Below are 144,179 nucleotides of genomic sequence, written 5' to 3'. Positions count from 1 at the left end.
GTATGAGGCTGTCCCAGTGTGCGGCATCACGGTCGTCTTGTCCGCTATAATACATTTCTATGTTGCACAGCAGTGTTGTACATTTTCTACTAGTCTATACTGTTGTTAAGTTTTGGATCGGTAAAATAAAGATGGAGTTCTGGTTGTTGTACAGGACTGTTTTAATACATTGCTCTTTTTGTCAAACATTTTCAATATTATGCTCTTTAAAACACTACCAGCATATCATCAAGATAAAATAAATTTTCACCTCATAATATGGATCATGGATCAATACATTCATATAAAAAACTAGAAAAAAATAGTGTAGAAATATAAGCAAGTTATCGACACAAGACTAACACAGTCACCCATTTTGGTTTTGCACTGTTTCTCAGTTGCCATAGCAAAAATGTATATCATTGATCAGGGCTGGCAGAACAATCGTATTGGAACTCACACTATTATAGATAACAATAGTGAAAAGTTTCATTCGAAAAGCTCAACGAAAAGCCAAAGTCAATTTTGAACAATGATTTATCGATCGAGTTAAAGACAAAGACAGGCCACAACTTGAGCCTTAATTTGTAATAATTTTCGTTCATTTTCGTTTTCCGAAGAGTCTTCCCACAACCATATAAAAAATGTGATAAGATTCCAATGGTCCCAGGCAAGAGCCCAATACATGTAAACACAAGTCCAGTATTTATAAAAATATCGGCAGGCTCGGTAGATCGGTAGGCAATCTGCCAACCAAAGAATGAACGCAGTATAATTGGATTAAGTTGCTGCTTTCGCATCCTTATGCGAACAACAACACAACAACACCGCAGGGCCAGAATGAAGCAATTAAAAGTGTGGCTTCATTGGCTCCAAAAAAAACAAGAAGCAAGACAAGCGTTCACGACTCTTGGCAGCACAGCGAAAGTGAATGTTGTCCGGAACAACGACCAGCAGAGGATGCCGGTGGCGGCCACCGCGTGAGCGGCGGTCAATATAAATCAAAAAATTATTACATTTTTATGGTGCCACCGATTTGTTCTGGTCTGACCGGCAATCTCGTGTCCCGTGGCAACAGTGGCGTGCTAGCCCTGCGTAGTCGTTTAACTGCTACCGGTGAAGGGAACCGGCATTTGATTGCCCAGTGAAGGATTCACGATTGTGTTGTTTCACTGCTGGAAGCGTACAATGGGTTTTGCTATAATGGAACGCTTGGTTTATTGTTTTTTTTTCTCCTCATTGAAATTAGATTTAGCCTAAAAGCCGCCTTTGTATGACTGAATTTGATGATTATGTTGTTCCAAATAAGTAAGACATTATCTTGGCGCTGATTGCTCTCTATAATAGATCTTCAATCAGACTCATTTCAATTGACGTTGATTACAAGCATACATTCATTTCGAAAATAAGTTATTTGTTGTACAAACACTCGGACCGCGGTAACCTTTTTTCATAATCGCTCCAAATTAGAAACAAAACATCCGCTTAAAGTTACACAGCCTCACATCGTTACAGCTCCTTTCGCCCTCTAGCGAGGAACCGAAACGTTCGGCAGTCATTTGGTCGGTAACTATTTTTAATAGCTAAAGCATGACACTAATAGCCATCGATTTTTCCTTCAAGTTTCGCTGTCAGCCGTATCGGCAAGCATATTCCGTTTCCCTCGCGGTTATGACTTTGAAGTGCAATAATGCATGATCGTCTTAAGAGCATCTCATAGTTATAAACGTGATCGTGACTATGCATAGCTAATACACGAACTGATTCAGCACTTTGGAACAAATGTTGTGTTAAAATTGTTAACATAACAGTTATCTAATATTAAGGTGGTGTAATGAAGATATAAATTCCCAATTAATTCTTTACAGAATAATCTAGCTCTTGAATGCTACCGAATGAACTAATCGCTTTTTCATGATTGCGCCTTACCATCCAGTTTCGATGGCCTCGACCTTCAATACCAGTGCCCCAATGCCATATATCCTTTTTCCCACAATTACTCTACACAGTACGATGTTGCACAATGTATGAACGTGACGGCCAGCAGCAATTGCGCCACATAAACCTTCCCGAGCAGGACGGCCATAGAGGAAAAACTTAGCATCGTAAAACCGGTGGGAATAATCACCCAAGCTTGGAAATAAAATGGAAAGCAATCGCACCAAATGACGTTGGCAATTTGTTCCTTTTTGCACTCCACTACATACCTAGCGGGTAAACTGTCTCTGCAAGTGTGAAAGGAGAGTTTGTGTATCCCTTCGTTTTGGGGTCATAACAAAATTCAGTAGATTTCCATTTGTGATCACAGTATGCCCTGTTGAAAACAGCTCGTAGCGGCAGTGGTTTTTGTATTTTCACAATATCAGCAGAGCATTTCCATGCCCAATAAACTACTAATACAAAAGTAAAATATTCGATATTTCAATTAATATTGCATGTTGATAGGAAACCGTTTTCAGCTCCCTACAATTTAGTTTTAGACAACCAATGGTTTTTGAGCTACAATGTCTTGAATAATACCCATGCCAAATGGCATACGCCGTTTTAGAAAATTACTTTGGCGTATGAAAAATTCGTAAGGCACGAAAAGCAGGATTATGAAAGGCAGAAACACAAAGAGCACGAATGGCAGAATTACAAAATGGCAGATTCGATTTTGGTTATGCGTTTACTAACATTGTGTCATCTATTTTCCCTTTAATAACACACACACTCGCGGCCTTTGGCGATTCTATTGCCCAAGTGTATGTTGTCTTTACTCGCTACCGCTCGTTCGGACTTAACTAAGGGAAAGAAAACCTGTTTGAATAATCCTAGAACGCCAGTAGATCAGTCGTTGGTATGCGAGAGGCCACCGCTTCCGACGGCAAGTCGGCGGCCGGCTCGGACTGCGGAAACCACGGCGGCTTTATGCTGTCTCGGTTCCTTGCCCTCGATTATGCGTCTTCGCCGTTGAGACTAGTGAAATTTATACCTAACATCGAAAAATCACACTCCGCGACACCGTGAAAGTCTTGAGGACCTAAGCCAAACCAGTTTGCGCGTTTCCGAACTATAATTAGGCTTGATTTGCACCTCCCGCCAAAACTGGTCATTGCTTGCGACCAGTTATTAAGCCTGGTTACCAAAAAATAATAAATAATAATTTCACGCTCTTGGCTATCGTGAGTCAGGTTTTGCTTCCAGTGATTCTGCCCTTCGTAATTCTGCCTTTCATATTTTTGCCTTTCGAACTAACATATTCTGCCTTGTGTGTATGGTCATAGAATTCTGCTTTTCATGATTCTGCCTTTCGTGCTTCTGCCTTTTGTGATTCTGCCTTCTGTGGTGAACTCGTAAATACTCAGTTTTCTAAGTGAAATAGTTGTGCCAAGTTTCATTCAAATCAAAAATAGTCGATGTTCGACGATACGTTATTTGGCATGACAACGCTCAGTATCAGTATGGCGAAAACCTGAACCTGAAAATATAACGATGCTCGTCCTCTGATACCAAATCGCCTGATTCAGCTTGAATTCAAACCATAAAGCCATAAAGCTCAAACTGGAAAAATAAAAGAAGATTATAGCTTTTCAACCATTTCTTCGAAGTTTAGTGCCCGTAGTCAGCTCGGAAGTGCGTCAAAAACCGCAGAGTTCGTCGCTTCTTCGGTCGCTTACTTCTTTTACGATGGCCCATTGCATTTGATCCGCGTAAAATGGAGTAGGCATTGTAACTTTGCACTCGAACTCAAGTGAGCTTTAAAACTTGTATCTATATGGGTCATTCCATACGAAGTGTCCACGGAAAAGAATAAACTTGGACACGACCATCACGGATTTGTCTCAAAGCTGGGGGAATTATTCATCTAGGTTCCCTATGAAAAAATCCCAATTTTGGTGTCGATTGGAATACCCCCCGCTCTGTGGGACCCCCCTCTTTGTGACAAAGTCAGGCAATTTTTGTTCAAAATTCCGTTTTTCTTTTTCTTACAATTCATAGATGTAGGACGTCCGCAAAATACTGATAGATGATTTTTAAAGAAAATAAACCAAGGAATCCAAAAAATATATAATTTTTGACTGGAAGTGTTGCCAGATAGATTATTTTTGTATTTGAAAACTAAATTTACATTATTCGGCAAATGCAGCCATTTTTATTTTAAATTTGATAATTTTATCGTGTTCCTTGGAAATTTTCACGTAAGAAACAACAATCATTCAGAGGTAATATGAGCCAATCTCGAGATATAACATTTTTACGAAAATAGTTGTAAATTTCGTAATTAATTTATTTTATAGTTTATAGCCGTAAGACACCCGAAAAATAGTGATGAGTGAATTTTGAAGAAAATAAACCAAGGAATCTAGAAAAAATATTATTTTTGACCGGAAGTGTTGCCAGATAGATTATATTTCTTTTTTAAAACTAAATTTGCATTTTTCGGCAAATGTAGCTGAGTTTATCATAAATTTGAAGCTTTCATCGTGTTTCTCGGAAAATTTAACGCAAGAAACACTTATCACCCCGTGGTAATATGAGCCAATCTCAAAATATAGCATTTTTACGAAAAACTAATTACGAAATTTAAAACCATTTTTGTAAAAATGCTATATCTCGAGATTGGCTCATATTACCACGGGGTGTTTCTTATGTAAAATTTTCCGAGAAACACGATGAAGCCTTCAAATTTAAAATAAACTCAGCTGCATTTGCCGAAAAATGCAAATTTAGTTTTGAAATAGAAAAATAATCTATCTGACAACACTTCCGGTCAAAAAGAATATTTTTTCTAGATTCCTTGGTTTATTTTCTTCAAAATTCACTCATCACTATTTTTCGGGTGTCTTACGGCTATAAACTATAAAATAAATTAATTACGAAATTTACAACTATTTTCGTAAAAATGCGTTTGTTGTTTCTTACGTGAAAATTTCTAAGGAACACGATGAAATTATCAAATTTAAAATAAAAATGGCTGCATTTGCCGAATAATGTAAATTTAGTTTTCAAATACAAAAATAATCTATCTGGCAACACTTCCAGTCAAAAATTATATATTTTTTGGATTCCTTGGTTTATTTTCTTTAAAAATCATCTATCAGTATTTTGCGGACGTCCTACATCTATGAATTGTAAGAAAAAGAAAAACGGAATTTTAAACAAAAATTGCCTGACTTTGTCACTAAGAGGGGGGTCCCACAGAGCCAGGTATCCCAATCGACACCAAAATTGGGATTTTTTCATAGTGAACCTAGATGAATAATTCCCCCAGCTTTGAGCCAAATCCGTGATGGTCGTGTCCAAGTGGCATGTACACTTCGTATGGAAAGACCCATACGGTATCTATGAATTTTACAGAAACGCTATTAACAGTGCAGTACGCTCGATTTCGATTCAAGTTTTAGTCCTGCATAACAAGCATTGGGCTGTGGCAGTGCATCTGGAAAGCTAAGTAGGTACTTCATTTCTTTTATTGACGATTTCACGCATTTTGTAGTCATCGTCATGATGAAGAAGCAGAGGTGTTCGAGAAATTTCAGAAGTTTTCGAGAAATTTCGTGCCTATGCTATGGAGCAATAGCGGTAGTGAGTACTTTTATAGTCTATGACACCTCCCCCCTCCCCATCCTACTCCTCACGAACCTTTGTTTTTTTTTATTTATTGTTAACGTTTTGCATTATTGTTCATTAGGGTTCTAATGAAATGTACGGGCGTTCGAATTTTGTTTAGCAGTAGGGTTTTAAGGGTAATTTTTTAATAAACAACTCCAAACCTCAACCGACGGCATTTAAAAAAACGGTTTCGAAAACTTAATTCTTTTTTGACGTAAAATTACGTTTCTCAGGAAGTATAAAACGAAATTCTAAAAACGGATGAAGGAAAAATATCTCCAGTTTCAAATGCTAACATATAGGTTAGTTTTCAATGGATTTTCTTCATTTTTCCAACGTAGATTTCGATCTCGGATTGATGATCGCCAGAATTATATACCTAGTAAACCGGGAATGCATGCTCCGTCTCTGCTCGAACCACTCACCTAGGGACGAATAACCGTTTTAGGGGTTAAAATCCCTTCAAAAGAAGTCAATTGATCAAACCAATCAGTTTACCAGTAGATGGTCACTACGACATTCTTAACGAAGTAGCGGCACTTCCTCTATTGAAAACCTAGTTTTGAGCGATAGCAGCAGCATCATCAGTAGGTACGTCGGCCGGCACTTCCTCCATTGAAAAGCTGCCGTATTTTGATAACACACGAGCGTTTTGTGATGCTTGCAATCAAAAACTTTTGGCCGTCAAATTTTCTGTGTGTAAACAGCCTTGCACTGTATTTAATGAAAAATGCCTTGTTTTAGATGTCGAGGACAGCAAAAAATAACAATCAGCATCATATCGAGTATTAAATTGAACTATTCTTATGAGGACAAATTAAATACTTAATTGAAGAGTTAATATTTTCTCCTTCATTTAAAAAATTGGAACACCTTCACACGGTTGTAAATTCGACTTCATCGCTACGTCCTAGCACGAAAGAAGTTATATTTTCCATCAGCAATATGCAACACCACCAAACAGCAGCATAAAATTTTTTCCTTAATTGACTGCGGTATTTTCTAGGGTTTGCAATCCCGGGAACGATTTCCCGGGAAATAGCTTTTCCCGGGATTCCCGGATCCCGGGAACAGAAATATTGATTCCCGGGATCCCGGGATTCCCAAGTTCCTTGAAAAATTTTGTACGATTCACTGTAGTTTCTTATGCAATATTGTAATAAAATTAATTTCGTCAAACTAGTGCGACCTGAAATAAATAATATAATAAAACTAGAAAACTAGATTCGCGACGCAGTTAATTTAAAGATATCACAATGGCATAGCAAATATATTTAAATGAAAAAAAAAAATAGCGAATAGGTTTGCTACCGCTCAAGTAAACAGTAAGTATTTACTGTAGTGTAAAACATATTTTGCCCAAAAAATCCGTACCGAATATGGCAAATATTTTCCGCGTCCAATGCCTGACTAACACTCAGTTTTCTCTTCAACAAACTGAAAGAATTGGACACCAGTTTTCAATTAAGTGTAGCAAAAGCTGTAATCGGTGATTTGAAAGTATTCTAAAAATCGAACATCAGCGGTGATTCAGCAGACTTGAGCAAAGTTTTACAGAAGGAAATAACATTTTTGAGTTTAACGGAAAATTGTCAGCGGATCTGAAGCGATTGTTTGGCGACATGAAGATCCTTAATTCTTTTCTTCTGCAAATATATGCTACAAGATCGATCACGGATTTTAATGTTAACTTGAATAGGTTTTGAATTTTATTTGTTTTTTGTTTTTCATGCGAATTGAGAATGAAATTTTGAACATTTTTTTGTTATCTTTGACTGATAAACTTCATTTGAAATCACATTTTGCTAAAAAAATTGTCTGTTCCCGGTTCCAAGGCGATTTTTAATTCCCGTTTCCCGGGAAATCGATTCCCGGGAACACTAAACAGTTGGCTGCGAAGTCTGTGTATAACAAATAGAAGGTCAAGTTCCGAATCGGAATGTAGCACCAAGGCTTTGCTTTATCTTCTGTTTTCTGTTTCCATACTACGCTGAAATCAAGCCTTAAAAATTGTCAGACCCTAATTATGCAAACAACTGTACAATTCAAAATAGTCAAGCCTTGTTGAAACGCATATTTTTATAAAAGCCTGCTTCTGCTAAAACCAATCATTTTACTAGTGGACGGATATTCATATGTACAAATCGAAATTCGGTAGCACTTTAACTCCATTTTTGCAAAAAATTTTGTAATATGTAATACAAGTAATGCAACAAACAACCTTATGTAGTTCTACGTCTACCTTGCGGTCGTAGATTGCATTAAAACTTTTCTCTCATTTTTCATCGGTTATAAAGGTGAAGTTTTGACCGGTTTGTACGATCATCAATAGAGCCAACAACTCTCTTTGTTACATATGTTAGATCTATTTTAGAATACTGTTGTATTGTTTGGTCGTCTTATCAAGATGTCCATTCCAACAGAATCGAATCCGTACAAAAACAGTTATTGTTATATGCACTAAGAAAACTAGGTTCGAATGTATTTCCTCTCACTTGTTATGAATAGCGTTACATGCTTATTAATATAGAAACGCTTGAAAAGAGAAGAGAAATTGCTTCGGTAACTCTTGTAAACGATTCAGTTTCACAACGCATAAGTTCGGAAAATTTGTTTGGAAAACTCAACTTCTATGCTTCTACACGCTCTTTAAGAACGCGAAAATTTTTTGTATTGGATTCTTATAGCACAGAATATGCCATGGCCGGGTCAGTTAATAGTATGACGAGTCTTTTTAATAAATATTGTGAAGTTATTGATTTTACGATGTCACGAAATGCTCTTAGAAAAATATTGAACACTAGAATTACATAACTAAATTTGTGATGTTAGCAATAGTTTTTAAGATATAGTCTACTGATTGATTGACGAAATAAATAAATTTGAAAAATTTAAAATCATTGGTTGAAATGCTTGCCCTCTGTTGCGTGGAATTGCACAGCATTTTCAGATGATACACCAAAGACATTGCAGCGGCAAAAGTACCGGGCAAATCCGCCTGTATCGAACTAGCTTGGAGCATTGAAACCGCGCTGTAACAATTCCTTACCTTGATTCTCTTGTCCCCTCACTGGAAACACGGTTCGGTGAAGATAGTGCACCTGTCTACGTGTTGTCCTTGCTGCATCCCGCTAACGTGATACGCATGTCGTTCGAAGAGTTCAAGCGCAAAACCGAAGCTTCCGTAAATTTTTACGAAGTTGACAATTTTGTTGGAGTATCAACATTGTAGCAGCATGAGAGCAGACTGTAAGAGCTTGGAAGAGCTGGATCTTATAGACCTGCTTGCTTGAAGCCCGTTCTTTCTTTCCTGCGACTGAGAAATGGTCGGCGTGCGACCAGACCGAGCCAAGCGCCGTTTTCTTTAAAATTGAGTTATGTTCCATTAAAGAATGAAATCATTTGAACAGTTCATAGGCGTGTTATAATAAAAAATCTCTGTAGCACTTTGTGAAAAAAACGAAATTGCGTTCGACCAGAGTGAACCGTAAACACAGACATGGCATCTAAAGAAAGTGATTGTTTGTGATTTAAAAGCAAACTTTGCGATTTATTTTAACCAGTAACTGATTTCTCCGCTCCGGACAGCTCGTTAATACGACTGTCATCAGAATTAGATAAATAAACAGCTAGATGGTTTTCGTAGAGCCGAACTTCGTTTCGATGGGCACATCACTTTTTTTTCAAGATCTTGTTGAGCCAGACCGAACCAAGTGCATTTTATTTTCATTTGATATTGTTCAAATAAAATTAAATTTTTTCTTGTAACAAACGTCAGGACTGGGTTGATATACGTTAAATCAATAAAATTAGACAATACCTGCTTCGAAATACCAGAGTATTTCATATTGATACTATCTTCACACTTACCACTTGGTGCGCCTTGGCACCAGAAAATAGAACAACAGAAATAAAGCTCTTCTTGTCTATCAGCTGTATAATTTTTGATACAGATTGGACTGAGAGTTAAAGCAGCGTTGATATCTATCACTCAAAATATTTTTCACGTTATGATTACCGGAAAAGTTATGTGAATATTTTCCACTGTCATTTTCACGTAGATTTTACGTGATTGTCATTTGAGATCATCATGATCTGGTGAGATGATTTATCCTGTGAATATTATTCAGTAGACATATGCGTTTCATGTGATTTTCACGTAGAATTTAACTACCGGCAAAGTGAAAAGCATTTAATTAACGAATAGCTACTACGTTTTATAAAACGTATTAATTTCGATTGTAGTTTCCCAAATTCTTAAGAGAGAAATTAAATTTCAGAATTTTTTGAAATATGTTGCTAGATAAATCGCACGGGCATGCAAAATTTCCAGTTCTAAAATGGATTGAACGATATAAAAACTGACAAATATTAAGAGATTCACCGTCGATAATTACTGTTAGCTGCTACTGTTTATGTTCAGGTAACTCTTGGATCTTTGAACTAAATCTGTACAAAATCTGTAAGCTAAAGATTCCATGTCGAATTATGGTTTTTCTAAATCTCACTCATTGGCAAGCCATCGATGAAATCAATTTTATGTTCAGAGACCGAATTACACAACAGCTTCGCCATTTTGATTCTTGTATATTTTCGCACGGAGAGTTCATTCTGTTTGACGTTGCCAAGTTCACGTAGATACTACGTGATAAAACATAGTGTGCATGTGATTTTCACGTAGATGTTATGTTTGTCACATAAAACATGAAAACTGACAGAAAATGAATAAGTACAGGAAATTTCACGTAACAATAATGTGAAAAATATTTTGAGTGTATGTATTACGTTTGACTAGTGAGAAAAATTAGCTTGTTTAATAGTCAAGTTGATATGTTGTAGTAAATACGTTTGACCAGACCGAACTGAAGACCATTTTTTAAAATTTTTGTTCGACCAGAGTGAACTGAGTGCATAGGTGTTAAAAATAAAAACCAAATATTTTATCAATTATTGCTATTTTTCGTGTGTTTATGGTAACAGGACATTCATTAAGCCCTGCTCATTACGTGTTAGCATTGAACTAACGATAAGTTCAAACACGATTAATTTATGAGTGGTCAAACTTCAAATGCCAATTACTCAAAACAATGTGTTTGGCGCTTGGCTCGGTCTGGTCGTACGCCGACCAAATGCAGTGTGATGTGTCGAATTGAGTCAAAAACACTTGAAGTAGGCGTGAAATTTTTTTGTAATGCACTATGCAAAATGGCGCTAACGTCACTTCTTATTTTTGATATTTCTCTGCTAATTTTCAATATTATTGAAATCGGCGACAAGCATCCTGAAGGAAACAAATTTTAAAATTTGCCGTTTACGTCAAAGTGCCAGCCCACGGCAGAGATGGTTAACAACAATCGTGAAAAATTTGCTGAATTAGCGCTGGAGCGATTTGCGGAGGATAAAAGGAAGATGGTATTGATTCAACGACATTGTTATTGTTTTTTTTTCTACGGTAGGTTTAGTTTAGGTTTACACTCAAATCCCGCACCTGAATAACTCTAGTCAAAGTTTGACCAAACATGCTATAGCTGTACAGTATCGGATCATTTTTTCTATTGAATGAGATTACACAACATTCCTAGATACTGACTATCAGTAAGTTGTTAGAACACCAGCTTTTACAGTCTGCGATATTCCGTATAATCTTCAACAGCTTAACATCATCCACGAAAAACATACAACAAAAAAGCAGTGATCCCAAATTACTGCTGCATTGCGGATAAATTCGAGAAACATGCAGATTGCTGTGATCCAATCCTAACGCATAACGTTCTATCTACTAAATAGGACCTTAACCATTGTACGATAGCAGAAACTGCTCCTAATTTTCCCATCTTAGCAAGCAGGATTTTGTGGTCAACGCGTAAACATTATATCAAACAATTGTCACACATTTTATCTATCCACCGACATATAAATGAATAAGATGCATTAACTCGTTCGCTTGCTAAAATCATTTGAAATCTGACGCAACAATCGCCAGTTTCATTTTCAATTTTACAAAATGTAATCTAGTTAGAGCTGCGAAAAGTCAATATCATACTACTGACATTACGCCAAAATGATGCAACACCAGAATCAGCCAACTACGATGCATGGTTCATTACAAAAGAGTTTGCGATGTTATAATGTTCCTCTTAGCGTCAACTCTCACTCTCATTTTTTTCTTGCTATCTTTCTCGATCATTCGGGTATGGCTGTACTGAGATTGAACCAGCAGAAATAATAAGTTCATTTTGACAGCATGATGTTATGAGGATAGCAAACATAAAATCAATGATTTTTCTTCAATTGATATGTATGATATTGATATATAGTCGGCGTGCGATCAAACCGAATTAAGCGCCGTTTTCTCAGATTGAGTTATTGACACCCAGTGGATATGAGAAGTAATAATCTATCTATTATGAAGTAACGAAATCGTTTGAGCATTTGATAACGATATTATAACAAAAATTCTCTGTAACAGCTTGTACACAGCAATTGCGGCGGTAAATGTTTTTAGAAGCTTGGTTCGGTTTGACTGCACGCCGACTAAAAGCATTGTCAATAAACAACTATTACTTCGTTTTGTAACTGAGCGTATTTTAGTTTGGTGCTTTTTCATAACACCAATTGTTATAGTGTTATTGTATTATTGAAATCTATTAATATTTTTCAAATGATCTCATATCTGAAAAATAATATTGCATTTTTATTTGTTTTTTGACAGCATGAGTTTATTAATTTGATTCTTGAATATTGTGCTTGTTGTAGGGTAAACTAAAGACAGTGTTAGTTCGCGGCAAAAAATGAATCGCGGGTGGCAAAACAGAAAACTTTAAAATATGTATGGGTATGTATATTTATATACAGATCCTGTTAAATTTTGGTACGGTTCAACTTTGAAACTGTTCAATTTCGGTTCGGAACGGTTTTGCTTTTCTCCTAGTTTTCATTCATATTTTCTTTCAACGAAGAGGATGGCCGGAGTTAATCGACTGGTTTCTGATATATGGCCGGAATATGTTTCAGTAACATGGTAACGATGATTAAAGCAGTGCTTAGAAGTGCTTAAAATCCTACCATGCCTCTCATTGAAAAATGTAAAAATGCGGACCTGTTTGAAATTATAAACCTAGTGGCCATATCTTGAGTTGGGATCGTCACGGACCGCAAAGCAGATCAAATTTAAAAAATCCTGATAGCAGCAAACTTCAAGCTGGCACTGACATAATCACGCTACTGAAACGATTTTTGATATTCCAAAAATCACCTTGATTTGCCTTGCAGTGACATTTCCGAGTGAACTCTGTATATTCACGACGATTGACAATGAGAACCCGAAAATGGCAACAAAAGAGACAAGATATTGAATCACTTGTCGGATCTCCACGCTTACTGTGATGGTTGCTGGCTATTCATGAGAGAAAGAAACGAGTTTTCTCTTTCGTCATAGTCAGCATGTTGCTTGGATTAATCGCAGCTCTGAATCTAGTATAGAAAACAAAGACGTAGTCCCACGTCAAAATAAGATGGATGGAGAGATTCATGAATATTTTCGTAATTGAAGCTAAGAGCCGTAATCTTTGTTTTATAAAACGTCAAAAACTTTCAAGTTTTTTTTTCCGGGAACCATAAGCTAATGTGAAACTTCTGGTTGTTAAAAATAGTTCTCGTTCTAGGATTTTTGCCTTTCTCCTAGAAAGGTATAGCAATCACTGAAAAAACCAAAGGTATAAAGTGCTCCAAAGGGTCGAATCTCGTATATCAATCAACTTAGTTCGACGAGCTGAGCATTTTCTGTATGTGTGTATGTATGTATGTATGTGTGTGTGTGTGTGTGTGTGTGTGTGTGTGTGTGTGTGTGTGTGTGTGTGTGTGTGTGTGTGTGTGTGTAATGGTCTTCCAATTTCACTCAATTTTCTCAGAGATGGCTGGACTGATTTTAATGAAACTAATTGCAAATGAAAGGTCTAGTTGTCTTTTAAGACCTTATTAAATTTTATTGTAATCGGATTTTTAGTTTCGAGGTTATGTATCAAAATGTGAAACTTCATTATCTCAGAAACTACAGAGCCGATTTGAACAAAATTGGTGTCAAAAGAACGGGCTTGTTTTTTGAACCATTTGTGAAATAATTTTCTAAAGATTGGACATGCAGTTCAAAAGTTATGCAAAGAAACGTGTTTCAAAGACTGTTTAAACTACACAACCGATTTGAACAAAATAGGTTTCAAATGAACAGACTGTCTTCAAAACCCCTAAATAACGCATTTTATGGTGATTGAACATGTAGTTCGAAGGTTATGAAAAGAAACGTGTTCAGAAAACTTTTTTAAATTCACTCGTTTTGCCAAAGATGGCATGACTGATTTCAACAATCTTAGTTTTAAATTGAAGGTTCAGTTGCGGTATTGGTACCCATTACATTTGATTATAATACTGGTTGACAAAATCGAAAAAAATGCTGGTCCAAAGCTCCCAATAGTTGCCCTAGAAAGAAAAAGATTCACAGGGAAAGCTATAAATTTTTAATTTTTTCTTAGTTTGACCTTCGGGGCCACATTTGTGTTGACCAGTGTAATCGGACTTTTATTTTAACCATTATGTGTTGAATTGTAAAAATATTGAAAGTCTATTCACTCAAAGATTTCACGACTTATTTAAAGAAAACATGTGTCAAACGAACAGGTTGTTCCTCAAACTTACAAAGAATCAAAACCCAAAGGCTGTTTAAAACTAGCTGCCTTGATCAAAGTTCGAAATTAGTTCAAATATTACGTCAAATTTCAAATAAAGTGCTTTTTCGATTTTATCACGGTCAAAAAAAAATTGCACTTGCATAGTTCAATGGAATATAAGTTCAAGATACAAATGAATAAACAAGAAAAGGTTAGTTTTTGATATTTTTCTCCATTGAATTTTCGCGGACTTTCTCACGGCTACTATATATGCAATATCAATATGATTTGTACTGCTCATTCTTTAGCATAGCTAGCAGACTCTAATGCTTGTTTATGTGAAATTGTGGAACCGCTATTATAAATTTAAAAACCACTCTATATGAGGACCGAACTGTAGGGACTTTTAAGTTGTCAACAGATCTCCTTTCTCAACTGCTCGAATAATACGTAATTTTCGCTTCAAAGTCAATGAAATACGTATTTGACGGTTCATTTTTCTCAAAATTATGACACAAACTATTTGTAACAGATATGACACTTGGTTGCCTCAGAAAACTGATCAAATAAATTGAGTTTATAAAACTATACACATGCAAGTATAGTGCAAGTTACACATGCAAGGGCACAAGGCACAAATGAAAATTATGTTTCGAATACATTTTCTGCAACTGGAAGTACATTATTCTTGTTTCGAAGTTTTTTTTTAAAAGCGTGATAAAAACGAAAAAAAAACGTGAGAAAATCGAGCGTGAATTTGGCGAGTAGTGATAAAAACGACTGTTGATAAAAGCGAAAAAGCACTGTACTATGCTCCAATTATTCCTTCAAATACAGCATCAATATTCTAAAATCCAAAGATATACCTTTATTGGATTATATTTGGCAATTGAAGCATGTTTTCCAGAAACCGGAAGTCGCAAATTCGGATTTCAAAATGAAGTATGGAGTTGGTTGGCCTTGGCTGGCCTCTGAGCGTCATCCCGGGTACTGAAAAACTCACATTGTGTAATGTTTGTCCCTTTTAGACTGGTTTCTAGAAACCGGAAGCTACTGTCTAGTAATTTAAAATGGCGTCTGAAGATTATTTCTGGCCTCGCTACCCCAAATCGTATTGGTCATCTGAGTTAAAAATGGGGTTTGAGCTCGGATTCTGGCCACTGGGTATAATCCAGGTTTCAAGAACCCATATTGCTTGGTATTTGCCCATTTATTAGATGCCCCTCAGAAAAGATTAATAATATCAACTGCGTTAAAGAATTCAAATTAATGTATAAGGAACAACATTTTATTATAAATTATTTGAAATCTACTAACTAAAGTTGACATAAACAATCTAAATATTTATACGCAGGATATGAGTACAAATCGAATATACCTCGACTAAAAACAAAATCGCATCATATATTTGAAAAGATTTAATTTTATTTGCATGCATATGTGTTAATGTATGTTCATATGTGTGTGAATGTTATATTTTAAATGTTCGGTATAGTTGTGTGAACAAAAAACAAGAGAATAACAAATCCAGCAGAAGTTATCAAAGGGTATTTTAGAAGTGTTGATGTAAATCTATTTTAACAAATAATAAGTTCTAATGAGGAAGGCTGGGTCTCACCGCTAGGTGTATTCTTTTGAGTTTTTTTACAAATGTTTACTTGACAAGAGGTATAGCTTCCAGTCAGAGAGCTACCACGGTGGGAAATTTCCAAAGGAACGAATGTCCATCGTGAGCGCTTCAGATATGGATGGTGGTAAGAAGTATCTCCTGTTCGTCATTGGAAAGAGCAAGAAACCTCGGTGTTTCAACAATGTAAAGTCACATCCTGATACTTGTGAAGCAATTTTGAAATCCTGGATGACGTCCGTTATTTTTGAAAATTGGATTTGGATTCGAAATTTGTTGAAGAAGGGCTGTTCGGCACATCCCAAGTCAATTGAAGAGAAGCTGCAGGCCATTGAATTGTTTTGTTTTTTTAATTTTAAATCCTTCTTCAATCCCCTTTTACAAATGAAAAGTTATGTTACAGGCATCCATCAACACAACAGTTCTAGATGCTATTACCCTGAGACTATTACCTAATCTTATTTCAAGATCGAAGGTTCGAAGACGTCACGCCGTATACCATTGCAAACTGCTTTCGAAAAGCAGGATTTGTACTTTAAACACCTTCAAATGGTCCATCAGAGGTTAATTCTTAGGGCACCATGGACGAGAAGGCCTTTATTGTGCCGCAACCGCCTTGGAGTTCGGACGCGTTTGCGCAGCGCTCCTGTAAATATTTTATTTAATTCTAACTTTATTTTCAATATAATTAACTGACCTGCGCGCGTTCGTGCATCAGCAATTTTAAGTATAGTTTCAACACCGTGCAGAAATTATTCGTGTCTTTTTCCTATACCGTATCTACGCGCAACATTTATAACAAATTTATCATGCATTGCTGTATCAAAACATGCAGTATTGGTGACGTTTTCACGCGTTTTGTGTTGGAGTTCAACGGCACTAGGAAAATTATATAACGCGCTACATGATTCCGCTCTGCGAGAACTGCCAGCGTCATTTGAAAGCAGGAATAGATACAAGTAAGGTACTGAATGACCAGAAGGAATTAATCAGCTCGATAAAATCACAAACCGACGGTAATTTAAAAATTCCGGCTGACCTCAAAAAGCTCCATGCAATGGGTGAGCTGTTTAGTCATATGGAGCTACAGCTGAAAGAATCCGTAACGGCGATAAACAAAAATACGGCAACAAAAGTCGATAATTCTGTGTCCGCATTATCGTTGGACATGGAAGCCAGTAAAACAGCGCAGAATGCTGAGCTCACAGATGTCAAAAACTACGTCACGAACCTATTTAATATATCAATGGCTGCTACGAGGGATCGGATTGAATGTTACGTAAAAGACCTAACAGCTGGCCTCATTGCGGATCTTAAGCGCATCAATGATAATGTACGGAACTTAAAAGGCCTCACGATTGACATAGCAGCTCGCTGTAATGAACAAAGTTCTGTGCTAACTAAAGTTCACGAATCTTCAATTCGGAATTTCAACCATGACGACTTGTTGGACGAGATTCGACACTTATCGAATTCGATGCTTGCTGCAAATCGAAATAAAGATCAAGTAACGAGTGAAGCAACGAAACGGGGTTTAAGTTTGGCTGATGAACTAGCTGTACCTTCAACGTCATCATCTGCCTTGTCTTGCTGTACCGGTTGGAGAACCATTGGAAATAAGCGAGTCTGGAAGCCACAAAAGTATTGGGATGATTACGACCGACGCGTGAAAATTCGTGCCGAGCAACAGAAAGCTGCAGATAAAGCAAAACGTAGGCGTCAACAAATATTACGTCAGAATAGGAAACAAAATCCTTTCAACAATTCAAGAAAAAATCATGTCAGCAGCAATCTGAATAATAACCGTACATTTCTGTCTGACAGGGAGGTGTTTGCAGAAACGACAAATAACACGAATATCAACAGCCGGTCCAATAACCCAATCAGTAATAGGCAGACCGACAGAGAACTGCTTGCGGCAGCAAAAGTAACGTTTTCTGGTGGTGCTTCCAGCAACAACCTCCACTCATCTACAGGAACCCGCTTCATAGCTTTCCAGCAAGGCGAAACAATAAATCCATACAGGTCATCAACAATCACATCGGGTACTTCTCCAATTACAACACTCGCCGGCGCTGCTTCAGAATCAACGTGCAACCATTTCGAGAGAACCGTTCTTACCCCAGGGATTACGTCATCAACCTCCGCTGCAAACGTAAACAACACATCACGTTCCCCGGCAAACATGTGTCATGTTTCATCACAACGATCAGCTGGAGGTGAGTGTAACTCTTACCGCCAACTTCAAGGGCCTAATTTGCTTCTGTATTGACGCGCACCGATAGTGTAAGCGAAAACTTAACGAGTAATTCAAGACGTGGCTCTGAAGAGTTTGTAATTTATTGCCAGAATTTTAACAGAATGAGTAGTTCAAAAAAATTGATATTCTTAGTAAAAAGATTAGTGGTTGTATGTATTTTTTTTTTTCAATATTCAATCATTATAGGAACGGAAACAAGTTGGTCTGAAAGTATAAAGAGTGAGGAGGTTTTTGGAAACAGTTATCAAGAATTCAGAAGCGATCGTGATCTTTTGTTAACTGATAAAAAATCTGGTGGCGGTGTACTAGTAGCCGTCAAGACAAAGTTCGATGCAGAGTTAGTCCCAACGATGAAGTATAAAGAATTTGACGATGTTTGGGTCAAAACTGTATTGAACGGTCAATGCCACATTTTTGCATCAGTATACTTCCCTCCCCAATTTGCAAAAAAAAAACAATATTATGAATTATTTTTAGAAAGCGCCAACTCAGTAATTTGTAACTCTGACCCAGAAATTAAAATTCATATATACGGCGATTTCAATCAAAAAGATGCAGACTTTATCAAGGACTGCGATAATGAATCACTGTTGCTTCCTATAGTAGGAGATAACGAGGCACTACAGCAAATTTTCGACACGACCAGTCAGTTAGGATTATATCAAGTAAACGCAATACGAAATGAACTGAACTGTTTTTTAGATCTCTTGAGCTTGCTTGAGCTTGAGCTTAGCTAGCTAGCTAGCTTGATTGATCACCACCAGTTGCCACTTCGTTACTGACCAGGATCGATTGGAGTTGTAAATCGAATTTAGTGATTACTGCTTGGGATTTAGCTTTTCGATGTGCATCTCCAATAACCCCTGCATGCTGATCAGTACCGACGCCTGCCGGTCCAGAACGTAGATCAAAGGAAGGAAGGAAAGGGGTGTTAGTTCGATACTTGTTGTTACTAGAGGCCGGATATACTCCTGCACACTCCACAAGCACCACGGGTATAGGAATTTTGTGTTAGTTGTCTGTCGCGTTTCTTCTCTAAATACGATAAAATTCTTGGCGGTATTTATGGGCACTCGCGAACCTATCTTTTATGTATCTAAGACGTTTTGTTTCATTGATTGAGGATTTTAGGAGTACGACGGGAATAACGAGTTTTGTACTAATAGAGGAACTGACCGACTCTTCCAATTTTGAACCCGACGTGCACGCACTTTCCCGAGGTTAGTGATGCGATCTTCGATATATGAACTCGCGAAAGCGCGCCAGGTGCCAACATGTTTGAAACCTTATCATATTTGCAGTGACGGGATACAAGCGAATCGTGGAGGTTAAGTAATTTCGGTTACCTTACGTATTGTACGACTCTACGCGTTTCTGCTCATGAACACCTTAATTTACCCATTCACGAATCAATGAGTAGCTTTATTTCGTAAGACGTTAAGCTTTATTCAGAAACTGTAAGCCGACCGCAATTTTAGAGGACATAAGATCTACAACGCGTTTTGCTCTTGTAATATAATTTTCGAGAGTTGGTGCTCAATAGAAAACAACTCGGACGGATTCTCTAAAACCTCCCGAACATCACACTGTTACACCGTGCGATCATTGAAAGGTAAAGCCGTCGTACTCGAAGAGACATACTGTGCACAACCACGAGAGTTCGCGCGAAATCCCCGACAGACCGCCTATTGCGAAAACAAGCTCGACGCGTTCGCTACTGTAATGAACAAGCTATGCCCCTCATCTAATCTGTAAAATGGCAAAGTTGCATGAATTCGAAGCCCGTGAAACTTGTATAAATGGAACATATCCTAGTTCCAAATTTAATCACAAAACGCCGAGCTAATCACGATAAAGATAATGTCGTTGATGTCGTCACTTCGCCATACATGATTTCAGCGCAACTGAATAACGATTTTGTATAGTAATATTTGTCAAAAGCTAGGGGATTTGTAAAAGAAAAAAAAAATTAAAATAAATAAATTAACGGCATGCCAAATATTACCGATGCCGGAAGTTTTGGTGATGTCATTTTTAAGTATCACATATCATACGCAGAGAAATGACAAGTCAGTTTGAGCTAACTTTATGACAGTTTCATTTGCTTTCTGTTTTTAAATCGATGTCGAATTCGTATGATCTCTGTTTCTACACCAATATTAAAAGATGTGAAAACATTTTAAAATTAACAAACCGATGTTGTACATTGGGACGTAATTTGTCAATGGGCTTATTTCGTATAATGCCCGAGTATCCGCCAGTAGACGGCGCTCCACGCGTCCGTTTCTTTGACGCTCTTAGCTTTGATTCTTTGATCTTCATGTTAGGTGCGTGCCACATGCTAGCAATGAAAAATTCGATATTTTTCCTTAACCACTAAGATTTTTAAACTCAACTTTTTCCGGTATTATTACGTTCCGGTTTTGACCTATCTTACGCATATTGTCCACATCTTCATTGAAATGCTTGAGGTAAATTTAACTTTGTTTATTATCAAAATTTGGGAACAATCTCTCTTGTTTTTCACATAGCACACGGTAGATGTTGTCAAGGATGGACAAGGAAATAGTTTTAGGTTACTGCGTATACCTCCAGACGGAAACTGTTTGTTTGGTTCCTTAGTGAACCAAATAAACGGAATAACCCCAGTAGACGAGCGCTTTTCGATCCTCTGTCAACAGATGCGAATTAGAGCAGTTTCGGTCATACGGGAGAATCTGCCTCACTATTACCCACATCTGGCATCATTTGCGGCTGAACTGATTCCTGGTGAAGACACCGTAGTAGAGCGCTACCTGACTCAACACAAAGTAGAGCGCTACCTGACTCAACTGGAACATCCCACTTTTTGGGGTGGTTCTGAGTGTTTGGCTGCCCTATCATGTTTTTATGGAGCTCTTATCATCGTGCACCAGGACAATGCGCAGATCGAATTTCGCCCTCATGTCATTGTCGAGAATATGAAAGTTTACCATGTGTATTACCGCGGTCATTCTGCAAACAGGGTACACTATGACAGTGTGTTGTGTATTCGCCCTTCAACACTCTGTCTGAATCCTGATTCAGCTGATGTTGTAGCATTGAATTCTGGACGGACACTTCGAGTTTGTTGTTTGGGAGATTATCGGTCTTCACAATTTCTGTCTCTATTCCACCAAATTACCCACTGCATCGCTACCGAGACGGAGATACTTATTTTACGTGGTCTAGTGGCAAGCGAGATCGACCAACACCCGCTGTTATATTCGTCCACCTGCGGTACCAACTGTCACACTATTCAGGAAGCTTCTATATTTACCAATAACCTCCGAGTAGGCTTGCATGATGGGGCGCAAGCTTCATTCGTTATTTTAGCCTCACTGCTAAAGGCTCGGATCTACGTACATGACACCAACGGAGAATCTTTAAGATACGACTCTATTAGCACGGAGCCCGTTATTACATTACATATTTTGCATGAACCTAGTAACATCCTATGCCCATATGCTAGCATACTACATTTTAGTGAGCCATTACCAATTGCAATGTCGAATTCTTCGCTGACTGATCCATTGCTACTTGCTGGTGCGATTGCTCATAATACAATTTCTAATTCGCAAGAGTCCTTTATTGATCCCGTTATAATTGATGCCAAGCGTGGTCTCCGCTTTGCCTCCCTAAATGTAAATGGTTGTCGAGTCTTTGAAAAGCGCAAGTCCTTGGATGCATATCTTTACTCACTACATGTTCACATCGCAGTGCTTCAAGAGGTGAATTTGGATTGCCTTCAGACATCTACAAGCAACTTTAGATGGTTTTTGTGTGAGCCAGGAGCAGGGAGAAAGCGCGGGTTGGCTTTATTAGTTCGCATCGGAGCTCCGATTACTGTGCGCGAGATGAGAAGCAACGATGCCAATATACAGCATTGCGAAGTTAAATTTAAGGTAACTTGATTTAATTCTTCATATGACGAAGTCACTTTGAATATTTGCTCTCTTAAGGTTGCTTCATCGATTCGGGAGATAACTTTAATAAATGTCCATGGTCCTAATCGTCGTTCTGAGGTTTTTTTTTTCGAAGCTTGGTTCTTTGTTAAGTGGTATGAAAAACCTCAGTCGTGTCATTATCGCCGGTGATTTTAATTCGCATCTCAGTAACGCTAATCTTTCTAATCAGGAGAAGCTATTGATCGGAAAATATGTTGGTCACAGTCAATTCAATGGAAATGGACTTCAAATGAAATTGTTTTAATGCTTGCACAATATGGCAGTTAGAAGTACTCAGGCAAATGCTAATGCTAGCTTCAAAGTCACCTGGAAGAACGGTAGGTCTTCAAGCCAGGTGGATCATATACTAACGTCCTCTGATTCTACTCTATTCCTCACCCATATGCGATGTACTCAACCCCACATCGTTACTGATCATAAGCTTTTGCTTTGTGAAATAGGAGAGAGAAAACAACCTATTGCTCCGAAACATATGGTTCCCACACAAGTCCTGTCTAAACATAAACGAAAGCCACAAGTCGACGTGTCCCACTTGAGAGAAGAAAATCTTAGGAAACGATTTGAAGAGGAACTAGCAAAAACAGTCGTCCTTGTCCAGCCAACAATGAAACCATCCAAAATAGTTGGAAACGCTTGTGTGAAAAAATCAATAAAAGTGTCGATACTGTATTAAGAGCTAAAACCCGTTTACATGCGGATCGGGATTGTCGTTTGGCACAGGCACATGTAAAACGTTGTGCTTTTTGGGCAGGCTATTCTTATCAGCCAAAATGGAAGTACAGACTGATTGAAGCGAAAGAAACCCTAAGACGCAATCTGCGAGAGTACGAAGAGCGGCAAATTACAGATTTTTTCAAAAGTCTCAACAGCTATCCAGCCGGAGAACGCATCAACAAGACATACAAGTTTTTGAAAAATTATAAGAAGCGAAAAAACTTTCGCGGCTATGTCTCTAATATTCGCAATAGTGATTGGGTTGATGAGTCAAATGACGCATGCCTTATCCCGAAATTGCTTGACGAGCCTTTGACTGAATCCTTACCGGATCCACCATCCGTATCGGATGTTACACGGATTGTCCTAGGCTTGAAGAATGGGAAAACTCCGGGCCTAGATGGGTTATACGCTGAATACTTCAAGTACGCTGATTCTCAAACCATTCTTGAGTTGCACCAGATGCTGTGTCGGGTTTGGACTGAAAACATTCATCCAACTGAATGGAAACATACGATTGTTGTACCGATTCCGAAGATCAAAAATCCGAAGTGTGTGAAGGATTGCAGACGAATATGTCTGAGCAGTGTGGCCTATAAAATATATGCCATTAGGTTGCTAGAGAAGCTACAAAATATAATTGGCCCCTTGGGTGTTCACCAAGCTGCATTTTTACCAGGTCGTTCAACAATTGATCACCTTCACGTCGTTCAGAGAGTTTTACAGGAAAACTGGAACGCGGGAAACCCATTGATTGTGATGTCACTAGATATTGAAAAGGCATTTGATAGAGTGTCCCTAACGTCGTTACCTGCTATACTTCAAGGTATTATTTAGCAGTAATTCACCATGCCTTTATTCATATTACTTTCCATATAACAGCTAAAGGTGTTCCCGTTTGTATTGTGAACCGGGTATTAGAGTGCTTTCAAGACGAGCAACAGCAGGTTTTGTGGCAAGGACAGATGACGAGACCAATAACTAGGAGGCGCGGAATAAAGCAGGGATGTCCTCTTTCTCCGTATATTTTCAACATCATTATGGAGGCCGTATTAGAGTCGGTAGAGGATGAGGTTCCGAAGCTAAGATTAAACCAAGAAAACCGAATTTCTTTCCCTTTGATATTAGCTTTTGCTGATGATCTTATTGTCATAGCAGAGACTCGGGAAGATCTCTAGTTAGTGGTTGGAAAGCTAACTGAATATTTGGCATACGTTGGTCTGAAGCTTAATAGGGACAAGTGTAAGGTGTTGGTGCGACAACCCATTGGGGAGCCTATTGAGTCTATTGACATATTGGGTACGATTTATGTAACGACCGATCCGCTGAGATACTTGGGAATTTTTCTAACTGCTAAGTTAGAGCGCCCCATGACAATACGAACGAGATGTCGTACCGCCGTGCGAGTATCGAAATCAATCTTGAGATTTTTGCGTGAATACAGACCTACATGACAATTGGCCCGGGTGATATATGAGTCCGTCATCGCACCCTCGATGTTGTATGGCACGCAAGTGGCTGTATTGACCAAATACAGTCGCCGTTCTATACGGGGGTACGAAAGCCAGATTGTACAAGCAATGGCCGAATTATGTCGCGACACTGTAGGATGCATTCGAACAACTACCTCTCTTCTACGCCGGAGGAGAATAACTAAAAAAATTCGCATGTACCAAATGCGATGGTTAGGACATATTCGCCGTCGTCCGTCCAGCCATCCGATTCGTGTGGCAACACGTCTAGAAGCACCTTGCTTGAGACGTTGCCGACCGAGCTATACGTGGAAAGACATGGTGAAGCAAAATATTTCCAGGTATAATGATCTCACATATAGGGGTTGGTGCGAATTGGCTCACAACAAGAACGATTACCACAAAAGGTTGAAGCAGATTTTCGAACAAGATGAGTCTGATGCCAGCGACTGGGGTAAGTCAAACCAATATTGTGCTCCTACTCTACTTCTTCTGTAGACTTCAGAAAAAGAACAACAGACTCACATAATCCGTTTGCGGCATTATTAAATGATGACTATTATCTACTGGTTTCAGAATCCGATCAGGAAGAAGTGGAAAAAGTACTCAGATGAACCGCAATCGCGAACCAAACACTCTATGCAAGGACCTACTTTCGAAATTGAAATAAACACCAGATTTTTAATTTTATTCATGCCTACTTTAAAAGGCCACTACCTGAGACTTTCAAGTATTTAAAATGTCAAAATTTGGGTAATTTGCTTTTTACTACTCTTCACAATTTTATTAGTGTCGGACGTTCTAAACTTTATAGTCTTTTAAGGAATGCCAAACACAACATTGTATCCTAGATACAAATAGTTGTTGCTAGTTGTTTCCGAAAATGTTCACTTTTGCTTAAAAGCCAAAAACAATCTTTAGGTCAATCCGTTTTAAAAATCACACTCAACCGAAGGTTCTCAGAACCCACTGTGCTCGCAAACAGATGAATAAACGCACTGAAAAAAGGTAAACAATTCGAAGATCTGCAATTTATAGGCAAGTCCACATCAGGTGACTCTACTTCTCAGTTAGCTGAACTGTTATTTAGATCTCTTGTTCACAAACTGCACTGAAGATTTAAGCGTTGATAAAGCCGTTGATCCTCTATGGAAAAATGAGAAATTTCATACAGCCATTGAGTATTCATTGAACATAGATAGCACTAGATCACGTCCCAATGATAGTGAATTTGAGTATATGTATGACTTTAAAAAAGCTAATATAACAGAAATCGACCGTAAACTCAGTGTAGTCGACTGGCAATCACTTTTGCGAGGCAAAGAGGATATTGAAAAAGCCGCGAATACGTTTCTCTCTCTATTATACGAAATTATAAATGATACAGTTCCTAGGACGAAAAAACGCACTAACTTTTGTTTCAAAGATCCCGTATGGTACACGCAACAGATCAAAAACTTGAAAAACAAAAAACAGAGAGCCCATAAAATGTACATACACCATAAATGTGAGACCAATCTGGAACGATACAAGAACATATGCAGCGAACTAGATGCAGAAATCTCATTAGCTTATGAGAATTATAACTCTAGGGTGATCCAAAGCAGTTTTACCGTTTTGCAAAGGAAAAAATGAAAACTAATAATTTTCCATCACGCAAGCATTTTGAAGGTAACGAAAGTATCGAGTGTTAGCTTATTTGCAACCAATTTGCGAAATTCTTCCAGACCGTTTACAAAAACCCGGATGAAAATAGAGATTTTAACTACTTCACGCATTTACCTGAATGTACCAATAGCGTATCAGTTGAAAATATAACTGTTCAAGAAATATTAACATCATTAGAATCCCTAGATGCAACTAAGGGTGCTGGGCCAGATGGAATTCCACCATCTATGCTGAAAACATTTGCTTCTTCTTTTGTAAAACCACTGTTTTGGCTTTTCAATCTTTCAATCAAAACAGGTGAATTTCCTTCCATGTGGAAAAAATCATTTCTCATCCCGATCTTTAAGTCAGGTAAACGCTCTGATATTAAAAATTATCGCGGCATAGCAATTATCTCTTGTATTCCGAAACTATTTGAATCAATCGTTAATAAACGAATTTTCGAACAGGTGAAAAATGGTATTACAATCAACCAACATGGTTTTTTCAAAGGAAGGTCCACAGCTACTAATCTATTAGAATTCGTTAATTTCACACTCGCTGCAATGGATAGAGGTAACTACGTTGAAACATTATATACCGATTATAGTAAAGCTTTCGATAGAGTCGATATAACATTACTGATTTTCAAACTAAAACGCATTGGACTAGATAACCAACTCGTGAAATGGATTGAATCTTATTTGACGAACAGAACACAATTTGCCCGTTTTAAAGGCCATCTCTCTAATCCAGCGAAGTTAACATCTGGAGTTCCGAAAGGATCACATTTAGGACCCTTACTATTCATTTTGTTCGTTAATGATGTAACCTTTTTACTTAACCAGATCAAAATTTTAATCTATGCTGACGATATGAAATTGTATATGGAGATTAAAAACCAGTCTGACCTCGAATTGTTTCAGTTGCAGATCAATACCTTCTATACTTGGTGTCTGAAAAGCTTACTTGATATAAATATTAAGAAATGTGATGTCATATCATATACAAGAAAACTTTCAACGCAAACTATAAACTATTACATAGGCCAACAACTTGTAGAGAGAAGTACTAAAATGAGAGACTTAGGAGTGATCCTCGATTCGAAACTCACTTTCGTGAATCATTATAACACAATAATCAACAAAGCCAACAGTATGCTTGGTTTTATCAAACGTATCAGTTATCATTTCAAGGACCCATACACAATAAAAACTCTTTTTGTGAGCTATGTTCGATCAATATTAGAGTACTGCAGTATAGTTTGGTCTCCATATCAAGAGATTCATATCAATCGTATTGAATCAGTTCAAAAACAATTTCTGGTTTTTGCATTAAGAAAACTCAATTGGGCATCATATCCTCTCCCTTCTTACGAATCTCGCTGCATGCTTATTAATATCGAAACTCTGAAGAAACGACGAGAAACAACCATGATTACCTTTGTAAACGATATAATCTCACAACGTGTTAATTCACCAAATCTGCTGGAAACTCTTAACTTTTATGCTCCTTCTCGTCCTTTAGGAACGCGCAATATTTTTACTATTAATAATTACCGGTCACTGTACGCCAAACATGGACCAATTAACAGCATCATGAATGCCTACAACAAACACTGCGAGATTATAGACGTTACCATGTCCCGAAACGCATTAAAAAGCGCATTACGTGATAGAACTCGATAGCTTAAGATTAACGTATACATTAGAATTGTAGTCTACATTGATTGACGAAATAAATAAATAAATATTGAGTCCTTTGCATTGTACTTTAAACTCGATCAGATCGTAATCACATGATCTCCTATGATAGATCAGGACATTTAAGGAAGTGTCATTCAACAGAAAGCAGGCTTTGAAAATGACGGATCTGACAATGTTGAATCTGTAGAACACATTGAAGTCAATTAAGTGAGTGTCAACAAGACTCTTCAGGATTTGGATGCAGTTCTTCAAGTAACCGACAATGTTTGAATTTTACTCTTCTAAAAATTTTTTTAAATAAACGGAACATGATAAGAATGATTCAACTTGTGTTTTACTAAAGTTAACAAGGATTTTGTGAAATCCTCACGTCTTTGTAATTTTCACAAGAGAAAATAGTACTAATGTTGTTGATCATTAGCGAAGGTTAAACATCAACCAACCTAAAGATTCAACCTGCCTGAGTGCTTTGCTATCTGATAACGAAGCTGCTATTGGCAGTTGATAAGAGCACTGATACAGGTCCAGCCCCGTCGGGAAGTTTAGTCTACGCCGAACCGCCTAGCGGGAAGTGACTGCCCGTATGGGTAATTAATACTTAACACAAGCTTAAAGTGTTTTCTCCATTGTTTTTATTATTGGATCTAAGCAAAACGGTTTAGTCGCTTCTAGCTTAGAGCTCAAAATGCTGTGTTTGTACAGTATTCTAGTAGCAGGTGAGTACTTTGCGATACGAAACACGGGTTTAAATTGACAATTGACGTGTGAATTGGAGTGTTTCTGAGTAGTGTTGTGCTTCAATAAAGCGACACTTCGGGTGATAAGATAAAATTTGCGATTCCTTGCACAGCAATTGAGCTGTTACTCGAAGTCAAAAACAACAAATAAAGACCTTAAATCCTGTTGTTCATGTATTTTTAGTGTTGCTCGCTCAGCATGTGCGTGGGCAAGAGCTGCCGATAGACGAGGAAGGTAGTGGCTATGAGCCGCCGAAGAATGCAACTCCTTCTCTGGTGGATGATTACGTCAATTGTCCCCCAATTGATGGGGAGAATCCGGAACGGTCGATGATGGGTGAAGTAGATTCCGATTACAGTTACGATTATTATGATACAGGGAAATCCGATGATTCCGATTCAGAGGAAAATGTGACAGTGGATGCTAAGTTGGCGATTCCGGGGAACACCGTAGCTGACGATGATGATAACGCAAGCGGAGATGGCGAGCTGGTTTCCGGAACGTTTAAGTTGATAAAATCGCCAAATATTTACAGCTTACCGGAGTCCGAACCAGCGGAGGCTAGATTTGCTGCGTTTGTTGAAGAGCATCCTGAAGAGATTGTGTTGACTTCCCAGAACTATCCACAACCGTATCCGAATGCTGTGAACAGTTTTGAAAAGTATGAATCATACATTTACGATTTGTGGGTAGTGAATGGATATTTTCTGTTTTAGTTTCACAGTTACTGGAGGCATCGGTGTACAGATAACGATCCATAGTCTGGATCTGGATCACGAAACCGATTTCCTGTACATTCGCGGTGGTTCGACTAACGACGAGGACGAAAAAGGACCCGTCCTGACGGGTACTATTAAGGAACCAATCCAGTTTCTTATAGCTCACACTACGACGTTTACTGTGCACTTCGTCTCGCAGCATAGCGAGACGGAGGAGCAGACACACACAGGCTTCCGTTTAACCTACGCACCATTCGGAACTGTAGTCTCGCCAACGACTCCATCGACTACGGAAATGATTGTTCCACGGGATGAACTGCAATGGCATCGTAAGGAGATTTCAATCAGCCGAACGATGATGGCGTCCGTGGAAACGTGGCCGCTAATCAAGAATGCTTTAGTGAATGCTACCAATGCTTTTATCGAGCAGCGACAGCTCAAATATAAACCTTGTCGGTAGGTATTTTAAATTGTAATCTTGAACTGAAACATTAGAGGTATCTTCAACAGTTTTGAAGACATTCGTCTTCTGGCCCAAAAGTGTCCGGACAACTGGCCAAATTATGAGGAGTGTGTTAGCTTGGAATTCGCCATTCCTTTGCGTCCAATCGTTGCAACAATCGATGAAGAATCCGAAGGCTTTGGACTGGATGGTAGAAGTAAAATAGCTGGGAAAGGTTTTATCCCGTTAACAACCACCGAGGAACCGGTTGCGGAGTATCAACTGACGATTGAAAACCTAGAGCAAATGTGGGTCGACTTTGGTGCGATGGAACTGGCCGAGGTGGGAGTTGAAGTGTATCAAATACCGGAAAATGCCTCGGTACTTCTAATCTGGATCGCTATCAGTCTGTGCGTGCTGGCGGCGTTTATTTTTGTACTGTACAGCATTTGGAAGATTGATTTCTTCAAAGATTACAGAAGGTTTGTAAACAAATTGTCAAAAATTCGATGTGTAATTTTTGGATTGATTCTAGAATTTCCGGCTTGAGCCGTGAAACCCAGGATGAGGATCGCAACGAGCTGAAGAAAAAGGAGTTTGACATCTCGATGTTTCCGTCGCCTCACCAGATTGTGCCAAGTCTCTTCCCTACCGGTGATCCGTACAGTGAACCAAATCCTCAGTATGGTACGACGAAACTGTCTCAATATTTTTTCGAGCATTTTATTGAAACTTGCCTTTTTTTCCTAGCTTACGATAATTCCACCATGAACCCCTGGCCAGAAGACACTCACGACGATAGCTTCAACGCGTTCGATAAAAATCCTGCTCCGGTAAAGAGAATCCAACAGCCACAAGCATTCGAGCCGCTTTCCTCGTTTGAGTGTTCACCGGGTGTTGTAGATTTTAACGGTATTTTATTTATATCATACTTTTCTTAAAAGAAGTCCTAAAGTTGGATTTGTTCCAGAAATGTCCGAGTCACGTTCTCCCCGAAGAAGTCGAACCAATCCCTTCCTGCCGTCGAATAATCAACTCAACGCGAGGCCGTAGCCAACAATTCGGGAGCAATATGTTAAAACCTACAATTTCTGACTTTAATTTAGTACCTCTGTTTCGTATTTTTTTTTTTTGCTTAATATATAACATATTTAATATTTCTTTTAAAACCACGTGCATAATTTTCCGCTTATTATTGGGTGTATTGAGAAATGCGTGGTCGTTCGAATTATTTACATGCACCATGCACCGCGCACTGTCATTGATCCAATTTAAATGGACACCCGCGGAGAATCGACACTTGCACCAAGGATCGAGCGAAGTACAGCACTTACGAATCCGACATTTTGCATATGCGACAGTGTACGCTCATACAGCGACGGTTTCTTATCAATTCAATAGCTGATTCGGGCACTTGGGATAACTGGCCCAATGTTTACCCCGTTGTTGATCATGTTGAAACCCAAAAGTGGTATGTTTTCATATGGCAACAGAGGACTCGTTTATGGTAGGCAGTCAATGAAGTCATCACCGGCCCAATCCAGCGCTGTTTTGGGCGCCGAGTGACTGTCCACGAGAGCGGAGAGTTTAATTATGCAGAGCAAAACTGATAATGACTGTGGAACGACTGCATTTGCATTTTGCAATCTCAGGCAGAGAAATGTTGAAAGCAAACAGAAATTGGATCAATTTAGTTAAGGCGATAAAAGTTTAATTGTTGTCCAGTTTATCCGGTTTAAAGTGCTGCCGCCAAGAGCACAAAAGAGCACGTGGTTTTTAAAACTTCACATAACGAGAAAATTTATACTTGCATGCTAACCTTAGTCTACGAAAGCAGAGCATGTAAGACAGGATACACATATTTAACAATATTCTTTATTTTCCGATGAATAATTCACTGCATATTACATTAAAACTATTTGTATTAATCTAAAATGAAAATGTTTGCACACTGACTTTAAAGTGTGGTAATGAGTTGATGCAAATAAATAGAAATCATAACTAACAACAAAAAATACAAAGCGAGGCTAGTATTGTCCTACATCTAAAACAGAATAACTTTCACACAACTGCAAAATTGATCCGATTCTATTTACGATCACATTAGCGAAATAAACTACATCGCTTTCTATTATTAGTTTTTTTTCTTCTGTATACCAATGTACTATAACATCAACAGCTGAATAACATTAACCAGCAAAGAACTATTCTATCTCGTTTCGTTTTTTTTCTTTCCTTTAGACGGCATTCAGTTGTTCAACAACTTTCCTAATAATAATAACAATCTAAACTTCGTGGCAAAATAGATTGGCCTCCCATAGTTCCCGCTACATTCTATTTTAAAAAAAAGTTACTTCTAATAAACATTTCTTTGATTCAACCAACAACAAACTTTCCACCCCAAAAACAGTTAGGATTCCAGTAAAGCACTAACAACATACTCGGGAGAGGGTTTCTCCGCGGTCCGGTGCACCGTGTAGCCTTTGTTTTCGATGGCCTTCTTCGTGCTGGGGCCGATTGCGACTATTCGACTGCCGCTCAGGTCTAGCTTGTGCCGCTCGAAAACGGCACCGCAGTAGCTGATTCCGGACGGACTGAAGAACATGAGAAAATCCGGAGCAGCACTGCTAAACACCTGGCGCAAGTTTCGATCCAGATCCTTGTGCGGAATCGTTTCGTACACTTCAACCGAATCTATCGAGTAGCCATACTCGGAGAGTTTGTTCTGCAGGACATCCTGCTTGAGGTTTCCGCAAGGAAACAAGAAGGGCAACGTAATAGTTTTGTTGTAAAGATCCGTCTTCATCATGTCTGCTAAATTGCTCGCATTTCCGGACTGCTGACCTTTGGTATCCAGCTCTAGGGTGCGTAGTATTAAATCATGCGAAGTTTCACCCACGCAATAATTTTCCAGTGTTTTCCAATCATCTTTCAGCCGCTGTCCACCGAGGGCATCCCGGACGGCCGATATACTCCGGGGGCTGGTAAAAATAAGACCCGAATACTTATACGGTGACAGCAATCGATCGCGCAGAACATCCAGATTTTTGAAGCAAAAATCCAAGGTCGGAACGAACACCGCTTCGAAGCCGTTTTTCTGCAGCAGCGCGGAATAAATCTCACTGTTGTCGTTTTCGGACTTCAGTATGACCACTTTCCGCATGACTAGTTGGTGTTGGTTTTTGGTTTTTCGAACGAATTAAGCGATAAAAACATCTAATTCACAGTCACTACTAGTGCTATATACAACGGGAACGAGAGGAAGATTGGCAATGTTTTGGTTTTGATTCTGTTTCACGTTCTCTTCGTGGCGGTGACCGTGGGTGGTGTCAACGCTGGACGGCGAGTTTCACTCGCTATTCTTGCTGCTTCACACCTAGATGGCAGGGTGGTTGCGCTGATTTTCGAAATGGCAGTTTCAGCTGATGACCGAAGTAATGTTTTAGCTACTGTTTCATCTTTTGATATCAGATACACTAACCGTTAGGGTGTCCCAAACAAAATCGATGTTGAAAAAGCCAAGGTGCTTAGCCCTAAAATAAAAGATAATGTTATTTATAGCATTTTTGTAGAACAATTTGACTTTCTAAAAAATCTTTTTCAAGTTGCCCAAGCGTGATTTATGAAAATATGATTTTTTCAAGCTACAAAACCACCCTTTCGCACTATTTTCAAATCTATTCGATTCCTACATTTTTTTCATAGTTTTTTTTAATTTTTGCGGGGTTGTTTTTGAATATTTTTCATGGTTTGGTTCAGCATCGCATTCAATTATTTGACTCTCAGAGCCCATTGAACATCACAAAAAAGTGAATTTTTCTAATAACTTTTAGATAAAACGCTTCAGAACACACACATTTTTTTTTTCATAAAGAACTAAAATTTTGAAAATTTACATGAGAAAAGATCCTTGATATCTTATCGGGGGGCTGAGATATTGGCGTTTTACATGTGATGGAAATCTATGCATTTTCTCAAGAATGCCACTAAAGCTCAATATCTCCATTGCACAGTGTTTTATTTTGCCGTTTGTGCGAATAATTTCCTCAATAGTGATTCAAATGATGATTATAGCCATAAGGTATGTTCGGAGATGTTTAAGAATTTTCAAAAATGCATCTTTTAATGAAGAAAGATGATCAATCCACCAATGAGTGAGATAAAAAAAAAATTTTTAATCAGAATATGATAGACGCAAGGTGTCTTTGACAAAGTTTTCGGTTATCCTTGAACAAGAAACTTTACCGAAGACATCATGTTTCTATCTCTTATATATTACGTGCAACATTGAGTTTTCTATTAGAAGGCACTAAAAATCACAATTTTCGTTCTAACTTTTTTCGCAGATTTTTTCGAATTTTTAAACCTTCTACTAAGTTAACAGCCATCCAAAAACGCATTTCTTTTCTGAACATTTTTATGTTTTATCTCCCAAGATAAAACAGTTATCAAACATATTTGTTAAAATGCATAGTTTTCCATCACATCTAAAAATGCTAATATCTCAGCTCCCCGATAAGATATTAAGTATCTTTTTTCATGTAAATTTTTGTCGTGAATCCCGCTTTGCAATGAAAATTTCAGTTCTGGATCATAAATTTTTTTATTTGTGTTTTGAAGGGTTTTATTTAAAAATTATAAGAAAAATCAATTTTTCTGTGATGGGCTCTGGGAGTAAAAAAAACTAAATGCAATGCTGTACTAAACCATGTAAAATATTTAAAAACAACCCCACAAAAAAATTGCGGGGGCCTAGTGTGGTTGGTAACGTCTCCGCCAACCACGCTCGACGCCTGGGTTCGAATCCCACCGCCGACATAGGTGTCGATGGTTGTGAGGTGGCGTGATCCACTCACAACCAACCCAACTGGTCTAGATTCAATCCTAGCCGACACCGGGAGATTTTCTGAGGCGAAAAATCTCTGAGATCACGCCTTCCATCGCATGAGGAAGTAAAGCCGTTGGCGCCGGTCCGTTAAAAAACGGGTCGTGAGTTAGGGTCCTGGGTGTGGAGTCGCCTCCCTGGGCGTCGGTGATTGGCCACAACAGTGGCGGAACTAGACCGACGGAAAATAAGCGAGAATAAAAAAAAACCCACAAAAATAAAAAAAATATATGGGAAAATTTACACTGGGGTCTTTTTTTACGCAGTTGGTTGTACCGCGTTGTGAAAATCCGCGTATAAAAACTGCGTAATTTTGAAAAATCGCGTAAAAAAAACTCCAATCAATAATAAGATCCGATTAAAAAAAATGGCACGTAAGTAAATATAAACGTGAAAAATGATATAAAAATGGTAACGAAACAAAATAAGTTTTTAGTGCTTCTAAAATAAAATTCATTGAAAAACATGACAATAACTTTATTATAATAATTTGGCCACATGTTTAAGCTTTCGTTTCTTAAACGGAAGTAAATCGCAACGATCCTGACTCGTATCGTTGTACAATTATTAATGTATTTTTGTTTCTTTTTACCGAATCAACGGAAATTGCCTATTTTTTGATAATAAAAGCAAATATATTAAAAATATGCATTATTTAGATTAATAAAACAGAATATCTTTTTGTCATGAACCATACGATTGATTTTTACTTTATTGAATTTACTTATACTAAACTTATTTAATACCGCGTAAAAATAATCTTTCAAATCGCGTAAAAAAAGTCCGCGTTATATCAAAAAACCGCGTAAAAATAATCCGCGTTATTGTAGAAAATCGCGTAAATAAGTCGCGTGTAAAAAATCGCATAAAAATAACCTGCGTAATCGAGCGAACTGGTGGAACTGGGACTACCCGCCAACCAAAGACCCTAGTGTATCACGTTTGGGCAATCTGAAAATAATTTTTTGGAAAGTCGAAATGCTCTACAAAAATGTTAAAAATAACAATATCTTTCAATTTAGGGCTGAGCACCTTGACTATTTCAACATCGATTTTTTATTGGACACCCTACTAACCATGTTTATATTTTAAAAATTTGGTAACAGTGGCATATTTGAGAATATTTTTATGTATAAAACATGTAACCTTTCTATCTTCCAAAATCGCTCACCAGCGCTTTCATGTTGAATTTAAAGCAACTCTGCATTTTGTAGCCTCAGAAACCTCTCCTGGCGACATTTGCTATTTTTTCTGGCATTTGGATTCGTTTTCTGGCAAATCAACTCTGAAGAGAGTTCATGTCAAGAAAAATTTCCGAAATCTTTCAAATTTCTGTTTCATTAATAAATTATGTGTAACTTCTGTGCGGAAAGAAAATGATGCATTTTACATGCGTGTAAAGCTTCGCCATCTTCATGTGAAGTTTTTGGTTTCATAGTTTCTTGCGAGTTGTGTACTACAAGAAATTACTGAAGAAAACATAGTTTTTAAGCATTTGTTGGTTAGGTTTTTTCACACATTCCGTTTTCAGGTAAGTGCTTGACTTAATATATGATATTGAAAACCGTTTTTCGACGAATTGGAAATCTGTTCGATGTGATTTAGAATCGTATTGCGAGGATTTTGAGTTTTTTTTGGAAAATGTTTTATTACATCAATTACGAGCGCTCTTCTGATGCTTAAGCTTTTTTGGATAATTTTAGGCCCAATTTGTGACGACTTTTTAAATTTAATTTGTGACCGTCTATCGGTTTGCGTGGCGATCGAGTCAATTAAGGCCCTCTTTTGTTTTTTAATGACTTAGAACTCTCTTAAAAATGTTTTATAATCCTACTTTTGATACTTAAAAATGTTTTATAATCCTATTTTTGATACTTAAGAATGTGTTAATAATCCTACTTTTGCTCGAATTGCCTTAAATGACAGTTCTCACATATACCGTACATGGGCGAAATGTCATTTAAGACCTTTCGAGCAGCTTTTTTATACTCCATTCAAAAATCGAGGGAAAACGATAAACATTTTTCAAAAATCACATTTTGCTCAGAAAACGCGGCTTTTTTAAATAATATATAAAAACTGGTATAGCTCTAGGGCCCAGTTGAGGAGCGTTCGAAGCCTTATTTTAATTGAGCTTAAATCCACTTTTCCGCTGTTTCAAACAAGTACATATTCTAATACACATTTTCATCCATTACAATGTATGACATCACCCACCGGGTAACAATATTATAATTTTTATTAAATATAAAAAATGTACTGTCATCAAAACCACCCAAAAAAACTTTACAGCCACACGCTCTGGAGCTCACTCACTGGCTCGCAGTTTGTCAACCGTTCAGGGGGCGGAAAGCAGCTGGGTGGAAAACAATCAAACAAGTGCTCTCGACTTTGCTTTACTGCACTTGACACAAACACAAACACACACACACACGCATACACACCAACAACCGGAATGGGAATTTGTTTTGTTGTGCATCTCCTTGCTGCACGTGATTCCGGCTTACACCATGTGGTCCTACCAGTCAGCCAAACATCAAACAAAGAGCGAGCATCTCCACCTGAGAGGAAGAGCGAAAAGTTGCTCCGGTTTTTCTCGAAGGAAAACTAGAGCGCGAAAGCATAAAACATATTGCACCGCCAGACTAGGGCCTCAGTCCGTAGCCGACTGTCGGGCGTTTTAAGCGGTTCTTCTCTAGCAGGATTAGAGTACTGGTGCGCTACCGGAAGTTTCCGAACGAAAACATAAATCATATCAGACGCGTAACATACCAATAGAAATTTCGAACCATATCACGTGTGTTTTCACAACGCTCGTTAGCGCGGTGCTGATGGCTTCCTGCGTTAGTTGGTGAACATCCGACAGGGTTTGTTTCATGTAATCATATCAGCTTCGCTTGCTGCTTTTTATTGTACAGCTCGCAATCAACAGCATAATTGTGGCTACTTTCAATCTGATAGTAGTAACCATTGCCGGGGGCAGTCCTTAAGTGTCAGTGAATGTTGACGGCCAGATTCGTACGAGATTCTGATCGCATAATAGTTCTTTGCGTCCCACAAGAAAACCGACGACAACAAAAGTGACGAACTTAATTCCCATAATTGGGTGTAAGTGACGATCATTCAGCGTAAAAAGAAAGTGAAATACAGCGAGTAGAGTTAAATTGAAATTAAAGGAGCGATGCGATCGGCAAAGTTGACAATGCAGTCTACGCTGGGGATTATCGTCGTGTTTGCGGTGCTACTGAGCAGAACCGTACCAGCGGTCGAGGCCAATGACAGCCAGAACCTGAACCGTCTGCTCAACAACCAGGTCATTGTTAGTCGGCAGATCATGTGCGTGCTGGAGAAAAGCCCGTGCGATCAGCTGGGAAGACAGCTGAAAGGTAAGTGCTGCTCCGGATGGCGAGCTTCGCAGACGTTGATTGTATTTGATTCGAGGAAATTGCAGGACAGTAATTCGTTAATAGGTCGAGTGACGGACGGATAAGTGTGGCACAGCAACGTTTGATTGATTGTGGCATAATAGGATTTAACAATGTACATAATAATTTAATGTAGGAGTAGTAACGAAGAAGCAAAAAGGAATTACTCATCGAATTTTGTATGCTTTCATTGCAATACAATTTTATATTCAAACTACGGATTATAATTATCGACAAGAGACACAAGAAAATAAATAAATCAGTTACACTAAAATTACTTCAGTTTTCATGGCTAAACTTTATTATATGAAAGTTTATAGATGCTAAATTTTATTACATGCAAACGAAGGCTGTCCTTTTCTAATATTAATGGTTAAATGAGGTTTAATACCGGTAAATAGTAATGAGAAGATTTTTTTTCGTGCGTCGTACGATTCAGCACGAAGCACGACGACAAATTGATGCAAGTTGTGGGGATTTCAGTGAAGCACTAGATGAAGTCTCTCATGCACTTGCAGTTGATAAGATGCGGTTTATGAGATTCCCTAACTCTGTGACCAAGTGGATATTATTCTACTTAACCGATCGCTCCGCCTTCGTCTCTGTGGTACAAAGGCTTTCAGCTTCAAACAACATTCAGGTGTCCCCCAAGGTAGCCATTTGAACGATCTACGAACCTCAAAGCTCATGTTTGCGGATGACTTAGAAATATTCCGTGTAATCAAATCCAGACTTGGCTCTTTTGCTCTATAGGAGGATATTGACGCACTGATACGCTGGAGCACATGAACGGCATGCAAGTTAATACCACAAATGCTGTGTCATTACCTTCAACCGCTTACGCAATCTTTTGCTTTGAGAGGCGAAAGGCCAAGTTATTTTTCATTGGTTCGCGGTGGATGCAGTTGTTGAAGTTGTTGGCCAGAAGCTAATGGCAGCTGAAATTAGCAAACCTCTAGAACAAAACCTTTGCAAACAAAAACCCGTTTCAAGCCAAACGTTGCTTAGGGAGCAGTTGGCACGATAAAAAGGATTCATGTGAGCTCATTTCGTTTTGATGATCTCGGCGGTTGCCCTACGATGGCTCTGGCTAGAAACGTAACACCTGCAGAGAAAGGAATGAACGTAAAACCAGACAAGATAAGGATTGCCGTAATGCTATGACATGGATTGGGAACCAGCGGATTAAGGAATTAGACCCCAGGAGTCGAGAAATGATAATCATTGGCTGCGCTCGGAATAGATATTGGTTTTCTCACAAATTGGCGAACAAAATCGGTATCGCAAGTCAAGTTTAACGAAGAATTACCTTACGCTCAGCAAATTGAAGAGGCATGTCAAGTGCGTGGTGATCCTCATCTTTCATAATCAAGAAAGGAAGGTATCGAACAATCCTGATGATGAGTTGCCCTGAAGTCCCTATTGAAGAATCCAACGATAAGGTTCCTCAAGAACAATCGGAGGAAGAAACCTCGGAATAAACAAACCCCTTTGCAACATACATGTGAAGCTTGTCCAGAGTCAATGCAGGGCGTAGCGAACGGGAGCGCAGACTTTCAAGAAAAGTTGCTGGATGCCTCTACTTCTGGAACTTTTCATTCTACAGATCCATCATCAGCCCAAGACGAAATCGAGGGAAGATACAACCAGGATCACTGGCTTTTGGTTGTCCGTGAAGAACTGCGAAAATGTGTGGTTCAAAGCAAGATATGTCGTGGGACATGGCTCCTCCAGAAATCTGGTCTCAATTATTACAAACCATGTAGCTCTTTTGGTCTTGTTCGCCTAAGCGTCGGTGAATGGCACGATCCATCCTTTTTTTAATCGCCCGAATGGTGGTTCGTGATTTTTTCTTCATTCCCTGTATGATTATCGTAGCTGTTTTACATCAGTCTTACGTTTCGGTCCTCTTTCTGGTCGATCAGCCACGCTGCTGAACATCTGATGCTTCCGAATGACCAACTGAGCTCTACCAGCTGCTTACCCCATACTTCTCAGCAATGTTTCGTTAAAACTCGTTACGCTGGATGTCCCGAATAATCATATTTCGGACCTGTGTCGAAATTTGCTTTCCACGCATTTTTCGGAAGCTTTCTCAGTGTCGAAATAACAGTGTCGAAATAAGACTGGCATCCTCATCGAGCAATGCCTCCAGTTTCCCGTCTGAAGGTTTTAGGCTCTCATTCACGTAGACAGTCGTCAACATCGAAATTACCGTCTTTAAAGCGACAGAAACTTAGAGTAGCATTTTCGTTAAGATTTTTTGACTCTCGATGCGTTTCAGCCGCTGTTTTTTTTTTTTTTTTTTTTGAATAAAATGAGGAAAGTAACACTCCCCGGTGGTGGCTTTTATTTTTAAATCGTATGCACGATAAAAAATATAGGTGCTAATTACGGGAGTCACTTCACGGTGAAATCAGAGTGAAGTGACTATTTTGAATGGTGAAATGATTACACGAAGAAGGGGTAAGTCAGAAAAATTCATTGATTTGAGATCTAGTGGTAAATATTGTTTTTATTTTTCAGTAATGAAATGAATCAGATTTCGATCCTTGCCTCAATGAGGTCAAAGGATCAATTTTTACAGATGTAAAAAATGCACGCTAGTTCATTGAATTCTTCGATACCAAAATTTTTTTTCATGCCAAATGTCTTAGAAATGCAGAAATTGTCAAGATTTGTTGTTATTTAAAAAAAACTGAAAATTCGACTTTCAAGAACTTAGAAATTTTTGAACTGGAAAACATTCTCATTTCACTTGTCCTATTCTCAATTTCACTTCACTGTCAATTTCACTTCACAGAGATAATTTTTGTCACCTCACTTGAGGTGGAATCGGAAATAGAAACAGTGAAGTGAGCGTGAGAGTGAAATATATTTCACCGTGAAGTGACTCCCGTAATAAGCACCATATACGGGATGTGTTTGTCACACCACGAAATAGACCAAAGGTTGATCCGCACACTCTAAAGCAGCCCATCGACCAACGGATTTCCATATCTAAGCATCAAACCCTGCGCAGGCGAAAATATGAATGACAGATGCAAAAGCGCGGATAAGATCGTTGGCGCGATCATTCAGACGAGGTCAATATCTTAGACACTACTCGCTCTTCTTAAGGGGTTATATCTACCAACTGCTCAAAAAACAAGGCTTTTTTCATGAATTTATTTACAGGACATTTGAGATGTAAGGTATATAAGTAATATATCATTGGATTGAGCAACTCTTGCAGAATAGAAAAAATGTTTTTATTGCTATTTTTGTTACAAAATGGCGGCTGTGCAGCGATTGCCGTGAACCACTTTTTTTAAAAGTTGTTCCGCGGCGAGCAGTTGAAGTCGTGCTTAACTCTACCTATAACCAAACACTAACTAGATAATCTAATGAAGAAGCTACAGTTAAAATTTCAAGTCAATCGGATGTAAACTTTTTCAGTTCTACTGCTCGCCGATTTTGAAAACATGGTTTTGAGAAAAACATGTTTAAAGTTTCAAATTGCTATGAAACTTAAGAATCGCAACAGTAAAGTCCCTAATAATTTTTTAACCTTCAGTCAGCTACCCCTGAGCCGCAAAGTTGTCCTTTCTGGGCTTTATCTTCCTCTTCATCCTTTCATTTTATCTGATCTATAGCTGCGCCAACGCTCTTCCGTGGTATCAGACATGCGACACTCAGTGACTTTGACGCAGTTGGCGTCCGAACTCACGCAAAACTCAAACTTGACACTCATATTTAAGTACTTTTGAGTATAACTCACAGTTAAAAAGTAACAAAAAACTCAAACAAAGAACGTACATAACGAGAACGGCTGATCTATTAAACAAAAGGAAATTGTGAGTAAACACGTGCTGTAGAGACGCTATAACGGTCGAAACTTGATGCAGCGACCTCTATACCACAAATTTGAAACACGATATCGATCATAGGTAACTTCTAGTAGTTTACAAAGCCTCGAAATTAAAAACAGAAACGAGCATCGCCAAAATAAACGAAAAAGGTTTTTTGGAGCATGGAAGTTGCACTACTGCTGCTGCTAAGGGATGACTGCTCTGCCGTAATCTCGCAGACTGACGTATGAGACAGTGAGTAAAATCTTCAGTACGAAACTTTTCCCAAAAACGCTTGTATAATAACTGTTAGGACGAACATCAACAATCTGATATGTACATAATGCATTAGTATAATCACAAAACATTGCCGAACGTATGAGTTGTACAAAAAGGTTTATTAACTGAAGTTATGTTTCCAACGTCATTTTGTTGTAGAAACAGCGATTTTTTTTCAATGTTTCTACAACCGATTAACGTACATCCTTCGTAGTATGCGACAAGTCGCTCAACATTTTTTTTTGCTAATTAGGCAAATAGTCGCGATTCGAGAATGCTTTTTCAGAAATAAATTTGGTTTGGAATATAATTGCATTCGTGGCCTCTGCCATCTTCCATCTGCACTTCTTCCGTACAAAAAGCAAGTGCGCATTAGTTGTCCACGAACATGGACCAAGCTTCGTGCCCTTAGAGAGCTACAGTATGATAAAAATTTTGTAAATAGTCAACTTCGTGCCGCGACAAATTTTATTTGAGCAATGCGTCCTCCGGAGTCCAAAAAAGCCACGATTTCCTACCCTGGGACCTCGACGAATTTCTCTGCTAATGTCGTTATTGGTAATCACCAGTTAGCCTACGTGCACGCACTTGTCAATTACCTCGATTTCATCACTGCTAAGCTAAATCCGTGGAAAAAAATCAACACGGTTATCTCTGAGGTCGATTGAATGCTTTTGTGCATCATCATGATTACGGAAATATCCATATTGAGTGGTATTCGATAATTTTGGAATATTTTGCAGAGAGCAAAAGTCGTCATCTTGGATTTCAGAAAAGGCCTAATTTCTGGCCTCTGGGTATCATTCTGGTTCCAAAAATTCTCATATTGGATAGTATTGGGCCATTTTGGTCCGTTATTAAGAAACAGAAGTTACCATCTTAGAATTCAAAATAGTCTCTAGCGGCAATTCTTGGCTCCTGGGTATCATTTCGATCATTTTAAGCTGGTTCCCGGAAAAATTGTTTCGAATATGTGTTTTACTTGTACGGAACCCTTCTCTTGCAGAGAAGAGGTGTCGTACCACCATAGAAAGATTTCTTGCTCCCAAAAACTTCTACATGCTGAATTTGGTTTAATTTGCTTGATTAGTTCTTGAGTCGTTGAATGGTTGGGTTGGATTTACGTCACGTTGAGTACAAATGGCGGTTACGTCATTTCGTTTTCGTGAATTAATGACGTTATTTTTTACACTTTTGATAAAATTTCGGTGCCTATAGGTCCGATCTGGTGTGTTCTATCGTTTAATCACAAAAAACACAAATCGACCACTGTGGCGCTTACGTCAGTGTGATTACGGCAGTGCTGTTGTCGCTGTCTAGAACTATTATGAGCGGCTTCGGCTGAAACAGGCTCTTATATAGGCCAAATAGCATATTTTAAATTGCAAGGTATATGATTCTCTCGACCGTGCTTGGGAAGCAATCATATAACGACCAATCAGAGGTCGAATTTTTCGTTTTGACGAGGCTTGACTATTTCCAATAGTATAATAGTTTGAATAATAAAATTACAATTATCTTTATTTGGGAAGAATCTTAGAAGATTTTCCAATCTATTGCTGCAAGAACGAAGGAAATCCATCAAATACTAACCGATTTATTAGCATTTGAAATTGGACATATTTTTCACTTTTTTCGGTTTTAGATTTTCATTTCACATCCTTACGTAGCCGAACTTCCTGAGAGAAGTATTCTACTTCAAAAAAATTTTTGGTAGATATAACCCCTTAACAGAAATTCATAGTGAACGGTTGCGATCAGTGAAACCATCAAACTCAGGAGAAAAAGGAGTGTAATTTGAAGAATAAAACAGTGTGTGTCTTTGGCGAACAGTAGAACCCCGCTGTTAAGCATTTAAAACGCCGAGTACGCAGACGATCATCATTTGGATCGTCACCGGTTACCGTAGACGCCGATTGAGAGGTCATTTTAGAGGCAAATGCCGCAAAGCAACGACGGACAACAACGTATTGCGCGGAAAAGCTGCCGGAAGCGGAATTGAACAACAGTGTGCAGGAGGTGAAAATGGGGCCTGGAGAAGAAAAGTAAAAAAGGTCAGATATAAGGAAGTACGAGGTGGTGAACTGAAAAATTAAAAAAATAGTTGAAGACGTTGTTTGTAAGACACGATCGCAAGGTTAACGTAGAATTAGAACAGCCTCTCACAAACAATTTTTAGTTCCACTAAAAATCCAAATCAACGAAATTGTTGCGCCAAAAAAGTATCCTAATTTATACAGGGGGTAGACAAAATAATTGAAATAAATAAAATTCTCTCGAATTTTACATGGCCAGAACTTTACGAAAAATGAATCAATTTTGAAAACCGGTTTCATTTCACTGGAAAACAGTATTATATTATAAGTTTAGTAAAGCGGGCAATGTATGCAGTTTGCGAGGATGCGAAAATGAACGGGAATAGAAGGTGTGACTTTTAGGCTTAGAAAAAAAATTCCCTCGTCCAGACGTCTGGGTCTCGGAGCTGCAGGCAATGACGCAGCGACAGCGGTTGAATAAGACGGTCAAGTCGATTTTCCCTGCGAATCGCGACGCGGCAGTGGTATTGGACGACTAGACCTATCTCACCCTGGATGGCAACGACTAGCAGGGCTCTTCGAATTTTACCTCCCCCACGAAGGAAGCGAGCACCGAGCAGTAGCGTAGCGTGACCGGGTGACACCCGGGCGGAAAATTTAGGTTTCACCCCTTTCCCTCTGGGTGTCACCCCCACCAGATTGCAGTTAAATAAAAAAATGGCGAGAGTTAGTCCGCTCGTTTTCAAATGCACTAAATCTACCTGTTTTCGAAAAATTTATAAATTTTCGAGAATTTCAGCTCGACCTCCACTTAAATGGTAATCAATCTGACCCTTTCGAAGGCGACACGCATAAAAAAGTTTCTTCTAGGGGGTGACACCCGGGGCGGACCGCCCCCTCCACCCCCCTCACGCTACGCCAGTGGCACCGAGGTAAAGTTTATTTCACAGACCAAGTTCCCCAAGAAGGTGCGGCTGTGGCTGACAATCAGCGAGAAAGGGATGTCAAAGTTGCTCTTCTTTCGCTCCAGGCTGGCCGTGAACGGGGAAATTTATAGTACGAAGTGCCTGACAGAAGTTGCGTCGTTCATCAAGAAATACCATAAGAGCGAAGACACGGTATTTTGGCCAGATTTGACGTTGGACAACTACTCGAAGCGATCGTTGGAGGAGATGGAGCGGCTGAATATCGATGTGGTACCGAAGGCAGCGAATCCGCCCAATGTCCCCCACCTGCTTCCCATCGAGAATTTCTGGGCAAACTTGAAGCGCAAGATCTATTCCAACAATTTTATCGCGAAAACGGAGGAGGAATTAATAAAAAAACGAAGAAAGAGCTTAAAAACATAGCTACACGCATGTTTTCGTCCGCCATAGCGAATGTTCCGGTTAACTGCCGGCAAAAGGCTGCACGTAAGGACGTAATATTTTTTTTTTGAGGAAGCTAACATGATAACCTTCCATGGGAAATTTATCCAACTCAATTATCTGTCATAGTTTTTTTTTCATCGCCATCTGAAATAGTTTTTTTTTCATTACCATCTGAAATTTTTTTTTTACTCCAAACGTTAGCTGTCAAATTATCGATTCTTATCGATAATATCGATAAAAGCTTAGGAATTATCGATTGTTATCGATGTCTGTTTTGGGCGATATTTCCCATCACTAACACAACTCAATGTCAAGCACACTTTTATAGCTGGTCACAAACAACGACCACTTTTGGAGAGAGGCATAAATAAAGCCTTATTGTTGAAATAGAAGCGCACCAACTGAGAGGCTTGGATTCACGAATAACTCACAGCGTAGCATACAGTATTGCGTGGCGCAGTGCGGATGGTGTGATGCAACACAATGTATTTTTCGCGATAGGTTTGAGAATGCACTCGATTGGGGTTAATCAATTTAATGGTGTTAATGGGCAAATTTTAAGTGATAGTGCTGTTTCAATTCCCTTTTTTGATTAATTAAATAAAATCGGTAACCTAGAAAAATAAATTTCTTTTTGAGCGTCTTAGTAGAATGGAATTAAATATTGAGAATAGGTTATGTTTCCATTTAATTCTACTACAAAAAAATCGAATACCCTCTAATCGAATACCGTCCGCAGATACGTATTTCGGCTGCTACATGCAACCATCATCAGTGCTTATGTGGACTGTAACAGTCCACATAAGCACTGATGATGGTTGCGATTTTTGTAGTAGAATTGAATGGAAACATAACCTATTCTCAATATTCGGTAACCTAGAAGATAAGCGTGAATTTTTGATTGCCATTTACCGATGACACCGGATGCTTCTAGTTTTCTTGTTTTTCTCCGCTCCGCAAAAACTGCAAGCAAGCAAGCAAAAAATAGATAACGAAAAGAACACACGCTACCGGCACACTCACAGCTTTTAGCAGTATTCGGAAAGGCTGAAAGTTAACGCGACACCACAAATCGGGACAAAATTACTATCATATCCGGACATGTTTAGCAATGCTATGCAGTGCTGCAGTCCGCCGGTTGATCCGTGTGGAAAGCTGCGATCGAATGAACCGCTTGCTCGGTTTTGCTACCCTAAAATCAGCTACTCTATCGGTTTAACAAGACTCAACGGTTTAACATGGCCCAGTAGTACAGGTCGGACTCGATTATATACAGACTCGATTATATATTGACTCGATTATATATGATTCGATTATATATAAAATTGTATATAATCGAATAATAAAAAAAAAAATTTTTTTTTTCAATTTTAAATATAACTTACCTAAAGCAGCAATGTCGTATAGGGATCGTCCAAAAATACGTAACGCTGAGGGGGAAGTATAGTTCTGACCAAACGTCGCAATCAATACTAAAAAATTTTGAAGATCTATACAAAGAGCGTTACCTAGAGGAAACTAATGGGCGTTCCCTTCAGTCCAATATGACGTAACGCAACATTTTCTGACCCAAAACGTTGATTTTTGAGCCATGAGGTTTCAAGTAAAGTAAAGCTGATCTAAAACAGAAATATCGCGAGGGAACGTTTACAAATTATGTAACGCTCAGGAAACGGGAAAGAGTGTTGGATTGGCAAAGTGTTGCAACCCATACGCAAAATTTAAACAAAAAGCATGGCAAAGGGGGAAAGGAGATCAACAATAATTATTCTTGCGTTACGTTATAAATAAGCGCTTCCTTATTGATTCATAAAAGTCCGTTCAGATGTTACATAACGCAAGCAGGGCTGAGGAAATTTTTTATGCCTGGTGTGCTGAGTATTGGAAACATGCTAGACAAATTAATGAGGGTTTTCCGGAAGTCCAATATTTATGTCGCGTTAAATTTGAATGGACCCCAATATTTCTATTTCAATGTTAAGGTTGAGGTGATAGAGGTTGACTCTTTTCAAATATTTATTTTTATGAAGTTGAAATCAATACTGGTGAGCAAAAATTTAAATAAATTAAAGGCAATGTTTTTAGCAAATCTATTATCTACCCAATACGCAAGTCAAGTCTATGAATAATATTGGATGAAGAGGGGATTGAAATAAAATGACGAAAATATATAGTTTCAAGTACTGTTTCGATAAAATACTGCTATGATAATTTTCTGTTCTGTTCTGAATTGCTTGATAACGCAGCACAACAATATCAAAACTAAAAGAGTAAACAAACACAATACACACTGATCAAAATTTTTCTTTAGGTTTGACTGCAATCAGCCATGTCCAAAACACGCACTGCCACGGAGAAAATATTTAAAACACTACACGGCGTGTATTGCTACTTGCACTGCTGTGTAATAACGACCGCACAAAGTGTAAAAGCAAATTCACCGGTGCGCGTGTGCAAGGCTAATCCCCTACCCCGTGCATTAAGCTTCGGCATATCAGGCATCAGGCTCGCATTGCTGATGTAATTCCTTACGTAAGAGCAGATTGTCGAGTGTTTCAACGAAGTTAAATCCCGCGGCTCTGGTGAGTTTACGAAGCTAAATCCCTCAGCTTGTGTGTAGGCCGAAGCTTTATGCACGGGGTAGGGGATTAGCATTGCACACGCGCACTGGTGAATTTGCTTACACATCACGCAGTGCAAGTTGCAAAACACGCCGTGTAGTGTTTCTATGCAAAAGTGGCACCCGTGCAGCACGGTGTAGTGTTCTTGCCATGGCTGACTGCAATAACATAAAGAATAACTACGAAATCTATACATACATATTTTTGTGAGAAAGGTTTTTTGCGACTATAAGGGGGTTAGTCAAAAAAATCCTACTTATAAACAAAAACAATAAACAAAAAAAAATTTTTTTCTGATTTGATTATATATGGGCAGTGCTGATAAAAGTCATTTTCCACAGCAAAATTCTTCGAAAATTACAGCCAATCGTTTTCATTTTTCACTTCCAATGATCGCAGCACTCTTTCAGATACACTAGATTTTCGTCCTAGTAACGTGCTGTTATACTCAGATGAAATAGATCGCGCGCATTGTTCACGGTTACGGAATAAAATTTGACGACAAATCCAACCAAATGATCTTCACTTCAAAGCGAAAAAGAAAAACAAACAGTCCACTCAACCAAAATAAACCTCACCGAAACACTTTTTCACTGACACTGACCGATGCCTTGACAATCTTCGTTAACTGATAAACTGATTTCGTTGTCTTGCTTTCATCGCATGAAATATAATGAGGTGTTTTGACAGTTCATTTCCATACAAAAAGCGGGAAGGGAGAACTCTGAAAGGATTGTAAAAAATAACGTTTATTGATGCTTTTTTTCATTTTCACCCAAGAGTGTCAACAAATATCAACCCTGTAATATGGGTCATTCCATATGAAGTGTACATGCCACTTGGACACGACCATCACAGATTTTGCTCAAAGTTGGGAGAATTATTCATCTACTGTCACTTTGGAAAAATCCCAAATTTAGTGTCGATTGGAATACCCCCCGCTCTGTGGGACCCCCTGTTTATTGCAAAGTCACGCATATTTTGTTCAAAATCGCTTTTTTCTTTTTCTTACAATAAATTGACGTAAGATGTCCGAAAAATACTAATAGATGATTTTTGAAGAAAATAAGCCAAGGAATGCAGAAAAAATATAAGTTTTAACCGGAAGTGTTGCCAGATTAATTATTTTTGTATTTGAAAACCAAATTTACATTTTTCGGCAAATGCAGCCATTTTGATTTTAAATTTGATAATTTCATCGTGTTCGTTGGAAGATTTTACATAAGAAACAACTATCATCCCGAGGTAATATGAGCCAATCTCGAGATATAACATTTTTACGAAAAAAGTTGTAAACTTCGTAATTATTTTATTTTATAATTTATAGACGTAAGACACGCGATAGTGATAGTTGAATTTGGAAGAAAATAAACCAAGGAATCCAGAAAAAATATTGTTTTTGACCAGAAGTGTTGCCAGATAGTTTATTTTTGTATTTTAAAATTTAATTTGCATTTTTCGGCCAATGCAGCCAATTTTATTTTAAATTTGATGGTTTCATCGTATTTCTCGGAAAATTTCACGTAAGAAGCACTTACCACCCCGTAGTAATATGAGCTAATCTTGAGATATAACATTTTTACGAATAATTAATTACGAAATTCAGAACTATTTTCGTAAAAATGCTATATCTCGAGATTGGGGTGATAGTTGTTTCTTATGTAAAATTTTTCAAGGAACACGATGAAATTACCAAATTTAAAATAAAAATGGCTGCATTTGCCGAAAAATGTAAATTTAATTTACAAATACAAAAGTAATTAATCTGGCAACACTTCCGGTCAAAACTTATATTTTTTCTGGATTCCTCGGTTTCTTTTCTTCAAAAATCATCTACCAGTATTTTTCGGACATCTTACGTCTATGAATTGTAAGCAAAAGAAAAAAGAGATTTTGAACAAAAAATGCGAGACTTTGCAATAAACAGGGGGGTCCCACAGAGCGGGGGGTATTCCAATCGACACCAAATTTGGGATTTTTCCAAAGTGACAGTAGGTGAATAATTCTCCCAACTTTGAGCAAAATCTGTGATGGTCATGTCCAAGCTTGTACTTTTTCGTGGCCGCTTCGTATGGAATGACCCAAAGCTATATTTCCGAAATTTAGAGTTGAGATTATAAATCAGATTACCGACGATCGTTGAAAAAAAAAACATGCATTGCTAGGTTCATAGTTTGTATCTTGTAATCTAGTAGAAAATGTGAAATTGGAGGAGCGTCAAATATCCGTAGTCTGCAATTGGGAGGTTACCGCTCCTGACATGAATGCATGGAAATTATCGTAAACCTATCTCAGTAATCGAAAGCGTATACAATAGAATCAGGATTTTACGTGGGTTATTTACCCGAAAACAAATTCAGTTGGGTAGAGTTTTCCGTGAAACTCTCTGGAATAACCTTGCCTTTGGAATAACCTTCGTATAGCAACAACAAAATCAAACAAAAGCTAGAAACAACATATTTTGTAGCTTCGCGAAAGTAAAAACAGCAGCAATAAATTCCGACTAAGATCAAGTTTGATGTCACTAAAATGGTACAGTAAATAAGATTATACGTTTGTCGGGAAACAAAAAAAGGGTCTGGATTGCATGTAGAGAAATGCCAAAGGCAGAACAGCAAAGCTTATGTAAGCTTACGTAGCGACACTTTAGATCCAGTAGTTTACGGTCAATCCATTCCCCATTGTGATGGATAATGATTGCTATATTCCAACTGACACCCGTCAGATATAGCGGGATATGCTACCGTCATTAACAGGAGAGCCGATTCAACATTCTGCAGCGTAATGTGGGATGTATACCAGACTGAGACGAAACTGTGACAATGACTCGGATTGCTAGACCAGAGTTAAAGAAGACTGAACAGTTTTCACAGATTACAGCTGGCAGTTTCAAACATAGATAGTCAACAGTCAGTATTTCACAAGAAATGGATTGGTCCTATACAGACGAATGACAGCAATAAGGGCCTCTTCCATTCATCTGTCACACACACGAGTCTCCGAGGGAGGATTTACGCTTTTCAAGCAACGTCTAAAAACGGCGGATTGATTTTCGAACGACCGTAATAAATTGCGAAAGCACTGGAGAGAATCTACATTTACCCAACAACTTTAACTGAAGCCATTTAGGGTTGAACACAGAAATGGTCACACTGTTACCGCTAATAGCTTCCCGAAATCCTTTGCTTGTCGCTTTCGTTGATTGAGAGCAAAAAGTTTTCCACAATTGGTTGTTCGTCCCAGTCTGTGTGGTTTGTGCGTTATGGGAAAAGTTTCCAGACTTTGGTGGAAGACCAAGTAGACTTCAAATTTCAATCATTGGTTACGTACTGTGATCCATTACAATCAGGGATTTTTTATCACTATTGCCCTCGATAAAAATCTGTTTCTAAGCGTGAAACGAAAAAAAACCAACAGTATAATTCATTTTTATCACGCACACTTTTTTATACCATTCTGCCTCATAGGTTAGTATATGGGTAACGACTAGCGACAAGCAGCTGAAGTTTCCCATAAAAAGTTTTGTTCTCGTTTTTCGCTCCGGGCAATTGTGGGTGAAATTGTGATATGGAAAGGGGGTGAAATTGTGATATGGAAAGGAAAATTTCGAATTTCCTGTTTCACACTCAAACTGTTCCGGGTGCTACATGCATGTACGGGCAGTATTTCGAAAATAAGCTGTTTTTGACAGTTGCGCCGGCTTGAACGAACGTTTTAACTGACGAAGGGAAATGTATCCTTTGCGATTCCAAAGCCACAGCACCGAATAAAACTGCACCAAATACTGCCACTATATAGCGAGGAAAACTTCTAGCGGTAAGCCAAACCAAGAGCACTGAAGGGTTTTGTGAATCAATTTCTGCCGTTCACGGGATGGAATATTGCATTAGAAACTAAGAGAAAACTTGAAGATTCGATTGGCCTGCGGAAATTAAATTACCATAACAGAGCAGCACATAAATTTGTTTCAATAGCTGCATATTAAATAGGAAGCAAATCAGACCAAGTTGAAGGAAATTCGTATACCGGTTACCGGATCGAATTGCCAATCATTATTTTATGCAAGTAATTCATCGTCAGTGTAAGTTTTGTGGCCGAAAACTTTTCCACATTTTGTTCAAATTTAAATAATTTCTTATAATTTGATTTGAATTTTGTTTCAACATTTGGATTTAATGAAAATAGCCATTGTCATTGTTTTTGATATAAATTTAAGTCCATTTCTATCATCATCATCATCATCGCAATTTATCACTTTACATCACTTGTCTTCCCAAGTAACAATTTAAGTCGTATTGCATTCTTTTAGCGGTTTTCATGACCAATTTCGCAAAATTGCTGTTAAAACTAAAAATACTATCAGAACCTCCTGATAACCGCTATAAGTTTGCTTTACAGCCAGGTGGCCCACCCTTGCCAAGCTTATTGAAACAATTATAAGAATGGCAATAAAACTACTTTGAAACCACATGGAAAGAGTACCGCATACTATAAGCAGCTGGCATTACCTCTTTAAGAGCGCAATAAGTTTGGTTGCATTATTGCGCTCTGCTACTTGCCACAATAAGTCCAAATCAACTTTTCATTGCTTGACAGCAACCGTAATAAGTTGATTTGTTGTGCCGTTCCTACACACACACCAGAACATCACGCCACTTTTTTTAATAAGGAAATCTCTCGTCGCGGGAGAAATGTTTTACCTGTGTTGGTTATCATCGTGCAATCGATTTTATTTGATGGTGATATCGTAGAAAGATAAGGAATAAGGAGGGGTTTTTGGTAGGTTTTGTAGCTCTCAAGCATATGCGCATGCAATTTTGTCGTGCATTTTGAGATCATAGGCGCTTAAAATTTATGCGCCATCAAAATAGTACGGGCTTACAAAAATGATCTCATTGTTAGCAAAAATGAATTGGATTGTTTCAGCTCAGTTTTTCAGAAAAATAATCTAGCCGTGTTCTGCAATACAGAGATAGATCAAAATCAACTTAGGATATTCAATTTATTTGTTAGTCAGACGACGATTCGATTTTCGTTTCAAGATTATAAAAAGTTTCAAAAATATCAATATGGCGCGGTTGGTAATTAGTTGGCATTAATCGTAGCCGCAATAAGCCTAGTTCAATGATATATATGTTGTAAGGTGCGGCAAAGGTTGGATGCGTGTATTATTAGAGAAAAATATGGTAAATCCCTGGGGCCTAGACAACTTTATTTGAAAAATCTGACATCACACCGACGATAATGAGGAATCAACAAGCTTTAATATAAATAGAGAGGTGCACGAAAATTGCAATGATACATACTTAGTTTAATTGAATATTGAATATATTTCGAAATATATCAATAGTGTCTTGCCCCTACCTTATTTTTAAGGACGCATAATTTAACGACATAGGAAATTATTTTCAACCAAAACAAGACAAACTGGCGATAAAATTAAAAAAAAAAACTACCGAAAAGTACTAAGTTTGCTGTGTTTTAGATTAGATTTTTGGAGTTCTACGTCATCAATGTTTACAAATGCGCTGCAAGATGCTCTGAAGCATTTTACACACATCTTACGGAGACTGCGACAGAATCCTGCATCACACTAAACCAACTCAGCCGCTTTTGTCTCACCTTTATGTTTATCATTGCCTGCATATATTTGTTTACAAGTTTGACAGGTTTAAAATGGGCATTTGAATCAGAGTCTATGTGTATATAGAGTCGCGCGAAGAGAAAATCTATCGTTCCGGCAACACAGTTTCTGTGCCGTTTGTTGCCAAGAACTATACAATTCTGTTTTTCACCATGCATAAACGAATATCATTTTTTGAAATTCTGCACAAGGTACACAGTTTTGAATGATTACACCGGTGATGTTTTGTTAAATTTAAGTGAACCAGTGTACAGGTTTAATGTTGGATTAAAATGTGTAAGTAAAACTTCGGAAAAACACATATTTTTTATTACGCTCAATTACAACACTTTTCATCCACTCCCAACATTATCACCTTGTTTATTTACATTGCTCGATTGGTACCCTCGTTTGACACTGATTTGGTTCCTCTGGTTGCATCTTTGCGGGACTCTTATTATAAACACAGACTCTGATTTGAATGACCGCAATAAAAGTGGTATCTATGTTATATGACAGCAAGCTGGAGTGGTTTTATGGGGCAATAGATAGTAATAATAAAACCAATAATAAGGCAAAATCGCATTGACTCTTGCCGGTTTTATTGGAAGTTTTATTAGAGTTTTATTGACAGCTATCAGTGTTCATTACGACTTGCTATTTTTGGTAACGGGTTTAACCGCCATAAAATCGTTGGTAATATTCATTGCTGTGATAAAACCGTTAGAAAACCAAGTAGCTATAGAATTGTTACTTGGGTTGAGAGACTTTACAACCAATAAGATTTCTGTAGCCCTAACTAACAGACATTTTCCACAAACACTTGAAATAAGAAGTAAGCATAAACAGACTCTTATTATCAGACCAACCATCGTACAACCGTCAGCATGTTTGGAGGAAAATCGGACCGGAGATTAAAATTCATTTCCTTTTTATTTTCTTGCTTTTCAGTTCGAACGAACCGAATCGCTGCTGCCCATTGAACTAGGAAGAGAGAGAGAGAGAGAGAGAGAGAGCTGGGAAAAAGGAGACCCAAAAGGTTCTTCCGTTTATTTACGCATTTAGCCTTTTTACTTTCGTTTCAAATTGTACCACGTCCTGTAGCGATTTAATTTGTTTCAGTTCGCCTCAGCACACGTCACAGTGGGTTTCGCACCGGAACCACAGGCTACAGGAATCCTTGAGCTGTTGTTTTCTATTCAGACCTAGTGACTTCAACAAGTTGGAGTTGAAAACAACATTTTCGGGTTAATTTTTTACCCATTCAAAAGTGTTTAAACATTGTGTGAGTGGATATGTTAGTGTCAAATTCGTCGAATTCACTAGTGCAAAACTTTTCGAGAGCTTTGGGAAATTTGATTATATCACAACTCAATGCTGCACCATATAACTAGGGACCTGAATTTGATGAAATGTGACACCTGAATGCGGGTCGACCTAGCATTTTGCTGAATAAGCACACAAATTAGTGCCGGTGAGGTGTCGGTGTCGTTTTTCTCGCCGCCAAATAATGCGGAGGATGTGCTGCTTTTTTTCCTATACAAGACGTTTACTTGAACGTGAGCCACTGAAATATGATTGTGAGTCCGACCACCGGTAAACAGATGACTTTTTTGCTTTCATTCTAATTCATAATTAATGGATGTTTTTGGGTACGGTCAAATCACGAAAGTAATTTGTGCAGACTGGCAGAATAAAATGAAATTGGGGTAAAATGTAACACGCACAACATTGAACAAATTTTTAAATTGGAAACTAAAATCTGCAGTGGATGTTTACGCAGTGGCCAGAGAACTGTAAATGAAAGCATTAGAACAAAACTTGTTCGAGTGGAGTAGATATTCCAGTATGTAATCAAATATTATTGCAACAAACACTGCCACTGTGTTGCCAGGCAGGAATTTAATATTTAAAATTCTGCTCAGCATCCAGCTCATTCAGAGGAACCAGGGTGGGGTTGAGCGTATTGCTCTGGGTTAGACAATCTGGAAATACTAGAATGTGTGCATATTTACAGTAACCGAGCTGGAAATGATCAAACCAATCGGCATTCGAATCACCAACATTCTATCCTTTCGCATACTCGAATAGTTTCGAAATTAAATCCACAATGATGAAATACCACGTGCTTTACTATTATTTTAGTTATAATAAAAAGTGAAAATATCACTACCGGAATGGTTTTTGGAGATAGTAAAATCGTTGGGTTTGGTAAATCCTGTATAGACTGCAGCTCTACTAGTGGTTTGTCAAACAATGTTTCATACTCCTCCGGGTGAGGATACCCGGACATTCAAACAGCACTTGTCATCAAAATTTCGGCATTTGGGGAGCTATTTTTATGATAAGTAAGACCATAAACTGTCGGTTATAAAAGAGGAAGAGCTAAAACGGAATTTTCGAGTGGTTCACCGTAAAACGGTCAAGTTCTGATTAAAGTTGGAATATTGCCACTCAACTCGGGACATGCCGCTATGATACCGCATAAATGGAGTGGAAATCAGTGGGAGCATAACATTAAACGAAATGAAAAAACATCACGCGGTAACTATCAATGAAATGATCCGTCCATATGCTGGACCGTTGTGGCTGACAACGACCGTTTATGCGAACCTCGTAGAAAGTATTTTCAATAGCACATAACCTGCTACCGTAAAGTAAGAGCGAGCATGTTTGACATACTGCACATCAAAGCAAAAATTGTATTTTTTTTTTTTGTTGAAAGCAGTAAAAGAAGTTTCCGTGGTTCATAAAAGCTTGTTGATGTCAAGTAATAACTTGTAATATTAACTACAACTGGCACTAAAGGAACAAAAAAAGTAGAAGAACGCGCGAAGTGCCGAATGATCATTTCGGTTGAAGCTACTCCCTAAAGCATAGTTTACAGTTTCAAGCGAAGTGAAAAATTTGACAAGTGAAAATGCGTAAATATTCGCTAGTGAAAACTGACGTGAAAAATCGTTTGTGGAACACGCAGGTATTCCACCAGCCACCAGCGAAGTTAAAATTGGCTGCAACTGACAGAATTTGCGTTGACGGTGTTGCTGATGTTTGTTTGGTTTTTGCATGCGAAAAAGGAGGAAGGAAATATGTTTGCTTTTGTCATCACGCGCATTTTGACAATTTCATATGAGAGTTCACGTAGGTGCGAACAACCTTCAAAATCTCTTTCAACGCGAATAAAAAATAGTAAAATGCGATAGATGGCGCCAGCAGTGTATGCAGGTCGATTTTGTAACAAAAAGTAACACCTTTTTTTCACTTCATTCAGAGAAAACGGCAGCTGAAGCGCATCGAGAGTTAAATAAGTTTACGGAGATGTTAGTTTAGTGAAACAACGTGCCGTGATTTGTTCCAGATAGTTGCAAAGACGGTAATCCGATGGTGACGTCTTTCCGCGTGAAGGAGGTTCAACAAAGAATTACTCCATGCCAAACGCAGGAACAGCTTACTTCGGTGTCAGGAGTCACCAACCAAGCCTGTTTTAAGCGATTGCGTGCTTTGTTATTGATTCAAAAACAAGGAACTTGGACTCCGTTTTTGGGTACTTTTTTCGCATATGAACAACTGCAAAGTGGCAAAAAGCAAGAATTTTCATCACCGCATCTGTACGGATCATGAAAAAAGGATTCAACACAGCAATCTAAAGAAAATAGAGTAATACGTACGACCGAATATATACGCTGCGAAGGTTATACTGTGTATTTGGTAGGACCTGGTTGGTGTTATTTATCATGAACTGTTGAAACCGAACGAAACCATCATTGAGGAACAGTGTCTCCTAACTAACACAAAGAGAATCCTGAGTGAGAATTCTCAGGATACCTATAAGTCGGTGACGGAATCGTTAAAGGAATCATCTCTGCGATACGAACAAAATCTGTTCGAATCGCGTATGGATAGCCTTCTCATTGAAGAATACAAATGTACGAATCTTTAGGTTCCATTTTGAATAATCTTCCGGATTTACATCTGTAAACGATCAGATTCGTACTGGAAATAGGATATATTGCGACTTTGAAATTTATTCGTAAAACTTTCATGTGACAAAGTATTATAATACATGCTGTTATTAACTTTATATAGGTGATACAGGTTGTCCTGGTTGAAGTAAACCTTTTGCGTCTATGCAAACGAATAACTGAGACTTAAATAGGTACGCGGGTAGAAACGGTTAGACGGTTAAAATGAAAGGTTTCGTATCCCAAAAATTCTAATAAAACGTCTCTCATTCAAGAATCCTAGTTCTATAGACTGAGCTGTCTCGAGGATTCCTTATCGAGGACGCCCACTAATCCAATGCGGGAATCCCTAGGTAATCTTTGCGAATCTAGTGTGTTCGTCCGGGCATTTCCAATTCTGAGAATCCTTTAAAGTGAAAGCTTTCGAATCTGATGGATTCTCTTCACTCAATTCTCATTCAAGAATCCTGGTCGCATAGACAGGGCAGTTTTGGGGTTTCTTTTTTCAGTTTTCCTTACCGATGATGCCCATGATACCAATGTGAGGAATCCTGGGAAATCTATGCGAAACTTATGTGTTCTTCCGGGTCGACTTCAATTGATGATATTAAGCCGAGCACTACACGAAGAACAGTCACAATACGAGTAGCGGTACGAAAAAGTAATTCTACTGCATGACAACGCTCGGCCCCGTATTGTTAAAATCGTTAAAACTTACATAGAAACGTTCAAATGGGAAGTCCTTCCGAAGGGCAATACTTTGGATGATTTATAGACAACTATTTTACCAAAATAAAGTTGCATTTTTTATAAAAGAACATCGAAAACGTAGTTGCGCACCTAAAATTTGACGTAGAATAACGTTTTACGCAGCATAGAGGTGTAGATTAAAATATCGGAAACATCGAGGGCGTCAAGAGATTGTTCACTTTAAAATACTCAAGACTCAGTTAATTTTCTAAGGATTTGCTTCACTCTTACAGCGATCAATAGGAAAAATAGCTATGCATCCAATTGGAAAAATTGTGATTATATCACGCTAATCATTATACTATTCTAAATTTTGAATTCATGTTAAACGCATATTTCGACCAATCAGATGTGAAAATAAGGCCAAATTTTAAAGTTTCCGTGTCAGTGTTAGTTTAAGTTAAACTTAACAACCAATGAGTAATCTTCTATTCCCCAGCAAAGTCAGTACGAAAGTATACAATCGATTGGACTTTGTAAATGATTTGTTATTGTTGTTTTGCTCGCCTAGCTGCACAAAGACACTCCCATGGGAAATTTTACTCTCAGTAGTCACGTGTAAGCAGAGTTGCCAATGTTCCATTTTAAACTGGATTCCTCCAGTTTTTTTTTTTCAAGTGATCCAGTCAAACAGTTCATCCCCAAAATCCTCTAGTTTTTTTTCATATATTTGCCAGTTTTATCCAGTTTTTCATTCACTCAAGCTCCAATTGGTTTTCGGAAATAATTCTTAAAACGTTAATTTTGTAGATTGATGAATTGTTTTGACAATTCTTAACAGCATTTTCAATATTCTATCTTCTCGCACGAAACACGGTCAAATAAAAGACTGCATTGACATGGTTGAGATAAAACCAAGCAAATAGATTTTACCAGATCATGAAAAAAATCTTCTATTTATTTTCTGTTACGTAGTAGTTGAAAAATTGTTAGAGGAATTAGATACCAAAAGATAGCGACGACAAAGATAATTGAAATTTGAACGTCACTGGTGTAACGAAAAAAAATGTTGTGTCAATACTTTCGTTGAAGATAAAACTAAATGAAAAAGCTCTCCTTTTTTAATTTTGAGATATATTGATTGCGTAATTTTGAATTTTACTGCTGTTAGAGGAAATTTTTCAGTCCATAATTTCAACATAATGTAAGCCCGAATCAAAACAGTTCTGATTAAAATGAGTAATAGTTGCTGTATTCAAAACTGACACTGGATTCTTCCCCCCAGGAAAAAGAAAAGCTCTCTCACAATATTTTTTTTGCTTTTTTTAAATTTATCTGGAATTCAGTTTTTTCTTCAGCCTTTTTTCAGTTAAATCGAAAATTTCATTGGCAACTCTGCGTGTAAGAATGATTAAGTGGAAACTGGATCGACCGCGATTTCATATATTTCGTAGCTTTCCATAGTGGATGGACCACGCACTGGAGGATTTGAGATCTCCTTCCACAGTGCTTGATTTTGGATCTCCCGTCTGTGTGGAAAGCACCGTTACACAGGCATGTTCTTTGTGAAAACTAAAACCAACCGTCCTTCAATTAGACGGCAACAAAGTTTTGATTGAAGTTGTAGGAATAAGTTTTCAACATCCGAGTATTTTACTGCCGTGTAATGTAGGGTAATCGCTCCACTATTCATCTCAACAGCTTGGTGCACCTATATTCATCTTATTTCTCTCATTTGTCCAATTTACCGTCAAATTTCTACAAATTTTTGAACGTAAATCTATTTGCTTCCCGATTTTCTCAAGTGGCTGAAAGTTTTACGTTGAAAATATGGTAAAAATTGACGATAAATTGATCAAAAATGCGTGATGAGATGAATATAGGTACTGAGATGAATATTGTAATGTGTTTAATACTTTTGGTTTATGAAAAGTCTGTTATTACCAATTACAAAGGAATAAATTCTTGTGGGCCTAATAGGCTATTATTTTGCAATACAGCTGTGAAATTATTGCTTTTCAGTCTCGGTCTTTATGGCCACTGAGACTGTATCAGTCTCTTGTTATTCACTGTTATCAAACTTTTTTGTTTTGCTGGAAGTGAGTGACTTTGAAATATTGTTTAATTTCTCGCAAAACATTCTCGTTAGATCTGATCCATGCTTGTTACGTATATACCGATAGCTCCGAAGAAGATTCTCTCGGTTTTTATCTGGTTATTTTTGATAACTTCCAAATAATTTTTCGTGTAGTTTACTTAACAAGGAAAAACAAAATGTTGTGGGAAAATGCATTTAAACTTTGAATACAAACATTATTTTTTATAACATCCATTATGGGTCTGATATGCGATTACTTTTAGATGCGACTATAAAGTACTAATCTGATAGTTTCTGAACACTTTGCAGGAAAAATTATATTGTTTTTCTCATTAGTTTTGGAAAGCAATTCAATCAACAATTCAACAATTCTAACCGCTGGTGGTCATAATTCAAAATCGACGAAAATGCAGATTGGTATGTGTTTTACGGCAGTATAGTGATTGGAGGTTACTATCAATAAACGAAGTGCCTTTTAGTGCTGCTGATGAACAGATAGAAATCGGTTATCGTAGTAGTAAGAGAATACAAACAGTTACAAAATTGGCTTTTCGTTCGTTTAAAACTTGCACAGCGCATGATCCATAGTTCCGAGAAAAACGGGTTTAAATATTTTAAACTTCCCATCAGGGCTCTACATTTTCGAAACATAACAATGAAACTGAAACATATCGTGTAGTCATTACGATCCGAACAGTTTCATTTTCGGTTGTTTCCTTTCGGCTACTGTCATCGAATCACGATGAACATCTTCGCTGTCAAACAGATTTCATCATGATTTTTTTTTCGCGTCTGTTGTTCATCGTATCATTTGAAATAAAACTCATGACTGTTTCAATTGACGAAGAGAGAGACTCTTTCCTTTTCTTCAGCGTGTCAATTGTATCGCGCCGTTTGATGATATTTTTCTCACACCGCAAGCCGCAGCTGGAACGGCAAGAGAAATTTACCAGTGTTCACCGAACCCCAAAAACACAAAAATAATAAAAAGTTTCAACCGAAAAAAATACGAATTCGGAACGGGTACGAGTTTGAAAAATGTCAAACCCAACCATCTCAAATATGCGTGAAGATTATTTATCCGAAACACGTGAATAAATGAACAATGTTTTTTATTGGCAATTACGGAATCAAGATCTTGAAATAGAGAAACAAAGTTTGGTGCGGTCATTTTTGTTTCTCTGGTCAGTGATACGCAAAGTATATCGTGGGAGTACGTGCAACGCGTTGCTAATCGCTAAGTTTTCTTAATTATTGCGTGTGAAAACAATGAAAAAAACATGAAAAGTTGGTGTTAAATACGTTAATTGGCCTTGATTATTCTCGAATGTGCGTTTTGTGGAGAAAAAAAAACGACTTCGTTGGACTTTGACCGGCGTAAAAAGAAACGGGAAAATAACTATCAGAAGAGAACAGTGCTCACTGGACACAGATAAAGCAGGATAAATCTTTTGCCGGATTATTGAGATCATGGAATTTCCTTAATGCATATTTCTGTTAATAAGCTAAGTATATTTTTTCCTTAGTACTGAAAATCTGTTCAAAGTTTCATCCGCGATGGACGTTTGCCACGCGGGGGCTAGAAACATAGCAACAAAAATCTTTTTTTTTTGTTTTTATTTGGTGTAGACCCGTGACCCGGGGTTGCCAGCTATAATAAAAAGACTACGAACTTGAATTCAATCTGATGACTCTTGTTGGGCTCGTTTTATAATTAGTTTGGCTTTTGAAAAATGAGCTGTGAATGCATGACACTCTTACAAAACAAAATAGGCAGTTTTACAATATAGTTTAAAAATAGTTTGAAAATTCAATATCGCGCTCGACAAGTATTTGATCCCATCGTCTACCATGCCCTAACTGGTCGGTTACAGACATTTCACTTAGTTCTATGCTTTTATTTTATGACTTTTCTAGCTTTTGGACAATTGTAATACACATAAACAATTTTTATTCAATTATACTGTAACCGTTTTGGTCGGGCTGACGATAGTCCACGACAACTAAATTTTGATTGCGATTGTTTTGGCATTTTGTTAATAAACTTAGCACTTTGTTTGGTTTGATATGCATATTTGCATTTTTCCTAGTTTTTAGGCTTTGGAGGCATGAAACTTTGCCAGTAGGTATCTTAGTTTATTTATTATAAGAGAGAACCGGTGCGAAACACCGTGTCCCTGCGCGTCTGCGTCGGTAGAAGGGAATAGTGCTGCCGTGCATAACGCTCTGGTGTAAACGCGTCTTCGGCTCGGGTTAGTTAAGCACATCTAAGGGTTTACAGAGTGTAGTGAATCGCTTTTTAAGAACAGACGAATGTCGTTAGTCGACCTGTTAAGCAGAAAGCCATATCTCCGGGTGACCGAATATCTACCGTTATAATTTTCGGTATAAAGAGGGTCCTTCACGAAGAAACGATAGAAGTGGCGAGACGTTAACGTGGACTCAACTCCAGTAGTTTTCGTAAAATCGTGTAGTCAGCTGAGATAAGTCAATGGGAGATACGTTTCGTTAGTTGTATAAGGACTTCATAAACAGATGTCCGAATGTCACGTCGATACCTTCCATGAGTTCGTGTTTTCTACAGATAGATTATCAACGCGATGAAGTTTTCGGTATAACCTCTTGCAGGAAACAATAGAAGTGTCGAGACGTTAACGTGGATAGAGCTTTCGTAGCTCTCGTAACATTGTGTAGTCGGCTGAGATACACCAATGGGAGACTCTCTTCGGTAGTTGCATGATGATTTGTTGAGGGAATGTTCGAATATTTTAGTCTGTATTAATTTAATCGCAGTTCCGGTATTCTCGCGTGCCCTTTTTTCGGTGGTATATCAAACAGAACGAGTTCGAATCGCGTAATAATTTTCGCGGAGGTTAATATGAACTTGTAGGCGCGATATTTGCTATGAACCCGGTACCCGAATTCAGCGCATCGTTTACCAAAACGAAATCTGCTGCAAACCCTACCCTTTTCTCCAACATCCCAGTGATTTCTCGTGGAAGTGCAGAGGTGTTCTCGGCTTCCAATAAAGCGAGTATCACGTCAACATATTCCCATACACACTCCTTCTTTGACCTGCATTCGGATGCGGCCGGCGCTGGTATTGCTTAACATAAAGATAAGATCACCAGTTTTTACACATTGAGGATGAATGTTAGTCCCAAACATCACCCATTGGTTCTCTGTGTAATTACAGCTGATCTGGCAATAACGGAGTAGCAACCGCGGGCGGTCAATCATGCTCATGCTCATGCTCACCGCAAGCCGCAGCTGGAACGGCAACCAATATATACGTCACGCAAGTTCCGATCAATATTTCGGAGATTTTTTGCTGTTGATTAATAGCGCCCGTAGCCACTTCGGGTTGTGAAACTGGTGTTGGCGTCCTCCGTTTCCTATCGTCACGATATTCTTATCTCCTTTCTTTCTATATGTGCGTGAAGTACTGTATGGAAGCCCCATATCTTCGTCAGCGTTCATTGTCATTTTCAATTGAGAATCGTCATGTGAGATTGGTGCTGATAATCTCCGCTTCTAATTGGAAATCATTGCTTTACTTTTCAAGCTCTTCGGTTATCAACGCGAGAGCTTTCGAGTAGTTTTCATATGACTCACAAAGACCTCGAAAATGATACAAATGCTTTTCAATTGAAAGCGACGGGTCAAAGCGTAACTATTACCTGATAATTGTCAATTGAAAATTACTTTATCGGGCTCTGTTTCCCATTCTCATGAATACCATGAATCATGAAATAAGTAAATTGAAATCAAATTTCCACACATGCTAAATATAATATTGTTTTTGAGTACTGTGGATAAAACTAGGTTTTACCACTATCCGCATGTTTTGGCGAGTGGTAAACAAAACATTTATATTATTTCAAATATCTTAAAATTACAATATAGTTCACTCTGGAACTTCCCATATATTTCCGTGAAGACAGACAGGGAACACTCCCTCTTGTGGTGGAAAAGGTAACTAAACTCATTGCACAGTGGTACAGTAAGGCAATATAGCGTACATAAGCTTTTCGTTGCGATTTTGGTTTGCGGTTTAAATTCATAGTTTTTGTAAAAAGTTGTTTCTTATAGATAGTCCTCTTTTTATGTGTGAATGAAAATTAGGGTGGTCCTAAAATCAACGAAATAAAAACTAACTTGTTTTTTTTTTCGCATAAATAATTGTAAACATTCTTTGGCAAACTTGTGGACCAACTAATTCTAAGTAACTTTGTAAAAAAGCTTTTTTGGAGACATTAAATTTGGTTTCCAAAAACAGTCTTTTCGCTCTATTTTTTCAATTCAAATTTAAAAACAAAGTTTTCTTCGGTAACTTTAATCAAAAATACGCCAATTTTGACGAAAAAACATTGTCGATATATTGTACAGATGAAGAGTTTTCACTATTTCTGTTTTAAAAATAGGACCTTTTGATATATTGATGTCTCCGTTTAGGGCAAACATAAATAATATTTTTTGGAATCATTTGAAAGAACAAATATTGTATAAGTATTGTGAAGAAATACCAAAATTTGCTTAAAATTAGTTGATCTTCAAACGTGCCGATGAATGTATACATTTATTTTGCAAATAAAATAGTTAGTTTTTTTATTTAGTCGATTTCAGGACCACCCTAATTTTCATTTGCACATAAAAAATAGACTAAATATAAGAAACAAGTGCTCAGAAAAACATTTTACTCTAAAACCACAAAATCGCATCGAAAAACTCATGTCCGCCTACATTGCCTTACTGTACCACTGTGCATTGTTGTTGAATTTCTGTGAGCGTGTGACATTCTCACACACGAAACTGAATTTACTCAATTCTAGATTTAGTTGACTCAATTTCATAATTTCACAGAAAAAAATATGTTGCAGATTTCGTGCGTATGTTGTATAATATAATAGATGTAGCTTATCGAGGCACGAAGAAGAAATATTGAAATAATCAGGCCACGACGTGAAAATGGTAAACTAATCCCAAGTTGATATATACGTGGTTCCCTGTGTAACTTCACTAGCTCAGATCCATCACGGGAAGCAACTACGAAATGTGCGGCCGTCAAGCTCAAGCTCAATAATCAGGCCACGAAGTGTACAATTAAATGAATATTTCAATTGCCTCGTGGAAAAGATAGAAGGAGAAACCGCACAATGGTTGTCAATAGTCGTATATGGTTGTTGTGCCCTTTTAGCTTAGATAACACTTGAATGTTCTATTAATTTAACAGTATAGATGCAAATAATGTTGCAATTGGTTTAAAAGCTTTATTATATTATATATAAAAGATATTCAAAAAAACAAACAGAATTAGTGATAACAACTGTTATGAAAAAACTATTATTTAATGTTTAGTTTTCTTCGTTTGGAAAGTATTTTTTTGTTTTTTTATCCCTCCGAATTTTTTGCTCTCGAGTTCTAATCTTCGTATTCATCACTTGCAGCTTTGCTTTAACCAGCATATTTATGTATTTACTATCTGACCCGGCAAACTTCGTCCCGCCTATTTTTATGTTTAATTCAATAATTTTCAACATTCCAAATTCATTGGTTTTTTGCGATTTGTTTATGTCGTTTGAAATTATTGGTTTTTCGGAATGACAACATCCTCGACTTTTGCCTTTAGTACATCACCTCTATTCCGAAAACACTCATATTTAGTTATTTTCGTGATTTTCCAGAAACTGAAAGTGATCATCTTCGAATTCAAGATGGTGTCCAGGGTCAATGCTTGGCTTCTATACATTATTTCGATTACGGAAATATTCATATGCAGTAGTATTCGGCTGTTTCCCAGAAGTTGCCATCTTACAATTCAAAATGGTGTCTGAGGTCAATTTTTAGCTCCATGCATCATTCTGGTTAAGGAAACACCCATATTTGGTTGTTTTTGGGGCATTTTCGGCAGTTTTCCAGTCATCAAAAGTACCCATATTGGGTGGTATTTGGTCATATCTCGCTGTTTCTCCGAAACCGGAAGTCGCCATCTTGGATTTCAAAATGGTACTCAGAGACAATTTCTGGCCTCTGAGCGTCATTCTAGTTGAAGAAACATCCATATTAGGTGGTATTTGGTCATTTTCGTCTCTTTTCCAATCACTGGAAGTCGCCATCTTACAATTGAAATGTTGTCTGAGGTCGATTTGTGGCTTCAGTGCATCATAACAATCGCGGAAATACCCATATTTGGTCATTTGCCGCTGTTTTTCAGAAACCGGAAGTCGCCATCTTGGATTTCAAACTGGCATTTGGAGACGATCTCTGGCTTCTAAGCGTCATTCTGGTTAAAAAAACACCCATATTTGGTGGTATTTGGTCATTTTCGGCGGTTTTCCAGTGACCGGAAGTCGCCATTTTACAACTCAAAATATTGTCGGAGGTCGAAAAACGTACAAACCGTGGAACACCACCCATGGATTGCCTCATACATAGGCGAATTATTATAAAATATTCGGCCGAGTCCACTTCACAATAAAATGTACATTTTTTTCAGTGTACCCATTAGGGTAATATTATTGTCAAAAGTTACTCTCTCTCTCTAGCGGTCGAAAAGGTGACTAACGCTTCTGTCATTTTCAATTTGTCTTCATAATTTCACGTAAGTGAACTATATTGGTATTTAAGATATTTGATTATTTGCACAATCAAATGGTTTTGAAAAAAGCTAAGCAGCAAGTTTCTCTTCATTGCAGATTGCCATTTGCGTGGCTTAAGAGTTGATTCTCTTTTAGCTGTTATCTCAGCAGCTCTTTCTACCATTTTTAGAACTTTATTGACTACTAAGATATCCATAGCAGCTATCAGATGGACAACTTCAGAATAAAATGATTTTGGAGCGCTTAGAAGCGCCATTTGTGGTTTCGATAGTGACACCTAGCAATTTACAATTTGCATGACGTGTGGAATGATTCTTGTTCTGTTGTTATCTCGGCAGCATCCTCTAACATTTTCAAAACTTCAATAGCTACTAAACAAATAGACGAACAATATTCTTCGCACTGCAGACGATGAACTCGGCCTACCTGGGCCGGGAGCCCGGCAAGAGATGGACAGGATTTTGCCACTCTCTTCTTTGCCGCGACTACCAAACTTTGGAGAGAAACACTTAGAGAAGGAGGGGCTACGTAGACGACAAAAAAAAAAAAGATGAAACTAGACAAACAATGTCGTTTTCAATTGCTGTACTGGTCGCACTTGAAAAATAAATACTAGGAAAAAGAGCTAGACTGCCGTTCAAATCATAGTAGTCCCATGTTGTACACAAATCTTATGCACGTTGGGACAACTATGCTTTGAACGGCAGTAGAGTCGATAGTCAAAATAAGATCGCATTGAGTGAGAAACACTTTTATTTCAAGGACTTTGAGCGCCACTTTTTCACTATCCGCTTGGAATAAATGTACGCAACGGTTCATTCTCAGGCTCCCTCCCATCCTCCACTTTAACCCTTCACTCTAGGAAAAAAGTCAGACCCGAGACACGATATAATGAATGCTTACCTCTCCAGGCAATTATAATTGACGATACTTAGTACTAAAGCTCACCACAGTGGCCAAAGCACGGATTTTAGATTGAGTTCCCAATTAAAACCATCACAAATCACAATTTCAATATTGTTGAGAGCTAAAACATGTTATCAAAATACGTACCGTTACCGAATTTAAAATTTGTCACAAATCAAACATGAATATTAGCTCTGAAACGTGAGCCTGACGACGGTTGCTGTTCTAACGTTTCATACAGACAAAACATCCTCCTTCGAGCGAAAAACCTTTTTGCATCTCCAATGAAGCGAAACCACGTTCCTTTTCCGGTTTGAGTTTTTGTGCTGTTCAAAATTCCCTGGAATCGACACAATCTTCGTGCACAAACAGCAGCTAAAGATAAAGTTTTTCACCTCTTAGCTGTATATTCCCCCGTTGTCTCGCCCACACCGGCGGCGGTGGCGACGCCGGCGTCGTGCAACAACTGAGGAAACTCAATCTGTTAACATAGGCAGCGCGTGAAATCATTATTCATTGCCGGTAATCGAGTTCGATAGGCTCCTGCGGGGGCGACAACACGCTTCGTCTAATGTTTATGAATGAATGATAAGCAAATTTTGAAACCCGGCAGCCGAATTGTTGCAGGTTCGCAGCTCGCAAGGAGGACTGTATCCGGAAGGCGCGATTGGTCGGTGGTGTGGGAAGCCGGTTTTTCCTTTGATGTTTATCCCGTTCGCGTCGGTACGAAACCGAGCAGACCGTGATAGACGGTGCTTGAAGGAAAGTTTTTTTTTTTTGCTACAGTCTAGGATCGAGAATACTTTATGCTTGACACAGCGCGCCAGTTGGATGATCGTTTTCCAGCGTGTGCTTTTTTTTGCACTTGCGAACATAAAATAATTTCAAGCCTTCAAAAGTATTTTCGTTGTCAGAAAAGTTTTATAGCGAGAGAACGACAACGAATGAATCAAACTTTGTTAGTTTATAACTAAACGAGTTTTATTTATGTTGACTTTTGCATTTCAGTATCCTAACGGTACAGTTATCCCTTTGGAGTGCAACATCCGCCATTTAAAAATTACCCGGAACTTGAAGGTTTGCTTGGCGAATGCTTGCCTGGAAGAGATCAATATTAACCTAATTTTAAATTTCAATTAACTGCAATTTACGTTTTAGGTTCATTAAAGTAGAAAAATTAACAATTAGCGGATTGTGATAATTTACCGATTCGCTAATTCATCGGTCCCTCGTTCGCAAATTCTGCAGTAACAATAACATCCGCATCCAGCTAACGGCTGGGATAATAAGCCTTCGAGTAATCCAAAACAATCCCAAATCAACCTCATCAAGCATGAATTTTTATTGGTATATGCTGTAGATTTGCTGTCAAATCTTCCTCCAAAACTTTCATCAATTCCAAACCAACCACATCGGAAACAATTTGCGGATAATATTATTTGATTTAATCAAGATCAAATCCCACCGCAGCGGCGAAAGGAGTGCATTGTCAGTTAGCTAATGACGTGAAACGAGACAACCAAATTTCGATTTGTTTGCCTCCGGAACGATTCGTTTGACCCTTGGGACGTACTTTTACACAATTTAGCGTAACGAGGCAAAAAGTTATCCTGCCGGGGCCGAGAACGGTTGCCTGTTTTTCACACGGTTCGCTTAACTTTTGGTGGTGGTGAGTGGTGACTTTGCGTGTGATTTCATCCGGGGCTGCTGGCGGGAGGAGCAACTCCATCGATTCATCGATTTCGCATTCATGCATGAAAAGGGGAAGTTCAGTGAAGTGAGGGAAGGCTTTTTCCTGCGGGTCAAAAGATTCAATAAGTTGGGTTTGGGTCTTTTAAAAAGTAATTTCTTCTACAACAGTAATGGCTTTTTTTTATCATATACTCTTCCTAGATGATCTCGAGATTCTGCTGCTTTTTGTAACGTATGAGGAAAAAATCCGAACAAACTTTCAATTTCAAATTAAAACTCGCAACTTATTTTTCTATACTTGTTTGTTTATTCAAGTAATGTGACTCAGCTCCACATCGCTCAGCTCCACATCGCGTTGATTTCCTGATCCTCTGGGGTACTTGGTTTATAGCTTCCTGAATTCCGGATGTTTCCATTGTTTTGAGCTCCATCTTGATTTTTCTATCAAACATTCGACGTTTTTTGCTATGTAACCTTTATAGTAGACCATTCGCTTCAAATTTGCTCAGAAAGTTTCAATAGACTGCAGCTGTGGCCAAGCATGGAAAAGCTCACTCACTAGCAATATTTCATGCAAATGTGTTCTTTGATTCATCAGTTATCGTTCAACTATTTCCACTCGCGTACAAGTTTTCCATAGAAACGCTGTTGATTGTTTTTCGCTTCTAAGAGTTCCGACTACCATAGAAGGAGACTGAATGATTCAAACACGATAGTATTTATTGTATCCAAGTTCACTTGCATTCAACATTATCGCGAGAATCTTTGAGAAGTTATCGCCAGTGATACAAAACTATGAATCCAAATGAACGTTAGATTGCGTTCAATTGTTTGCTTACCGGAGGAAGCAGATATCATCAATGCTAACGGAAATTGCAGCGTGGTGCATTAGCATGTGATACTTGATATCACCAAGAATTATCGTGGTATATCACGGTGAAAGCACGACGTGGAGTAGCCGAATTCAGCCTACAAGCAGCCAACATTTGAAAGAATCATTGCGATCGCTTGAGTGCAATCGTTTACGATTCTTTCGTGAAACACTCGCTAGATGTAGCTCGCTCCGCCTAAAGCAGGCAATACTGAAACAGAATCATCAAAGAAAGCTACCATATATTTCATTGCTTTAAGTTGTCTCTTGCAAGCAGACTTCCTGAAATCTCGCTCGCACAAAGAAGAGACAGTGTGCTTTGCGCTACAAGTCTCGTTTCTCATTCAGTCGCTTCGTGCTGTGTGCAGCGTGCGAGCGAGAAAACTTACCATTCGTACGAGCCATGTCTCGTCGCATGGGAATTTTTATTGTGACGTACACGAAGTCGTCTCTCAACTTAACGAGCGCGGTGCATGGGCGTCGCGTACTTGAGACAGCTTGCGTGCAAATTCTCGTGAGCTCGTCTCGCGAGCTTGCCTCGCATGTTGCTTTGCGCTAATGGTGCGAGAAGGAAATCGATTTTGCGCAGAAGGAAACAGGCAGGGGATTTTATGTTTTTTTTTCATTTATGGTGTTATAGCAGCATGCATCAAAACACCGTTAGAATCATCAATGATATAACCTAGTTCATTTATTTATCAATTCAAAATTCTATGATTAATTCATCCGACTTTTGTTAACATGAATTAAGAACGTTTTGTTACTATACTTATTATGCTAACGGTACGAAAATGCACCGGATGCAGAGTGTTACGTTGGTTAACAGAAGTGTTCCTTTCGTCGGTTTAGATGTCATTGACTATCTTATGATAGAACTCTGTTTTGTAGTTCTAAGGATAAAAAATGTGGTTTGAAATTACAACATAAGTTTTTCGGGAGTTAAAAATAGTAAAACCATTGAAATTGTTTATATTTTCTAGTACATGTTGATGTTGGATAGAATTTTCGAATTGAGTACACTAAAGTCGCTTTTTATGCGGGGGATACATGCCGCGTAAAAAAACGCGTAAATTCCGGAATCCGTGTAAAAAAAACCGCGTAAATTCTGCAATCCGAGTGAAGGGGAACCGAAATCCGCAAAAAAAAAAAGAAATACCGCGTAAATTCCGGAATCCACGTAAAAAAACTGCGTGAAAGCGACCTTAGTGTATAGATATTGCAAATCAGGTTCTGAAGGTTCGTGATAATCTGATCGTAGTAATATAGTTTTGTGAATTCTTCCGAATAATACACCTTCAGAAGGGTCTGACGGCATATATCGTATGTAGGTACGGTAGGCAGCCTATACACCAGAGAGACGCAGAAACAATCACCGTTAAGGCAACTGTCAACATCAAAACGGATAACGGCAATGCAAAATTATACAGCTCGCCCGTTTTGATGTTGACAGTTTCCTCAACGGTGAGTGCTTTGTCATTTCTCTAATATACAGTTTCACTAAGGTACAGTACGGGCGTCTCGCTCAGTTCGTAAAGCGATAAGACAACGTGTGGTGCGCCGCAGTCTCTTACCGAAGAAAAAAAGCAAAGAAACCTCTCGTCGTTTCAGCGCGTGTACAGGAAGTCTGTGTACACGAGAAAGTCTCACGAGCTGTAGCGCACGAGCTGTATCAAGTATGTACAGTACGGGCGTCTCGCTCAGTTCGTAGTGCGATGAAACATCGCCTTGCGCATCGCAATCCGAACCGAAAGAGAAGCGAAAGAGCAACCTGCAAATTGCATGTGACGTGTCTCGTCTCGTCGCACATGCATGGAAATTCTACGAGCGAGAGAAAGATTTCTCTCGTCGCTTGAAAAAAAAGCGCGTGCACGGGAAGTCTGCTTGCAAGCTTGAGAATGTGTAACTTTTAATAGTGATGGTTTGCTAGGATTGAAAGCTTATAATAGCACGTTCAGAAATGATACCTTGTTCAACTAAAAATTATGGAAATCATAGTTTGGGGAAGTAATCACCATCATGTCCGCGAAAAAAGTCTAACTCAATAAAACTAACTTAATAAAACCCAATAAAACTAACAATTAAATCAATATATACAAAAATTTGGATTTGAAATTTATTTTTTGCCTAACGTCTCAGCTTGCATCTATGGACGTGTCGCTGCATAATTATGTTTTTGCATTTATGAATACCTATGCTTCATTATGATCCAGATTTTTGTTTTGTAAGATTTGGACCACTGCGACCATTGTTTTGATCTCTTGTGGTATACGACCCATATACATTACTGGATAAATTTAACAGTGTTTGGAAAACTTCCATGAATAAATCTAGTGATGTGATTACGAGGAAAATAATTTTAAACTCATATTGACAGAAATATGCAGATTTTTATTTCACATTTTGAGGATTGTTTCCTTTCGGAACAAACCCGATATTGCCCTACCGCAAATTCGCTAAAGTTGCATTAGCATAGTTTGACAATACACGGTCTGGCCAAAACACTACTTTGTAATTTTTATGGTTCTTATATTTAAAGTTTTAAACCTATTTCATGCAGATACTTGTTCCGCCCTTAATTTCGCTCGAACTTTGCACTCTTGCAAAGTGCATTTTCGTTCGGAACCAGATTTTTATTAAGAGGTATTTTCATTCTCGAAGAGTTTGTCAATAATGTATATAACTGTTTTTATCCATATCCAAGATCTTTAGAATAGTGGAACACTTCATTTTTAGATTTTTTTTTTCATTTCGCTCACAAAAATTGCAAATCAATTTACGACGATCTTCTTCCGACCACGCCTTTTTCCCAACTAATCGTCACTTGACAGAATCGACTAGTCGTGTTACCAGTTATATAAAAGTGAATCTCCATTTTGTGGAAAAGGATTTTTCGATTTGTGCAGCACTTCAAAATCGTAGACCAATTCAAAAGTTGTTCGGATTTTTTTCCTCACACGTTACCAAAACATTTGAATGTTACAACCGTTGTGATAAATCTTCATTTTTATTGTTGATAACATGGTTGAAATTGTTTTGAGCAAATATGTCGCATATTATAGCATCTTTGATACGAAATGTTTGCGTCAAGGTGGTGCGTTAAAAGCTTCATCAATCTTCATCAATATAGCGGTACCTTTATCTACTGCTTAGAGGAATAAGTTCCAAGTTCTCTCTTTTTTATTCGACCACATTTTCTTTCTCAACTCGTTTGGAATTGATGAGTTCGTTGATAAATATTCTCTACAATTCTAAACAATTCAATTTTCAACAGCGAAAACATCGTCGTCTGAAAACGCTGATAACGAAATGCAATTTCAAAAGCGAATGGAAAAAGATATCCACAACATTTTCTATGGTGGAGAAACATTGCTCAAGAATGTCAGGAAAAAAGAACAAAAAAAAAACAAACTGATTTTGGGACGAGTCGTGAAATTATTTTTCCAGACTAATCAAATTATATTTATTTTATTAAAATAAGTATTTGGAAAGTTTGTACAAACTTACCTCCAGTTGTTCATCCGTAACTTGCAAATTCGATTGAACGGAATATTGATTTATTTATTTACTGGTCTTCGATAGTATCGTACAGACAGTCCTTAATATAAGCTTATTCTAGATATAAAAGTAGTCCTATTCACACCAAAGTCATAATAATCAGATACAACATTAAATACACAACACATAACAATTGGATTGTTCTGGCCAAACAAAGTGCGATGCATAGGAAGTGTTGGGAATAAAAACTTCTCTGCAGCGATTTTGTGGAAATACGCTCAAAGCTAGAATATATTACGAAATAACGGTTTCTTAATCTAGATGACATTTTTAAGGTTATATGAAATGGGACTTACAATTTAAGTTTCCTCCCAATAATTCAGCTTTCGCTGGTGCAATAAATTTTCGCGTTAACTGTTTGCGTATGGCAACGTATTTCTTGCTCCTAATCCTAACAATTGATAGAATATAATTCGAGTTTTATTTTAATATAGATTTACCATACCGTTAGTTTGCTACCTATTACTAATCGTCACGTTTGCCAATGAGATGATGAGTCATCGTTTAAATGACATCTACTCATAATCAGTGACATAATATTTAATTAGAGGGCCTGTCAGTTGACCGTTTACGAGTTACGTCGGTTGAATGCAGGGGGTAGTCAAGTGGAGTTTCTTGGCGGATCGAACAGGAAGTCTGAAGAAATCCGTTCGTCTGGTGGTTTGATATGGCACATTATATTGAATTCGTTCTAGCAGCTCCGGGATATCAACATTGTTTCCGAGAAGGTAGTAGACTAGTAGACTTCTACTAGTAGTGTAGTAGACTTCTCCTGTTAGTCAGAGTTGCCAGCTGGATAAGAGCCCATCGATGTTCGTAAGGTGGCAGACGGATTGGATCTTCTCAAGGCAGCATTCTTAGGGCATACTAGGGTGGGCGGTAAAAAACCGGTATTTTCATTTTTTTCGGATTAATACAAACCAGGGGCGACTCGTGATCTTCGAACCTACTTGTTCAACTAAAAATTATGGAAATCATAGTTTGGGGAAGTAATCACCATCATGTCCGCGAAAAAAGTCTCACTCAATAAAACTAACTTAATAAAACCCAATAAAACTAACAATTAAATCAATATATACAGAAATTTGGATTTGAAATTTATTTTTTGCCTAACGTCTCAGCTTGCATCTATGGACGTGTCGCTGCATAATTATGTTTTTGCATTTATGAATACCTATGCTTCATTATGATCCAGATTTTTGTTTTGTAAGATTTGGACCACTGCGACCATTGTTTTGATCTCTTGTGGTATACGACCCATATGCATTACTGGATAAATTTAACAGTGTTTGGAAAACTTCTATGAATAAATCTAGTGATGTGATTACGAGGAAAATAATTTTAAAACTCATATTGACAAAAATATGCAGATTTTTATTTCAATTTTCTCTCACATCGCAAAACTTCGTTTTAAATTAGTGAATAACCTCAAAATTCTTAGAGGAACAATATTTGAAACTGTTGAGAAGAGTAAATAAATTAAGAAGAAAATTAAATGACGATAAGACAAGAATGTACATTTTACGAATCCGAAGGAATCGAAGGTAAATACTTTTCTATTCTGTTCGATGCTCTTTAAACAGTTCGTCCAAATTCAGTTGAACCTGAGAAAACGGAAGCTTTGACAATGCTACAGCTATTTAAATTTCACTTTTTAGAGAATGAGGAGCAGTAATTTTTAGGATGAAATTTTTTATTGATTGATTATTTCATCCTGTAAACACTTTGTATCAGAAGCAACTTTTCCATAACTAGGTGCAACTTGTGCAATACACGCGGAAACGCCAAACAAAAAATAAATTCTTAATTTAAATTTATATTTATACAAGATTTTTTTAGTTTTACTTTTAAAAAGCACAAAACGAATAATGATCGTTTTTTCGCGGACATGATTGTGATTACTGCCCCAAACTATGGTTTTCAGAATTTGTAGTTGAATTGGTAGGCTCAAAACCCAAGAGTTGCCTCTGTAAGTATGAGTGTGAAAAGAGATTAGCTTATCCCATCTATTTAGCTTTTTCTTCAATTTTTACGAAGCTTCATCAAATGCGAAATATTCTTCGATACGACTTAGCATATTAATATACGAGGCCTCGCTTTCATTATGACCAAGGTTCGTACGATGAAAGTGATTTATTAATAGTGAGGATAGTGGCGCACAAAAATTTCAAAACGACAGGAGTTTTAAAGAGTTTTACTCATTTTTCAACAGCTTTGCCACAAATAATACCTGCTGTATCTTGCGGCGGTGTTTCAAGGTAACCAGATTGAGTAAACGACTGCGGTCTGCATACACCGGGAAAGACTGTCAGGTTGTCGCTAGAGTAAGTCTCGAAAACACGCTATACTTATGAACCATCGTTGCACACGTTCTAATCGAATACAATCAGGTTTTTTTCACACGGGTCCAATAATTCAAAAACGGTACAAGATATCGACCTCATTCCAATCACGTTTTCCGTTTTAGGACAAAAGTAATCATATATAAGTTTTAAAAAAAAATCACAATTTTTGGTGTAAATACTGAAAATTTATAATATTACATTTTGGCTTTTAGACTGACCACTATCACATTCAAAATTCAATCGCTTTGGGACAGTTTTCTGCGTCATTCTCTCAACTCAATTTAGTCTTTTTTATACGGTTCCATACAAATTTGGAACACATCCCCCGCGTAAAAAAACCTGACTGTATTCCAATAAAGATTGTGTGACATCCAAACAAGGTTGGCGTTCTCGAGCAAATCATTATAGCGCGGTGACGATCAAAAGTCAGTCATTCACGTACTCAACTCTATTCAATGCTTGACTTTCTATTTGGAAGTTGAATTTAATGGGCGATTTCATATAATGATAAGCTATCACGTTACGTTTAGCAATGCTAATTGTTAGACAATCAGACAGTCAGACAGTTCATACCAATACACAAACGAATTTGACATTTTCTGATGACAATCCTCGATACAACGAATCGTCAAAAATATTTAACGGTCGTCAGAATAAAACAGTTTACAGCCGATTCCAAGTGCAGCACCAGCGTCGTTGAAAAAATAATGTAAACAGTGGTGGTCCCGAGTTGCTACCTTGAGGTACCGCAGATTAAATGGTGAATGAGGGCGATAATTGTGATCCTGATTTCACTCGTTTAGATTTGACTGCGAAAAATTGATTTTATGTACCCAGTGTTTTTAGCAAGTTTTTTTGGTGAAACAAAACCTTACTTTTGACGTCTTCGGTTTTTCGATCAATACCCCCAACAGTTAGATGTATTTTTTTCCAATTTTCAATCTACCAGATTGCTTCCTTCAGCAAAGTTGTAGAAAAATTGAAAAGCAAAAGAATTGCTGAATACTGTGATCTTCTATCTGTACGTTGAACACGACGAAATAGAGTTTTTCGTTGAACACCCATCTTTAAAACCAGTTTTCGACTATATTTTTTTTCTGTGATGGACAAAACAATTCAAAATGTTTTAAGATTTTATTCGTTTAGCTAAGCGGCAGCGGGAGTGGTCAAACTTTACCAAAGATAGATGGACACATCGATTCATCCCGGCGATAACCGGATGGATCGGGAAGCACCATGGGGAAGTTATCTTCCACCTGACACAGATTTTGTGATACCATGGCTGCTTCAGGCAGTATCTTCACTTGTGGCTGCTTCAAGCAGCATCGGGCACGTGGAGTCACCCACATCTCCACAATGTGGGGGTGCGGAAGAAACCGCTTAGCATTTGTTCTTCGTATATCCCCGTACCGCAAAGGTGAGGAGCGAAATGTTGACAATGAACGGACCGGATACCACACCGGAAAACATAGCGCGGTGGACGTGCGACGACAAGGGCATCTGGCGAGCCGTCAGTACGGCTGCTTTCCAAATCGTTCTCACGTTGCAAAATCAAAATGCCAGCGAAAGCTAACTGCCCGTCTTTAGGGCGTTACCAAAGAGGGATTTAATTGAGAGGAAGTACGAAGCACACTCACTTTTCCCTGAGGCAATGCTTAGCGATAGTACCATGCAGAAAAGGCCTTAAGGCCGGAGATTGAAATGTAGACATGCATAAACTAAACAAAAATGACTGGCACAAAGAAGAGAGAGAGAGAGAGAGAGAGAGAGAGAGAGATAGAGAGAGAGAGAGAGAGAGAGAGAGAGAGAGAGAGAGAGAGAGAGAGAGAGAGAGAGAGTAAATATACATACTCTCATTTCTCTCTGAAAATTTAAAAAAAAATTTCTCCAAAATTTAGGTTGTCACTCATTAGAACATTGACACTATTTTTCATAACGTATGAACTTCAGAACATAAATCTTTAAATTTAATCGCATTTTCGGGTATCAACACTTGAAAATTCATTCATTTCAATCACCTTCCGCAGAAAAAAGATCCTTTGGACTACCTCACACAGCTGCTACAGGATTCGATAGATAACCGATAAATTTTTTTGTTCAATTGCTAACCGCTTTGCACATCAATTATTACCGCTCACTGCACTGAGAATATTCAAATGGTAGAAATAGTGTATATGGCTTGAGTTTTCACATATTTTACAGTTTTTACAATTTCAACTGAGCGTATTCTCATCTGTTTTGTTGCGTTGAAAATAATCAAAAGTTACCAAACCAGTGTTTCATTAACACGGAAAAAAATATGTCGAAATGTTGACGACATTATTTACATGTTCAGACGCTGCATATAATTTCGCAATTTAATCATAAATATGTTGTATAGATTTTTGATTAATGCTTAATCCTGAACGAAATGCATCATTACCAAAAGTTATTGTTTTTGTTTAGCAAGCAAATAATGTTCAATCCAACAGCACCGAAGTGGTTACTTACGTTACCGATGTTGCGCGGAATGCCGACTTGAACTGCCTTACATGACGGTCGCATTTTACCAACAGCTCGAGGCTTGTCTTAGACTACCGAGACATATTGGAAAATTCCCGCTTTCATTACCTTTTTTAAAGAGTATCTGTTGAATTGCAAAAGAATTGAATTTGTTTTTAACGTTTAACGAGTGATTAATGTGTAAATTTGTGTGAAGTGAAAGTGAAGTGAAATTTGTCCTGAAATGCCAGGACGAACCAAAAAAGAAAACGTGAGGCTTATCCTCCGAGTGATTCAGAAAGCAATAGGTATGAAATTATTTCTACTATTGGGGATCAAGAATTTGAAACTTCGCATTCTGAGCAAAATGCCAGCATGAAGAAAGCTAAAGTTCCACCTAGTGTGGTGATAGTTACAAATTTTAAAGCTTTTCGTTCAGAACTTCCATCATTTCTTTCTGATGTGAAACTTAATTTTCAAATTGGCCGCCGAGGCGAAATTCGTATTTTGGCCGAATCTTTTGGAGGCCATAAACATCTATTACAGTATTTGACTGAAAAGATTTACAAATTTTATACATATGACGCCAAAAACGAGAGACCGTTTAAGGCTGTTTTGAAAGGTCTTTCAATTGACCAAACTATTGATGAAATTGAAGATTGTTTGACGGAAATCCTTGGTTTTTTCCCCAACCAAGTAATTTTTATGAAACGTAAATCAAATGCAAAATTTAACAATACTGGAATACACCAGGAAAATTACTTGGTACATTTTGATCGTACCAAAGAAGGTAATTTATTTTTTTCAGAAAAAGCACGTGTTTTATTCAATGTGTGAGTAAAGTGGGAGAACTTCAAGAGACATGGAGGCCTCCATAATATCACGCAATGCCGGAATAGTCAAGCTTATGGTCATGGAACTCGTAACTGCCATATGACAACAAAATGCATGATTTGTGGTGACTCTTCTCACACAAAAGACATCTGTCCTGTGAAAGAGACCACTGATAATTTCAAATGTGTAAATTGTGGGAGTAAACACAAATCAAATTTCTTTGATTGTTCTGTAAGGTCGAAAATTATTTCCTCAAGACAACTTAGATATTCAAAACAGCCTGTTGTCGATAATATTAATGTGGGTAGTCAAAAGACTTTCAATACAACAGGCATCACCAGCATTTCCTGTAGCTAGTGTGTAAACAACAAATTGAAAACAATTAATCCTGCTCGGGCACCAACAGGCATTTCATATGCTAGTGGCCTTTCAGGTAATATTTCTAATTTAAACAGCAACAAGCCTTTCGTGTTTGGTGCTGAAAAGTCAGCCAGTATTGATTTAGGTAGTCCTACTCCCGAGCAGATTGACTACCTACAACAATCCATGTTGCAGTTAATGTCCGCTTTGTTGAACTGTAACTCGATGTACGACGTTGCTCAAGTAGGTATAAACTTAACAACTGATATTGTTATGAAATTGAAATTCAGCCATGACTTTAAGTAATGCTGTAAATTTTCTAAATTGGAATGCTAGCTCCTTAAAAGCGATAGAAGATGAATTTTTTTAATTTTTTAACAGTCCATGATGTGCATATTGCAGTTGTGACTGAAACGCTTTTAGAGCCCAACAATAAACTAAAAACCTAAATTAATCCACCTAGCGGTCAGACCCAGCCTTTCTCATTCAAACTTATTATTTGTAAAAATAGATTTACATGAACGCTTCAATCCAATAAATGTATATTCACTCTTAAGGTTCTAAAAAATTGATGTTGTAATCTATACATATAAAAATGCAGTCCGGTCTGTCTGTCTGACTGTCTGATTCATATAGGCTCGAAAACTACCGAACCGATCGACGTGAAAATTTGTATGTAGGGGTTTTTGGTGCCGATAAAGGTTCCTATGATAGTTTGAGACCCCTCCTTTTTCTGGAAGTGAGGGGTCCCATACAAATGAAACACAAATTTCTGCACATCGCGAGAACTAATCAACTAAATGAAACCAAATTTGGCAGGTAAATGTTTTTAGTGGTAAAAAATATGTCCATAATGTTTTGACACCCCTCCTTTTTTGGAAGGGAGGGGGGCCATACAAATGAAATACAGATTTCTGCACATCCTGAGGACTAACCAACTGAATGGAACCAAATTTGGCAGGTGAATATTTGTAGAGGTAACAAATAAGTGCATAATGGTTTGACACCCCTCCCTTGGGAGGGGTCCCATGCAAATGAAACACAATTTTCGCACAGCTCAAGAACCAATCAAGAAAATACAACCAAATTTGGTATGAGAATGTTTTTAGAGGTAACAGATATGTCCATAATGGTTCGACGCCCCTTTCTCTTCTGGAAGCACATGTTTCTGTACAAATTTCTGCACATCTCGCAAACTAAATAACTTTCAAAATTGGTATTTCCGGTGTCATATTGATACCAAATCTGCTGAAAATGACCGAATACCACCCAATATGAATATATTCAGAATTAAGGCGATGTACAGAAGCCAAAAGCCGAGGATGTTGTCATTTCGATAAAACCAATCATTTCCACCGATTTGTTATTTGACTTTGATCATATCCTATGGCCGATTCGTCGTGCATTTGCAGACTTTAAACACATCGCAAGGAATCAATTAAATTGGAACGTTCAACTAGTACAACACCACATATAAATTATGTTGAGGTCACATATATCGATCAAAGCGAGTATAGTTTCAAATAGTCTTTGAATTTCTTTTCTTTCCATAACATTTGAGCCACATATCAAATTGTTATGAAGTTTGTTATTTGTAAGTTTGAGAGATGACTCCTTCGTATGACGCTAGTTATGTTCAAATAAGTCATGTCATCTTTGAGATAATAGACTTTCGTTGGTTTAATAACAATTCAATACATAACGGTTGCTTAAGTTCGATTATAATCAAATGAAATGGAAACGTAAAAGGCAGCCAAATTTTGAAACCACATGTTCAATCATAATTCATCAGTTAACGCTTAACTAGTCCGCTCATCTGATAATAATATTGATCAAATCGGTTGTGTAGTTTCTGAGATAATGAAGTTTCGTGATTTTCACATTTCGGTACATTACAGACGAAGTTACAGTCCGATTACAGTAAAATTCAATAGGGTGTTATGAGGCAGCTAGACTTATCAATTGACACTAATTTTGTGGAAATCGGGTCAGCCATCTCTGAGAAAAGTGAGTGAGTCTAAGTAGTCTTCGGAATATGTTCCTATTCATAGCTGGATTTCACATTTTTAAACATAACAGGCAAAGTAATAGACCGATTGCAAAACAAATCAATAGGGTCTTATGGGGCAACTAGACCTTCCATTTGACACTAATTTTAGGAAAATCGATCCAGCCATCTCCTAGAAACATGAGTGAGATTAAACAGTCTACAGAACACGTTTTTTTTTCATTACTTTTGAACCACAAGTTCAATTTTTATAAAACTCAAAAGTTAAGGGTATTTCAGGTAGCCCGTTCATTTGAAACCAATCTTGTTAAAATCGGTTGTGTAGTTTTTGAGATTGTGATTTTTCTTGATTTTTACTTTTTGATACATAACCTCTGAACTAAAAATCCGTTTACAATAAAATTTAATAGGGTCTTATGGGACAACAAGACCTTTCATTTGCAATTAATTTCATGAAATCGGTCCAGCCATCTCTGAGAAAAGTGAGTGAGAATAAAAATCTGCACATACACACATATACACACACATACACACACATACACACACACATACACACACACACACACTCACACACACATATATAGTTTACAGGTTCGATAGAATTGATGTTGCCGGAGGTGGAGTTGCAATAGTTATCCACCGTCGAATAAAACATTGTGTTATGCCCCATCTTGAAACGAAGGTTATTGAAAGTTTGGGAATTGAAATCGAAACAACAACCAGGGAGATTTACAAAAATTTACGAGAAATAAATCAAAATTTTTTATCATCGGTGATTTTAATGCGAAACATGGATCGTGGAAAAATGAAATTTGATACACCAATCATTGACAATGAGCTTCATCTTCTTATACGTTTGAAGAACATACGGAGACGTCAATACCAAAGATCTCGCAATCCTGCTTCGAAAGTTATTTTTAAAGATTTACAAACGAAAATCAAACATAGATTCACTTTCTTGCGAAATGAAAATTTCATGAGAGAAGTTGAACAACTAAAACCACATTCCAAACCTTTCTGGAAGCTTTCGAAGGTTCTTAAAAAAACCTTCAAAGCCCATTCCAGTCCTCAAAGATGGTAACCAAATATTTCTTACGAATAAACAAAAAGCTCAAAAACTTGCTCAGCAGTTCGAGAGTGTTCATAATTTCAATTTGAACGTAATGAGTCCTATTGAAAATGAAGTATTACGAAAGTATGATCAGATTACCATTCGAAGTAAATTTCTTGGTGAGAATTTTAAACAGATGCTTTGAATTAGCATATTTTCCCTCAAAAATGGAAAAATGCAAAAGTCACTCCAATTTTGAAACCTGAAAAAATCCAGCAGCTAAAACTTCAAGATATCGTCCAATTAGTTTACTCTCTCTCTTCTATAAGCAAACTTTTTGAAAGAATGATTCTTAATAGAATGATGACACATATAAATGAAAATTCGATTTTTGCAAATGAGCAGTTTGGATTTCGCCATGGGCATTCGACTACTCATCAGTTACTTACTAATATGATTCGTACTAATAAATCTGAAGGTTATTTCACTCAAGCTGGTCTTCTAGACATAGAAAAAGCATTCGACAGTGTTTGGCATAAAGCTTTGATAGCTAACATGTCCAATTTCCGTTTTCCTCTTTACATCACAAAAATGATACAAAGTTACTTGACTGACCGCACTCTTCAGGTTAACTATTTGAATAGTAAATCTGATAGATTGCCTGTTAGAGCTGGTGTACCTCAAGGAAGTATCTTAGGCTCAGTCTTATATAATATTTTTACTTCTGATGTTCCTGATTTACCATCAGGATGGGAGAAATCTCTGTTTTGTGACGATACAAGCATTTCCGTAAAAGGATAAAGCCTTCGTTTCATATGCAGTAGACTGCAAAAAAGTCTAGATATATTTTCTTCGTATTTGGAAAAATGGAAGATTGCTCCTGATACATCAAAAACACAATTTTTTTTTTCCTCATGAACCAAGAGTTTTTTTTTTAAAACCTACCGATAATCATGTTGTTAAGATAAACGGTGCAATCTTAAATTGGTCTAACCAAGTTAAATTTTTAGGGCTAATTTATGATAAAAATCTTACCTTCAAGGAGCACATTGAGAATATCCATACAAAGTGCAATAAATATACAAAATGTTTGTATCCTTTTATCAACAGAAATCCTAGACTTTATCTCAAGAATAAACTGTTAATTTACAAACAAATATTTAGACCAGCAATGTTATATGTAGTCCCCATCTGGACAAGTTGTTGTACAACCAGAAAGAAAATGCTTCAAAGGATTCAGAACAAACTACTGAAAATGATATTGAAGTCACAGAGAACAGACGTTCATCTTATTTTCAAAGTAAGTAAGTGGTAATGCTCCCGCTATGTGGCGCTCGCGTCACCTAAAAACCAATCACAGATATCGATAAAATATCGATACAGAAATATTAATGCAGTGTAACTGGGGCACCACAAGACAGATGTCGTTAGTGTATTAATGTATTTGGATTCAAATTTTTACACACGATTTTCAATTTTTTTTGTATGAACATAAATGTCTGTTCTCTGTGTTGAAGTGTCCTCGCTGGCTTAGCACGAATGAACTACACAGGCTTACTAATGTGGAAACTTTAAAAAATATGTCAAACCAAATTATCAATAAGTTCCGACAAAAATCGTTGCAATCCTCAATTACAACGATTAGCTCATTTTATAGCCAGCAAGATAGGTGTTAGATTAGATTAGGGTTTAATTTTAAATTCCTTTTTTTCCTTGACAAGTAGGTTTACAATTTTTCTACAATTATATTCACTAACTTCACTCTCATTCACTTAAATTTTACGCATTAGGAAAAGATATTCTAAAAAAAAATTGGTCTTTTTTTATCCATTATCGGGTTTTTAGTTTGCTCTGTTGATTTGTTCGCACGCGTTACTTCTACGATCTGTTTTGTTCACTATTTGCCAATAATTGCCATGGAAGAACTTAAAAAGACACTCAATGCTGCGTCCTTTGAGAAGTTTCAAGGTAAACAGTATGTAATATCAAGTATTGAATTTTACAATGTGAGAGTTTCTTATATTAGGTCTAGAATGTCCACTACCTTGCTGCAATACCTATGTCACAAACGTTCTTCAAATTGAACATCATGTGAGAAATCATCGTAAATAAACTAGTGGCTATGTTTTATGAATCAATTGTTGCAAAGAATTGCGATTCTGACAATTGATGATAGCAGGTAAAATATTCCTGTATTCGCAAATAAGAGTCATGTTATACATTTGCAAATAATTAAAAAGAATTGATTTCTTGTTTACTTCTTTTTTGACGTAGGACTACGTCTAACCGCACTATATCGAGATACATTCTGTGAAAACTAAAACCAAGGAGTAACGTCGGAATGAAAGATTTCAAACGTTAATACTGATGTAACCATACGATGGATCACAATAACCAATATGTCGTTGGATTGATAAAATGATGGACAATTTTGTGATTCTTCAGTTATCATTATCATTTCATTGTTAAACAGTGAAAATTTCATAAAAGTTTCAAGGTCGAATTTTCACGAACAATGTACCAATCACATCCAAGCACGCCTAACACAGACTTCATGCGTAGACACCAACTGCCTGTCTAGCAGTGGCAAAAAAAATTGACAGAATCTCCCTGTCTCAATAGGTCAACTAATGTTTGCTTCCATGTGCCAAGGCTATTTTGATGTTTTGAAGGTGAAGCTTTTTCGGAAAGTTCGTAACCACCTCCACTATCTGACAGTTTTACGTTCTGCTGTAAGAATGTTATTGAAACTGATGTCTTAAAGGGAAACATGCTGACACAGACAACAGTACTGCACCGAGCAATGTATGAATAGAGCGCTGAACTCTACACTCTGTTTTTCTCAGATTTTTTAAAAAACTAAATATTATAAAATATTGTCCATCATTTTATCAATCCAACGACATATTGGTTATGTAATGCATCACTCTTGCCCTGTTTATGTTTGAAGATAACAGACATATGATTTTCAAATTTGATATCTTCGTTGTTCTTTGGTATCTTGGAACTGATTAATTTTTTTCTGATTGATTCTTTATACTGATAAAATGTTTAAATTGACCTGTATTGAATATTAACATGTTCATAAAATTCTATGTCAATTTTGAATTTTCTGTGAATATACATTTTCTACTAACAACTGTGATTCGTTATCGATATTTTTTCCATGAGCTTGTAACTGGCAGAAAAAAGTGACATCTTTGCCGCTTTGTAATCGGTTAATTGAGTCATCTTCCACAATAAAATAAAATAGATATAGAAGGAAGTTTAATTTTTACTACATCGTACTCAATTTATTATTGTTTAGAAAGTTACCTTTTCGCGTATTAGGGAAAATTGACTGTATTAGAATGAAAGATATTCATCAATGCTTTGCCTATATTACCTATACGCTTTATTGCCGGAACATATTCCAGTCATATCTCCGGAACCTATTCCGGTTATCCGCTCCGGCAACAAATAGAACCAAAATACTTTTCTTTCGGAGGATGTTGAGCTTGAATTGGTTACAATAAATCATGAAAACTACAAAATGTGATTAAACGTAACCGCTCATTTTTGGCACATGTGTGCCAAAATCAAACTTTGCCAAAAGTAAAACGAGCTCAAATCAAACAGAGCTTCAAAAGCAAATATAAAACTATTGTAGTCCTACGTCAACTATGCGGTCGTGTCTTGGATACCACCCTCCTACTATTTCTAGAAGTCTTCCATTGACAATGTTTGTCTATCTCTTGTCATTATTCAAATACAGGGGGTAGACAAAATGATTGAGACAGGCAGAATTTGGTCAATTTTTTTGAGTGATAATCGCAAAATTTCCGTTTTTGCATGGATGCAAGTTTTATTTAATAAGAGTAAAATTTCACCCATTTTCTTGAGAAAATTCATTTCTCAAATTAAGTGAAATTGTACCCAGTTTATGACGTTTGATTGGTATACCCGTTAATTGGTAAATCGAGTTTACCCATTAAATGGGTTGGCTCACTTTTTGGCGAAATGGTTGAAAAAGTACCCAATAATGAGTTTTTCTCTCTTACCTTGTAGCCCCACAATTGTCCTGTACATCAAACAGTTGGCTGTTAAGTCTGTGTTTAATAGAAAGAAGGTCAAGATCCGAATCGGAATGTTGTAGCATCAAGGCTATGCTTTAATGGAACAGATACCCTATATACTTTAGATTCAAAACGCTCGAGAAGAAGAACAGTGTTCGACAAAACTACAACAAACCAGTTCCTATATAACTTTCAGTTTCTGGTCCTGCTGGATTAAGGTCCATTGTTCTATCAATGTACAAACGAACGCCTCCGGCAAGTTTCCGCAATAACTTTTACATCTACTATCCTCTTCTTATTTGCGGTGCTCCCAATGGAAGTAACTCAACTTAATTTATCTTTCCCTCGGGGCTGGGGGCCTAAGCGTTTCTTCTCGTGACAGATTCAATACACTGCCCTAATACCGGTCCTGCCCTCTAGGCAGCTAGCCGTGATTGACGGTGGCAAACAGAACGGCGACAGTTTGATAGATTGTTTACTTTCCATTATGTTTGTAATACACATTGCGAAGCGAATGAAGGGCGTGTTACTTTGTGAACATTGTGGAACTGTAGTACAACCAAACAAACTATCAATTCGCAAAGGGACTTTTGATACTGTTGGTAGTACAATATGTTGTGTAATCAAAGTAATAAACATTCGTGTAGGAAAACATTTATCTGCTCTCGATATATCATGTCTTCATGGTGAAAGAAGTTAGCATCGTGTCGAAAGTTATAGATTTAGGAAAAATTTTCCACCAACAACGGGTATATCAAAGACCCACAGGCCAGGAAGAAATAATGGAGAAGTGTACTTAGTAGATGACTTAAGGATCTGCATAATTTTCTTCCGGTAAACAAGCAGTGATGCGATTGTTTGCCGACGGAGGCGAAATTTACATCACTAGTAACATCCCCACTGTTGGTTGGATCTATTTCGTCGAAAGCGGTCTTCTTTGTGTGAGGGAGATCTACTCATACGTTATTATTTTGCTTAATCCCAGCTTTACACTCACTGGATCGATGCCAATTCGATTTCCAACCCAGGCTGAACTGCTTATCGAGCGGAATGCAGACAGGTGGACTACAACACAATGACTGACGACGTTTTTCCGGCCGATTTTCCCTTTTCTCCTTCGTCAGAAGGAGCATCCATTGGTATGTCGTTTCTGCCACGAACGAGCAAAGAAACATCAATTCTTTAGCTTGTTTCGGTTGTTATTTTATGTGTATGTATTTCGATCCCGAACATTTTTCGTACGGCCCGAGATCACACTGTGAATCAGAGCGAAATCGCATTGATATTCAAAGGGTATTATATGTGAAATAGAAAACTATTGTACGGTCCCTAGATCTGACATGCCATGCTTGCTAACGAGGGTAAAACGATTGACTCGTTCTTATTTCGGAGATAAACATTGATTGCATTGAAGCTTGACGTGTCACACTTTTTTCCGCTTGCGATGATGATAATCCAAAACTAATATGGAAAAATTGATTACTTTCAAAGTCAATCATTCGACATCTTGTTCACAAAATACTTTTCCTCTAGCGGGACCATAAAAATCTATCATCGTACAATAAGTGTCTGCCTTTTTATCGTTTTCAGAGGCCGGCTGAGAGCCAAAAGAAACGAAACACTTGTAAAGCGGATAAAAGATTCTCCGAAAGGTAAACTTTTTTTCATTCAATTTTCACCGCGTTTGCTAAATTTATGGTTCAGCGTGGCGTGAGCAGGCAGGAAGCGACTGGAAACAACTTTGTTCCGAAGAGGGCTTCCGCTTTTCACCGCTTTGTCCATCGTTTGGTTGTTAGCGAATGTAAAACTGCAATACTTGAGCCATGCTTAAATTACGTTTTCCATGCCACAAACAGCCACCGGTAATGATATTTGTGGCCCAGCCAGCAGGACGAATAAGGGATGAGCTGCTGCGGGTTTGTTCTGTGAATGTACTCGTATTATACGCTACTCTGCTAAGGATGATGAAACAATGATGGGTTTTTTTAGTACCCTTTTACTTTTCAGTAAGGCAGTGATTATTTATTTAAGCAAAAATGTTTGTTCTCTCAAATGTTGGATGTTTTGATTTGTTATACCCCCAACAAGAGATGATGAAACGGTTGTTTTGCGGAGTTTACTTCCGAGAAGCATTGACCAAGTTGAGATTCGTCTCCTAACTTTGTTAGTAATTTTTGTGATCTTTCGCCAGAACTCTCATGCACTCATTTTTCGAGGTTCCGATTCACTCGTTGATTGATTCCACGGGAAGCAAACGCAAATAAAACTATCTTCGAAACTTTGTAGCAAGCCAAAGCCCGACAATGAATAACTCCAACTTATGCTTCCAAAGTCAAACTAAAATCGTAAAACATTTGCTCGCCACTCGGAACACAGCAATGTTTGGTTGCAATGTTGCAGCAAACTCAACAATGGGGTTCCTTGAGGATTACAACTAGACAACTGGATGGTGCACAGTTTCACTTCGCTAGAAGCGGGATTTTCGTCCATCTCGGGAAATTTATTTGTTATACTTACCATTGTTGCACTCACCATCGCTAAAATCCGACAAGAAGAGAAAAATTTCCCCATCTTCGCATGTTTGTTGAAATTTTTTCTCTATTTTCATTTCCCTTCGTTTCCACAAAACCACCTCCCTTCACTTTGCCGGTAAACTGACAGCTGTGTTGTTTCAGAGCAGTTAAAAATACAACCAGTACAAACAAGTGGTTGACTGGACAAAAATGTGCGAAATTCGTTACAAAGTTATTTTAGCAGCACGTGTGAATGCGAAGAATGCTTCGCATAGTAAAAGGAGAGCTGCAAATGCCGTCGCAGTGATGACGATGCACACTGTAGATTATCTTAGCTCTTTTGAAAAATGGATCTAGAAATTTGTGAAAACTTTTGCCGTTAGCACCAAAGTAACGACGATTACGATGCTCGATTTACGAATCTCGCAGTCATCAGAATGACGAAAGTTTTTCTAATTGTGTAATCGAAATGTTTCTTAAAGTCATAATTAAGAAGTGAAGCAGTTGAAAAAACTAAAGCATACTTCTGATTTTTTTCAATCAACTTTTTTGTAGCCGAGGAAGTCACTTTTTTTATCTCATCAGTTTCTTGGTGAATTCGATCTTCGATCTACATAAATAGATTCACAATCAATTTTATCTTATTATTTTGAATTTTTCGGCCAATGAAATTAACTATATTATTTTAAAATTGATTATTTGATTACACCCTAACTTGTACAAGTCAGCCTACGGCTCTATCCAAGCTTAAAAATGTATCAAGCATCACAAAATACGTTCTCAGCGATTATGGCATTAAATGAGTTCACAATTTTTATTCGGTTCTTTCGAGACATGTCATTTTTTTCATTCAAAATCTGAGTCCTTGTTTAAAATTATATTCAATTTCTGGTTCAATAGTCAAATTCAAATCGAAGATCCGATTCAAGCTAAGATCCACGCTACAATCTCATATCAGATTGAAGTTCAGATTTACGTTAAATAAGATTTAAACTCAGGTTCTGTCTTCCAATTGAGAAAAAATAGTACGAGGGTGGTATCCAAGACACGACCGCATGTTTGACGTAGGACTACGATAGTTTTATATTTTATTTAGAGAATTCAGACTTTGTTCGATTTGACCACGTTTCACCTTCGACACGGTTCGACTTTGGCACACATAGGCCAAAAACGAGCGGTTAGCTTCAATCATAATTTCTTGCTTTCTTGTTTTGCTTTTAACTAATTCAAACTCAACAACCACCAAAAGAAAGGCATTTTGTCCATTATGTTGCCGAAACCGAAACCAAAATAGACATGATCAAAGCAGTACTTAATACCGTGCTATACCTCTAATTACTCGGAAGGGTCATATCAAGTGTCTAGGTCGTTGAAGGCTTCATGCGGACCTGTCCCCGTTGCGTTCCGGATACTTTCAGATTATTGAGCCTAAATCCATCAAGCGACACCTCTAACAACTTACAATCCTAAAACTAGTTCATTACCAACATATTGTTAAGGTCATATGCCACCAGAAAGTCATAAAAAGAAAAGCGTTTATTTTTAACATGGTCCGATTTTGACTGAAAAAATTCTGATTATTTATTTGCAGACATCTATTCAAGAAGAATACTGTTTTTAACATTGATGAATACCTTTCATCCTAATGCAGTCAATTTTCTTCAACACGCGAAAACACAAATTTTTATATAGGTCTTAATTAAGAACAATTTACTAGAAAGTAAACTTCCTTTCATCTTCAATTGCGCTTGTGAAAGATAGCTCACTCACCGATTCCAAAGCAGCATCGTTGTCGGTTTCTTACAACTGCTTAGCAAAGATGTCACATAAAAAAATCCTGTTTTTACAAGTTCGTTTGAAAAGTAACGATAAAGATTTTGAATTTGACATTGAAATTTATGAGGATGTAACATGAAACATTCATTTTTTTCATTTTAGGCCAATTGAAACATTTATTCATTAAGCAGAACCAGAAAAAAATAAATCAGTTTTAAGACAACAATAAAAAAAAACAAACAACAAAATGCCATATTTGAGAGTCATCCGTCTGTTTCCTTTAAAAATAAGCCTAGCTCTGTTTGATAAACAACACTAACCTCTCTAACTGATGTTTGCATAATGTTGTTCAATTACAAGTCCGGCAGTGACAGGTTGTGTTTATATGTTTAGTATCTTTACACGGTTGTGTTTATATGTTGTGTTGTGCGACAGGTTGTGTTTATATGTTTAGTTACAGTTACTTGCAGATGCTGATGTAATATTTTTGTAATTAAAAAACACGAATATGAATGTTTAAAACCTAACGTCAAGATGCATATAATTTGGTTTTTCTCTATACCACAACCGCGTAAAGCAACTAGGATTGTCATATTGAATTAAATTTATTTAACATGAAAAATATAACCATCAGTACAGCTCAAACGAGCTATCTGAACTATCTGTTCAAAAATCTTTACGAAGTATATTGCTTTTCTATTGTCTTTTAAATAGCCTATAGTTGGTCATTTGAATAAACCTGAGAAAAACAGCGTGTAGAATTCAAAACCCAATGCAACTTCGAATTTTAGGAATTTGAAAGAAGTTATTTTCATTAAACATGGTTATGAAAATCACTACGGTTGCAGTTCAAATGCCTTCTACTCGTCGTTTAATTATTATAGTACAATCTTTCGCAATATTCTACCTGTCGATTAAGACATCGATGTTTGAAATCTGTTCAGGGGAAGTAATACAATAAGCACTTTAAAACGATGAGAAAACATCTGTTGCAGCTATATAAAGCGAGCTCGTGATTGGTTGAAAGCTGCGAAACTGAACTAGAAAAAGTGGATTTCAACTTAACTCTTTACTAATTTACTGTTCCATGTACAATGTAAAATGATATGCCAATTATTGTATCACATGCTTTGGCAACCGTCGTCGTTCGATCAAAGCATTGGTGGTCAAAATCCGTTCAGTTGTAATCACATATTGGATGCAACATCCAACATCGTGATATACTGTTGGGTACAGAATTATTTTATCCCTGGCCGCACAGCGTAGTGTGTGAACACGCACCACTGTACGTCGACAGCAGCTGCATCGTTTCCACTTAGCTTGTGTGCAGTCACAAATGGCAATCGAGTGCTACTGCACTGACGACGAGCGGCCGTCTTCTCAAACATGGCTCGGTGCAGTACTGTTGCCTGTACCAGCATGTTTTCCTTAAATACATCAGTTTTAATAACATTCTCACAGTAGATCGTTTAATTGTCTGATAAAGGAGGTTGTTGCGAACTTTCCGAAAAAGCTTCACTTTCAAGACATCAAAATAGTTCAGGTTCATAGAAGCAAATATTAGTTGACCTATTGGGACGGGGAGATTCTGTCAAATTTGTTTTTTGCCGCTGATATAGAGGTTGTCATAGCAGGCAGTTGGTGTCCACTCATGAAGTCTGTGCCAGGCGTGCTCGCATGTGATTGGTACATTGTTCATGAAAATACGAACTTGAAATTTTTCATCAATTTTCACTATTTAACAATTAAGTAACAATGATATATGAAGAATCACAAAATTGTCCATGGTTTTATCAATCCAACGACATATTGATTATTGTGATCCTTAATGTGGTTACATCAGTATTACCGTTTGAAATCTTTCATTCCGACGTTACATCTTGGTTTTTAGTTTCCTCAGAATGTATCACGATTTAGTGCGGTTAGACGTAGTCCTACGTCAAAAGTCCTGACAGACAATCGTGGGCATTGACCAAACCCTCTCCTCCCACCTTTTCCACGAGGACATTTTTTACAAACATTTATTTCTGTGGTTTAGGTATTTAGTAATTCAGCATAACAAATATAATTCAACAGAAAACAGTACACATACTTATGAATTCAAATAAAATAAAATTTACAACTGGCTGAATTCTAAATTCTCAAAATGCTCTCAAGAACCAGACGAAATCGAAAGAATAATAATTTTAAATTAGGATTTAACACTTCTGAAAATAACGAAAAATTGCATAAGGCTTTTAGACTAACATAACTAGACTTAAAATCATTTAAAAAAAAAAATAAAAGAGCAAGCAAACAAAAAATAAATCTCAAATTAAGCTAAATATGAGCTTACACCACAGGCCACAGAATGTTTTATGAATGAAATGACCGTTCCGAGGAGTGAGAAACTTAGGAGAAAGACTTCAAAGACGTTTTTCAAACATTTTGATTTGAATTCAGAACTCGTGCATTATTTTGCCTGCAAGTCTTTCGAAATTTTTCAAATGTTTCAAGCAATATTTGGGAGTGTTCTTATCAGGGATGTCATGTAGAAAACCTCATGTAGTTTTCGACGAGTTTTCTACGTAGAATACTTCTGGTAGAATACCTAACCAAAAGCGAGTATTCTACGAAGACCTGCAAAGAGTTTTTTTTTGTGGTGAATTACATGAAGAATAAACGAAATTCAAGATTAAAAATATTATTTACTTTTAATTGTGATGATTATTTTGTGTGAATTGAGAATGAATTTGACTTTTAAAATCGTTGCTTTTAATCTCCATCGATTTCGGAGCTTTCCAAAAGTCGTAGTCTTCTTCAACTACTTGGTCGGTTGATCGTAACGTATAATAAACATTAACGAGTTTTTTTGATGTTTCATCTGAAAGTCGGTTTCGGGTTTCGTTGTGTATGTAACCCCAGTTGGAAAATAGTCTGCTGCTAGACTGCTTGAAGTCTGAAAAATCTTTCTGTTATCCGAAAAAATTGCGCTCGCGCAGTAAAAATCTGCACGCATTCAGAAGAGTATGAGGAGACTCTGACAAAAATCTGCAGAAACTATGAAAAAACTGCAAATTTCTGCGAATCAATAAAAATCTGCGCACGGACTCTAGAAGTTTGCAAACAAATCTGCACACGACGCAAACAAACAGGTGTGTGAAGCTTCAAGCCGTCATGTCTGAATGAATAAAAATGTAAAAAAAGATCAGAGTCTTCTTATATTTATGCAGACTTTTTCAAAATGTGTGCAGATTTTTGCAGGCTTTTGCCTGTGTGAGCGAGTAAGATCAACTTATGAACTGAGCAACTTTGACTCAGTTCAGAACGATATTCGTGGTTGTCAAAAAATGAGTAAAGGTTCTCTATGATTCTGAGTAACTTTTACTCTCTTTTTGGGTTTTCTACGAATAATTTAGTTTTGAGTAACGTCGAATAGAACGACGCTTCGGTTGAATTTGTTTTTGATTTGTTCCATAAGTTGTCGGATTAAAAATACCTACCGTTTGCGTAATATTCTAGGGCTTTCTAGCTAGAACAAACAACAAACCCAGATATGTTCAATTTTATCTTCGCAACTTTATATAAATTTGTAAATTAAATTAAGTAGCAATTCAGAGCCCAAAAAAGGAGTAATGACTTATCCAAAAACTGAGTAATACTGTACCCAAAAAGTGAGTAACAATCACTAAGTTCTAAAAACGTCTTGTTACTCAATTATGCGTTTTTACGGAGTTACTCAGTTAATGAGTTGTTCCACTTTTCACGAAAATAGGTCAAATCTTACTCATTTTAGAGTTATTTTTCCCGAACGTGTAAAGAATTCTTCCTGCAACCGTTTAAAGTTGCAAGGAAATTTTGGTGGGCTTATTTTCTATATGCCGGGGGAACCATTAACCATTGAGATGTTGGGTACGCTCTAAATATATGAGATTTGACAGCGATAGCATAGTTCTGTAGAAAGCAGGCCTTTGATGCGCCTTTGCTGTTGCACTAATTTGGTATGTGACGTATATTATGCGATTTTGCTTTCATTAGCATTTTTGGATGACAACAAATATGTTGTTGAACCGTGAATTACAATTGAAATTATTGAGTGAAAACATTGTTTGCTTTTTCAAGTTTTTTTATCATTGCTTGTTTCGCCATAATCACAAAGTAGTTCGGAAATACACTTTCTTGCTTCTTCGTGTTTCTTTTTTTATATTAATTCTCCCGTTACTCAAATACACCTAGGGGTACTGGGAGTAAGCCCGGCACTGAGGGTAAGATCGTCACCCCTGGGATTTAACTAGAAAACGCTAATTAACTGTGTTTTGGAATATGTGAAGTGTTCGTATTTAATATTTTAGACATTTTAAGACACATCGAAGCCACCGTGAAACGTCAAACGTCAAAATAATAGACAAAACATACGCTACTGCAGCTGATGCGTAAACGGATGAAATTTTTCGTGAGTGGAACTTAAGCTTTTATTCATTTGAAAAGACTAAAATAATTTTTCGTTACTCTACGTTGCTCTATTGCCTGTATTGTTAGCAATCACAGGAATTCGATCTGAGGTAAATTGAAGCGATAAATTTGTAGAAATACTCTTTTCAAAAAAATATGTGCTGTCGGGGTAACACCGTCACCCAGTGAGTGGGGTAAGCCCGACATGGTCAGAGACTAGTTGAATGTTACTGACACATATTTCTCATCTATTACCGATGGCTCGCTGCTAAATAAATTGATTAGTCGACTTAAAACCATGCAATCAAGTCCTTCTGTGATTTATGTGTGATTCCAAGGGTTATTAGAGGTGTCAAATGTACTGAATCAAGTCACAAAACTGACCGCTTTCCCGGTGGTATTTGAAATATGCTCCGGTGTGGTCAATGTGATCCTGGCTTCGATTAAAATAGTTAATTATATGATTTAAAGTGCCACATGATAGGCTTGCCGAGTATCAAATTCTTTTATTGTTTATACCTAATGTTCACCGGCACTTGTTCCGGAAATCTCCCCAGAACCAGCTAACCGACAACAACCAAATTCAACAGTAACATACAGAATTGTAAGATCTCTCATTTGGCGGTTTCCGAATTTAAATTGGTTCAGTTAATTCTGGTAAATTCATGAACAAACTTAGGTGCCGGTGTTACCCCCAAGGGGTGCCGGTTTCACCCGCACTGAATGCTAAACGTCGTTTTTATGTTAGTTTCAAAACTTCACTATTACTTGTAAAATAACAGTTTGAAAGTACTGAAAACCTTCATATCTTGTAGAAAACAATCCGGGCAATGATTCTGTGAAAGAAATATAACAATATTCGCCATCAAGTGCTACCAAAGAATCATTTTCCTTAGGGGGCCGGGCTTACCCCCAGTACCCCTAATCAGCGCAGCGAATGGCATTTTATGACTCACACTGTGAATTTTCGAGTGTTTGAGAGCTTTCTACTTGCAAGAGATTTTCTACTGTAGAAAACGTAGATTGTGGTTTTCTGCGTAGATTACTCCCGAAAAATCGCGTAGAATATTTATTTATTTATTTATTTCTTTTTTTTTTTTTTTTTTTTTTTTTTAATTTTAATTTTAAGAGTAAATGTAGTAATGAAGATAGAAAATTAAACTAACTGAAAATATGATTGTAGAAACTACGGAAAATATAGTTCAGCAGGTGGGACTCGAACCCACAACTTCCAATCTCCGGTCAGATGTGTTCCCGTTACACCACCGCAGAACGTTAAAGACGTGGTTCTAGAATCAAGTTTTTTGTATCGCTTATCCAATTCTCGCACTTAGTACATTTACTCAGTAGAGACTATTATTTATAGCTGGCTATTGTTTCAACACCCTCAGTGGAAGTTGGAATGACTTCTCAGTGTGAGAGATAGAAACGTGCCAGTAAGTTGCCATCTCTACCAGCAGCAACATCGACTTGCGTCACAAACATTTTTACTTTTCTTTTTTCGACTCTTAGCAAAGTCATGCTATTTTTAATTTTAATTTTAAGAGTAAATGTAGTAATGAAGATAGAAAATTAAACTAACTGAAAATATGATTGTAGAAACTACGGAAAATATAGTTCAGCAGGTGGGACTCGAACCCACAACTTCCAATCTCCGGTCAGATGTGTTCCCGTTACACCACCGCAGAACGTTAAAGACGTGGTTCTAGAATCAAGTTTTTTGTATCGCTTATCCAATTCTCGCACTTAGTACATTTACTCAGTAGAGACTATTATTTATAGCTGGCTATTGTTTCAACACCCTCAGTGGAAGTTGGAATGACTTCTCAGTGTGAGAGATAGAAACGTGCCAGTAAGTTGCCATCTCTACCAGCAGCAACATCGACTTGCGTCACAAACATTTTTACTTTTCTTTTTTCGACTCTTAGCAAAGTCATGCTATTTTTAATTTTAATTTTAAGAGTAAATGTAGTAATGAAGATAGAAAATTAAACTAACTGAAAATATGATTGTAGAAACTACGGAAAATATAGTTCAGCAGGTGGGACTCGAACCCACAACTTCCAATCTCCGGTCAGATGTGTTCCCGTTACACCACCGCAGAACGTTAAAGACGTGGTTCTAGAATCAAGTTTTTTGTATCGCTTATCCAATTCTCGCACTTCGTACATTTACTCAGTAGAGACTATTATTTATAGCTGGCTATTGTTTCAACACCCTCAGTGGAAGTTGGAATGACTTCTCAGTGTGAGAGATAGAAACGTGCCAGTAAGTTGCCATCTCTACCAGCAGCAACATCGACTTGCGTCACAAACATTTTTACTTTTCTTTTTTCGACTCTTAGCAAAGTCATGCTATTTTTAATTTTAATTTTAAGAGTAAATGTAGTAATGAAGATAGAAAATTAAACTAACTGAAAATATGATTGTAGAAACTACGGAAAATATAGTTCAGCAGGTGGGACTCGAACCCACAACTTTCAATCTCCGGTCAGATTTATTTCGTCAAACAAAAGTAGACTACATATGTTTATAACTAACTTACATGCTATATGCTATTTATACTAGTGGAAGCAAAAAAAAGAATTTATACATAATTGAATAATAATATATCTACTTGACGGATTATTACAATAAATGTTTTCTATCGATTTGAATTGCGCGTTGAATTGAAATATTGTTTTAATTTAGTTCTCGACATAGAAAAGTCAATTGCTTCACAGTGTTGGTTATACACTAACATCATTTGATTAATAGGCCCGTATTTAGCATAATTGTTTCGTTGATGATTTAAAGAAAACAAAGTCCGAGTTCGTAAATTTCTAGAAGGTACATAAAACTTGAGTTTTGATAATATTTCGGGTGAATCGACACGTTGAGATACGATATCGTTAACAAATGACATCATTGCGTTCACGACGGGCTTTTAATGATTGGATGTCAATAAGTCTGCAGCGTTCGTCATATGATGGTAAGGGAAATGACGTCCATCGTAGATTACGGAGTGCATATAACAGGAATTGTTTTTGCACTGATTCTATTCTGTTTACATGTGTTGCAGAAAACGGAGACCATACAATGCTACAGTATTCTAAAAGTGACCTGACATAGGAATTATAAAGTGTTTTTATTGTATATGGATCTTTGAAATTATAGCAGAAACGTTTCATAAAACTGAGTATGTCACTAGCTTTATTAATAATTGTATTGTAGTGATCAGTGAATGTTGATTTTGAGTCGAGTATGACACCCAAGTCCCTAACTCGTTCCCATTTCTCTACTACCTGATCTCCTAAGGAAATAATATTGCTTGGCATGTTTCTTTTTCTGCCAAAAGCCATCGAACTACATTTTTTTACGTTTAGCTGAAGAAGGCTTTTTTACACCAAATGTAAAAATATTTTATCTCGTTACGAAAAATGTTTACATCATCAGCGTTTCTAATTTCAAGGAAAAGTTTTATATCGTCGGCATAAATAAGAGTTTTTATATGTTTTAGAATAAAGGAAATGTCGTTTACAAATAATATAAATAGAAGAGGGCCCAAGTGAGAGTCTTGGGGAACTCCTGAGGTTACCTGAATAGGTTTCGATAGTCTACCTTTCAATTTGACTGTTTGTTGACGATCTGTCAAATACGATTCAATCCATTTGAGTAATTGTGGATGAATTCCAATTTTTCGTAACTTGAAGAGAAGCAGAGGTATATCAATGCGATCGAAAGCTTTACTGAAGTCAGTATATAAGGTTTCAACATAATTACCTTTATCCATTGCGTTCAAAGAGAAGTTAATAAAACTCGAGTGAGTTAGTTGTAGTTGAGCGCCCTTTGAAAAAACCGTGTTGCGTTGGGGTAATTCTATTTTTTATTTGGTGGAATAACTTTTTGTTTATTATTGCTTCAAAAAGCTTAGGTATACAGGAAAGAATGGCTATGCCACGATAGTTGCTAATGTCGGATTTTTTATCAGATTTGAACACAGGCACTGCATATGAGTTTTTCCAGAATTTCGGGAAGCAACCGGATTCCAGCGACATATTGAAAATCAAGAACAGTGGGGAAGTTAGCTCTTTAGCTAAATGTTTCATGAATGCTGGCGGAATTTCGTCTGGTCCCGGACCTTTAGACGCATCCAGAGCTTTTAAAGTATCTTCAATTTCACGTGCGCTGACATGTTCAATATTGAAATAGTTGGGAAACTCAGGAAAGTTGGTGAAGAATGTATAGTCACGATCAGATTCTGAGAAAGTTGTATAATTTTGTTCAGAAAAATCAGCAAATAGATCAGAGATGTATTCCGGGTTCTCTTCAACTTTGTCATGCAGTTGCATTTTTGAAGGAAAATTTTCAGATTTTAACTTTGATTTAACATATTTTAAAAATTTTTTTGGACAGGATTTGATTTCAAGCTCAGTCTTTAATGTGAACTCTTCAAACGCGTTACTAATGGCATTGTTTAATTCGCCGCAAATGTTAAGATAAGTAGTTAAAGCATCATGATTTTTATGAGTTTTGTATTTTTATGTGCTTTCTGTTTTTTGTTTTTTAAGTTTTTAATTTGTCTATTGTACCAGATTGGGTATTTGGAATTGCCATGACGTCTTCTTCTTTTCAATGGTATTTCGCTAATAAATAAATCAGATAATATCTTATAAAATTTTTTTATAGCCGAATCGACGTTTCCGTCTTCAAACAATACATCTTGCCAGTTGATACTATTTAGTTTATGTTTTAATTCATCATAGTTTGAAAGTCAAAATCATCTTCGAATTCATATTCGTCAGGTCTTTTATTCACATGCACAAATAAAGAAAACTCTATTGCTGTATGATAAACTTCGTTTTTCCATAATGGTTGTAATGAATTCGTCACACAAAAGTCTTCACCAATGTTGGACATTAACTGATCTAAATAACAATTTTGTCCATTTTTCACATGATTTATTTGATTCAGGCCAAGACTAGAGGTTTTATCAAAAAGAAGTTGCAGCGTTTAATTTTCGCCAATAATTGGAAGTAAAATGCTATGGTTATCGATGTCCGGAATAAAATCAATGTTGCGTTGGTTGAAATCACCGTATACACGGTGACAAAAAAGTCCGGTCACACTATTCTGGGGTCGCCTGTAGCCTACACGTTGCATCTCTCTGGTTTCTGTTTCTGTGCAGTTTGTTCACATTGAGTTGTGAGCCATGGCAGAGTTAAGAGCAGCTGTTATCGCTGAATATGTGAAAGGGTACAAACCCGGACACATATTCAAACACCTAAAACCGCGTGGAATCAACCGAAAATTCGTGTACCGGACCATAAATCGGTACCTAGAGACCGGAGGCACCGAGGACAAGGCACGATCTGGACGACCAAGGTCTGTGAGAACTCCAAGGCTGAAAAAGATTATACGAGACCGGATTCGCCGGAATCTCGCCCAATCCGAACCGAGAATCAATCCGCCTGCTTCTGCGCAAGGATTTAAAACTTACACCGTACAAAAAACAGGTGGTTCATGGGGTTACCAAAGCTACAAAAGACAAGAGGTATCAACGGTCGCGGGAGTTGCTCGGTTGGCGCGCAGATGACGAGATTATTTTTTTGGACGAGAAGCTGTTCGTTTTGGAGCAAACAGTCAATCGCCAAAATGATCGAGTTTGGAGTGTTAGCGTCCAGCAAGCTCCTGCGGACAAGCTGAACGTTTCCCGGTTCCAAAATAAGACGTCAGTGATGGTTTGGGGAGCCATTTGCAAGAGAGGTAAACTGCCTCTTATTTTTATCGATAAAGGGGTCAAAATCAACGCAGCGTACTCCCTGGACACGGTTTTGAATAAAAATGTTTTGTCTCAAGCTGAACTATTGTTTTTTTTTTTTTTTGTTCATCTATAATTTATTTGACACGGCACAAATACAATTTAATGTTTAACGGCGCCAATTATATCTGGTAGCTTACTTTCTAAAGTATCTTAATAACTAAAAGCAAATTTTTTATCCTCGCTGCCGACTACGAGCTCAAACTAAATGTAACTTAAAGCTATAATATTTTGCATTAAAAGCACTGGTTTACTGTATGATGGTTTTCATTGCCATAGGTAAGCACATGTTCCGCTGCTGGGCCAAGATATTATGGACTGGCATATTGGGTTGTCTCCCTCGGGACCTGAGAGTATCGTGCGGGTCTAGTTGCTGTTTCCGGATCCGGGGTCTTAACGTGTTCTTGTCGTTTGGTTGGATGTAGGCGGAAGGGAATAGGATTAAACTGGGGCGTGGATGGATTTCAGGAAAAAGGAATATAAGGGACATGTAGGATAGGTCACGGCTCGCCAAGACATCACGAACAGGAACAGCCGGCTGCCTACTTTCGGCCTGCAGGGAAGCTATTAATTTAGACCTGGCGTCACGGTATACAGGGCATGACCAAACCACATGCTCTATGTCGTGATAACCTTCACCACAGGCACAGATACCACTTTCCCCGAGCCCAACACGACGGAGATGCAAGCCACCAATCTACGTGCCCGAACTATTGTTTGAAGACGATTACTACTGCTTCCAGCAAGATGGCGCTCCATCCCACACCGCAAAGGTTATTCAGGCGTGGTGTGAGGAAAACTTGACCGATTTCATTTCGAAGAGTGAATGGCCTCCGTCGTCTCCGGATCTGAATCCACTGGATTATTTCGTGTGGGGATACATGATGTCGAAACTGAACGACTATAAAATAACAAATTTGAAGCAATTCAACCGAGTTATCACGAAAATCTGGGACGAGATGCCGATGGAGCGAATTTCCGAGACGTCTGAAGCTGGTTCGATCAGAGAAAGGTGGTGTAATTCCGAGATATCGTCTGTGAAGTATCTTTATGGGTTACTGAATAAAGCTATGAAAGCCAGATTCAGATTTTCTTCTTATTCTTTGAAATATTGAGATTTTCCTGTGTGACCGGACTATTTTGTCACCCTGTATGTGGAGTTTTACTTCAGGTAACAGCTTAGATGCAATATTTTCAACAACATGAAAAAACTTTTCAAAGATTTCTTTCCGCGCATTATTTGGAGGGAAATAGACAGAGACAAATACGTGTGTCTCTCCTGCTAGTTCTGCTTTCACCCAAACATGTTCGAACTCTCCAAACTGAATGGTGTCGATAAGCGCTGAATTAAAGTCTACTGACACCGCAATCAAAACACCACCACCGGATTTCATTTCAGATAATTGATAGTTACGGTCATTTCTATAGACATTATATCGGCAACCGAAGACTTCTTCGCTGCGAACACCCTCATCCCAGCTGGTTTCGGTTGCTAAAATAACAGAAAATGAACAGGATAGTACATTTTTTTGAATTTCGTTAATTTTGTGAGCGCCTCGCATGCGGTTAAAATTTTGGCAATATACAGAGATCTCGGTAGTGGTGGGGTGTTCGAGTGTAGTAGCTAAAGAATGAGAGTCATTATTAACAGAAGTGTTTACCAGAGCAGAGCAGGTCGCGTCATTTCCTACATCTCTAGGTTGAACAAAATCAACACCAGCAACGGTCCACTGATGAGTGAGTCAATTGCGTTGAAGACACGAGTGCCTAGATGAGCACGCAATGCATTGTGAAGTAGGAAGGTGTGCAGGATCGCTGATCATCTGGGGTTGAGAAAGTGAAAACTCGTCGTTCGCCGGGTATGGGTTAAGAGTTTCGCCTCTTTGAAATTGAATCGTAGGAATGAAGTTAGATTGAGGTCTGGAGAATCGGTCTTTCGCTGCTGCAAGAAGCACTCTGTCAGGTGGTAACAGTTGATTTGCATGGAAACGATTAGAGTTGGTGTGTTGTTGATCATTGTAGGAGTTGGTGACGTTATTCTGTTGCCTGTTGACCATGTTATAGTTGGGGCTATTGTTATTATTCCAAAAACTGTTGTTGACGTGACGGTTGGGGTTGGTATATCTACGGTTACTGTTGGTGTTGAAGTTGTAGTTGTTCCGATTGGTACTTCGATGGTTGTTATTGAGATTTCTGTTAAAGTTGAGGTTGCGATTCTGGTTCTGATTGTTGTTGTTATTGTTGAAGTAGTTCTTATTGTTGCGGTTGTTGTTGGAATTGTTATTATTATTGTAGTAATTGCTGTTGTAGTTATGTCTATTGTTATTGACAGTGTTGTTGTTATTACCGTTGTTGTTGTTGTGAATGATATGGTTATGCCTAGGGTTGTTGTTTCTGTTGTAATTATTTCGCCTATAATGATTTCGTCTTCTGGCCCTCCGTTTTCTTGCTTTGTCAGCTTGTTTTTGCTGCTGCATAATACGGTGTAATTTTGTATCGTACGCTGTCCAGTCCTGTTTCCAAACTTTTCTCAAGCCAAGGAAACGCCATCCACTGTTTGGAAGATCATTTCAAGGCTGGCCGGCCATAGTTATTTCATCTGCCACACTTGGATAGCCAATGCTGTTTTCGATGGGCATCATTCTCGGCGTGTACTCAGAAATTTTGCTGCCAATTATTCGAAATTCTTCCAAGATTTCAGGTAAACTACAATGAGTCTTAGAAGTGGCCACATGGATCAAATTTTCATCAACAGCTTCAAGCTGTTCGTCGACTTTATTAGTTATTTCATCAATATGACTGGTCAGCTTATTTGTAATCGAGTTGCCAAGTATCCCAAGCGACTCAGTCATGTTAACTTTAGCGGAAGTTATAGCATCGTCGAAAAGTGTCGTCACGTGGTTATTGATTTGTCTCACTACTTTTGTAGGAGAGTTCACTTTTTTAACAGACGAAAGCTCCTGTTTTAGTTCATCGAATAGTGTTTCTTGCCGTTCGAGTGCCTCTTGAACGGTTCCAATTTTTTGCAGTGTTGACGTCGATTTGTGTATTGCTTCGCTATGCTTTTTCACTAAGTCAGCAAGAAGAGCCTGCTGGTGTACCAGGTGACGAAAATTTAATTCCATCGCGCTTCGCTCCTGGCAATCATTGCAGGCTGGCATCATGTAGGACCTAATCTGGTCTTACTTGTTTCGTTGAACACCTGCGCACGCGGCATGGAATCGTAGGGAACACCCCTCACACTTCCATAAGTTCCGGTTGTCCGAAGACCCAAAACCGCACACCACACAGTTTCCACTAACTAACGATGTCATGTTTGCAAAAAACAAGTGTATATTACGCACAAACTTACTCGCGCGGAGCTTGAGTTGACTTACTGGCACAAAAGCACCTACAAGCGGAAAACAAAAAACAAAAATTTTAATTCGCGCGTGGCCGAGAGCTAATTAAAACACGTCCGTACTGGTTGACGATTCGCAACAATACCATCCTTGGTTCTTATGCATTTTAAATTATGTTTGATATAGTTTTTTCTTGAGTTTGGTATTTTTTCTGGTTTCTGGCTGCTTTTTCAAGTTACTAGATACTAGTTTGAGTTCGATTTTTAAGTTGTTTTTCTGGTTTTTAGAGGGGTTTCACTAAGTTCGATATAGCTCTGGGCAGATGTCCTTGTGAGCTGGCAACTCCCAATGGCTCCCAATTATACACAAGTCGGCAAAAGAGAAAAAATGCGGCCCGAAACCTCAAACTGAAAAAAAGAAGATGAAAGATTATAGCTATTTAATCATTCCTGTGAATTTTGGTGTCCTTAGCCATTTCAGCTAAGCGACAGAAACTCCCACCCATTCCAACGCGAACGCTGCCCATGCGCCTTCTTTCACTGTTCAATCGGTGAAGGCGCTAAGTTTTATTATTCGACAGCCTGCTGGGGAACGAGCTTAGAAGGAAATTCTAGAAAACGACTTTCTTCTACAAACTTGTTACAAATCCTGAATTGTTACATATGATGGAGCGCACATTTTCCTGTAATCACAAATTAGAGTGACCCAAATTTTTAGATGAAATGCAGCATCTAACTTTCTTATCTTTGCAGATAGAGTTAAACGATGTTTTACAATGTTTTGCGTAGCTTTGTAGGAAAAAGTGTTTTCTATCTTTTGGAAACCGATGTAGAGATGTTTTACTAAAACACAACAAGAAAACTACGGATGCGGCCCTAAAGCTAAAATTGAAAAAAAAAATAAAAGTAGAGAAAAAGAAAAACTTTCTTCTACAAGTTACGGAAAATTTACAGGGAAACAACATTGTAGAATTTGTGATTACATGAAAATATGCGCTCCATCACATTTAACAACTTTGTAGAAGAAAGTTTTTCTCTAGACTATTACTATCGAACTCTAGATCCCCCTTAGCTCGTTCCCTAGAACGATGTACTTGGCGTCTCCATCAATTCAACAGTGAAAGGAGGCGAACGGTTAACGTTCGCGTTGGAGTAGGTGACAACTTTTGTCATGTAACTAAAAAGGCTAGGGGCACCAAAACTCACAGGAATGAATAAACAGCTATAATCTTTCATTTTTTTTCAGTTTAGGCCTTAGAGTCGCATCCGTAGTTTTCTTGTTGTGATTCAGTAGAATACAGTCGAATCGCTTTATAGCGACATCTCAAGGGATTCTCGTGATAGAGAAATGTCGCAATAAAACAAAGATTTTTCATATATGTAAAACAGAAGGGACCATTGAGAATGTCGCAATAGAGAGATTTGTTATTATAACAATAGTCGTTATAGAGAGATTCAACTGTAGCTCTATATTGGTATAACATTGTAACATCGCTAGCATCGAATTTTTTTACATCATCTGCATAAGGTAAGCAGTCAAGTGGAGACTTCGTTGATAAAAAGTGTGAAAAGTGGGAGACCTAAATTGCTTCCTCGCGGAACATCGAAAAGATTGGTGAGATATTTCGACTCTTTCAAACCCATTTTCACGCAGAAATCTCGGCCCGTCAGAGCATCCATTTTATGAGATCACCAGAAATCTCAACTCAGTAGTGTTCCGTGGTCGACTCGATCGAAAGCAGCTTTCAGGTCTGTGTGAACAGTGCCTAACTTTTCTCCATCTGCCAGACGGATCAAACATAATGAAACGCATTGAGTCAAATTCGTTGCTACCAATCTTTTGGAAAAGTAACCATGCTGATCCACGGAAATGTAGTGAGAGCTACAAGCAAACAACGCTTCATGGACGATGATTTCGAACACCTTCGAACAAGAACAAAGTGACGTGATTCCGCGATAGTTTTTATGTTTCGTTTGTCTTCTTTTTTGTGTACTGCAAACAATGCCGATTTCTTCCGCATCGTTGAAAATATTTTCTGCTGAAGGAAAAAGTTCAACATAATTAGTTAATTACTAATGGTCGAATGCTTCAGCCTCCATTTTGAGAAGGAATCCCGTTAGGTTCAACAGATCACGAATATTTCAGTTTTTTTTATTGCTTTTTCAACGAAATGATCGGTCGCGTGGAAGAAGGAGATTACGCGGAGTGTTTTCGATAGCAAAGTTTTTCTGTACTCCTGAAGTGATAAGTAAATTGAACGTATTTTAGAAATGCACAGTAAAAAAGTTCGCAATTGGTCTCTTCGTCTTCTAAGTACATGTACACTGATAAATCTTCCTATTTCTGTCTTTGAAGTCACACATGACTAGAGTTTTGGGAACGGTAGCTCCTACTGGCCAAGCTGATCTGCTGTTTGGTGAGTAGGCAGCGTCGTCTGCTGTACGCACGTGGAGCATAAGATCTGAGACGTTTCAATCACCGCAAATGTGCTTTGCCCCAATGTGTCTTTCGAGGAGGTTGGCAGACAGGTACCGAGTCTGATATCAGTTGTTTCAAAGTACGTGTCAGGTGATTAATCGCATCGTCAACATTTTCGAACATCTCCAGCTTGGAATAATTTTGATTGGATTGGATTCGCATTGATTTTTTTTTGTGTATTTTCCGTCGGTCTAGTTCTGCCACTGTTGATGTGCCAATCACCGACGCCCGGGGAGGCGACTCCACCCAGGAGCCTGACTTATAACCGGCACCAACGGTTTTACATCCTCATGCGATGAATGGCGTGATCCCAGAGATTTTCGCCTCAGAAAATCCCCCGGTATCGCCTAGGATTAAATCTAGACCGGTTGAGTTGGTTGTGAGTGGATCCCGCCACCCCACAACCATCGACACTTATGTCGGCATTGGGATCCGAACCCAGGTCACCAGCGTGGTTGGCAGAGATGTTACTACGCTAGGCTCTTCACCTTGGATTAAAATTGGTATTGGATTTGAATTTGATTTGGATTCAAGTAAGATTGAGTATGAATTGAAGTTAAATTGAACTTGCATAGGATTCTGATAAGGTTTGGGCCAAATTCGCATAAGATTCTGTTTGAATTAGATTCGGATTAAATACGTACCAGATTTGGATTGGATTGGAATTGGACTTGAATTGGTTTGGAACAGGGGATGCACAGTGGTCGGAAAAGGCAATTTGACGAACCTAATTCATTTGTGCTTAAACGGTTGATGTAAGCCAAAGACAATGTTCTAAAGAATTGTTCATAAAAATATAACGGAAATGTTGATATGAAATTTTTTGATCATGGCCTACTATCATAAAATTAAAAAATCTAATTTTTGATACAGCAAAGATACATAAATAGTTTCTTCAACAAAGTTGTAGAACTTTTCAAAACATGAAACTTTGCAGAAGACATCAAATTTCTATGACGTCTATTTATTGAGATACGAAACATTTCCTCTGTCAACCCCCTCAAATTTAGTTTTTCTAGTATAACTTTTGAAATATTTTTTTTTTCATGCACATAATGTTCTCGGCAAATATGACCAACATAAAAATACAGGTTTCTTTCGAAGACAGCATGAAGCTACAATCGTTCTATACTAAGTTAGAGCGTTTTTTCATTAAATTATTTTGCATATTCAAATGCATATAGGGGAGAAAGAGGCAAACCGGTACACATCATCAAATACTTTTTTTTAAAGCTTAGACCTTGTACTATAAGCTAGTTAAACTTTGATACTTGACAATTCATAAATGAATGAGTAGAGTGATGTTTTATGTAGGTATGTTTCTAGGGTTTTCTATACAAAAACGCACCAATTTGAACGATGATTTGTGAATTTATGAAACAGATAACTCGCAATACTTTCAAAACTAGTGAGAACACTTCTTAGGTATGTTTAGTTGTTGATAGGTGCATCAATCAGTAATTCGACGTGAGTAAAATGAACGCATTACAGCAATGTTTATTGTTAATTATTTATTGCATCTTCATCTGTCTCGTTTTCACTTTCTGTGAAAACTAATATAAACTCAGCATCTTCTGAAAATTCTTGATGCTTCTTTTGCGGTTCGACCAGCAAGCCGGCAATAACTGAATCTGAAGAAACCAATAGTCGACGACATGGCATGTCAACAAGAAGTCCTAGTTCTTTTTAAAATCGATACTGAATAACTTTCTTGCGATCTTTTACTCTTTCTGCGTCATGTCCAGTACATCGCCATTTTTTCACTTCAACCTTGTACGCCAGGTGTAGAAAATATTCAAAAAATCTAAAATAAATATATCAGACTGATTGAATATTATGAAGTTTGATATTATTACCTAATTTTCGCTAGAAGAACGGATAACCCCTACTGTATCACTTTCTCATCGATTGACCGCAAACGAACTTCGGAGAGGTTATTCATCTGAGTAGGTGTCGCTTTTGCATATATGCATCTTTGTGCGGATTTTGTATTCGTTACAGCATTTACCACCTTGCCATCAATCATGGTCATAGAAAGTGTATAACTGACCTGGACTACACGACCATTTACTTCAAAGTTTGTTGGTTGAAGTTTTTCGATTTGCTTATCCATGTAAAAAATTTTCTTGTATAGTAACATCCGTTGTTTCATTGACCAGTTGAATCCGAACCGGTTGACAGTGGTGCTTATTACGGGAGTCACTTCACGGTGAAATCAGAGTGAAGTGAACAAAATTCTATTACGGGACTCACGTAAGTGAGAAAAACGTCGCGAAGTGACATCTGCGTGGAATCTGGGTTATTATGAGTGTCATATCAGTGAAGTGAGAACGGAAAAGCGACGTTTCGCGTGGAATTATTTCACGACCATTTTGAACGGTGAAATGATTCCACGAAGTTGCCATAAGTCTTAAAGTTGATTGATTTGTGATCTAATGGTAAATATTGGATTTATTCTTCAGTAACGAAGCGAATCAGAGTTTGATCCGTGCCTTAAAGCGGTCAATTTTTCATTTTTTTGCCCGATGAAAAAAATGCAAACTAGTTCAGGAAATTTTCGATACCGGTAACAACATTTTTTTAAGTAGAATACTTCTCTCAGGAAGTTCGGCTACATAGGGATGTGAAATGAAAATCTAAAACCGAGAAAGTGAAAAATATGTCCAATTTCAAATACTAATAAACCGGTTAGTAATCGATGGATTTCCTTCGTTCTTGCAGCAATAGATTGTAAAATTTTCTAAGATTCTTCCCAAAAGAAGATAATTGTGATTTTATTATTCATACTATTGTACTACTTAAATTAGTGAAGCCTTGTCAAAACGAAAAATTCGACCTCTGATTGGTCGTTATATGATTGCTTCCCAAGCACGGTCGACAGAATCATATACCTTGCAATTGAAAACATGCTATTTGGCCTATATAAGAGCCTGTTTCAGCCGAGCCGCTCAAATTAGTTCTAGACAGCGACAACAGCCGTCATCCTTCCTTAGCAGCAGCACTAGCCCTGTGGTTGGTCACCACGTCTCAGGAGCAGCGCGGTTCTTCTCAGCGTGTGTCGCCAGACTGCCATTATTCCCCCCGTGTTGGGGCAGCATGAAGATTGCCATCAGGAAATCCAATTCCGAACATCAAAATGCCTTTTTCAAGGCAAATAAACAAGTCATTGAAAGTTAATGAATTTTGACAACGCAAGCAAGCATTCTGAGTTGGATCCTAGCAATTCAAATCTGCGATCAGCAACCGATTTTGAACCGCGAAATATCTTTTTCAAGGCAAATAAACAAGTAATTGAAGGTTAATAATTTTCTGGCATCAACACAAGCAGACGTTCTGTGCGGGGTGCAGTCAAATTCTATTGTAGTTGTCTAATTTCTACTTTATTTAGTAAACCCCCCACTGTAGGGGCAGCGCAAAGGCTGCGATCAGCATAACCAAAGACAAAGGCTTCTGCCATGGTGAACGCGAACGCGAGCGATGGGGCGAGAAACTTGCCGTAGGTAAATTAACAGGTCTCTTTACGGCTGTTCGGCATTCTGGATTTTGGCAATCAAAACTTCTGCTGGCTGCCTGATTTTCAGTGTGAAAACAGCCTTCAACTTTGTTGTCAAGAGTTGACTACGATTTGGTGATATTGTTTGAGTTAAATGTTTACAAAATTTTACAATATTCCTCTTTCTCCCATTCAATAAAACAGGTAATACTATGCCTTCGTCATAGACAAGTTCACCATAACTCCCGCTATCGGCGTAACACAGAGATGCAATCATCGTCATATCCTACTTCAAATTCAACAACAAACTGTCCTCTTTAGGACAACCAAACAAATGAATTGAAGATTTAATATTTTCTCGTTCTGAGCTTTAACCAAAAGTTAATTATCTTATTTTGAATTCACATGTACATATACTCTGACTGTTGAAACTTGTTTGCGCCGCAAAGAGTTTGTTCTTTTCCTGTTCAGTGAGGTCGTATTCATATGTGCAAACTTAAATTGAGTAATACTTCAACTTCATTTGCACAGAATTTCCAATACTGCCAATGAGCAGTCAACATTTAGTTACTAGGAAAAATGACTGACACGCAAGCAGCCGGGTTATCTTTCTTGTAAAAGTATTCTACTTCAACCTTGCGGTCGTGGCTTTGCACACAACCCTCTTGTGATTTTTTGATGCCGAATGTCTTAGAAATGCATAACACGTCAAGATCTGGTGTTATCTAAAAAAAAGGGAAAAAACGACTTTCTACGACTTAGACATTTTTGAGCTGGGAAACAATCTCATTTCACTTGTCCTATTCTCAATTTCACTTCACTGTCAATCTCACTCCACGGAGGTGACTTTTGTCACCTCACTTGAGGTGGAATCGGGAATAGGTCTAAAAAAGTGAAGTGAGCGTGAGAGTGAAATATATTTCACCGTGAAGTGACTCCCGTAATAAGCACCAGTATCTTGTCGAGGATGGTGTTGGATTCTGGAATAGGATTTTAGATCCAGTTTCAGCTTTAACTGGAGCCACAGACGTTAGAATTTTCAGAAGATGCTAAGTTTATATTAGATTTCACAGAAAGTGAAAATTCGAGACAGATGAAGATAAAATAAATATTTAACAATAAACATTGCTGTCATCCGTTCATTTTACTCTCGTCGAATTACTGATGGATGCACCTATCAACAACTAAATATACCTAAGAAGTGTTCTCACTAGTTTTGAAAGTATTGCGAGTTATCTGTTTCATAAATTCACAAATCATCGTTCAAATTGGTGCGTTTTTGTATAGAAAACCTTAGAAACATACCTACATAAAACATCACTCTACTCATTCATTTATGAATTGTCAAGTATCAAAGTTTAACTAGCTTATAGTACAAGGTCTAAGCTTTAAAAAAAAGTATTTGATGATGTGTACCGGTTTGCCTCTTTCTCCCCTATATGCATTTGAATATGCAAAATAATTTAATGAAAAAACGCTCTAACTTAGTATAGAACGATTGTAGTTTCATGCTGTCTTCGAAAGAAACCTGTATTTTTATGTTGGTCATATTTGCCGAGAACATTATGTGCATGAAAAAAAAAATATTTCAAAAGTTATACTAGAAAAACTATCTCAATAAATAGACGTCATAGAAATTTGATGTCTTCTGCAAAGTTTCATATTTTGAAAAGTTCTACAACTTTGCTGAAGAAACTATTTATGTATCTTCGCTGTATCAAAAATTAGATTTTTTAATTTTATGATAGTAGGCCATGATCAAAAAATTTCTTATCAACATTTCCGTTATATTTATGTGAACAATTCTTTAGAACATTGTCTTTGGCTTACATCAACCGTTTAAGCACAAATGAATTAAGTTCGTCAAATTGCCTTTTCCGACCACTGTGGGATGTTTCCTATGTTGAATGAGTGAAGAGTCTTCCCGACTGAAGTAAAAAGTATATGAAACTTTTGCTGGACGCCTGCCTCGGGGCTTTATTTAAAAGTATGTTGCCTACTGTCAAACGTGTAGAGTTTAGATAGGGCTGCCATCCCTTTGGTTTGGAGTTAAGTAAATGGAAGTTATATCGCATTTTCTTGTTTTAAATGACATTTCTTTTTGTAATTCGATATAAAAATTGAGCTCAAAATGGTTACAAAGGTAATTCTTTTTTTTCGTTTTTGACAAAGAGCTATGTATTTCGGCACGCTTCTAAGGACGGTGTAGAATGAAAGTTGGAAATCGGAACTTGTAATATTTTTTTTTATTATCAAATACATATAACTCACAGTAATCAATCGGTTACGAATTAGTTACGCGTCCACCAAAATTCAGAAAGTTGTAATTTTATGACGTAAACTATTGTACTATTGAAAAATGCCAAGCCATGTTTTGAGCACAGATTTTGAATTATGAAAGCTGAAAAAAGGACAAATACCTTCCAATATGGATATTTTCAGAACCGAGATGAGGCCAAAAATTAAACTCAGATCAAATTGAGCTCAGAATCGCCGAAAGCGCTTCCTAAGACCAGGAAAGACCAAATGAGAAAATGGACCCAAAATTTAGCTCCATCAAAATAGCCGAATGGGTATTTCTATTACACTGGTCGGCAAAATGAAAAAAGTGCATTCCAAAAGCTCAAACCGGGAAAAAATGAACGTTTTTAGTTATTCCACCATTCCTACGATAATTTGTAGCCCCCAGCCATTACCAAAACGCGTCAACTTACGTGAGAGTGTCGCATAGTAATTGCTCCCCGGGTTCGTCGCTTCAAGGTTATGTTTACGAGAAAACTCATTTAAGTCTTTAAAAAAAAGCTAGTGGCTAGCGACATCAAAATTCACAGGAATAGTTGAATAGCGATAGTCTCTGATTTTTTTCCGGTTTGAGCTTTTGCAGTGCACCTGTGTTGACCAGTGCTATCAATTTGATAGTGAATACAATTGAATTCATTTTACGGAGGAAGGTTATTGTAAACTATTTTTTTGCGACAAAAATAAGCAAACTTCTTTACGAACTAATTTCATTTTTGTCATATGACTTACATTTTAAGTTTAGTAAAGCGGACAATGTATGCAGTTTGCGAGGATGCGAAAATGAACGGGAATAGAAGGTGTGACTTTTAGGCTTAGAAAAAATTTGTTCTAAGCCTAAAAGTCACACCTTCTATTCCCGTTCATTTTCGCATCCTCGCAAACTGCATACATTTCCCGCTTTACTAAACAAACTTCTATTCTCGACTGGAATTGATGTACACTGGATTCTCTTTTTACGCGATTGATGCGTGCGCGCAAAAAGAGTATCGCGTAATTTTGAACAAATCACGTAAAAAAATCGCGTAATTTGGTGCACATCGCGTGAAAAAAGATTGCGTCGTTACAAAATCTTTCGCTATGTGGTAAGTGTGTGTGTATGTGTGTATGTATGTGTATGTATGTGTGTGTGTTACATCTTGGTTCATAAACAACATTTTCCATGTCACATATCGCGTAATTTCGAGAAAATCGCGTAAAAAAATCGTGTAAAATAAAATCACGTGAAAAAAAGTCGCGTCAAAACAGAATTCAGTGTATTAATACAAGGGATTGATATTTCGGGTTGCAGTATAATGAATTGCATTGATTTCTATCTACCCATCACCGACGTTTCAGTCCTTTTATGGAACCATCATCAGGTCCTACAATATATATAACATTTTACGTATTGTTGGCCTTACATAACTGCCGTAATCTCGCAGACTGACGTAAGCGCCATTTTTTTAAAATATGGGATCCTTATGCCCATTTGTTCTTTATTCGAAGACCCATGTTTTGGTATCTTTCTTTCAGTTGTTACTTATTCGTACGTTGCATAAAATCAAGAAAACAAAATTACGTATGCACCATTTCAATACAAAAGTGACAAGTAACCCGTTCGGTTTTCGGGCCGTATTGAAAAACTGATCAAATGTATGTACGTCATAATGTTGTATCACGGCAGATAAGGACAAAAGCTCGACGAACGAAAATTATATCGAACCGGCGTTGTTGGTTAATAGCGTGCTACAACAGCAGTGCTGCGTGCTGTGTCAGCAGATGAGAGAATTCATGACTGGTCGATAGGTGCCGATCGAGAGTGTTAAATATCAATCGCTTATATTAAAACACTGATAAACAAATTTTTCAAAATTCCCTGTAATCCCCGACCGTATTATCAAATACAGCTTAAGATCGTCTGTGTATATTAGTTTACAGCCAACATTCAGTAGTAAGGAAACATTATTTGGAAACAGCGTAAACAGCAAAGAATCTACGTTGCTACCTTGTGGAACACCAGAGGTGTTTGAAAACTGCGATGAACAGCAGGAATTAATGTGAGTCGAATGGAATGTTTTTGAAATTAAGTGGAAGCGACATAACTTGCTTGTTTGTTTTAATAAGATTTTATTTTGTAATTTGATATAAAATCTGAGTTTAAAATGGTTAGAAAAATGATGCTTCTTTTATTGCTATTGACGTAGAAAAATGTCTCTCGGCAAGCTTTTAAGGGATGGTGCAGAATAAAGGTGTGTAATTGGAACATGTAATTATTAAATATCAAATACTTAAAACTCAGTTAGTTTTCAACAGATTCTCCTAATTTTTGCAGCAATCAATTGGTTACAAATTAGTTATGCGTTTTTCAAAGTTTTGAAAATTGTAATTTTATGACGTAAACTATTGTATTAAACATATTGATACGAGATAGCCTATCGTAATCTTGGCGTCAGATATTCAAAAAATTGATGATAAGCAGAAATTTGCCTCATACTAATCTTAAGCGATCATTCTTCAATGCAATAATGTAAATCATTTAACAAACAGCTTTATGTAGTTCTACATAATCCATGCAATTTTGCACACAACTCTCTTCAGATTTTTCAACCTCTTTGTAAAAAGATACTTTTCTGAGGGAAACACTAATCAGGTTAGTTTTATTAAGAGGTCTTTATGTTCTAAAAACCAGAAATTTCAGGTCATTTACTACTGCCTGTTTTTTTTTCACATTCTGCATAAAAATGGTTTTGTACCATTATACATTACATCACTCCTCCATTATTTATTCGAAAATCCACCCAATTCTATTTGGCTTTACAAAATTCCAGTAGTTGGAATGAAATTCTGGCGTACGTAGACTGACGTCGACTGTTTCGAATTGCGTTGCTCCAGTTCGGGGCTGCATGATTTATGAAGTAACGTTAGATGCAAAACTTTTACCCTCTCTTTTAACTGGGAAACTTTACGAAAGGCACAAGACGTTGCTGGAGTTGTTCAACTTTGAAATTCGCTCGATTGTGGAATGGCTTCTTCCAAAACGGTTTTGTTCCTCGTTTTGGGTAAGTAACAAACTTATTTCACTTCGGTATTCCAACGCAAGAAGCCTTTCGCCTGAGGGACTGACAGAATGACTGTTGTTCATGACGGAGTTCGCTGCCGTATAAATATGCCGTGATGGAATACGGTGGTATTATAAACATGAAGCACGCTATGAAATGATTACGGCTGCATACGTGAGTAATAAGAAAATTTTGAAATGTACAGTAAAAATAACAAAACTTTACATTACATGGATACGCAACGTAAGGCGTCTCCATCATATTTCCATTCAATGGAGTTGCACGGTTTTTGTTGTTTTGTTGATTTGATTTAGACCGCAAAACCACTGAATAGACTCATCGTATCAGTAAAGATTCAGAAGCAAAAACACCAACAAAATAGCGTCATTAAAATCATATAATGTCTTAATGTACGTCCTTGACTTTAGCCCGAAAAACAGAAACCATAAAGTGGGGCAGAAAGCAATTTAGTATTAACGAAGAAAATAGGTACACGCTGGAACAAGGCAAAGTTCATGTTTGTATATAATAAACATTTCCATTTTAAAATGGATCTCCGTCACGCGATTGTATGCTACGCGCACAGGTAAACACAGGTCGTTTTCATCTGCTCCTACCTTTTTCAATTGAAACGTTGCCACCCTCAGTCAATTTGGATAGGCAGGTAGTTAGTGTGTGGATATTGGATAACGGCAGTAAATGAAAAAATCAATTTCGTGCAACTGCCAGGGTGAGGAAATGTGCAGATTATCTCGTATCTGATTAAAAAAATAGGATTGTAATTATCTCTTTCTAGAAGTTGTCCAATAAAATCTCATCCGTCAGTCAACGGAATACTTATCCATATGCGAAATTGTGTTTACTCACAGCACAGCCTTCCGCATGTTTGTGTTGAGCACACATAGGGTAACGGGGGTATTTTGGCCCACATGCATATTTTGGCCCACCCGTTAACATTTTACGCGTTTTATCTGTTAAATTCAATAAATATTAGAAAACTATGCATGCAACATTGAATAACACACCTAAGAATCATACTACACTATAATTTTCGGCGAAAAACTGGCTCTAGGTAGTGTTATTTTGGAATTAGTTCATACACATTCAAAGTCATGGCTGAGTCAACCCAAAGTCAAGCGGAAGTGGTAATATACAAGTCAACGTCCGGAAGCTATTTTAACAAATATGTATGCTTATGAAACAATTCGTTGTTGTAGTAACATCAATAAACTGTCATAAAAACAGTTTGTATACTCTAACATGTTGGAAAAAGTTGAAAAAGTGGTTAAACGCATGGCCGAAATATGTTTGCCTCTTTCAGAAGCAAACATATTTCGGCCATGCCAAGTTTTGACATCTCCTTGATTACCGTTCGGCCGTTGCACGTGAACAAAGAAGCAGCTTGTGACGATTTACAGGTAGTTACTTCTGAATTTATCACATTTAACGATATGGAATTAGATGAGAATGCCTGTCAAACCGCTATAAGCCAAATCATTTCATTTTGAGATGCCCAAAATTCACAAAAATTCACAGCAGAAGGATGTTCTCCTCAAACCCACTATTTTTGCTCTAAAAATACCGATGATGATCATAAATATACTTAGTCCGAACTAATTCCATACACGTCTGTAGATATAAATTTTGAAGAAATTTTGATATTTCTAGGATATTTTTCAATATATTGCATTGTTGAACGGTGTATATTAAAATAGACACTTAGCTTTAAACAACGGTATAATAAAGTAGGTATTTATGTTGAAAAACTGTGCTTGTTTTTAATAAACTGTGCGAACACTTCCCAAAGCTGGCCAAAATACCCCCGTTACCCTAAATGTTCATCAAATCAACAAAGTAAAATAAAACTTTGGCAGTGGATTAAAATACCGAGAGTTCTAATCATGTCCTTGGCCCACTCATTCCACGTATTTCTTGCAAAAAATAATTAAGCGCCTTCCAGGTGATGATGAAAAACGATACCAACCGCATCCTCAAACTTTTCTCATTACGACGCTGGCTGCTGCTAATGCTTTGATTTAATTTCAAACCGATACTCGAAGATGTTATAATGAAATTTTCGTGTTTTGGATGTGATTTCTAAAATGATTTTTTTTTTCAGAATTTTTGCATGTTGCACAACCACAACATGTATTCTTATTGAAATATTTCACTGATGAAGCACATCGTTATCACGCATGTGGTGATATTTTTTTGCCATCCTGCAACGCTATCGTTGGCTTCCCTTGCACAGTATAGAATGAATTTGAAAGGGACATTAGAATGGCAAATGTGAGCATCTCACGCGATAGTATAAAAAGTATTCATTTTATTCAACAAGGATGACAAGTGACTACAGTCGAATCGCATTTTGAAGACTACAAAGTTTTTCGTTCACATATAGTTTGTACGGCGATTTGAATCATTTATACATGAACGCGTCTAATGGATGTGAAAATTGCACCTCCAACTTTTTCAGTGCCACCCAACACGAACCCAGATGATCGGAATAGAAGGGGGAGATTTGCTTTCTCTTTTGCCAAGGTGCAATAATGGGACACGGTCATGGACGACGGGAAACAGTCACGTACGGTGCCAGCAACCTGGAGAGGATCAAACCGGCATAACGTTTGCTCTGTGTTGCCACCTTGGACTAATGGACACCCACGTGGCAAGCGCTCGTAAGAGAACGACCGACCGAACTTTAGCAGCAGCAGCACAATGACAGTAACAATCAAAATTGTACCTAGCCTGAAAGATGATTGCACGGAAAATTTGATTGCTTGGAATTAGTAAAATGTGTTAATGTTGAAATAACAACACAATTTTTCTGAGCAAAACCTTGAAATCATCGAAAAATAATGTTTATGATTCTTATGAAAAATTAAGCTCGCTTCCTAATCTATTTCCACCAGCGATTTTCCGTGCGGCTATCCCGACTCAAAGTGGGAGCGATTTGTCGTCTGAATAAATTATAATCCCGAATGGAGCGATACGTTCCTTCTTTGTTACCTGTGCAGCTTCGGGCCCCAGGGCGAAGAGTGGGAAAGTGGACCATGACAAGATAAATTGAGTGTTGCTAATAAAACAGAATTAAGCACGGTAATCCAGCGCTAGAAGACTAATCGACAGATAGACATCGTGAGGCAGTGAGTGAACAGGGGTCGAAAAGAATGCCGGCGTGATTTTTTTCTTACCTCCTACGGAGGCACTAAAGGTTAGAGATCACGATGATTTGAGCAAAAAATAAACTATTACATCCCGTCATTGCTTGGTGGCAAGAACTCTCGCAATAATTTTGAAACCAGGTTAACAGTTATAAAATTCGTTTGGTAATTTGATTGTGATAAAACACAAAACAGTTCAATTGAGAGCTGAACTAGCTCGCAAATTTCAATACCAATATCCCTTTTCCCGATGAACTTTGTGTTCACTTCTTGGCCTAGCCGCACTCCAAACGCGGTTGAGAGTCCTGCTGGCACTTGAACCTGACGAGAAGCCAACCGTTCGTTGTGTATCTTCTGAATTCCCCCGCAGCCCAGAGATGAGAGCTCCAGAGAGGGCAATCGTACGTTCGTATCCTCCGCTGCTGGTCGGTCGGTCGAGCCAGCCACGAAAACCACTTCCACTGGGTGGATTTCAGCGTCGGAGCCGGTAAACAAGTTAGTTTATATGTACATACATATGTATGATACTGACGGTGTAAGCACTGTGCGTGGAGCATCTCTTGCTTCCGCTTTCTTCGCAACGAAATGCTCCCTGCAATGTTATAAATGCTATAAGCCTACGGATTACGAGAACTGTTTGAAGATATGAAAGCATCTAATTCCAACCTCTTCATTTCGATTATTACGTGAATAAAACTAAGCTGTGGGCTGCTTCAACAAAAAAAAAAAAAAAAAAACTGTTCCACATTTTCAACGAAACAACCGTTTGTAACGAAAATGAGTGGTATACCCTCTTTGTATACTTTGTGTGCCTCTTCAGAGTTCTTCAAGACTAATTGTATGGCGGCAAATACACGACCTGAGTTTTCCAGTTCAGGCAAAAAAAAAAAAAAACAACTAAACGGGTAGGTCGGATTTCCTGGTTGTGTAGATAATTAAATTCAAAACTCGTGGCTCCCGTGTGGGTACCCGATGTGGTAAAGCGGGAACCTTCAGTTAGTTAGTTGCGTAAAAGTTATCCTTTTGAAATGCTGGCTCTTGTCAGCTTTGGGCGGAGAGCGACCCAGATTGTTTTCCAAACTAATTAACGAAAATCTGGTTTTGCTCGCCTTTTGCCGTTGCCGGTTGCCAGAGCTACAACCCTATTAGAGTGTTGAAAGTTTTACGTGCAATTATCAGATCTGCAATGGTTGTTAATGTTTGTTATGAATTTTTAATGAACGAGTTTCGATGAGAATTCTTCTCTTTTGGGTATTTTATTGTTTTGACGACGGTTGATTATACGCCGCCAAATGAATTATTAATAAATAAAGCTCGGAATCGACTTAAGTTCCAGATTTACACTCATGGCAATGAAGAGATGTTCAGTGAAGTCAAAAGTTTTTATGATTCAAAAGATATTAAAGCTATCGCACATGAAAAAATGTCAAATATGGCTCATTCCGTACCAACTCGACTGAACGGCTGGCAGCACCTTTTAAGAACTCAATAAAACTCGGTGGGTGTGTAGGTCTCACTACCCTAAGTAACTTTGCATATTTTTTTCGAAAATTTATCTGGACTAACATTTGAAATTGTCTGATGTTTTATAAACCTCTTTTTTATGAATCGATATAACTAAATAATGACGAGAAATAGAGGAAATTGTCAAGGGATGACTTTTGAGAACTGATGTCTATGAAACATTCTTAACGTAAAACAACGTTGGGCATGAAAAAGTTTTTTTTTTACGTAAGAGTGTCCATTTAGATTAGTTCAGAAGTGTTTTAGGCAACTAAATTTGCTAAATATTGGATAACGGATTTTCTTAAATCACTTTTTTGTTTTCACTTATCCTTTTTTAACTAAAAGTAATACTTAAACAAACTCAATTAAAATTTCTGAACAGCATCAGAAGAAGATATTTGATGTTTTTGTTGGATGTTTGATATATTTTTTCATTGAATAGTGAAGAAATTTCGCATACAAAAAATTATTCCGATCATGGTATGTTTTTTAACTGTTCCGATCATGATACATTATTGCCGTGGACTGAGATTTCGACGTAAGCGCCAGAAGCACAAAATCGCTCCAAAATCGATTTGTTCTGAATCGTTTGCAAATTAACAGAAGCCCTTTATTACGCAATCTGATCTAATAGAATCTGAGTAAATATGTTAAAAAACATATCCCATTACTTCAATACGTTTGTTTATGCAAATCCTGCAAAATAGCAATACCAATTCAACGTTTCGCACGAAAAGTGACATTGGTACGCCTGAATAGACTCCTTGCAATGCGTACTGATTTGTAGTCAGCAGCAAGTGCATAATCAAAACATGTGAATCGACCTCTTCACCATTTCGCAATGCTATACAAAACTCAACAAACAAGAAGTTGGCATCGCAGCACTCCACAAGCATGGCACACTGTTCTATCCATACCTCAACGTCACTTCTATGCAAAATGAAATTTGATATTTCTCAGCTAATTTTCAATATTTTTGAAAACGGCAAAAAGCATCTTGAAGGCGATTACCCATACTATACCCGGACGAACTCATACGATTCGCATAGATTCTCTAGAATTCCTCACATTGGATTCCTGAGCGTCCTTGAAAAGGATTCCTGAAAAAAGAATTCTCAGGAATGCCTCGTATATGGCTCTAGGATTCTTGAATAAGAATCGTGAGTGGGAATCCTCCGGATCGTGTTTGCGATTCCTTTCACGATCCGTCACCGTGTTAATCGGTATCCTGGGGATTCTCACTCAGGATTCTCTGCGTGTTAGTAAGGGTAGTAATACATAAAAACATCAAGTTTGGAAATTTGGCGCTTACGTCAAAATACCAGCCCACGGCAGATTACCTTATACTCTACATCCAAGTTAGCTGTTACAAAGCTGTGCAAAGCATATTGGCAACGAAAAAGTTCATAAACACGTTTATACTGTCCAACGCCTGCTTTTTTGACATTTAGTCGAAAGCGTTCCAACTATGCTTGAAACGGCAGTACAGTACACCGATGGTTGTAAACCATTTGTTACCGTTTCGTTTCAAATTCTGCATGTCTTCTTCCATAATCAGGCTGTAGCAGTTTTGCGATGTGTAGCCGTTTGTCATGCAGACTGTGCGGCTGTTATGTGTTGAATTTATGTCGATTGAAGAATTGCAGATTGCTGATTCTTGATCATAAAACAAGCTGCCACGTCCTCCAAACATAGATGAAGCAGATCGGGCTACTTCATAAATCGATGCTGAAACTTTTTACAGTTGTTGTTTTTTGATAAAAAGGTTACTTTTTGATATCAGTTGCTGTTTTAAAAGGACCTACCCAAAAAGGGGACTGATGAATAAATTATTCTATATCAGAAAAACGGTTTGGTTGATGGAAAAATTGTCTGCGGTAAAGTTATAGGTAACAAAGTTGTAGTTTATTTTATTTTCTATGGACTGCCTCTGGTTCCAAAAATTCAAAAATAATTTTTCAGAAATCACAGCCAATCTTTTTTTAATTTTTACCTCCAAAGAAAGCATTCTACTTCCTCGCTCCGGCACTGCTCAGAGACTGTTGCCACCCTCCCTCCTGGTGTCCAAGTTTGTCGTAATGCTCCGAGAAACTAGCTAACTCCAACAGTCGAGATAAATCTCCAGGTAAAAGGGCTGGGTTCTAGCAGCTTTCATGAAGAAATTATGTCCTGAGGGCATAATAGGAGGGTGGATTACAGAATGGTGTTTGGCCGTTGGTTGGAGGCTGTTTCTCTCTAAAAAGTTACGCACCAGTAGGCTGTCCCAAAAAAAAATCGATGTTGAAAAAATCAAGGTGATCAGCCCTGAACTGAAAGATAATGTTATTTATAGTATTTTTGTAGAAAATTTCGACTTTCTAAAAGGTCGTTTTCAGGTTGCCCAAACGTGATTTATGAAAAATGACTTTTTCAAGCTACTAAACCACTCTTCTGCACTTTTTTCAAATCTGTTCGATTCCTAAATTTTTCCATTTTCCTTATAATTTTCAGATAAAACCCTTCAAAACACATATAAAAAATTGTTTGATCAAGAACTGGAATTTTTACAGCAAAGCGAAATTTAAGACAAAAATTTACATGAAAAAGTTGAAGAGGTTGTTTATAAGACACGACCGCAGAGGTAACGTAGAATACGACAGCCTGTCTTATGCCAATGTATTTCTTGGAATAGGCTTGGGAATACACTGAATTGGGGTTAATTCTTCAGATAAACTTTGTGGTTAATTGTGTTTGTCAATGCCATTTATTGACAAGTGAATATTTGACAAATTTTTCATTTAGTTTTGAATGATTCACAGTGATAATCAAATTCTACATGAGGCGATTTGTTAGCAATTACACTACCCGTTATAAGTTTGGAATCGCTTTACTGAGTATTGCAACACCCAGTTTGAATATTGCAAGGCCTCCCGAAAAGTTTAGCAACACCTGGAATAGGCGGATATCTCGTGTTTTTGACAACCTAGAAAGTTGCGGTTTTCAGCAAACTTGTTCCGAAGGTCAAAGGCTACTGTATGGTGGCCAGTTCAGTGTGAAATTTTGCCGCTATGTGGTGCTAGTGTGCACACAATGAGTCGTATTTTGAACTTAACTAATCTCACGATTCCGACCTGCCAGAAAGTTGCGGTGTTCAGCAAACTTGTTCAGAAGGCTAAAGGCTTCTACATGGTAGACAATTTAATACTTAATTACCCCGCTATGCGGCGCTAGGGTGCCTGCAGTTTATTACAGTTACAGTTACAGAAATTTGCCCATTTTGAGTGATGCTAAACTTTTCGGGATGTTGCTATATTCAAACTGGTTGTTGCAATACTCAGTAAAGCGATTCCAAACTTATGACGGGTAGTGTATATATGAAAATTTAAACCGCTATTCTGCTAGCCACGCACGCTATATAGCAAGCCACGCACTCTAGCCACACGCTCTATAGACATGCACAGACACGCTTGACATTCACACGCTATATAGCAAGCCACACGCGCTATAAACATGCACACACGCGCTACAGGCATGCATACACGCCATAAACATACACACACGCTTTAAAGCAAGCCACACACGCTAGCCACACACCTTATATATTAGGGACACACGCTTCAAATATTCACACACGTTATGTGCATACACCCTGTATATACATACGCTGGATGATGGTGGCTTCTCAAACCACCCGGCGGTGCGAGTCTCTTTCAGTTTCGGGTTGTATTTGCCCAACGATATCTGAATCGGATTACCGCTGGTGGGGTCCAATTAAGATCGAAGGGAAGCCGAACTGAAAGAGGTAGGACTGCAGCTTACCACTACCACCGCCGCTGTTGCCCGCTGCTGATCCACGCTGCCTTCGCCTACTGCCATCGGTGTTGATGTCCGTTGCTGCTGCCTGCTGCTAGTAAACTGATTTGCTTGAGGAGAAACAGTCTCTTATATAGCCCAAAGAGTGCATTCCCGGCTAACTAGGTACTCCATTCTGTCGTCCTATTTAGGGAAAGGCAGCAAGCGACCAATCAAAAATCGACATTTGCGTTTCGACATTGTTCAACAATTTTCAATATTAAGATAGTTTGAACAATCAGATTACAATTTTCTGCATTTGGACGGGTGCTTAAATGATTTTCCAATTGATTGCTGCAAAAATGACAGAAATCGGTTGGAAACTGACTGGGTTTAAAACGTTTGAAATTGGACAATTTTTTTGACGCTCTCGATGTATTCGGTTTTGAAATTGGATCCCTGTATTGAAATTGGGTCCCTGTAATTGTTGGCGTAAGACGTATTCAAAGTCAAAAAGATCCTTGATATCTTATCGGGGGGCTGAGATATCGGCGTTTTCACATGTGATGGAAAACTATGCATTTTGTCAAAAATGCCACTAAAGCACAATATCTCCATTGCACAGTGTTTTATTTTGCCTAATGTGCGTATAATTTCCTAAATATTGATTCAAATGTTGATTATAGCCATGAGGTATGTTCGGAGATGTTTCAGGATATTCAAAAATGCATCTTTTAATGTAGAAAGAAGGGTGATCAATTCACCAATAGGTGAGACAAAAAATTTACTTTTCAATCAGAATAAGATAGACGCAAGGTGTCTTCGACAAAGTTTTAGGTTACATATTACGAGCAACATTAAGTTTTCTATTATAGAAGGCACGAAAAATCATAATTTTTGTTCTAACTTTTTTCGCAGATTTTTCCAAATTTTTAAACCTTCTACTAAGTTATCAGCCATCCAAAAATGCATTTGTTTTCTGAACATTGTTATTTTTTATCTTCCAAAATAAAACAGTTATTTAACATATTTGTTAAAATTCATAGTTTTCCATCACATAGAAAAATGCCAATATCTCAGTTCCCCAATTAGATGTCAAGTATTTTTTTTCATGTAAATTTTCGTGGTTAATCTTGCTTTTCAATGAAAATTTCAGTTCTTGCTCAAAATTTTTTTTATTTGTGTTTTGAAGGGTTTTATCTAAAAATTATTAAAAAAATTATTTTTTTTTATGTTAATTGTCTCTGGGAGCCAAAAAACTGAATACAATGCTGGACCAAACTAGGCAGAATATTCAAAAACAACCCCATAAAAATAAAAAAATGTAGGAAACGAACAGAATTGAAAAAAAGTGCAAAAAAGTGGGTTTGTAAAAAAGTCATTTATTTCATATATCACGTTAGGGCAACCTGAAAACAATTTTTTAGAAAGTCGAAATGTTTTACAAAAATGCTATAAATAACATTATCTTTCAGTTTAAGGTTGAGCACCTTGACTTTTTGAACATCGATTTTTTTTTTTGGGACAGCCTATTGACCAGTCCAGTTCACGATAACTTCACTTCACTTTCAACTTTTTGAAATTTTCACCGAACAATGCTCGCAATGTCGCTTTTGCCTAAATTCGTATTCGTTTTTCGCACATACTTTCTCCTCGAGTTTTTGCAGATTGGTGAAATCCAAACGATGGTTGGCGGTTGATTTTTGGCGCTCTCCACCGGTTCACCCTTTAATGCCGCCCCGTTTCCAAAGGTTTTTTCAAGTATTACTACTATCATGTAACAGACTCCCTTCGATTTTGGTGGTACAGCTCGGTTTCTTTCACTTGTGGCAAAAACGAACGGTTATTCTAAGAATATTTTGTAGTTTTCTGTTGGGAGGGAGAAACGAATACTACACTCAAAACAGAGAACACGCACATGCGTCATTTTTTGATAGCGTGTAACTATCTTCTTGCTGTAACGCATGCATGACTCAAACGAAGTTTTAAGTAATATCAGGAATACAGAATTTGCAATTTTGTCTGTAAAATAGGGTTTGCAATATTCCCGAGAATAGATTTCCCGGAAAACGGGAATGAAAAATCTTATTTCCCGGGAATTCCCGGGAACCGGGAAAGGAAAAAATCCTTAGCAAAAATGAGATTTCAAATAATGTTTATTAATAAAAAGTTTCAAACAATCGTTTACAATTTAACTATCTATTAAAGAACAAAATTTATTCAAGTTCACTCCAGAAATTCATGAAAAATCGTCTATCAATTGCCTCAGTCCCGCTGACAATTTTTCGTTAGGCCCAAATAATGTAGTTCCCTTCTGTAAAACTTTGCTTAAGATCGCTGAATCACCGCTGTTGTCTGATTTCTAAAATACTTCTAAATCACCGACTCCAGCTCTTGCTACATTTCATTAGAAACTGAAGAGTCCAATACTTTTAGTTTGTTGAAGATAAAGCTGAGTGTTTGGCAGCCAGATTTTAGAGCATTTGAATGCCTTTGTAATTAATGTGAAATCGCGGCCACGACCCAAGTTACACTAACTAAGTTTTATTAAGTTATTTATTTCTGGTCGCATTGATTTATGGGTTTCAATTTTTTTTATCAATTTACAGGTTTCAAAATATTCTGTCAATAATCAAAGAAAAAATCAAGCAACTATCCGCCTAGTAGTAAACTCACTAGCAAAAAAAGACATGAGACGAAGAAAATATTTCTTAATTTATCGTTTACTGAATAAGACAGCATTTATTTTTGACAAATAGATTAACCAAATAATTTGATATTACACGGCAAGCAAATATTGTTCTTCGTTTCAAGCAAATATTTGCTTCGTATAATGCACACTATGAAGCTGCTCTACACTTCTACGACGTAAGTTTCGTGTTTTGATACGATATTTAGTTTTATTGCAATATTGTAAGGAAAACTTTCCGAGGAGCTCGGGAATCCCGGGATCCCGGGAATCAATATCCATATTCCCGGGATCCGGGAATTCCGGGAAAAGGCAATTCCCGGGAAATCGTTCCCGGGATTGCAAACCCTACTGTAAAACACAAATTGTTCGAGTCTGTGTTTTTTCAATTTGCCGTTGTATAAAAGATCCTTCGGAATTTTGAGTTTATATATTTTTGCGCACGCAGATTTTCTGAAAATGTTTGCGAGAGCATAACCTCTGAGGCAGATTTTTCGGGGTTTCGTGCAGTTGCAAAAATTTTACAATCCTGCATCTTACTATTTTGTGAAACGAGAATCAACATTCGACCGTGATGAAGTGTGTTCGAAATTGTAACCAAAGCCTTAAATCCAGAAAAGCGCAAGATTAACAATCGAAGTACGCTAACATGATTATTGCTGAAAGCTTATGAAATGTATTATTTTACATGAAAATAAACCAAAATATTTTGTAAAATGACAATAAATACAAAAATCGTTTGCGATGAATATTTTTTACCTTTCAGTTATAACAATACTCATAACAATAAAAAGGCTTCTTTCCCTTGGTTTAAATTGACAGTCAATGACAGCTCATTCTGGTTCATTTTGACACTCACAAAGCTTCGTATCCGTTTCTTCCTCCCAGGTTTTCTGGTCTTTCCTTCAACCAATTCAAGCTCAACAACCGCAAAAAAAATTATTCTTTGTGTTGGCGATGATGATCGAAAGTCGGTCAACCATAGGTCCGGATATATTGCCGGAACTTGTTCCGGTAATCTAATGGCCATGGTTAAAGCAATGACAAGTCTAATTACATGGGATTTAAGAACTAGTTAATTGGTGATCATATATCTAAGTTGCAGTATATGTGCAGTATATGTCTGTATATGTCTATGTTGCAGTAGAACGCTTAGAAAGAAAAAAAAAATATCACGTTCGTTTTTGGCACGGTTCGACATGAGCAACACAAAATATTCGGGCGTGTTACCGAAATCGAGCGGGGTCTGTACATTATTGGAATAAGATTATTTTAAAAAGGTTGGGTGTGATGAATGTGCTAGAGTGACCTCACGTCGCGCGGGTCAGTCCGCTTAAAAAAAAGTTCCGCGTTCACATGAAGTTTACTGCGCGCCGTTTGCAATGTCCCGCGATTTCAAAAAAAATGAACCACCAGATGTCACATATATTCTTTCACTGAGGCGGTTGTCGGAATCGTTTTTTTTAATGCCTAATGTCTAAGAAATGCATGAAATGTTGCGATCTGGTTTTCGAATAGAACGGCTTTATGGGACTTAAAAATTCTCGAGCTGGGGCCAATGAAGAGTTTTCCAGCCCAAAAATTTCTCCAAAAAAGTCCCAGAAAGTCAATTTCTTCGAGTTTTTTATAACACCAGATCTCGACGTTTTATGCATTTCTAAAACAATTGACATAGGGTAACTGACGGTCTCGACAGGTGATATGCATTGTGGGCAGGATTCAGTTTGCCAAGCTCTACTGTTTATATTCCACTCAGAAACTCAATGTATGTTAACTTACCTTGAACGTTGAAGTTTTTCTGTGCGCATGAATGAATCACTCCATTAAAAACTCAAACATATTTATTGTTTTTTTTTTTTTTTTTTTTTTTGACAAAAATTAAACTTCCACCTTCACACATCTAGATATTTCACCCGGCCAAAGAAAATTTTCACGAAACACATCTTCGCCGCTAGCGAGATTTGGTTACGATTTTCTCGAGAAATATACATTTGTTCTCCTTCAGATAACCTTAGTTCCGTTGTACTAGCGAAAGCAAATAACTCATACACTTTGAACACTCACAGTTAATTGAGGATACGAGATGAATAAAATCTTAATTTATTTAACACATCCAACAGGTTGGTTTAGTTCGTCAGCAGACAGCACGGCATGTTGCTGGTGTTTTTGTCGCCAGAACAAAAGGGAACTGTTTTTGTTGCAAAACGTGCCGTATCCTTTTTTGAATAGAGTTTATGACATGGGAAACCATGTTTTGATGTTTATTGAATTGCAAAGACTCTTAATGCTATTTGCATATTCCTATACAAAGAAATTACTTTATAAATCAAATAGATATAGTAATCAGATTTAGAGTACAAACAGATTTTGCGGTAAATTTGGAGCCACTGCACACGCTGCGCACTGCGCAAATATCACGAGCCCTTTTGCTCTCAAACAGTAAACGACAACATGTATCAATCCCTCGACAATCGTGTGTAGAGAAGCGCAGCAAATACATATACAAAAATAGAAATATGACATCACTAGACACACAGTTAGGGATGAGCAATAGAATAAGTCGACAGCGGAATGTGATACGATATAGATTGTGGAACAGTACCACCGTCCCCCGTAGTTTAATTGGTCAAAACACAATGCCGGAGACAGGGAGATTGCGGGTTCAAGTCCCGTCGGGATGCGGTATATTTTTCCTAATCTGTATCATATTTCCAGTTCGCTTATTTTTCGTTCTTCCTCTACTCACATACTGTCTGCTTAATGAATACATGACATCACTAGTATTAATTTTCACGTACTACTTATGGCGTCAGAATTCTACTTTCACAGTGCTTTTTCGATTTTATCACGGTCAAAAAAAATTTTTAGCGAAATGATAAAAATTTGATTTTTTACGTTGAATTCAATTGAAATTTATGATATTTTGAGTAAAATGATGCGCTTGCATAGTTGAGTGGAATATAAGTTCAAGATACAAATGAATAAACAAGAAAAGGCTAGTTTTTGATATTTTTCTCCACTAATTTTTCGCGGACTTTCTCACGGCTATTATACATGCAATATCAATATGAATTGTACTGCTCATTCTTTAGCATAGCTAGCAGAGTCTAATGCTTGTTTATATGAAACTGTGGAACCGCTAGATTTTATAATTTTTAAAACCACCCTCTACGAGGACCAAACTGTAGTGATTTTTAAGTTGTTAACAGATCTTCTTTCTCAACTGCTCGAATAATACGTAAGTTTTGTTTCAATGTCAATGAAATACGTATTTCACGGTTAATTTTTCTCAAAATTATGACATAAATTATTTGTAACAGATATGACACTTGGTTGCCTCAGAAAATTGATCAAATAAATTGAGTTTATAAAAATATACACATTCAAGGACACAAGGCACAAATGAAAACGATGTTTCGAATACATTTTCTGCAAATGGAAGTACATTATTCTTCATTTAAAGTTTTTCTTTAAAAAGCGTGATAAAACGAAAATACAAACCGTGAGAAAATAGAGCGTGAAATTGGCAAGTAGTGATAAAACGACTGTTGATAAAAGCGAAAAAGTACTGTACTTTGAATGGCGGAATAACTAAGAACGTTTATTTGCAATTCATAGCAATGAAACTAGATGAAATGTTTTTTCACAATTAAATTTAAAAGCTCCGTTGTACTATTTGTGTCTTCTCTTAATTTTTCCAATAAGATAAAAAGTAGGAAAGTATGCTAGAATAATAATAGATGAAATTAGGCAGCTTACTAAAGAAGGATGACAGTTTAAAACATGACAAACGACATAGACTGACGAGAATCGGTAATTTACCCTACAAAAAATTTCGATACCGAACATTTCATGAACTTCTTCAGTCAAAATAGAGCAACTTGGACCGCTTTGAGACACAACTTCCCGGAGTTAAATTGAATGGTACTTTTGAATGAGAAACATTGTTCAAGAATACGACACTTTTGAACCTTATTGCTAAACGTAATTCAAACGTCAAATTTTTCCCTTACAAGTCAAGTCATGTACGTTTAATTTTTGATCATTTCGAGGAGAGGCGCCCCCCTCGTCTAAGAATTGGATTGGTGTCTCACGTTTAAACTTTAACTATCTTGCCACCCTAATTTAGGCAAATGCTGTTAGACCTAACTTTTCTCAAAAAAAAAAAATGTTCTGTATCCTAGGTTTTTTTACAAAACATTTTGTAATAAGTAGTTCAGCAGCAAATTTCTGAATTCTTCTTCCATTCTTTTTGCTCTCAAACAGTCTATTGTGTAACATTGATCTCACATTTTATGAGTTCTGTTTGTTGCAAAAGAGTCTCAATAAGTAAAAGGAAATGTTTCATGAATAATTAAAATTTCCAGAACATAAATTGAAAATGACTCAAAACAGATGCCCTAAGAAGAATAAGTTTTGTAAATAACTCAATACGTGTTTCTGGATGTTGAAATCAAATCCAAAGTTTGAATCGAATAAAAAATAGTCTAGTATTGTCTTTTACCTATTTGGCGTGGATGTGAAAACTAGAATTCACATAATTCTATAAACCCACTAGAAATATTGAGAAGTTCGTGTAATAAATATTTATCATCAAAAAGTCTTTTCTTTTTTGTTTATCTATTAAAGATTATTGAGCACGCTTTGCACGTGTAATTCAAGATTTGTTAGTGCTTGTAAAGTTGCTTAGAGTAAAACAGCACATGACTTACATAAATTCTTGATTTGTTACTCTGAATTCCATTTTACTTTTCATCATATTTGAAATACAATGAAAACAAACACAATGAAAATATTCATGACACTAGCATTTTAAAACAGCTGTAGCAAGAAGTGAGAAAGTCAGTCGCACCTATAGGTCCTGATATTCTACTTCGTTTTTTATAACGTAATGCATGCGCCATCATGCATTCTTGAACAGAAAAAAAAGAAAGTCCGTTCAAAGAAAATGTAAAATCCCGCCTGAAAGGCATTCGCTGGGTGTTCAGAATTTTGCATTCGCTAGCAGTTCCGTCTTCACCCTATCTAGGTTCTTCCGTCTGCTCGTATCCGTGGCACGACTGCTTATTCATTCCATTACTCATGGTAGCCCTGCACAGTAAGGGTGAAATTGTAGGGTCAATTAAATTCAAACAAAATAAGTTATTTATCATTAACGATCTGCCGAAGAGAGTTTCGAAAACATCAATGTATTACAAAAATTTACTGCTGGAATTCGGTATGCAAAATATGGGTCAGAATTCGTGAAACGGATCACTAAAAATCGCGATGTCTATTTTTTTCAAATAAGTATTAAAAACTTCAAGAGTTTCACTCGGGAAGTTGATTTTCCAATTTTTATTGAATTTGAGTAAATTTACAAGTTGTTATTGTTATTTGAAATTAAGGTCAAAATTGTTTTTAAATAGACATAGCTTTAAAAATATTGCATCGAATTTGATGAAATTTTCACAGCAGATGCATCCTGAGTTGTAGTTTACGGATATATTTTTTTTTTTTTGTAGAAAAAATATTTTTTCAATAGTAACTATTTAAAACAATATGTTGAAAATCTATGTTCTGGGGCACTGAAAAATCTGAAAAAAAAACACAAATATTTTTGACGAAATTTAGAAACTGCCCTGAAAATTTCGCGATGGTGGTATTTTTTGATCAAAAGATATGGGCCTTCAAAAATGGTGCCGTAACGTATTTTGCGAGCGAGAAATGCTCCTAAACCAAGTTTTCTTCAGTTCTCAGACCAAAAAGTGCACCATAATGGCTAAAAGTAATAGCACGGGCGATCTTAACCCGCTGATGCCTTCTGTACGGTTGTCCCCTAACTAAATTTTGCATTATTTTTTTAGTAAAATGTGTAGGTAGGCTTGCGAGTTGTAAGGGGCATAAAATATACTGTCTTCATCATTGAGTTGGATAACAGACTAAGCATATTTTGACTATTTTGCGACTAAAAATCATTTCTATTAAACTAATTTCACAAACCTTACAGAATTTTTGCATATAACTGAAACTGGGAATGTCAATAGTAGTACTGCTCTACTTGTGATTTTTTTTCAGATTTTTCAGTGCCCCAGAACATAGATTTTCAACATATTGTTTTAAATAGTTACTATTGAAAAAATATTTTTTTCTCCAAAAAAATTATTTTCGTAAACTACAACTTAGGATGCATCTGCTGTGAAAATTTCATCAAATTCGATGCAATATTTTTAAAGCTATGTCTGTTTAAAAACAATTTTGACCTAAATTTCAAATGACAATAACAACTTGTAAACTTACTCAAATTCAATAAAAATTGGAAAATCAACTTCCCGAGTGAAACTCTTGAAGTTTTTAATACTTATTTAAAAAAAATAGACATCGCGATTTTTAGTGATCCGTTTCACGAATTCTGACCCATATCTCAAAAAATAACTCATATCACATTGTGCACTTGCACAATGTACCTACATACAGCACAGAACCGATAAATTAATTTCACTGGAAAATGATGACAATTTAAAAACGCCTCTTCCACGTTTTCATTTATTCGGTCCGACTGTCGACTACTTTTCTTCCATAGTGACTGAGTGCCTGGCGAAGCTTTTCGGACAACCCAAAACAACTGGCTGTTGTTTTACCAGATTGACACAATTTATCCCCCACAATCACTGTTGCACTGTGCAATTTAACACACTGCAACAGTTTATTTGCCAAGTGGAAGCAAAAAAATGCACACACAATGGCACGCGACACTGCAAACTATCTTGTCGGCAGAATTTAATTACTGAGCGCAATATAAAATTTATGGTTTGAATAAATTCCCGCATTTTCAATGGCCCTCGTGAAGCAGCAGCAACCCAGAAATCGATGCGCAAATATGTTCGGTTTGCCACTGCCAAACGGCGGCGACCGCATCGCGGCTGATCTCGAATTACAACTTATAATTGAGATAAATTGGCGGAAAAATTGCTCGGCAATAAAATTTCCACTTTCCAACTGAACCCGGCCAGGAGGGCGAACAAACGGAATGAAAAATAAACTAATTTCGGTGTCCTTTTTGGTTCTAATTAGTGCCAATTTATCATCCGGCCAAGATGCGGTGTCGTTTGTCTTTTCGCACTCAGGCGTTCAGCGTTCAACCAGCCGACAATTTTTCATTCAGCAGAGGAAATGATAGGTGGGTTTTCCTTATCAATGTCATTCTTACTGCATAGTGCTGAGTTTAAATAGCACTGAAAGCTTCCTCCGTACGGTTTGCGTTGCCATTATTGCAAAGTTCTCCGGAATTATCATTTTAATTAACTCTGTCAAACCAAGCGAAGTATGGCTTCCGAGGCTCGAATTGCTTTCATGGACAGAGCGAGCTTCTGTTATCTTTAGTTTTAACAGTGGCAAATTAAATTCAGACGATTGAATTTTGCCTGCGTGGGAAAGCTCGCTCCAGGCGCTGTTTTCGTTACGCTTCAAAGTGTCAAAAAATTGATTCAAAGAAGCGGCTTTTAAGATGAGAACATAAATTATTCGAAAGACGATTTATCTCCCTCCGCAGGCTGCTGGCGTGTTTAACACGGATGGGCCCAAACAATGGCTTTGTTACGTTTTCGAAGAAGCGATTAATTGTTTCGATTGTTACGTGTATGAGCAATAAATTGCTCGTTTATTATTGGTTAGAGTGTCGTTGACTAAATGATTTACTAGTCAATGAACCTTTGTACGGTTGAAAATATTTAATTGTAATGCTGTCGAAATTTAAGCTTAACATATAAGTTTCCCGGCAGCTACCCGCACCTACTCCGAAAATTGAAGGACACTCCTTCCATCAAAGGAGAAACAAATTTGAAAGTGTTTCTTCTGATCGAGCAATGAAATAAAATTCTTTTCAAGCGTTTACGGCTAGACGGCATTTACATTCGTAGAAAAATTTATTGTATCGAAAAAGTGCGCTACGGTAGTTCGAATTGAAATTGATTTCATCGTTCACCTCGGTGCAGCTTTAGACTTCAAAAGGGATCAATTTACTTTTAGAAGTATTTGAATGACAAACTGGGAGCCTTACCAGAAAAGGCAACTATTACTGGGGGTAAGAATCACATCGAGTCAGATTCTGTAAACTGACAAGGTAAATTGAATTGCAAAACTACTTTCTGCTTCTCTCTTCTCTTTGCAAAATAAACCTGATTGATCGAGTTAAATAAATAGTTAAATAATTTAAACGTGAAAGTTAAATGACACTGGTCAACATAGGATTTACTCTACCGCTCAAATTGGATTCAACCAAAGAATCTTTTCAGAGATAGACTTGATACTGATAAATGATTTTCGAAGAGTTTTTTCTCTTTATTATCGTTGATGTAAACGACTGACCTTATTATTATGTGATTGCCATAACATAAAGACTGTGAATGAAAAAATTTCAAAGTTGTTCACCTCTAGCAGCTGTAAATAACCATAAAATTATGTGCAGCCTCCACCGGGAAACACACGGTGTTACTTTCTTTCTGTGAAAATTAAATTTTTGGGAAAGATCAATATTTACAACCCCCACACGTGCCATATCTGTAGCACGTGTGTGCTAATGTTGACTGTTTCACTGATTTCCACTATAGACCGTTCCGATAATTATAAATACACTTACGATCAACCGTCATTTCAAATAACGTGCAGTATTCAAGCAAACGTTGGATGCGCTCTGTTGTTTACATCCAAAAGAAACAGATGCTGTCATTTTTTCTAACATTTAGTGCGAAATTTTGAATATGCCTGGCCTTTCTCCCGAACAAAGAAAGCGAATTGTGCACAAATCCCAAGTAACACACAAAACATGTTGGAAAATAAGTAACAACGAAAGTAGTCATATAAGTGTACTACAAGCGCAATTGAAAACTTGTGTTATTATATTGTTTTTGAAGTTGCTTTTCATCAGTAATGCAACCGCATTTCGAAAACAAGCTCGTTTTTTTCTGGTTTTGAAGATGTTTTTAATAACATGAGTGCTAGAATGACAATCACTATCACTTGGTCTTTTCGTAAGACATTACACAAGCTAATAACAACACTACGTACCTGTAAAATGCTTTTCCTTAGTACAGTAGTCGTAGCATTTAACACCTAACTTGAAATTACTTGATCAAATTATTATTGAAATTATATGAACGATTTTTATATTTATTCGAAGCTGGTCGAAACGCGCCATCCAAAGATAAACACAACGCTTGCAGTGTAACCAATATCACTTCAGTTTTTTTGTTATTGTATATCTAACAACGTTTTCTAGTTTTGTTAGATTTTATATCCAGAATACTTAGAAACAATGCGAAAACAATTTCAATATTCAAGGGAAAGAAACAAATCTTTTTGAAAAGTTGAATATTATTTTTGTCATCATTTTATAATCAATTAAAACTGCCACTGATAAAAGCAATTGTCGATCTAGTTGCACTGCGCAGACACAACACATTTGCGCATGCGCTTGTTAACAGTTGTCATAGCAACAGATTCGCGCATTGCCGTATTAGTACTCGAGGTGTTTTTTGCCACTTAATTATATCAAGTTGGCTTGCTTTCATGCAGTTATCGGTACTTGTTCTACTAGCCTTCATGTTTTGCGCTTTTCTGGTGATATTGATGTCATGGAATAGGTAACGTCAACTATTCTATACCAACGTGTGTTACTTGGGATGGGGCACCGTGAGTGGTCTTTCTATAAGAAAATTAGCCAGAGAAGAAGGTAAAAGTGTCGGAGCAGTTCAAACCGCATTGCGGAAGTATTGTGAGGAGTGCACATTTACTGATGCCCCAAGACGTGGTAGAAAACCCGGGCCTGTTGATCCCACAATGGACAAAAAGGTTAAGGAATACTACAAGCGGCATCCTTCAGTATCAGTACGAGATGTGACGAGAAAGCTTGGAACCTCGGCGAGTAACGTTATGCGTGCCAAGGGAAGAATGGGTCTGCAGACCCGTCGGAAGCAGAAGCAATCAAAACGAAATCCAAAACCAGCTGAATCTGTGAAACCGAGAGCTCGGAAGCTTTATGACAAACATCTGGCAAAAAAAATTAGGTTTATTATCCTGGATGACGAAACCTACATAAACCTGGACTATAAGACTCTGCCAGGACCGCAATTTTATACATCACCGAAGGGAAAGGATTTCCCTGGACCAGTGAAAGCCATTTACACCGAAAAATTCGGCAAGAAGGTAATGGTTTGGCAGGCCATTTGTGAATGTGGGAAAATATCTCGTCCATTCATTACGAATGACACAATGAATGGTAAAATTTACGTGAAAGAGTGTTTGCAGAAAAGGTTGTTACCCATGGTTAAGCAGCATAACAATCCTCCAATCTTTTGGCCCGATCTTGCTTCCTGCCATTACTCTAAGGATGCACTAGGGTGGTATAAAACAAATAATGTCACATGTGTCCCAAAGGAGATGAATTCTCCAAACTGCCCTGAAATTCGCCCTATTGACACTTTTTGGGCTTTGACCAAGGCAAAGCTGAGGAAATATGTCAAACCAGCGGACAATGTTAAAAAATTTAGAAAAGATTGGCTTAAAGTGGTAAAAATGGTCGGAGAACACACTGTGCAAAAGCTTATGAGTAGTGTTAAGAGAAAAGTTAGAGAACTCGCGTATCCTACGAAAAATAATCCCAACTTGAATTGAAACTGGAAAGAAAACACTTATTATCTATATTTCAGAATAAAATGACCCGAAAAATCCTGTACTTTTTGTTTTATTTAAGAAAGAAGATGTATTTATAATTTTCGGAACAGTCTATATGGCGCAACCGCGTCCTGTAGGATTCGTTACGAATGGTGAAGAGCGTTCACTAGTGCTTACTAACCGGTAATCTTTACTCTTCTGTTGTTGCTTCACAAACATTCTCATAACCTAAACCTAGCACAAACAGTGCAAGCCGATTTTTTGGGAAGCTTTTCAAGCCGTATGAATTTGCATAGGCGTGTGTCCCCTGCTTTGCTGCTACGGCTGTGTGCCCTGCTCTTTAAAGCATCCTTCGTCAGTGCTATTAACATGGGCAGGGAAAATGCAAAGCCAGTTGCAGTGGTCTCATCTCAATTAGCAATCCCCACTGGGTCAACATGATTGCTTCCAGTTCAGTCTGCACCAGTGCGTCGCATCCTGGACGTTTCCTCGTTGCAATCGTGACATGAGTTACATCATCATTATCTCTTGCTTTGTTACCAATGCCGATCTGACATTTCTTTGATAGTATGAGTTGTACAGAATGTGCACTGCGTATGGAAGAAAATTTTAATGTTAAAGGCATTGGATGGATCAGGAATCAGATTTCATAGAATAGATTTATCTGACAATGGTGGTCATGATACCAGATGAAGAAAATTGTTTCGCTGCAAAACAAAAGGGCAAGCGAAGCTTGAACACTATTTGAATTCAAACGAACGTTGTATAATAGGTATAAGGAAAAGTTTCCATGATCAAAGTTTCATGCACCCTAATTAACTTTTATCGTCTGCATGGTACTGCAGCCATCTCTCCTCTATGAATAGTTACGAGTCAGCTAAAATTAGGCATGTTCTTCTACCGCAAGAACCTGCCCAGGAGAAAGGAAACTTTTACACAGACACATTTTTCACCGTAACGATAAGTGCCGTTGCATATCATTTCAAGTTTTTTTTCTCTTTTCTTTTTCTTTTCATCTCCGCAGCTGCCCTACCGGAAGTGATACAACGGAACTGTCGGAACTGTTCCCCCCAGCAGGCCCAGAATGCCCAGAAGTTGACTAACTTTCTGCAGACGCGCTACCCGGAAGTGTGGGCAATGTTGATACGCAAATACGGTGCCGTTTAAGCGCAGCTGGAACGAATTGCAACGAATCTTCAACAGGTGTTTTATTTTTCCCAAATGTCAAACCAAAGCGCGATGCAAGAAAATTGTGATAATATCATATCCCCACCCCGGATGACGCATCGCGTGGCTTTTGTCTCCTGTTTGGCATCTATCGTGTTTCGTTATGGGTCTCTTATGCTTACAGCAGAGCGTCTCTCTATATCACCTTGTGTTCGTGTAATAATTTTATAAGAAGGCACACCTTACTATTACGTGAAAAGTACAATATCAAGAGAAAGTGAATCGCGAGTATGACGATGCAATATTTGTCAGAATAGTACACCGGAATGCGAAAGGAGGCTGACATTATTTGTAAGAAGCCAAAAATAAACGATGCATAAGCAATTCGTTTGGGTTTTCATTCAGGATGACACATTTTGAAAGAAAGGTAAAATGGAGATCACTATATTGAGAAATCTTTGCTTTATTTTTATTGCAGTATTGATTTCCTCCTTTGATTGATAAATTTTACTTCATTATTTATTGGTTCTGTTATTCCTTTCAGTCTTCCCATTGAATGCTTTTACTATGCTTTCTGTTCGGTAATCAGTGGTTAAACTTTTGGAACGAAAAGTTTCCCTAATCCTTCGCAATCTACAGTTTCCAAGAACTAATATTGTGGGCAACAGAAGGATCTGACATTGGTAAGATACTTTTTCATCGTTATTTATGTGCTGAAATTCTCGCTAAAAATACATCTAAACCTTGTGAAAGAATGTTTTCCTGGTACTTACAGGGGATAGTCAAAATAAGTAGGATGGGCAAAATTTTGTTGACATTTGAAATGCTGTATTTTTGCCAAATATTCTTCGATTTTAATAATTCGAACACCATTAAACTGAAAAACTTTTGAAATTTCATTTTCTGAGTACAAATGTGGTCTTATGTGACCGGATGTAGGAAATATTCCTGAGTTCCGGTAAGCATGTCAAATCTGCTAATTTTTGAATGGATTTGGTAATGAGTTACATACCTGATAAAAATGCTTATTTTTATCATTGGCATAGAAGACAAAACCATTTCTGAAGCGAATGGTTCATCAAGGTTCGGAATCGGCCAAGAACTCATCGAGAAATGGCTATTTTTCATCCGAACATCCCCAGAGAAACCTGTAGTAGGGGATATTTACATTTTTGCATATAGATATAATGTGTGACACCTCTATCTTCTGTATTTTTTATCAGGAATCTTTAAAGAGACATATTTTCGAATACCGGCTTCATTGGCTACTTCCAACCTGGATGCTTCGAAGGAACTCGTAGTTTACTTTTCTGCATCACGCTCCCAGTTAGGTATAATGTGCTTAATAAAGCCAATTAGCTTCCGAGGATTAGCAGACTAATTTCACTAGGTTGTAAGCAACCCTTGTTTAGAAATTTGTTTCTGCTCATGTTCAATGCACCACAGCTGCATAGCAGATGTTCCGAGGTTTCGCTTTCCATACTACAAAAGCCACAGGTATAATCCTGAACCAAACCAATGTTCTTAAGGTTATACTATACAGTTCCTGGTTATTATTCCTATGCAGATACACAGCGCCCATTTTGAGCTCCAATAGCTTTTTTGCAATTTTTGCTTTAGGCGTCATTACCCTTTTTGAGCCATCCAGTTGGCTGTCACCCGTTATTTTTCCTAGCATTTGGGTTTCATTTTTATTGTACAACTAGCCGACCCGGCAAACTTCGTTCCACCAAAATATATACATTAGGGTGGGACAAAAAATAAGTACTAGCTCCAATGCACTTTTCGTGTTCCTTATGGGTCCTGTAACAACTGTGTAACTTTTCAGATCGATCGGTTGAACCCCTGATTTGCGCCCGATTTTTAAAGTTTCCATACGATTTTATATGGGAAAATCCACTTTTTCAAAACTTATCCTCTAGAAATTTCCCGTTGGCTCCTAAAAATATACCAATACATGATATTTGTAGGAAATTTTCCTGGGAATAATTCTTCTGAAGACTGTAAGGCGCTACAAAATTTGTAGAAAAAGTTTTTCACCTTAAACTGATCGAATGTCTGACGAACGGCTCAACATTGAATTTTTCCAGCAACACTGCTGCAGCATGCTGCTGTTGCAAACTCAACAACGTGATGAGAAACAGTTTCGCGTAGAATTAAGCTTGAAAGCGTGATTTTTCGCTCATAGTATCTTCGGAGAAAATGCTTAGAATATCAATCCCTATATTTTGATAGTATTCGTTGTGTGATTTATACCCCTAAAAGTGAGAAATCAGCTTTCTAAACACCCCTACGTAGTGAAAAACATTTTCGTGTGGGATTAAGCTTGAAGGTATGATATTTTGCTCACGTTATCTTCATTATCGGAGAGCTTGCTTAAAATATTAATTATAAAGTTTTAATGTAGATTGATTACTCCCCCTGAAAGAGGAAAGTAAACTTTCTAAACACCCACCTCGTGTGACAACTTGGGTTCTGGTGCCAATTCAATAGATCATACCCTGGTGTCTTTCAGAAAGGAGTTTGGTAGATACATAGCTACAATTTGCGCAGATACATGGCCAGCAGGTCACTACGAACCAATGAGGTATACACAGGTGAGGAAGAAGAAGACATTCGTCTGTTCTAGTAGCGAAAAAAGGTAAACAGAAGCAAAAAAAACTTAAGAAGGCAAAACAACTTGAGAATGCTAAAGTCTTAGTAAAGGCTGATAACATTCAGAAAAACTCTACACTTTCTAACTTTGTAACGAAGGCAACGAAACGATTTTTCGAAATCATGAAAATCTCAACGGACTTTTTTAAAGAAAAACCTGAAAAATGGCAATCGAATAAACAATATCTGGAAGCACAAGAACGCGTGAAGGCAATTGCAGTAGTGAATGATTTTGCAGAAAGGGCCGTGAAGCTTGTCAGCGACTACAACAACAAAATAACAAAAGACCCCGATCAACAGAATTATTTGCTACAAGTTGTCGAATCCCACAGACAACAAAAGCCTCTGAAATATTGAAAGGTGATAACCTTTTTTGTTGAATTTTTGTATATGTTTTAATCAATATAAATTGCAATAATTATCAGTAATAAAAAATTAAGTTGGAGCCAAAGATGTTTCCATTTTCGGGGAGCTAAAGAAAAACTTTGAAAACCTACCCTTTTCCAGTTGTTTCGGATCTTACAGCGGCCCACCTTGGTGCCCGCTCAACCAACATCCCGCCCAAAGATCAATACTCTCTTTTTCTCTTTTTCAATAGACTTCATTTACCGTGGTTCGTAGTGACCTGCTAGCCATGTATCTGCACAAATTGTAGCTATGTATCTACCAAACTCTTTTCTGAAAGACACCAGAGTCACACGACGTGGGTGTTTAGAAAGTTTACTTCCCTCTTTTAGGGGGAGTAATCAATCTATATCAAAACTTAATAATTAATATTTTAAGCAAGCTCTATCGTGAGCAAAATATCATACCTTCAAGCTTAATCCCACACGAAAATGTTTTTCACTACGTAGGGGTGTTTAGAAAGCTGATTTCTCACTTTTAGGGGTATAAATCACACAACGAATACTATCAAAATATAGGGATTGATATTCTAAGCATTTTCTCCGAAGATACTATGAGCGAAAAATCACGCCTTCAAGCTTAATTCTACGCGAAACTGTTTCTCATCACGTTGTTGAGTTTGCAACAGCAGCATGCTGCAGCAGTGTTGCTGGAAAAATTCAATGTTGAGCCGTTCGTCAGACATTCGATCAGTTTAAGGTGAAAAACTTTTTCTACAAATTTTGTAGCGCCTTACAGTCTTCAGAAGAATTATTCCCAGGCAAATTTCCTACAAATATCATGTATTGGTATATTTTTAGGAGCCAACTGGAAATTTCTAGAGGATAAGTTTTGAAAAAGTGGATTTTCTCATATAAAATCGTATGGAAACTTTAAAAATCGGGCGCAAATCAGGGGTTCCACCGATCGATCTGAAAAGTTACACAGTTGTTACAGGACCCATAAGGAACACGAAAAGTGCATTGGAGCGAAAAAATTACACCAACGCTTTTTTCCCATACAACTGTGTCCCAGTCTAATATACATATACAATCCAATAGTAGCAGTATGTGTTAGCAGAGCATTGGATTTACAAAATTTATATCTGAAGCAAAGTGATAGCGTTTTTTTTTCTCACTGAAGGTCAATTCTATGCTCTGTGATAGACTGTCTTTTTTGTTGTCTGGTGCGTAAATTAGCTTGTGCGCAAGTATGCTACATACAATTCACCATTAGAGTGCCAATGAGATGTATGAAAAAATTACCTTCGAATATCGTTTAGCTATAAGGCTCAAAAGTTTCGTCTTCTCGAAAAAAGTTGTGGTTGTGAAATGTCCACAGTGCATACAAAATTTTTAGAATTTAAATGGGTTGTCCGCGAAGGAGGAGTGGGGGGTCAAAACCGTTAAAAATCTGTCCACGTGGAATAATGATGGCCCCTTACCTTGAAAAGAAATTTTCTTCTCAAAACCCAACTTTCTGGTTCTTAGAAAATTTTCGAGCTTGGGGCCAATAGCATATACAGTGCTTTTTCGATTTTATCACGGTCAAAAAAATGAATTACCGTGAATTTGGCGAAACCGTGAATTTAGCGAAATGATAAAAATTGAATTTTTTGTGTTGGATTCAATTGAAATTAATGATATTTTGAGTAAAATGATGCACTTGCATAATTGAATGGAATATAAGTCCAAGATACAAATGAATAAACAAGAAAAGGTTAGTTTTTGATATTTTTCTCCATTAATTTTTCGCGGACTTTCTCACGGCTATTATACATGCAATATCAATATGAATTGTACTGCTCATTCTTTAGCATAGCTAGCAGAGTCTAATGCTTGTTTATGTGAAATTGTGGAAACGCTAGATTTTATAATTTTCAAAACCACGCTCTATGTG

The 144,179-nt window shown here is 37.5% G+C and overlaps 3 protein-coding genes across 3 annotated transcripts; 2 read left to right on the top strand and 1 right to left on the bottom strand.

Annotated features, from left to right (window-relative positions):
- The first annotated feature begins 28,190 nt into the window (after nt 1–28,190).
- Nucleotides 28,191–30,729, top strand: LOC129726614 (uncharacterized). Its single transcript, XM_055683528.1, has 7 exons — nt 28,191–28,365; nt 28,571–29,048; nt 29,104–29,562; nt 29,617–30,030; nt 30,084–30,235; nt 30,299–30,460; nt 30,519–30,729. Exons 1-7 carry the CDS (start codon nt 28,335–28,337, stop codon nt 30,599–30,601), a joined length of 1,779 nt encoding a protein of 592 aa, XP_055539503.1. The 5' UTR covers nt 28,191–28,334; the 3' UTR covers nt 30,602–30,729.
- Nucleotides 30,730–31,396: 667 nt separating this feature from the next.
- Nucleotides 31,397–32,829, bottom strand: LOC129726619 (uroporphyrinogen-III synthase-like). The gene has a single exon (XM_055683535.1). It carries the CDS (start codon nt 32,709–32,711, stop codon nt 31,959–31,961), a length of 753 nt encoding a protein of 250 aa, XP_055539510.1. The 5' UTR covers nt 32,712–32,829; the 3' UTR covers nt 31,397–31,958.
- Nucleotides 32,830–37,093: 4,264 nt separating this feature from the next.
- On the top strand, nt 37,094–139,625 carry LOC129726621 (putative odorant-binding protein A10). Its single transcript, XM_055683537.1, has 2 exons — nt 37,094–37,819; nt 139,099–139,625. Exons 1-2 carry the CDS (start codon nt 37,615–37,617, stop codon nt 139,239–139,241), a joined length of 348 nt encoding a protein of 115 aa, XP_055539512.1. The 5' UTR covers nt 37,094–37,614; the 3' UTR covers nt 139,242–139,625.
- The last annotated feature ends 4,554 nt before the right edge of the window (nt 139,626–144,179 follow it).

Source organism: Wyeomyia smithii, chromosome 3, assembly GCF_029784165.1.
Source record: "Wyeomyia smithii strain HCP4-BCI-WySm-NY-G18 chromosome 3, ASM2978416v1, whole genome shotgun sequence".
NCBI lineage: Eukaryota > Metazoa > Arthropoda > Insecta > Diptera > Culicidae > Wyeomyia > Wyeomyia smithii.
The sequence above is the reverse complement of the archived record's forward strand: the minus strand, read 5'-3'. Positions and strand labels throughout refer to the sequence as shown.

What these genes read in the sequence shown, in the direction of transcription:
- LOC129726619 (XM_055683535.1), bottom strand. Translation starts at nt 32,711, where the DNA reads ATGCGGAAAGTGGTCATACTGAAGTCCGAAAACGACAACAGTGAGATT.
- LOC129726621 (XM_055683537.1), top strand. Translation starts at nt 37,615, where the DNA reads ATGCGATCGGCAAAGTTGACAATGCAGTCTACGCTGGGGATTATCGTC. An exon ending in GCTGGGAAGACAGCTGAAAG is followed by an intron (nt 37,820 to 139,098) that starts GTAAGTGCTGCT and finishes TCATCTCCGCAG; the next exon opens with CTGCCCTACCGGAAGTGATA.
- LOC129726614 (XM_055683528.1), top strand. Translation starts at nt 28,335, where the DNA reads ATGCTGTGTTTGTACAGTATTCTAGTAGCAG. An exon ending in GTACAGTATTCTAGTAGCAG is followed by an intron (nt 28,366 to 28,570) that starts GTGAGTACTTTG and finishes ATGTATTTTTAG; the next exon opens with TGTTGCTCGCTCAGCATGTG. An exon ending in GGGTGTTGTAGATTTTAACG is followed by an intron (nt 30,461 to 30,518) that starts GTATTTTATTTA and finishes GATTTGTTCCAG; the next exon opens with AAATGTCCGAGTCACGTTCT.